The sequence below is a fragment of the Haliotis rubra genome, unplaced genomic scaffold (genome assembly GCF_003918875.1).
Source record: "Haliotis rubra isolate DU_JTF1 unplaced genomic scaffold, ASM391887v1 Scf280, whole genome shotgun sequence".
Lineage (NCBI taxonomy): Eukaryota > Metazoa > Mollusca > Gastropoda > Lepetellida > Haliotidae > Haliotis > Haliotis rubra.
In genome coordinates, this window is record NW_025766892.1 from 902,397 (window position 1) to 1,046,575 (window position 144,179).

Sequence of the window (144,179 nt, forward strand, 5' to 3'; positions counted from 1 at the left end):
TTCTAAACATTAAATGATTATTTACTTTTAATTGACTTATCATTGTTGATATTCTACATCAAACTAAACAGGTAACGTGATTACAGTGTGGATGAATTTTCACTGTGCTTCTGTACTGTCTGTACTTTTAATAATAAATGAAACGAAGAAACAGTTAATCTCTTTTTTATCTTTGAATGTAACTCTGTGTAATAGTATAGCAACATTTCACTAGTAATGTTTAATTTCTATATAGATATGGTAGTGTTACGTAACGTAGATTACAAGATTTGTATTCAAGTTGTATAATGGCCAAGTTTTGTTGTTTATCAAAATATAATACAGATACAACTTATGTTAAATATATTTCAGTAACAACTTAGCTTAAAGAAAACCGTATTGTAAGTCTGATGATCAATTTATGCAATTTAGTTTACCCAATCCTGAGTACCCAATCATGATTGGCGATCTTCGTTTCCTCCTTGACATCTGACTTTTGATAGTTTGAATTTTGTGAACAATAAATGATGTTCTAACAATAAAATGACTTATCATTCACAACGAGAAAAGGATTGGGGACAAGGTCCTGCCACTTATAAAACCATTCTCCAAGAGATCAACCATTCTATTACAAGTCTTAAACATAAAAGTAATGATAGATTGTGATATTTGATCTTTGAAGCTGTTTTGTGTGTTCACAGTAGGGCCTGTCGGTGCCTCCGCGATTGTCGCTCTGATCTATGGCGTGTCCGTCCCTGTACTGTTCATCATTTACACCACATGCTGTTGGAGACGTTGGGGAGGTCGGTACCTGGAGTTCGCTACGGCTGCTAACTGCGTTGTGGCAAGTAAGTAGAAGAGTCTTACAGGTGCAAAAAAGACACCTCTGAGCCCAAGTTCACGACTTATCAAGTTATACCCATATCACCATACCTCAGTATAGCCCTTGCCCCTGTACACCCCTTACCCCATATAACCTCCTTAAACTAGTATCTCCCTCACTATAGTGGTGATACCTCAAAAGTCAGACACCCTACTAGTTCTAGACAGTTGAGTAGGGGTAGACCAGTTAAAATTTAATCCCTTTAATTGTTCTACTCACATAATATTAAGAGTCTTCTTGTGAACAATTGATAGTGTGGCTTAATTATTATTAAGTGTAAACCAAACAATATATATAAAACACTCAGGTCGGATGTTTTTACTTGACAATGTATATATGTTTCCCAAAGTGTCTGTTACTGCACAATAATGATAGGTTTGCAGAAAGTAGAGTTCAACACATCGCAGAGGGGTACGATTCAGGTGTGTTTTTTTATCGCCATCTCTACAAGAAGAACAGGACGAGGACGACTTGTGTGCACTGGAGATGCACTGGGTTTTTTTCATTTTGCTCAGGCAGTATATGGCCCTCGGACTCTTTGAAAGCTACCGTGACGACCCCGAAGTTGAAAAGTGGAATCGTTCGTTTGCCTTGCCTCTGCTTCCACTTGCAATCGTCCAGGGTGTCGGATTGACGTGATGAACACTTGCCATGATGTTCAAGCCGCCGTTTCCTTCAACAACTACATGGTCACTACGTGGGTGGATGATGACTCTCTGTTTAGGCTGTCCTTGTGGAACCATCATGAGACATTCGGCCCGAGGACCAACAACTGCCTTGAGGGATTTAACAGCCGTCTGAATGCCAGCCTCTCGAGTCGTCACCGAATGTCTTCAGACTGATCGAGATTCTCAAGAAGATTGAGAAGGCCGACAAGTTGAAGATCACCCAGATTGACTTCAATGCTGCTCCTCCGCCACGCAAGCTTTACAGGGAGATCAACCACCAACTTGGCCGAATGAGAGAGCAGATGGAGCAAGGAAGTTCCAATGCAGTATTTGGATGCTGTTGGAAAGCTTGGGAAGCTTGGCTAAATTTGACTTTTCAACTTCATACTGTGCCAGTAGTACTAGTGAATGTGACAATTTTACTTATATGTGTCTGATATTATGACAAAGTGACAAATATTACGAAAATACAAAAGATGTTGAATGTAGGTAAATATTATATAAAATTGGCCTAATCTAATCTCGGTCTTCTCTTTATGTCTGACTAATGGGGTAAAAGTTGGATTAGTCCATTTTCCCCAATGGGTAACAACTTGTTCGCTCAACCAAGTGTCTAACTAATGGGTTGTCTTACTAATGAGAGGACACCACTCCAGTTTTCACCCTACCGCGGTCAACCCCTTGCCCAAGATAAATCTAATCAGACCTTACCCCCTAGCCCCACAGTGTACCAACTGTACGCCTTATCAAGGTATACCAATTAGATCACATAAGCTTATCAAATACATAACAATCGAATGCCCATTTCCGGTGTGTTTTTGTCCGGTAGTGTATAAGACATGGTTATAATGTTGCAGCACTTGGAGTTCTCTCTGCTCTTCTGCTGGCCGGACTGAGGTTCTGGAACTTCCCAATGTCCGGGTTCAGCTTGGATTACAGCTACTACCTGGACGTTGGTGCAGGCTTTACTTTCCTAATTTCTGGAATTCTATTCCTCACACACGTGTATTTACAGTGGTACTGAACGGGGTGTCAGGAATTCTTCTGTGATGAGACTTGGAATGGTGGACTGACGTACCGATGTTGGAACTTCCGATTGAACAACCGTACAATGGCTAAGTCTGTAAATTTTGTTACACAAGATGGACACTATATAATTGTTGATTCTATGATGGTATGCTTTCCTTTCTATTTCCTGTTCTATAATCCTCAGCAACGGTAACATGAAGTGGGAGATGTTTACAAAGCCATCGAGTGACACCAGAATACTTTAAAATCAAAAGTTAACGACAATCAACACGATCTTAATGATAGAAATGTGATATATTATGTATGGGTATATATGTCCTTATTGGTAGTCAAAAGCCATGATGCAAACGACATCACAATAATGTTAGTTCCTTGAGACAAGCATGGTTGCTGAAAACCAATTCTAAACTGGATCTTCATAGGGTAAGAGATGCCTGTGCTTAAATAGAAATTGCCCCAGGCAAAACATGCTGGTCACAATAGCTGGATTGGGTCTTCAGTTTCGATGATTTGAAGACACAGATGACGGACCTCTCTCGATGCGCCTTCTACCTACCTGTTGCATGTATTTGACCACAGCATGATATTTGTCTTGTTTTAGTTACATATAATAAATATAAAACACACCGTGTTGCATCAAATACTTGTTCCCCCTATGGAGTGTCTGGGGGTTAAATAGGTACCCTATACTCCCTTCTTGTAGAGTCGGTTAAGGAGAATAAGAGGTTGCAATGTGTCATTTGGGTCTCGTGGGTTTTGTGTCCTTTTCGGGTCGCGTGTATGGCGGCGATGTGCAAAAACTCAAGACTGGACCAGACAATCCAGTGATCAACAGCATGAGCATTGATCTATGCAGTTGGGATATGATGACCTGTGTCAACCAAGTCAGTGAGCCTGACCACCCGATCTCATTAGCTGAATCTTACAACAAGCATGGGTTACTAAAGACCAATTCTAATCTGGATCTTCATGGATGTATTTGTGCTAACAATAAAGCATATATTATATAACAAAGCATTTTTATTGAAGTTCATGGCTACATCATATTATCATGATTACTGCCACTGTGGAATAAGATACCGGAATATACACAATAACAAAGCCACGAATATCAAATGTCCTCACTTCATCAAGGATTAACCTACCAAGCATTTATTGTATCATTAATCTCTATAAGTAAACAGTGTATCATTATCATCACATATTAATCATTTAATGTGTTCTACCACATAATCCTGTAAAGTCATAAAATCTATTGTTTTGTATTACATAATTCTTTGAATGTGTAAAATTAAGTAACAAGAATGGTGAAAAACATGATAGTAATTACAGGCAACAATTTACTGGTGCAAATTCAAAGCTGATATTTTTTCAAAGGAAAACAACTCAGCTATTTCAGGTCAAAATTACAAATTGTATTCAGTACAATGCCTTTGTTTAATTAAAATGTGAGAGTGCAGTGAACTTTCCAAATGCAATGGACAAAACAATGAAATGAGATACTCAACATAAAAATGTTTATCTCTGTCATTATGTTTGAACTGTCATACATACTTATATTTCATATGTAAGTACATTTACACAATCAACATTTAAACCAATTGTCATACCTCAAACATCCTGCTATGTTTGTTCAGAAAAAAACCCAATAAGCTGCTGATTTCCACAGCTGACTTTGGTAAGGGCCATTCCTTTTTGTATGTCCTTACATAAATCAGAGGACTGCCGTATTATAATTATGTAAAAATAATTTAATAGTTAATAATAATTATTATTATTTTCAAAGAATCAATAGAATATATTTTAAATGTAAGTATTGTTGATAACAGGCATTCATGCCACATATGAAATGTATGCATTATTGATAATAGCCTTATTCATCCCACATATATGGAATATATACACAGTAATATATTTCTACATGACTTCAACTGAGGTATTAAATTATGTATCAAATACAATATCACAGATACCGTGGTCATTAACATACATGGTATTTACAGAAAAATAGACAAATACTTGTAAACGTCCACAAAACTCAACCATCAGTAAACTCAACAAGTACACCTTATATCTATCAAACGATATCAGCTTCTCGGTCAAAACAGAAGCATTAACAATGAAGATGTAAATAAGGTCAAGAGGAAAACAACAAGTACAAAATCATACCTACAAATCAAAGATTAAAAGTGTAAATAATCTTATAATGTTAAATCAATAAAGAAATATGTTATAACTCTTGTGTTTTATGTGTCATACAGATATGTGATTCGGTCGAAGTCAAAGTCAACACTATTATGGACAATTCATGACAGGTTTCCTTCCAATGGTGGTCAGTTGTTTGGAGAATAGGATGGACATCCTGATAAACTAGTCCATGGTCTTTACTTGTGTCCATATAGTAATTACCATTAATTCTCATCATGGAATAACAGTGAATACAAGTCTTGAAGTATACATAATGGTATCAAAAAGAAAATAAATTTAGTAAAGAATTTCAAATATTGTCTCTTTATTCTCAGTGTAGGCCCATCATTCCCAACCATATTACTGTCTCGGCAGTGATACTTCTACAATGAGTGAGTGAGTTTAGTTTTATGCTGCATTCAACAATATTCAAGCTGTATGGCAGCCATACTTCCACAAACAAGTGTGATGTTAGTGCAAAGGTACCTCATATATGCCCCAGTGTTAGACACGACGTTAAACCCAATTTCACCTCACCCAGTGTTAGATGGATATTTGTTAATCTAGAAATGTTCCTGCATTAAGAATTCTGTTTTTCTTTTTTCCCTCAACTTATTCTCGAAATAAACAACAGACTCTATGACAACTTCATCATGAAGACCACACATAGTAATCAGTGTTTCAAAACCAAACAAGTTGCATACCACTATAGTTTGATGAGATGCACTATATCTAACTTAAAAAACTAAAAAAACACCACTGTAATTAGCTTGTTTCAATTGTAAAATGCAAAAACATGGAAACACTTGAACAAAATCTCACTTTCAATGGCACAAGAACTGTTGGTAAAAAACGCTTGCAGCTGAAATAGCATTACTCCTTCCTGACACAATGTAGTGGTGTGTGACCTGATATAAGAGTGTGAGTTGATTTGAGATAATACAGCTTAAAAAGTATTTCAGTTATATCACAACATGTCAACTTGAAGTTTCAATGTTGATGTTTGGGATTCTCCACTTCATTCTATATATCAACAAGTGTGGTTATGGTGCTGACAAACCTAGAAACAGAAACAAGACAAATCCTGGATTTGAACCAAATTGTCGGTTTCTGACATGCCTAAGGGAGACAACTCTGTGCAGTGAATAGCCCTCCACCCCATCCCAGACACATGAATAGCACATCATGGCAGGTTATATCAGGGTTCACTGGTACTTATATCATTGTAGTATCATAGTTCCCACATACCATATTTGTTCTACACAATGATGCGCATTTGTTTAATAATTTGTGGAAATCAAAATCAGCTTTTGAATGCTTAACAAGAATTTCACAGTGCATTTTGTAGATGAAAAATGCTTAGGAGAGTGCTATAAAACCTTTCACATGCATCATTCTTTGACAACAGATTTTTGCATGTTAATGCAGAATGCAATAGAAAACTATTACATTTAAAAATAACAATCTTAAAACAATACATAAATATCCAACATGCAACATGTTCTCCGGACAAGAAACATTTTTGGCATATTCAACAGTATTAATGTTCTTGTAGAAACTACAAATACTGATCCAAATGACATTAAAAGACACATATGACACTACAGCACAGACACAGTCTCGTCAACTACCCTGTGGATTTCAAAGGCAGGTATGGTATGTCATCATCTTTGGATAAGAGGCATGTGGTTTGGCTTTGAACAGTTTCATACGACTAGTGCACAACATCATAGATCATGATATACATACTATAGTCTGAAAGATTGTATGTCTTTCAATAACTTTGGTTTGGTGAAAGATATTCATAAACAACAAGCTGCATTCGTTTGAGCAGATTCACTCTTTGGGACAAGTCATGGTAAGGCTTCACAAGGTATGGGTTTAGAATAACTAGCATCCATTCTGAATGTCAAAATATTGTGAAATTTATAGGAAGTTTTGAATACATTTCTAGTCAGTAAGATTCTGTTACACTGTACATTCACTGAAGTCAAGTTTATTTAAACCAAACATTAATATTTTTTAGATTTTAGAAAAAGACAAACCATCATTACAGGAACCAGTAAATACATGATCTTATTTTATTTTCAGCGTAAATATACAAATGGGTTGTAACCTTCCAGATATAAGTGCAGTGCCTTCTTTTTGCCTCCACCAAGCATAAAGATAAGTATGTTAACACAGTTCCCAACTTAAATATTCTTATTCAGCAGAAAAGCTTTGACCTGAAAACTCCTCAAAGATCAAGTGCAATTAAACTGAAAACCATCGTTGTCTGAATAGTGTTTGAAACTATGAATGAAAACAGCATTTTATGTCTGAGATCACGTTTGGGATCTGCGCACAAAGGCAGATTGAACATATCTTGGTTTGGCAGCGACAGCACTGAATTCCGGTGTTGCAGGAACTTCCTCCTTCTTTTTGCCCTTCAGCATAGGTGGCGCTGTCTGTGGCCGTTGTATCTTGGGAAACTGCTGCTGGAACCATTCCTCATACTCCTCCACCGTCATCTCCACGACCTTCTCTCGGCAGAACTCTATGGCGGCGGAGATGTCCGGGCTGCAGAGTTCCCAGTCTCTCAGAGTCTCCAGGACCTTGAGGAACTTGTATACACTCTGCTTGCTGGTGCTCTCCACCTATCAAACAGCAAAACATATTACTTGGCTGCCAATTCTGTTAGACATTTCTGCTGTGTTATCAAAATATCAACCCAAGTTCATCGAACTCAAAATTAACGAACAGTAAAAACACTACAACTGCCATGTATATATATCTCTCACAACCCTCATCAATTTGGGGTTCATTTGTTACATGCTTGTAAATAATTCATCTTTCACAGTCTGTACGGCATTAAACAGGGCTACCCTTGGCAATGGATATCCAAATAACAAAGTGAGTGAGTTACTGTTTCATGCCAAGTTCAGCAATATTCCAGCAATATTATGGTGGGGGACATCAGAAATGGGTTTTCATCCATTGTGTCCATGGGTGACAGGCAAACGCTTTAACAGCTGAGTCCCTAACTAATAGCTAACAGTCTCCAGTAATGAAGAAGCAAGAATATATTCATGAACACATTTCTTGAATTCAACGACATTTTCTTAAAATTATCATGAGAATAGCTTAAAACTTATGTCAACTGTTTTGTGCATTTAAATACATAATTATTATTAAAAAACACAATAGCATTTGCTACTTAGTTTCTCTTACTTCTATCAATGTAAAATGTGTAATGGTCAAAATGATAACGAAAAGTGACAATCAAGTGTGTCTCACATGGTGCTTCTCAAGGCTATGTGTTAATGACTCAACTACTTGTCAGTGGAACAGGTTGTTAGTGCAACAAAACCAAGAAGCCACAAGTGCACCTAAAAACTATATCTGCATTGCAATGAAAACCATACTATAAACTGACAACCCTACAAAATTCACATCTAAAGTAAAAAGCATGCTTGACAATCATGTCAACTTCTTCAAACTAACAGCCATGAATATTGCCACCGAATGGGCATTTCACTTTGCATGTACCATGAATTTGTGTCTAAGAAATTCAATACAAAAATGTATTCCTATTCCGAAATGGGCGTTAAATAATTCTAAAAGTTAGTGTCACTTAGCTGGATTAAATACTTGACATATTGGCACTGGTCAGTGTGGCTGATGTGTTGACTGCTCTGGTCTTGACCGTACCCAAGGTTCATTACTTATGAACACGTTTTTGTAAATGTAGGCATCAAAGCGTGAAATGGCCAATGTGGGCTTGTGCTAATGGATGGGCCAATGTGGGCTTGTGCTAATGGATGGGCCAATGTGGGCTTGTGCTAATGGATGGGCCAATGTGGGCTTGTGCTAATGGATGGGCCAATGTGGGCTTGTGCTAATGGATGGGCCAATGTGGGCTTGTGCTAATGGATGGGCCAATGTGGGCTTGTGCTAATGGATGGGCCAATAACTGTCATATGGCACTGATGAACTGCTGGATTATTTTCCTCACCGTCAGATGAACTTGACAGAATAGACTAAATGTAGAAAAGTATAATTCTAAATATACTCCCTAGCCACTAATAAATTCTATCCAAACTCTCCATTGGTGCAGAATAGAGACATGCTTACTTTACATTTATTCATAGACTCTATTAGGCAGTTTGTCAAGTTTATCTGACAAAACAATTAAGTTCATCGATGCAATATAACCATTGAGTCATGCAAATTATCATTGGACCCAATCCACATCAAACAAATAAAGGGATTTCAACATTTGGTGAACTGAAGGCATAAAACAAATATATGTTAATGTTTTCATTGACAAACAACATGACATGACGGTGCTGTAATGGTCCAGTTACTTCCTGATGTTTGGGACACACGTTACCTGATGGATCTGGGCTCTGGTTGACTTCCTCCTAAGTCTAGGCTGCATTCAACAACAAGCACAGTGGATCACACACTCACTCTACGCTATAGAGGTTTAGTACAGCAATCCCTACAAGCACCGATCACTCACTAGAGGGACTGCAGCTCACCTTTCATCATTCCATTTTAAGTGTACATAATTTCCTCAAGTTTTAAAGATTAATGTAATAGAAATGTCACTGGACTATTCTTTCTGCTGACCCTTTAAAACTAAACTAAACTAAAATACTTGTTTCACTCGTGTGATTCCATTTAATTTGGAATCCCCTATATTTCTGCTGAACCCTAGACACGAGTGTATCTCTTTTTCTATGTCTACAGCCTATGACGTATTTATCAAGGAATCAGTTCCATGCTCCTGAAATGTATACAGTGTCACCGAGTCTTTGAAGGGCATTTAGACGTGATACACATAAAGACAAGAGTTTTATGGATGTCAACTTCTTTATTGTGAAGGGTCACGAGGTTTCGAAGTATATTCTTACTCCTTCATCAGGTGAATGAAACTATTAGGAACAGACAGCTATATATGTACATGTTAAAACAACAACAGTTATGAGATAACAAGGGAAACAAGTAGTTAATTAGTAGATGGACAAGTGGAAGTGGCGAGTGTCCATCCACCCGAATTAGTCCCATTTCTGGCAGTGAGATTATCACACCTTTTAATTGGTCTAGCGCGTTGTCCCATTTCTGGCAGTGTTATCTCATAACTGTTGTTGTTTTAACATGTACCTATATAGCTGTCTGTTCCTAATTGTTTCATTTACAGTGTCACAGTTATAATCTTAGAATGGAATTTAACAAATACAATGTATAACATTTTTTTCCAAATAAGCTTCATGGAACTATTATTGTGAGCTCAGTCAAAATATTTTGTAGCTTGGGTGTATACCCACCTGATCATTGCTCATGTGTAGTTAATAACAAAAGTATGTTTATCCATCCATCATGGTGTTATGTTTTGTTGTTGCTGTCTTGATACACTGTATACTGCAGTATTTGGTAACATAACAGTATGGCTATCTAACTCTTTTGTAAATGGGCCGAAGGATTTCCACAACAATAAACAATTGGGTCTCCAGTTAAAGAATGATGGACAATGGCACACCCAGAAAGGTCATCTGTTACACAGGTGACCAAAGCATGTACACTGTCTAGAGCACACACAGCTCACTCAGTCTTCAGCGTTTAGGTAGGTCTAGCACATAAAGTAATGGTATTTGAGGAACCTTTGGGGTTTTACTGACTAGCAGAAAATGACTCAAACACTCCAAGAGAAGAATGGTCTGAGTTAAACATTTAAGTTACAATACAAAATGATTAAATATGAATTAAAATTAAACAAATTCTGGGAAACACAAGATGGACTTTTACTTTGTACCCCGGTATACTGTATACATTACGCAGAGCTTTATGCATTATATAGAGCATAGAGGTGGTACTTGGTGCCCATAGTTTGGCAAAACATGACTTAAACAAACAAAGGAAAAGCAAAATAGGAAACATCACTACTGTTCAAGCATATATTGACAAAAATTCAAAACCTATTTGCATGACTTTTACTCTTTGTAGTTCAACGTAAACATAAATGTCAACTCTACTACCCCCAGAAACTAAAACCCTAACCACTGATGTGTTTCTGAATAGGATGGATGCCTAGCGGCAAGGCTGCAACCTTGTATAGCCTCGTTCATGCAATGCATTTAGCGACTATCATATCAGGAACTACACAAGCACTATGTGGCACAGATTAGGAGTATACAAAATGCAAAAAGCTATTTTAAACTGCTTAACATATTAGTAGATACATACATGTAAATTCATTTCTGAAATCTAGTAAAAGAATTGAACAATTAATTGTTTAAAAAGAGGGAATGGTAAAAGTAAAACAATATTAAGGAAACAAATGTTATTTGTAAATAAAAGGCATCCAAGGATTACTGCATAACCAAACAATATCTATTTATAACAATATCCTGCTGTCTTACTGTACACTTATTCAGACTAACACTATGATCAGATGAAAAGTCAACACAGCTTATGGTTCAGTGAAATAAAAGTTTATGATGGCTGATATATGTGATAAAATCCAAAAGGACAATTACAAAAAAAAATTAAAAAACTAATATAGATACAAAATATAATACAAAACTATAACGCAGAAAATGTTAGATATATAACAAGCTGTAAATAATACAAAATAAAATAAAAAGGTTCAATTCAATAAAAAATCTAATATGTTCCAAGCGGTGTGCTTCAAAGTGTGCAAATATTTTTTTCCCCAAAGCAATAATAAAATTTGATAAAAAGATGAAAAATGGCGGAAAGGTACCAAACCAGTAGAGAAGGTTTTAGAACCAGTGTTTGAAAAAGGTTAGAGGTTATCCCAAAGGAGCAAATAAAAACATAAACTTTGACGTCTGACGTACTGAATCCAAATCCAAATGCACCTAATCAAAATAAAATGCTTTCAGGTTATTATGACGGAAAGCCATAACTTAATATACACTCAGTGTCATTACTGAAAGGTCAGCTGGGTATACAGGGTGTCAAACACATGCAAACATGCATTCGTCAGGTCTGATTACACTGACATTACTTTGATAAAAAAAAGCAGTCTGTAGAAGGGGGTCGTCTTATCCATGGGTTACGTATTCGTCAAACTGTTTTCCAGGGGTAAGAAAACAACATCGTATCACTTTGCGTGAACAAACAACAGAAGACAAATAATGTGGACCAAAGTTATCATTATGGTAACTGCCAGTTGTCTGTGGCCTGTGTTTGCCGCGATTAGGACCCCATCGCAGGGGATCGACTTAGGGACGAAACATGCACGAAACATACCATTTTGACACTGATTTTAAGGGTCAAGTTTGGGGGTCGTCTTATCCATGGGGTCGTCTTACAGACGGTAATATACGGTACATTGACATTACTTTGATCAGTTGAAGAACAGGTTGTATACGACAAAAGACCATTATTTCATAAAACTGCAATAATGGATTACAAAGAAAGGTGATGGAACAAGCACATGCCTGAATGAACAAGAAGGACAGTTCTATCGATACTTCTTTATTACAATATATGTGACATTTCATAGTAGATACTAACACCATTGTCAAGCAAGTGATGAATTGTAGATGCTTATACCATTATCAATCAAGTTTCTGTGTAGATGCTAACACAATTATCACGCAGGTGATAAATTCTTCACAGGCTTGATAACAGTGATAGCATCTACAATGAAACATTGCATATATTGTAATAAAGAAGTTGTATATCCATAGAAGTATCCTCCTTGTTCATCACACCAACTTCCGAATTTCACTCCAAGAAGTTGCCTGAATGTAACCAGTGGTTTACCGAATGTGTATGCTATACGTGACAAGTAACAGTCAATGTGGGTATAAAATATATCATTCCAGAGGAACTGAACTGCACCGTAGGACTGACTGACTGAGTTTGGTTTTACGCCGCTTTTAGCAATATTCCAGCAACATCACGGTGGGGGACACCAGAAATGGGCTTCACACATTGTACCCATGTGGGGATTCGAACCCGGGTCTTCGGCATGACGAGCCAACGCTTTAACCACTAGGCTACCCCACCGCCCCACTGCACTGTAGGAAGTTGAAGGTGTACCATTTGTTGTATACCCCGGTACTTTTCATCCACTGGACCTCTCAATAATAACACTGAAGATACATCAAACATCAGAGACAGACTGGTAGGAAAGGATCATCATGTATTCATCACTTTTATATAGGGATTACCTTAGAGGAACTATTCTCTCTTTATCAATACAAAAAGATATGTGACATTAATAGCCAGAGCAAAGCTTGATATGGAAATAAGAAAACCTTAAATGAATAAAACAGTTAAGATCAATTCTCATGCTTGTGTACACTAGAACTTCAATCATGAATCACAGGAACAACATTAAAATTAAATCACTACTGAATGTGTCTAGCATGGCCAATCTAACTTTGTCACCTTTGAGGTTTGTTTAGAAGTCGAACATTGTTGGATATGTGTCTGCTGAATCAACTTTTAGTGTCATGCTTACAAGTCAAAAACAAGAACTGAAGTTTTCAGTAAATCACACAGAATGGTTGAAGAAGAAAGACTGAATTCATGCAATTTAAGGAAATTTTTAAGCAAGGACTGTCTTAGGAAATATATATCACCACTTTATCAATAATCAATAACAGTTCAGTTAGCTTGGTCAACGCACTTTCCCAGTACATTCACCCTTCTTAACTTGACTTCAAATTTTCCTTAAATATATATAAAATGTATATAATGTTTTCAACTCTAAATACCCTGGTTATACATATATAACTGACAGTGATAATCCTATCAAGAGAAGATGTAGGTACATCAAAGATGGACAGTGTACGTACCATTCCAAACCTCTCCAGTTTAGCCAAGATTGTTTTATAATACCACAGCCCTTCCCGGACCTCCTCAGGTATACTGTCACGAAGTACTGTGAACCTTAAAGAACAGACAGAATTATTGTATAGTATCACAGCCATAACAAACATCACGGGGTGTTCTGTCACAAAGTACTGTGAACCTTAAAGAACAGACAGAATTGTTGTATAGTATCACAGCCATAACAAACATCACAGGGTGTTCTGTCACGAAGTACTGTGAACCTTAAAGAACAGACAGTATTATTGTATAGTATCACAGCCATAACAAACATCACAGGGTGTTCTGTCACGAAGTACTGTGAACTTTAGATACACACAAAACACTGATCCTTCTTTGAACTGATAAGTCTAAGACAGTCATGAACAATAAATGTTGATTCTTGATTATCAATCAGTAGTTGAGAATGAATATGATTAACATTCCATCAACCAAAATCAACAGTCCAGTTCTTGAAGGCTTAATGTCCATTTCTGGGAGCGCCAAATTTCATGGACACCCCGAAATCAATAATCAACTAAACACATGTTGATATATATATTTTAATGGCATAGTTGCAATGTTATTTACCAATTTCTTTTGGTTGCTTTATCCTTGTCCTTCTTCTGTTGTTCAGCCGGTCGATGGAGGATTCGGTCTGTGGATTCACGCATGTCTCGTAAGGTGCGATGGAAACTGTGACCTTCAGCTTTCAACCCCACCAGCTTGCTACTGCATTTCACCATCCTTTCTCTAAGACAAAAATCATATTCAGTTCATAATGTTTGACAAGCATGGGATACTGTGAAGCTTGTCAGCCTCAGAGTATCCACAGGTTGACAAGCATGACCTCTCCTGCCCTGAGTTCCCAAAGGGGGTTCAGTCTGGAGGGACTGGTGGTTAACATTCATGCATGGACACAGGTTAAACACCAAAAGGATAATTTGAACGAGGTATTTGAAACATATTTGAAAACAAACTAAGAGAATATATAAAATGATTACAAGCAACCAAAATGAAAATGAAAAACTCCTTACCTGTCCATCTGTTCCAGAATGTCATGAAGTGTTAAAGCTTTGTCCTCAAGAATCTCGGAAAACTTCTGTCTGCTTTCAGTTGTCATGCCAGCATGACGGTTGCTAGGCAATGATGCCATGTACTCAACCAGCTGTGGTGAACTGGAAGGAGAGCCACAATCCAGTAAATTGTTCTGACAAGAGCCCTATATAATGGCAGACATTGTCTTCAGTTTACTGTCCTGTGTGTGGCATCTATATCAACTCACCTTTTTGGTCGTATAAAATGAACGTCTGCTCTCAGCTCACGGGAAGCTTTCTGATCTGGTCCGCCACCCATGGTATCATGGTCCTGCAAGTCCAGACAGAGGTATTAAACCAAAATTACCAAGAATAACTCTAAAGTGAGCTAATAGCAGAGACTGATGCTTAGAACTGATAATGCTGATAGAAACAAGCAATTACAGTTGGGAACATCAGGGAGATTCAGAACCCGAGGGAAACCTGGACTTGTTTCATTCCAGGCTATAACAGTTAGAGCTGAGTGAAAACAACAAAATAACAAGCAAAAGAATGATGGGGATATACGGTTCAAGGCCATTGTAAAAACGTCTACAAATACCACAAAGTGTACAAAACAAGGCCTTGCTATGAATATCTTGTTTTCAAATAATGTATATACATACTGTTCCTGGTCGCTCTGGAGATTTCAAAATTGATTTTCGTGATGTCCTTCCATCATGTTCAGATTTCCTGAGGTAAGAAGTATATTTCATTCATACAAACACATCAAATAATATTCATATCTGTGTGAAACAACCGAAATGGAAACTATGTTTCAGAAACAAATATGTCAGCACAATTATTTGTTCCGTTTTGATTCTGTTTTTGTAGATGGCTAAGAACAGCACATTTACTGACTTTAAATATCTTTTCACATAAACTACAGCATGCAAGCATAACTTGTACAAGGGGGAGCTATTCCTCCGGGAACCTGACCTGTCTTTGCCACGGTCAGAGAGAGATGTCCGGACGTCTGTCCGTCCCAGCATCGCCTCTTTCCTCTCCTCCTCCTGTTGGGACTCCCGCTTCAGACTCTCGTAGTACTCGTCCAGAAACTTGAATATACCTGCAGCACGGACGTACAACATGGCTTTAAAATCTATGTACTGTATGATATTCTCATCATCAAACAAACTACTTCATGTTTCATCAGTAATTACTTTGTGTATACACTCACAGGTATCAGATAATTTTCAGGAATACATATAATCTTTGATATGTTGGCTTATTAAATGTATCACAAATAACTAAAATAATATCTTCCTATAGACAGCTTACAGGGAGTGTTTTTATCATGACAGAATACCACTGTCTTTCCTCTTTTATAAAAGTCATGACACAACTGAGCCAAATAGAAATATAGAGGACAACTGTTTCACTTAAACAATGATTTGATTTTAGAAAATATATACATACTGTTCATATGAATATTATTACATGGCATTAAATCTGACAGTATTAACACAAAGTCTTAAGACATAAAAGAACAGGTACATTTATCTCATATTCTAAGATGCCTAGCGGTTAGAACAATCGAAAAAAAATACATTATCAGACGATAAAGGTATAGTTTTTTGATGACGTAACAATTGAATGACGTTATCCCGTCACTGCGCCATTCTAGTGTGCCCCCTCGTAATCGAACCATTTTACATTACGTCACAATGTAAACGACGTCACGATGCATGTCAGTTGTCATCGCCTCGAACGGCCTCGTACAGTAAACTACACCGTTGCATCCAGTTTCTTGGTTTGCTGTTGCTTCACGCAGCTAACATCACTGGTGGAAACATTACGTTTATGTTTTACGACGGTTAAAATGTGTCATTTCGACTCACAAGTTTTCAGCGACGGTAGCGTTCGTAATGTTTACATTCCCACAATGCAATTGTGGAATGTCGCAATTGACTACTCAACTTCCTCTGGATGTACTGATCTAAACTTACGCTGGTAGTAGAAATGCAACGTTCATATTGCCCCATATGGTTTACGTTAATGACAGATGTAATTAAAATAATTCAGAGAAGATATTTAATCGAAAGTAAACCGTCATCAAACTGTTATCATTTGTTTTTCTGGTAGCGTTAGATCTTAGCGTAGGGGCAGACACATTAATAGAACAGGCGCCAGTTAGCCCTGTGCAAGGATTTTTAATTTAGGTCACCCGACACCGTCGTTTGTTTTCTGCCTTAAATTAATCGTAATTATCTTTAGAAAGTATTAAATTTGGCATCTTAGAAAAGAAATACAGTTAAGCCCTACCACCATGTATAGAGTAATAAAACACACTTTAAGCCCTGAACTATTATAGCGTTAAAAGCACTCGGACTTAAGCGTCCTCGTGCTTTAACTATAATAGTTCAGGGCAAAAGTGTGTTTTATTACACTATAAATGGTGGTAGAGCGAAGTGTATTTCTTAAATATGATTTATCCAGTAATATCAGTGTAACACAGGCTAATGAATCTGTTAACGCATATCTTGCTTTCAACTAGCAAAAACTGTCAGTTGCACGACTACATTAAATAACTCTCAAGGCATAACTATCAGCTGAAACTTGCAATAATATAAAGTGTCTTAGTATAAGCAGGATATTAATTTGTTAACATATGTACACATCTATACTGACATTATATGCATAATAAAGGCTATGATAATAACTAAAATATTTAAACAAACAAATTGGGAGCATAGCTATATATTTTGTTTCAGACAGTATGTGTTTCTGAGAGAACAGCCAGTCTGGGAATATAAGCATTGATTGTGTAGGCTAATTTGTTAACACCAAGCCTGTTTTGCTGTACAAATGTCATGCTTTGTAAAACATATTCATTGTTTTGGAATTAGTTGATTCATCCGACAAGGAGGCTCCAGATATTGATAGTCATATGTGAAAGATTTGCCAAAACAAATATTATTAGAATTAATAATTAGCCTTGTTTTTACCGACTTCACAGAAAACATTACAACGCAGTCATGGTGGAGGAATATGAAAATATAATCAAGAGTGTTGATGAATTAATAAACTAAAGACAAGATAATCTGGTCTGCTTAATACCAGGTCTGGGTGTCCTTTCAACACAACAACCAAAAATACATATTATTCGTGAAGATACAAACTGGCCATTCCCTATGAAAAGGCTTTTCTAAGGCTATGGGAGCATGTTCATGTCATATTTAACAAAACATTTGTCAATATCATCAAAATGCATTAGTACCAGTAGAAGCAGACATTGTTAGAGTCTGTGAAAACCACCAGTTAACCATTAGGCTCCACACATTCATCTAAGATCCCGTCGGGCAGTGGGGTAGCCCAGTGGCTAAAGCATTCACCTGCCATGCTAAAGACCCAGATTTGATTCCCTACATATGTCATGTGTCCTGATATTGCTGGAATAGTGCTAAAACCAGCATAAATCCACACTCACCCACTTGCTACAAGGCATCGTCCAAATTCTGCACTGTATCTCCCACCTCTACATAGAGGTTATCATATCACAGTGCTCGTTTCAAGGTGGTAACCAGTTTACAAAACAATAGTGAGAGAGTGACCTAGGTGTCATGCATTATGAACTGTCTTCCAGTTATCAGCTTAATCCTTAGCACACTCAAAGAGATGCAGGACATTAGTTTTTAAACACTTGTCGTTGTAATCAGGCATCAATATCTTGGTCATTATGGAATTTCAACCCAAAGTTCAGTGGATACTACCACAGTGAAGGGACACAACTCCCTTTCCTGGCTAAATAACCAGATAGTAAGTGAACCAAAACTTGCAAGGTGACAATGCACTTATTTTCCCATAATATTGAACATCTAGATGAAACACAAGTGCACATCCCTAGATTTTCTCTGAATATTTTGTGCTACCCATTTCAAACATTTTTTAATATTAGAAGAAGGAAACTTGGAGATATTTTCAAACCTTGGATCATTGTCTGGTCACATTTGGTGACTTTGATCTTTCACAAATGTCAATGAAAGTTTATACAGCTGGAAACCTTTTCCAAGATATTAAGTTAGTTTGGTGATTATCATATACCATAGCCTGTTGGGGTCATAAGAATCTTGATGCATATTTAAGCAACCGTGACCTTCAACATCAGTCAGTTAAATACCTAACTAAACTCTCCTGTCACACAGTCTATGTTAGTATACAGGAGCGGATCCAGGATTTGGGAGATGTAGCGTGCACTTAAATCATGAATTCCAAAGGTTAGGGGGAAATGCTCCTCAGGGACAATTTTGTTGGGGGAGAAGGGGGGCTGCGCACCCCCCTCTGGATCCACCAAAGGTATTTTTTCACACATGCGCTATCTACCAATATACCTTGACATACATACACACACACATAAAATAACATCTTGAGTTACACAGTCTATTGTAGAGTATACACACACATATACTGACTATGCAAAGCTCTGTATGCATGATGCATAACAGTTACATTACCTGACGTTTTCTCTGAAAGAATACATTTAATCACATCACTATCTGTATACCTACATCATTACCTATGAAACAACAGAGTACAGTTATGTTGTCTAACACAGATTACAGTACAGTTACAGGGTCTATCAAAGATTAGATACAAACTGGTTGTAACAACACCCATTTTGCATCCAACATCGTTAACAGGTACATTTGTGCTCAGTTATTGGGTCTAACATAGATAAGAAACACAAACAATTGTAGGAACAGTCTACCACTAGGTACTTTCAACAAAAAGGATAATATCTGCAAGCATACCATCATATACTGAAGGAAACAAATAAGGGAATACATGAAAGTACAAGTGTTCCTATATCCTTTTCCAGGCTTCTTTGCAAGCTTTGTATTGCACTATGGGTAAAAATCTGCAAATGAATGGAGGAACACTTGTTCTTTCATTAGTTCCAATATTTGTCTCCATCAGTATATTAAATTTCTTTCATGTTTCTGGTGTTTGTAGATGTACTACAAGCACACAGACACCAGTACCAGTCGCTAATCTGGTTCCTGGAGGTCACATCAGGTGTGTCAGTTCCAGGTATGTAGTTTACTGATATGGCCATCCATACAATAGGATGTGTGTCACATGAACATGAAATATGACACCCTGACAATGTCACAAAATAATAATTTGTATAATTTCACAAATGAATCATGTTTTTGTAAATATAACCCTTAAAGAAAACCTGAAATACTGATCTAAAAGGTGAGCATCACTATACACACATTGTCATGTTCAATCTTTGTACGATGTATGTTTAGATAGACAATGAATTTTGTATGAACTGTTTGTGGAGAGGAAATGAGGGTGCATAGGTATTTTGCATATTCCGAAAAGAAATATTTTAGAAAGATGTCTTCGTCACTACTGATCTCTGCTGATATCTGAAATACCTATCCTTGACAACAGTTTTATACATGTATGCACTTCTAATTCAAGTCACTATGTGGCTGATATACTGATGACATAAAATGTGATATTTGAGGACAGAGACCATATATGATCTTTTATTTTGGACTGGCTGTTATGAAATTAATCCATGACTATTGAACCAGACAAACAACATTCAGTCTAACACCTACTTTTGTTATAGGTCACATCCTCCTCTTCAGGAATGGTTTCCGCGGCCTCCTCCACAATCACATTATCTTGCAGGCCATGGTGCGTGAGCTGTCCGGAGCTCATGTTGAGCTGTGAGGAGCTGCTGCTTGGGCTGGCTGACATGGATGTGGATGCTGTTCGGGGGTACAGGTGGGTGCTACGACGCTGTAATGATGCCCGGCTCTTCTGAGTGCTGATTCGTTTGTTGGTCTGTGTTGGAAAATTTACACTTGTCACGTAAGAATCAGATCAAGGATATAAATCAGTAGTTAAAAATCAAGGAAAAGTAATACATAATAATTATAACCAAATAATAACATTGCAAACAACTTTGCAAATACATTAAAAAAGCCCTAATTGGTTCAATCAAAGTTTTCTTTAATGCCTTTTGGAAGAGTATTTCAATCATTTTACAACACATCAGTTCAATTTGTAAAGATCAAGAGCTTCACACTGCAGAATGATACCAATTTGGTGGAAGCCACACAGGTATGGATGGTACAGCCAGACAGTAATGAGGGGGAAATATGGGATTCAACCTATGATACACTGATCCTGATATGTCAAGGGACACAACTCTGCTTGCACTGTTGCACCTTAGATGACATGCCTACTATACCCCTGGTCAAGGAAAGAAAAACCAAAGTGCTAAATCAGGCACATCATCTTTATATCTTTATAACCCATATGTAACATAGAATATAACATGCTCTCTCTTTAAAGACATGTATCATTATGTATCAGTCATCTGGGGAATATGATAACATGGCACACAGAATTCACATCTTGAATTAGTAGTAGCAGACATTCAAATGTCTACCATATGAACTCAAACCATGAGTAGAACCTGAAAAACGTGCATCATGTCAGTCTTTAACAACTGTGTGCTGTTATCATTTTTCGCATGAAAACATCAACCACACCTTATAGTGCCTCCTGACGTAGCAGCTGACAGAACACATGCATGTCTGACAGCCATGTGACAGGTTACCACAGTATTATAAACATTCCATGTGCAAAGTGCAAGTGCATGCCAAACACCAAACAAGGAAGGCATTACATAACAAATTACTAGCAATCATAATTTTTTTAAAACAAAGAATTTTGCTGATTGGTGATTGGGTATAAATTCATTTATAACGAATTTATTTGAAAAGTGAAAAGAAGCAAACATAAAATATCTTCGTTGTTTGGCATGTGAAAATTTAGGTCAAGCAGAATTGTCAAGCAATCTTCAAGCATAGGCACTGGAGTTCAAACATTATACAGTTTGGTGTCCACTGCATAGAAGCATGTCATTTGGTCATATAGATGGATGAATGATAAAGGACCAAATAAAGGAGTAATAAAGAGTTGGATCAAAGGAAGTAAAGGAAATAAGAACTAGAAATCCAACCATGCAATGACCAAAACAACATGTTCCATCTAGCTTTGAACTCAAGTGCCCTTCCTCTCACTGGGTGGCAGCTTACCAAAAGCTTGGTGGCAGTGAAGAAACCCATAGCTTTCATCCATGGATTTGTCTTAGGCAAAGCAAGCATGGGGAATAGCACTAACAAAGTGTATTGCATAAACAAACATAATCTTAAATACAACACAGACCCTTCTTGAGGAAAAACAACAAACTATACTAAGATAATTTTGGCATAAACACTGCATGTTCCGAACACAGAAATGTTTTGACATAGCAGCCAGGTAACAAAAGTGGATCAAAACATGCATAATCATAAAAGAAAGAGCTAGAAAATGCTATATTTTTATATAATTGGAAAAGTCAAATACCACAGTGAAAGCGTTTTGTCTATAGTCTGAGTTATGTGCCAGAAATTAAAATGAAAATATGCAAAGCTTGAATGCAGGCATGTAGTGCATTGGCATATGGCCACAATGCATGTAGTGCACCGATGATCATGCTGTTGATCACTGGATTGTCTGGTCCAGACTCGATTATTTACAGACTGCTGCCATATAGCTGGAATATTGCTGAGTGCGGCAATAGAGAATATACAAAGAAAACAATCAGCATGCAGTGCATTGATACAAGGTTATAACACATGCAGTGCTTTGATACAAGGTTATAACACATGTAGTGCACGATACACTGAGCACTGAAATTCATGAAGTGCATTTCTAAAAAGCTGGATTGCATATTTTGCACTGAAACTAGGCTGCATCATGTAGTGTATCAATGCAAGACTGTATTGCAAGGCTGATACATAGCTGCCACGGTCATGCAATGCATGTACCACACTTATTGGGGGAAACTTCATAAAAAGGAATGAATCAAGATATTGGATTATATATGAGGGTTTGGCCTCAGGTTTACACACTTTGATGGACAGAAACAACACAAAAAGAAGTATTCACCTTTCCAGTCGAAGTGTTGGTAACAAATTGCTCCCATTTATTTTCGGCTTGTTTTTCTCGCTGCTTTCTCTTTATATTCATCTTGGAGCCGCCTATCTCACTGAAATGTAGAAGAAATATTACACAATGTTGTTATTTGCCAGTCATCGCAGTGAAATAAAAAAATAAGTACAACCTTGAACAGAAGCAGATCTCTTCACTTGTCCAGTAGCCCAGTGGTATGAGGTGCTCATGGTAATGACTACTTTGGGATTTAAACTCCAAACTTCATTATGGCATGTACAATGTGCACCCACCATTCATACTACACAGCTGTGTTTGGGGTGGAAATAAGTGTACACTACACTCATGACAATATGGTTATGGCCTTGTTCTCCTATACTTACAGGAAGCTCCAGGATTTGGTGATGGGGCACATGTCATAGCCTTGATCTATGTTCATAGCTTCTAGGATCCAGTTCAAAACACACAGCTGACGGAACAAGGCTTGTCTGAAATGAATAAAACATCACATAACCCTTTTTTCAAAATACCACATTCTCAGAGCCCCCAGTAAAGGCAGATGGAGGGATTCATTTCAAAGACAGAAACAGTCTTTTCTATTTTTCTTTTTTAAAATGGGGAAACAAATCATGCATGATAACCATGTGACAGAAAGTGCAAAGAACGTGAGCAACAGCATATATCTTTTGCTTGATGAATCATTTGTCTATTTTATTCTTCAAAAAATTATTTAAACCAAACTCAGTCCAGTCAGTCGTCAAAAAATTACATCGTACACCAGGGAGAAAGAAATTCTATTTCCAATCATGATTACATAATAATTCCTGCTTTTATTTGGCAATATATTTGGGTGGGTCAGATAGTTTCAGGGTTCTCTCAGTCTCAGTATTAAACTTTAAATTAAAACCATTAATATAACTTCATGCTAAACATGTATTCCAACAAATTTAACTAACATAACAGTAGGTCATTTTATCAACAACTAACAAGACTAAAGAAGGAATAATCCTAAGATTCTCTCAGTAGAATCAAATCTCCTCTTCACAATTCAACAAATTCTCATGATTTCTCAATGAAAGAATCAATACTCTCCATACCAAGCTTCTCCATCTCGCTGTCTTGTTCTACATGCTACTGACATTAACCAAAGTGGGGTTTTAATTGTGCCAGACTGACCTTGACATGTCTGGCGTTCGGTCATCTGACACGACGGCCAGGTTTGTGTGCTGGGGAGTGTAAGGGCGTGGTAGTACATTCTTCTTCTTCCGAGCACTAGGCACTGTCTTGGCACTTGATGGTTTGGAATCCAGATCTGTATAGCCCATCCTAGTTATCAAAGGTTACAACAAGTTTTACAAACCATTTAACCCATTCAGCATCTAAATCGTAAACCTAACACATTCATATTACTTGATAAAAAATCCTTCAGTTCTTTAAAAGTTTGGGGAAAACCGTTTCGTATATGTATTGGATTCCTTTGTATTTCAAATTAAAAAAAACAAGATAATGCCATTCCAAATATACTTCACAAATGGCAAAAATATGAAATATGTCTGAATTAAGCCCCTGAAAATAGTGAAGGGCCCCTTTCACAAAGAACAATAAGTCACTTGTTATGTTAAAGAATGGGACCAGGTTAACCTAAATAGCCCATGAGGAGCCCCGAAACAATAAGTCTTGTTGTTGACTTTCAACTAAATAGCCCATGACATATTTACTACAGCTGTTCACCAACACAACCTCCCCATCCAACCTCCCCCATTCAACCTCTGTTAAAGGAAAATAAAGAAGCTAACCTGTAGCAGTATTTGTTATATCCATAATTAAACAACCTTTCTGGCTGACATAGAGCTTTAGTCTCTTATCTGATCAATCTCACAAAACATGCTGTATCAGATAATGAAAATGTTTAAATGAATAACTTCTAACCTATTGTTCCTGCTGTTGAGAAAACTAAAAATTGTACACACATATTTCAAATATTAAGAACTTGTGGTCATAAAAACTAAAATATTTTCACTAAATCTGAGGAAAATATTACATTTATCAGACCTGTGTGTTTTCTATTACACATGTTAACATGACATTTGATGTTCTTTCTCTCCAATGTTTCCTGTAATTGTAATTGATGGAATGGCAGACTTAACCCATATATGAAATAATCATCAAACCAAGGTAGATAAATAATATTAATATTCACAATCACTCCATGTGATAAAACATTGTCAATTATAACAGTACAAAATCAGTTAAGAACAAACTTGAATGTTAGGCAGCACGAAAGGTCTCACACAGAAAGGTGAATCATTTCATGTTAAAAGCAGTTTGAAGGTGAATATCACCACAACCATAGAGTATTAGTAAGCAGATTCTACATCAAAATGTATTAGTAGACATAGATACTAATTAAATCTTAGAATCAGAGGATTGTTAAAACAGAGCTGAAAATATCAGATAATATACTACACTTCTGTATTATTCCAAAAGCTAAGGTTTAGTATCAGCAGGGAATGCTAGTCAACACAGACACCTGTCCCTATTACATTGCCTCTACCCTAAGACATATTGATAAAACCGATTCAATTTAGATAGTTCAGTAAGTACAGGTTTACACTGCTGTTAACAATATTCACAGTTGCAATAAATGCCAAGAATGGTTGAGGGTTCTTGCCCCCACATATGCCCTTTCTTACAAAATGCTAAAATGTCAGTTAATGTTTATACTGCATGTTTTTATACTAACATGTCAGTTGATGTTTATACTGCATTTTTTTATAAATGTGTCTCTGACACATGAAACTGTTTATGAATTTTTTTAAAAGTTCATGTTTGATATTCAATGTTAATGAATTGCTTTGATATTCAATTTCATTGTTTTATCATAGTTTAAACCTTTTTCTGCTTATTTGGAACTTCATGTGCTTCTATTTCCAGGAGCCACACTGCCACTTGCTGCGTTATTGGTAGTGTCACACAACTATGTGTGACAGGTATCCCATAAAATGTATGGGTACCCACAAATGGATAATGACTTGTATCAAATCACTTGAACAATGAATAACTTTTGATGCACACAGGTGTACCTGTTTATAAACAGAACAGGGTGAGATGTTGCAGGTATACTGTTTGAACATAACCAACTGATAAAATATTATGTGTCTTCAACTGATTTATAAAACACCTGAAAAATGCCTTTAAAAACCCATTCTATCTTACTCTTCTATCTGGTAATATTGTTCATAAACAACTTATACATATTCAGAAATATATAAATTAAATCATGATACAGCCAGTTACTGACTGACTGGTGTGAGACTTGCATAATAATAATAATTTTGATTTTCTTTCAATATATACAAACCCACTAAACACGTCCCTTTCCAGGGGGTCAGGAATGGGTTCAGATGTCAAGGTCAAATGAAATTCTTCCTCATCATCGTCATGCATCAACTCGTCCATATAGCTTCAAAATTATAATCAGCATTTAGGCAAATAGAACAACTGAATTAAGACATACCTGAAATCAAGTGTCCATTAAGTGAAGCTAATGAATTTCATCTTATGTGTTATTTAGAAATTTGCATTTATAAAGAACAATCTCAAATTTACACTAAAGTTTTATTAATTCACTCCAAGGTTTATTAATTAATCATAAAATAGGAAAATATGTAAAGTAAAGATGACTAATATTTGAAAATAGATTCCATGGTTCTATTTCTCCATGGCATGTATGAAAGGTTACAATGGCTATGATACAGGAAGTGGAACGGGGAAACCGAGCCTATACACAGAGACACAACCCAAGTAGAATCTGTCCAACCATGACACCAGTTCTTATCCTCAACTGATATGTAATCACAAGCATTTTCACTTCTTTAAAAGCAAATACTTTCTTAGACAGACACCATGCTAAATGCTGTTACTGAAAACTCAGTTCTTTTTCATGAGAACAATCATGAAGATGTGTTAAATCTTGGTCAAGGCAATATTGTTTGGCCATCAAGGAGACATTCCAATATGGACAGATTCTGCTTCTGATATGTCGTTCAGGAAGTTGATGATATATATTTTCAACTGGGATACATGTAGTTGGGGAAGGACTATTGGGAAAGACAGTCTATACTTGTGTTACACAGATCAACATTGCCATGCTGGAGAAGCAGGTATTCTGTGTGAGTCTCTACTACACTGTCTATACTGCAGACTAATGCTAGGGTTACACTATGTCCCCGGCACCTACGGCAGCCCCGCTTCCCCGAAACGTAGTGCGCCATGGGATTTTGGCCATTGTTTCCCAACAGAGTCAAGTTTTGTTAGGTGCTGGTAAGTTTTCTCAGTCTATCTTGGTATCCGTGATTGGCTGTTGGGAAAAATGGGCTGCTGAGTCCTGGAAGCTCAAAGGCGCACTACGGTTCAGCCTGCAGTCCACTACGGATGCCATTACATTCCTCCGCCATTCTGATGGGTTCCCTCACATTTCTCACGTTTTGATCAAGGTTTTGACATGTTTTGCGCGTTCTGTCAAGACTTTCTACAAATAAAACGCCAGCTTTGAACCACGTTTGTGCCCACGGTATAAAAATAAGGCCTCCAAGCAATAGCAGCCATTGTACCCTTAGACACAAGAGCAGCATAAACCCCCAAGATGAAGAAGATTTTGTGTTTGTATGTTTGCTGGGGGCATACATTGAGCCCTTGCGTCAGCAAGAAGGCGATCATCAGCTGCAGAGAGGGAATGCCAGAGAATGCAACGTGCTTTATCTCGCCTGCCCTGTAAACCATCACATGCCAGGATGCGTCGTGATAGAATGGGACGAATCAGCCACCATACAACCTAGCTTGCCGTGAGAACCGGGACAAAACAGGCAGCAAGGGTGAAACAACCGGGACAAAACGCCAAATAAACGTGGTCGAACATAATAAAAACTTGAAAGGATAATGAGATGCCGGGAATACACATGCCTTCCATCCCACTGCGGACCCACTATGGACCGTCTACAAGTTTTGTTATGGCCTATTAAGTGCTGTCACGTTTGTCCCGTGTTTTACTACAGTCTACTAGTTTTCTCATTAGTACCGTGGCTGCCAGTTTAAAAATCTGGCACTGCATCCACATCAATCACGGACTGTCACATTGGCTTAATTTAGTCTAACGTCCATCCCGTTTTGTCCCTGTTTCGGTGAAACGGGGCTGCCGTGGCCGCCGGGGACATAGTGTAACCCTAGCATAACCAGTTACTACACTCACATACAACTGTAGCATTGTGACTATGGCTATACTTTACAACAATGCAGACATACATGGACAAACATCCACCCAAATGTCACTTTACAACAATAAACATTTCATAATACAGATGTTAAATTGGGGAATAAAAGTCAACGGTCTTTGTCATTACCCAACATTAGAATAATGGAAGTTTAACAACATATCTTAAAAGGTTAGGCATACCTATAGCTTCATACATTGTTTGTATACAATGTAGTTGTGTTACAGCACTGGTTACTGTTACTGAAGTTAAACTAAAAAGGAGTAATTTCTATAATTCATGAAGGCATGAGATGAAAAGAAAAACTTTTGAAAACCACGTACTGTATGCTCTTTTCATGGTTCACATGCATGCTGGTGTCATAACTATTAATAAGTAACTGTGTTTTGGATACCACCTGGTCTTCTTCCAGTGAAGATATATGGTGATGCTCATTTGGTAAATTTTACTTGATTGTTTTAGAACTTTTACTTATGTTTCAGAAATGTAACTTCAAATCAACCTTGGCAACTTCTAAATAGATTTTTTGCTCCCATCTTATCATTTTTACCAAGAAAACATGTGTACAAACATGGTATGGTCTAAAAGTTTAATTACAAATTAGTGCTGTGGAAGCATTTTTGTGTTCTGGTTTTATTTTCAGTTTATGTATTTCTGATATGAAACAGTTATATCTGCATTGCCTTTATTGGAATAGCACTAGCACTGTGTGTGCACTACAAAGAGTTGGCCTATGCTAAATCTACTGAACTCAGAGAATGCCAGAAAGCACATGAGCCATCATCATCACAGAACATACTTCATTTGATCCCCTTTATTCATCTGCATTAAATCTTGTTATCATGTTCTCTTGACAACTGTTTCCAGTCAAAAGGAAATGTCTGTTACCAATTGACTGGGCTTATGTTTGACAAATATTTTGAGGAAATCACAAAGCTACAATGAAACCTCGGTAACCCAATTCCACAAGGGGAATCTGGAGTTGAACCATTCCCCAGTATCCAATGGCATGGACCCTTAGATAGTGTTGTCAGGTACAGTAACTTGGCTGACAGCAGACATTGTCAATGGTGGATTGTTTTTCTCCAAAAAACTTCTTCAATTATTAGATTCTGTGAGATTGCCGCCAACACAAAGCCTGCAGAAGGTGCAGCTGCTGAACATGCATGCATGTGCTTCACACAACATCTGTGTAACAACTAGTCACAAAAAGCAACACACACAAACATAATCATTACAATTTGAATAATACCTCTTCTGCAAATTCTGAGAAACATTTCTTTCAACACCAGAAAATTAAACTTCATTCTAAATAGATATGAATGAAAATTGTAAACAGAAACTGTTCCTTTGCCATTGCCTGGCAACCCTACCCAGTCAGATCCACATCCTCCCCCAGCTCCTCATCTGCCTCACTGTCGCTGTCAGTGTCGCTGTCTCGCTTCGGTGCCTGCCACGCATTCCGCGCCTCTTCCTCCTTCTTCCTCTTTTCAGCATAGAGAGCTGCACTCTGTAACAAGCCGAAGGTAATATGCTGGTCTCACATTGTCAGATGAACTTGTCTGAGCATGTCATATGTATATTTATATATTTACCTCAGACATGAATTTCCCAAGTCCAATCATATCATTTTCAAAATACCCTGAGAACATGTAAGGTGATGAATGTTGGATTCTGATTGGCTAAGACTGAGACCCATTCTATTACTGTTAATGTGCAATGATAATATATATGTAAGGTACATCTCCTATGTTTCCTGCCTGAATCCCCCAATCTGTTGGCATTATATCTGCACTTGCATACCAACTTGCATCAAATTAAAGACTTGAGATGCCATTCTCCCAATATTTGCAATATTTTCTCAATGAACAAGTTCTAGTTGGAAAAACTCCTGTTTCTGTTGTGTATTTGTTAACGTAGTGGATAAATGCTTAACTGTGGTATTCTTACTAATTCAGATAAAGCTAGCAGGCATAAAACCATGTCTGCAAGAAACTTTGGCATGCTGTAATATATATACTGAGGGAAACAAATAAGGCAACACCACTTCATGGCAGTGTTCCTTTATTTATTCTCAGATTTCCTCCCACAGCGCTATTCAAAGCTGGTGATGAAAACTGGAAAATATTGAATGTTCCTGTGTTCCTTTATTTGTTTCTCTCACTATATTATGCTGTGACACAGCATCTTGTTAGACACTCGGGGCGGCACAGGAAGTGATAAAAGAAGTGTAAGAACAGCCAATAAACTGGACCCAAGAAAGTAAATATACCCAAAGGAACCAAGTTCAAACAACCTGGTGATTGCTATGTTCAGCACCAATCTTTACAATTGGAATACAATACATGCAGCAAATCCATAAGCCCCATCACTAACCCCGATCTTCACTGGGGTACGGACAGAGGCATGGATTAGTCTCGTCTTGATGTTCTGTAATACTCACTTTTGTCTCCCTCTCATGTTTGATGAGTTGAAACAATCCATGGCCTAGCTTCACATTCCGGATCATGTTCCTGCAAGATGAGGATTGGCACGTGAACATTGTCGGCATGACCTCAAATAAAACATGACTGACGTGGACGTAATCACAGCCTCTTGGGGAGACATCACACGTACGGGCCATCAACTGACACCATCAATATATGAATAGTCCTTAATCCAAGCTGACAAAAGAATACCCGTTTCCTAGCAAATATACTCATTGCATGGCTACCTCGACTGGGGTTTGTCTTATCATGATTGTGGTGACGTAAGGTGGGGTATAACGAGGTTATTGCACCTATGATGGTACATGTATTATGGGTGGGTGTGGTGTACTGTAGTTTTGTATTAGTCATATGCCACTGACTCAGTTAGGGATGACTATCAGTGAGTGAATATGGTTTTACAGCACTTTTAGCAATATTGCAGAAAATATCACAGGTTTCCCAGTAAGGTTTAGTGCCAGGCAAGGTAACAAAAAGTACCATATTTTAGCCTCATTAGGTGTAATCAGGCCAGGATCCAACCACCAAACGTCCGCTTACAAGCATATGTCTTATCAACTACCCACCAAGGGCAGTCATGAATCATAGGTAAGGTATAGGAAAGGTATAAGCATATACCCAGACATGAGTAGTCAGTAGTTCATTGACTGTAATTAGAGCTTAATGTGGCTGGTGACGTATATTGATTGTATAACAATGAGCAGCATGTTCATTATCTCAACAGAAATCTCATCAGATTTACCTGCCAAGATGAAATATTGCTAGTCAATAGAAGACAAGCAAGCTTCATGTTTAACATGAGAATTGATCCATGCTTGGGGGAAACAGTAGGTTGATTTCTAAGTTGAATCCTTAATAATGTAAATGATGTCATCCGAAATTGGTAACTTATTCATCATAAACAAAATGGTTGTAATTAATATATTCATACATTTCATACTAACAGAAAATGAAATCAGATTTGTGTTTAATACTTTTTTTTCAGTTAGCATGACAATGTTGTTTAGTACCTTGGGCAAGTATGAATATTGTCCGTTTGTCTCCAAATGAAAATGTTGAATTGCTCAGTTAAATGTAAATATGTCCCATATGGCGGACATTCAACAAGTATATTTAGATTTAAGTCCCCTGTTCCTTCACTCCGTTGAACCGGAAGCTGGCAGGGGTAATGGAGGTGAAGAATGATTTGATATGGCACGAGTGGCGCTTAAAGTGTTGAATTCAATATGTTTTACATGAGTAATTATTAAATATGAGGTTGGAAATCTGAGAGAACAACCCAATGAGGAAATGGGTATCTACCTTTGATGGTGGGGATATTTTATTTTGATGTTAAAAATATTTTCGAACCGATTCGAGGGAAGCACGTTGCCAACCTTTGCTCGCTTTGCTCGCATATAGGAAGACTGGTCATTTTCTCTTTGTTGCGCAACCCTATTTGCACTACAGTTTGCCTGCGTTTCAAAAGATATACCATAGTCTGTTTGATGTCATCTTGTACATACAATAATACAAGTTGTTCACTGGTCTCGAGGGGGACATGGGTTGATGTACCCTCGATGTTTGTTTATGTTCCCTGAGCCCGATGTTTGTTTATGTTCCTGAGCCCGAACATCTTTATCGAGGGTACATCAACCAATGGGCCCCTCGAGACCAGTGAACAATGTATTTATCTTACCGAACACTTTAATGTTAATTTTGAATCATTTGAAGAACGGGTACAAATCTTTTTGTAGCCATCGCTAGATTTTACTGACAAGAAAAATAGATTTAGAGTTATCTCCCTTCCTTAGATTTGCATTCGCAAAACATCGGTAATTTCCGTACATCATACGTGATTCAATGTTATTCGAGATAAAGAATACTACCACGAAGTACCAAATGAGTTGCCATTGACAGCGGGGCACATTGAAATGTTACTAGCTTGTAAGCGGGGTACATTGAAAATAATAGAAAAGCACTCAGCCAATCAGAAAGCGACATTTATGTGTGAGGGTAAGATAACATGATATGTTCTTAAACAGTGTTTTCCAGTGATGGGTATAAAAATAATAATCAGCAGATAATGTTGGGTACAGGATATCCATTGCCATGTAAGGTGAGGTGAGGTGAAATTGGGTTTAACGTCGTGCTTGAGAATATTTCGCTCATATGACGACGTTCATTGCCATTTACATACATACATACATATTCATTGCCAGACAACTGATTATCATAAAATTGATCAACACCATCAGGGCACAATGTCATGCAATCATTTTGTCAATAATTTTGACCAGCACTGTCGACTCTCAAGTATATAGATGATTGAATAATATTGACAAAGTTATAAACATAAGGAAATTCGTCACAGGAGAAAATGTGTCCAGTTACGTTTATGTCCACTGACCAGTTATCTGAAGAATCCTTTGTAAGAAAAGGACAGGTTATTTTCCCACAAAATAATAGTCCTCACCTATATGCAGGGCAAGAAAGTAATTATCAAAATGCAGTAATGTAATTAAACCCTGATCTTTTTTTTTTTTTAAAGTGATGATTATATATTTGTTGTTCTTCCTCCTTTAAGGTAGTTGACTGACTGACTGACTGAGTTAAGTTTTACGCCGCTTTTAGCAATATTCCAGCAATATCACGGCGGTGAACACCAGAAATGGGCTTAACACATTGTGCCCATGTGGGGAATCGAACCGGATCTTGGTACGCTTTAACCACTAACCCCCCGCCCCTTAAGGTAGTTGAAGATAAAACTGGAGTAAACAAAAATACAAAATACTGGCTTGAATTATCTTGAATCAATGTTCAGTTCGCTCGGCACTGTGAACATTATTTCAACTCGGGCATATTTCCCATAATCACTCATACCTCGTTGGTTATTCTCTAAATATGGCAGCAGTAAACGTCCCTCTTAATTTGAACACCTGTACAAGTGTACCATTCCATGGTGAGGAAAATGGGATGTAATATTGCACTGAACACTGTTGCACTTACATAGGCGCATGCATGCATGTATGGGTGGCGCAGATTGTTCCAGTCCTGTTGAATACTGTTAACCCACTAAGCTACCCCAGATTTCACCTGAATGCTCCAGTGTACTGACTGTGAGGTGACCAGTCACTGGTGTCATCATATTGTTGGGGGCCAGGCATGGTAGGGTTCCATCTCTAGCTGTTTGACATGACACAGCTAGAGATCCAACCACCAACTTCCTCTCTCTCTTGAATACAAATATTTACCAAAATAGAAAACTTTCTTCTCTAGACAGCCACTCAAACCAACAGGTCTAAACTTAATAGGGGAAGGAACCCTATGATCATTCCACCACATCCAGATTAACAGCTAATTATTTGACAAAACAAACAGCAAACATTAGGTTTTACTTTAAAATAACACTCTAATACTGATCACCGAACCATCTTCATTTTTTTTTACAATAATGTCATGTGTAAAGTTAAAGGAAAGAAATTAGATGTCATTTCATTTCAACATTACAAGAATACCCCATGTGGTCTAGATCTGGCTGTAGTTGACATCAAAATCATAATAGAAATCCAAACCCTGACCCGTGACAAACAGATAACCTCAGACCACATTTCAGTCACTTCCTGAGCAGCATTCCCTATTGTCCTGTGTACAATGTTCTGCACTGCTGGCAGAACAGAAGCCCATGGCCCCATGTCTCGACATAAACACATTGTGTGTTGCTATGTGCGCGGGTGTTAATGACTTGTTTATTGCAGCCCCCACCTGATGTATATTGGCGTGATCTCTCTTAATGAGAACCTATGTAGCAATTGACACCAATCCCTCATGTCAATCAATACATCAACACCATGCAACCAGATTCCAGGAGACACATGTAGCAAGTTGCCAGGATGTTTAAAGGGGTTCTCTGATCTGTATAAGACATCTTCAGCCATGACCTGGTCGCTGGATTAACACAGTTTCTACTACTTCAAAGAGTACCGAAACAAAGCACTGATTTTGTGTCTTCTGAAAATTCATCACATGCATAATTTACAGATTTATGTGCACATTTACATCAAATACAGTTTCATTGCAATAATTAAAATGTATCAAAACAATGCACTGGTTTGTGTTTTCTGAAAACTTCATGTGCTCGGATTTACAGATTCATGTACACACTTACATCAAATCCAGTTTTTCTTCATGGTGTCATTAACATCACATTTACATATGTTGTCACTAAGCTACTGACAAGAGATTAACATATTTCAAAGTTATTTACAAAGCAAGGAAAAACAACAGACCAATGTTTAACAGATAAAATGTTGTGGAAAAATTGTATGATACACTTAGCTGTCCATACATAGTAAAGACAGTATAATCTTTCCCCAATATAAGAGCAGCTAATAACAGAGAACTCATTTAGAGGAGCTATGACATTCCTCTTGGATATTGGTATGTTCTCACTGTGTGTAAACATCAACATTGTTGCATCAAACATTTAGCACTTCTGATGATCTCATCTAAGATGAGAACACATATTAATGATAACTCAACTATAGCTATGTATTCATGCTTTAAAACCTCTGGTAAACTGTAACATATGTTATATTTGGGATTACACTTTCTTAGTAAAGTACAGATTCTAGTACTGTTTTGGGGTTGAGTCCCATCTGGGATTCGAACCCACACCATCGGAGTCAAGCACCTAATCGCCAGCACACAAAGTCAGACACCTAGACCGCTCAGCCACCACGGCTTCCACAAAAATGGAAGTCAGACAACTGGTAGTCAAAGTCCGCAGTCTAGACTACCAGTTGTCCGACTTTCATTTTTGTGGACTGACTGACTGAGTTTAGTTTTATGCCGCTTTTAGCAATATTCCAGCAATATCACGGGGGGGACACCAGAAATGGGCTTAACACATTGTGCCCATGTGGGGAATCGAACCTGGTCTTCGGCGTGACGAGCCAACGCTTTAACCACTAGGCTACCCCACCGCCTTCATTTTTGTGGAACTACCGCGGTGGCTGAGCGGTCTAGGCGTCTGACTTTGATCTCATGAAGGACATACTCTCATGAAGGGATCTCATGAAGGGCACCATGATCTCATGAAGGACATAATGGTCTCATGAAGGGATCTCATGAAGGGATCTCATGAAGGACATAATGGTCTCATGAAGGACATAATGATCTCATGAAGGACATAATGATCTCATGAAGGACATAATGGTCTCATGAAGGACATAATGATCTCATGAAGGACATAATGATCTCATGAAGGACATAATGGTTTCATGAAGGACATAATGGATCTCATGAAGGACATAATGATCTCATGAAGGACATAATGGATCTCATGAAGGACATAATGATCTCATGAAGGACATAATGATCTCATGAAGGGATCTCATGAAGGACATAATGATCTCATGAAGGACATAATGGTCTCATGAAGGACATAATGATCTCATGAAGGGATCTCATGAAGGACATAATGATCTCATGAAGGACATAATCATGGTCTCATGAAGGACATAATGATCTCATGAAGGACATAATGGTCTCATGAAGGACATAATGATCTCATGAAGGGATCTCATGAAGGACATAATGATCTCATGAAGGGCACAATGATCTCATGAAGGGATCTCATGAAGGACATAATGATCTCATGAAGGACATAATGATCTCATGAAGGGATCTCATGAAGGACATAATGATCTCATGAAGGACATAATGATCTCATGAAGGACATAATGCTCTCATGAAGGACATAATGCTCTCATGAAGGGATCTCATGAAGGACATAATGATCTCATGAAGGACACAATGATCTCATGAAGGACATAATGATCTCATGAAGGACATAATGATCTCATGAAGAGGACATAATGCTCTCACAAGGATCTCATGAAGGACATAATGATCTCATGAAGGACATAATGCTCTCATGAAGGACATGATCTCATGAAGGACATAATGATCTCATGAATGAAGGACATAATGATCTCATGAAGGACATAATGGTCTCATGAAAGGATCTCATGAAGGGATCTCATGAAGGACATAATGATCTCATGAAGGACATAATGATCTCATGAAGGACATAATGATCTCATGAAGGACATAATGCTCTCATGAAGGATCTCATGAAGGACATAATGCTCTCATGAAGGGATCTCATGAAGGACATAATGATCTCATGAAGGACATAATGATCTCTCATGAAGGACATAATGATCTCATGAAGGACATAATGCTCTCATGAAGGGCTTCTCTCGTCTCATGAAGGACATAATGATCTCATGAAAGGACATGAAGGACATCATGAAGGACATAATGATCTCTCATGAAGAACATAATGCTCTCATGAAGGACATAATGACATAATGATCTCATGAAGGACATAATGATCTCATGAAGGACATAATGACATAATGCTCTCATGAAGGACATAATGATCTCATGAAGGGATCTCATGAAGGACATAATGATCTCATGAAGGACATAATACTCTCATGAAGGACATAATGCTCTCATGAAAGGATCTCATGAAGGACATAATGATCTCATGAAAGGATCTCATGAAGGACATATCTCATGAAGGATCTCATGAAGAAGACATAATGCCTCTCATGAAGGACATAATGCTCTCTGAAGGACATAATGAATGGACATAATGCTCTCATGAAGGACATAATGATCTCATCTCATGAAGGACATAATGATCTCATGAAGGACATAATGATCTCATGAAGAACATAATGATCTCATGAAGGACATAATGATCTCATGAAGGACATAATGCTCTCATGAAGGACATAATGATCTGAAGGACATAATGATGAAGGGATAATGATCTCATGAAGGACATAATGCTCTCATGAAGGACATAATGATCTCATGAAGGACATAATGCTCTCATGAAGGACATAATGATCATGAAGGACATAATGATCTCATGAAGGACATAATGCTCTCACAACTCATTAGACATAATGCTCTCATGAAGGACATAATACTCTCATGAAGGACATAATGCTCTCATGAAGGACATAATGCTCTCACAACTCCATTAGGACATAATGATCTCATGAAGGACATAATACTCTCATGAAGGACATAATGATCTCATGAAGGATCTCATGAAGGACATAATGATCTCATGAAGGACATAATGGTCTCATGATCTCACATAATGCTCCATGAAGGACATAATGGTCTCATGAAGGACATAATGATCTCATGAAGGACATAATGATCTCATGAAGGACATAATGCTCTCACAACTCCAAAGGATCTCATCTTATGAAGGACATAATGATCTCATGAAGGACATAATGCTCTCATGAAGGACAGAATGCTCTCATGAAAGGATCTCATGAAGGACATAATGCTCTCATGAAGGACATAATGATCTCATGAAGGACATAATGCTCTCATGAAGGGATCTCATGAAGGACATAATGATCTCATGAAGGACATAATGCTCTCATGAAGGACATAATGCTCTCATGAAGGACATAAGGATCTCATGAAGGACATAATGATCTCATGAAGGACATAATGATCTCATGAAGGACATAATGACATGAAGGACAATGCTCTCATGAAGGACAAGGCATCTCATCTCATGAAGGACATAATGATCTCATGAAGGACATAATGCTCTCATGAAGGACATAATGCATAATCTCATGAAGGACATAATGGAGGACTCATGAAGGACATAATGATCTCATGAAGGACATAATGCTCTCATGAAGGACATAATGCTCTCATGAAGGACATAATGCTCTCATGAAGGGATCTCATAAAGGGCATAATGATCTCTTGAAGGACATAATGCTCTCAGGGAGGACATAATGATCTCATGAAGGACATAATGATCTTATGAAGAACATAATGCTCTCACAACTCCATTAGGACATAGTGATCTCATGAAGGACATAATGATCTTGTAAGAATATATCGAGATCTAACCAGAAACCAATATGGTATCTGATCTCACCAAGGACATTATAATGATCTTGTCAAAAATATATTCATGATTTTATCAAACATAATCATGAGTAACTCCATGAGGTTTGGTGACCTTATGAAGAACATAATGCTCTTTAGCAATATTCCAGTGATCTTATGGGGACACCAGGAGATGCTCTTAGGCATTGTACTCCATTGGGACATAGTGATCCCATGAAGTGTCATTGGGACATACAGTGATCTCATGAAGGAAATAATGATCTTGTAAGAATATATCGAGATCTAACCAGAGACCAATATGGTATCTGATCTCACCAAGGACATAATGATCTTGTCAAAAATATATCATGATTTTATCAAAGATGTCATGAGCTTGTACAGGATAAATAATAATTTGTCAAGTGTATATGATGATCTTGTGAAAGGACCTCCAATGATCACATAAGACAGACACTATGTTCTTGTCAAAGGATATCATGATGCACTCTAGGATGTCTGTTTGTTTGTGATAGGCTATGACATCAAAGATTCATTTGATGATCTTATGAAAGCTAGTTACCAGGGTGGTCTGGTCTATAGCTATTTAAACACACCAGTGGTTGTGTACTTTATGAGACTTCCATGGTGTAAGTAAACACAACGCAGGTATGGCTTACATTGCAGTAGAGCAAACAGACAGGTAGAAGTATACAGGTAACAGGCTCCAAGATACTCACAAGTGGTTTTCACTGATTTACGTTCTGTTTTCACATCAACACAACTATTTACACATAAGTCCCCTCCTAATTTTTCACTGGAGTACTTAAAACAAATGTTAATGATATGAAATATTAAAAACAAGGAATAACAGACTGAATGAAGTCAATAACTTTAATACATGAAGATAAGTCAGTTTAATTTGTCTATTATGAACAGATTAGTAAATAGGTAGTTTGACTGAATACCAATATTTCAAAGTTACAAAAAAAACAATATTAAATAATCATTCTAATAAAGACAATAAATTCTGTGTGTATCACTGAATACCATACATCAGCAACTTTCAAGCAATACCATGATGTATGATACTGTGAATAAGCGTCACAGATTGTTTCCATATTGGGAATCAAACCCAGGCCTTTATCTCAGCATTATCCACTCGGCTATACCACCAAACCTTAGCAGTAACCTGGTGTCAAATGATTACTTGGTATTCAATAAACAGATTTATTCTACATTTTACCACAAGAGTGCGCCAGACATTTTTTCCACACCAAATATTCAAACCTATTGTAACCCAGGAACCCCACATGGGAATCAAATTGACCTAAGACCTACACCTATTCAGGAGAATGTATATAACGGTCTGGTGCCAGTAAGTTGATATGCAGATTACATTAAATCACCCCTTTATCACAGGACTCATGAAACCATTGTTGTGCTCTTGTGGTACCTCCACAATGACAGGCCTATCAGTACCTGTTAGAGGGACTGTATCAAAACCATAAATGTCATTATTCACTATTTACATCCAAATTTGTTCAGTCCATGTACATCATGTTGAGCTATGAAATAATTTGAAGACAAAGTTATAACATTTCATAAAAGGGACAATTGTTAGTTTGAGACTGTGATCCCCTACACTGGCATCCACGTATCGGCTGGCTAGTCTAGGGTTATCATGTAAGACCAAATGCCCAGCAGTGAACAAAAGGTATTGTCCCTTTGTAGATGATTAAGGGATGTGAGCATTAACCATGTGATAATATAAAGTCCAGTGATTATGGAATCTCGTTATTCCATGAATAATCCTGTGAAACATGACACCTACCTCCCACTTTCAACCTCTTTTTTCAGTGTATTCAGGTCCTTTCGTGTCCTACGGAGAACAAACTTGGCAGCAGTCTGCAAAGAATATTTTTATTTAATAATACACTTTTTATATGAGAAAATAACACATGAGTGTAAAAATAGAAAAAAAATGAGAATTATTAATGTTTCAGTACACAATAATCATATTAGTACAATAATAATCCTAGTCTTTAATACAGATCAGCATTTCGTTAATTCCTCACTAGAAGCTTCTTGTAGATTAGTGCAAACACTAATATCTTAACTGTAAACCAATACACTGCCTAAGGCACTGGCAGATAATCCCATGTCTTAATAATCTTAACCTGGGCAGTATTTACCTTAAGACCAGGCCATATTGCTTGTGTTAAGCTTTTTGTATTTTTGTCTCATGTGATTATAATAGTTTTCTGCTTACATGTTCTTTGCGCAGTCTAGAAGGTAAAACATTGGCTACCAGCGCTTTGAAGATCCAGGGTCAGCTCCCTACATCACGTATATTTGTGAAACCAATTATCAAATCAGTAGAAATAACACTGTTATAACAAGATGTGAGTCATTCAAGTAATGCAAACTAATCCAGTCTAATTATTAAATATATTCTGAGAGTTTATGCACTCCTATCATTATATTCAATTATGTATGGGTCCAGTGATGAGATGAAGCAGAAAAAAATGAGAAACATATTTTAAACATCTTGTGTGTATGGAGTTTTACACCGCTTTTAGCAATATTCCAGCAATATCACAGCAAGGGAACACCAGAAATGGGCTTCACACACTGCACCCATGTGGGGAATCAAACCCTGGTCTATGGCATGACAAGTGAAAGCTTTAACCACTCGGCTACCCCTCAATCCCATATTTTAAACCAGTGTTCAGTGGACATACTATCAACATGATTTATTCTGCTTTGTTAAAGACCATTGAGTGAGTGAGTGAGTTTAGTTTTTTTTTCGCCGCTTTTAGCAATATTCCAGCTATATTTTAAGACCATTGAAACCTATTTTACATCATATTGTATTAATGGAAATGCTACCTTTTAGGAATACAGAGACATTCCATAATGTTACAATAAGGGGTGGGAAATGAATTTATTTGACAGATTTCCTTGCAACTTGAATTAAAGGTATTATTATGATTATTTTCTTTCCTGATTTTTTTCATTCACTACAAGTACAGATATGGAGATATATTTGAGACACATGGATTCATCTCAATAATTATTGCATCTCATCATTCAATACTTGAGTCCTGAGTTTCCTGCTGATTTTAGTCCTGTGCCTGTGACATCAGAGTAGTGGGTGATTGTGAGCATGGGGGACACCATCATACCCTTGTTTCAATCAGCCAAACCCATATCCTCAGCCTACAAGGCAACACAGTCACCACTGACCCTGGTAACACCGCCTCAACATCAGAGTGCATAATTCTTTTGCAAAAGCAAAATGTAAAATACTATTTCCTGAACAATGGTATTGTTAGACCAAACATATTAAGACAATTGGATACTTTTTCTATACTACAAACATAGAATTATATTAAAGAGAGAGTAAGTATAGTTTAATGCCTCCAATGTAGCATTCCAGCAACACCATGATGTAAGATACTGTGAGTGAGTGAGTTTAGTTTTACGCCGCTTTTTAATAAGCAATATTCCAGCAATATCATGGCAGGGGACACCAGTAAAGGGCTTGATTCTACAAATGTGGGGAATGAAACCCGGGTCTTCATCATAAGAAGCAAATGCTGTTACCACTAATAATGCTACCCCAGCATTCTATTAATAACTTTACTTCTCATGTGTTTATGTTCGCTGTCACAAATCAATGATGATTGTTCCGAAAACACAATCTGACAACAACAACAAACTACACCCTGCAACACGACATGACTAAACAAGCTTAACTCGGAGTGCTTAATGTAAACCTCTGGAGACAACAGTTCCACATCATAATATTACCACGTTGCCAAGGGCTAAATCTTGCCTCAACAACATGATTGCATTAGCAGGCTTTCATCCACTGACACAGACCCATGCATGCCAATATATATGAAAGGCTGTCATGAACATTCATGCTGGCCGAAATGCATAATCCTATTACCAGCACTGAATATGTACTTTGTGGCAGGAAGGAGGTTTCATAATAACACTCATATGTCCTTGCTTGTCCATTCACGAAGAGTGAAATGGAATATATGTCCCTCATTCATTCAGTTTATTCAGGGTGGGGTAGTCTATTCAGAGGGGGGACCTTATAATGGCATTGTGTTTTGTCAACGGGTGAACAGTGCTCTTTGAACATGCACCTGACACGTCCATCTGTACAAAGTAATAAAACAAACTATGCTCCAGTTTTGCAAGGAGCAGGTTAAATAATGTAAACATATCTTGTCTTGCATGAGTTATGATACTTGTAAGTGTTTGTTGTTGGATACTGCAGTCTGCAATATTCAAGCTATATCATGGTCGGCAGTGAAAAATTTAATCAAACATTTGATACAAATAGCCATGACATGGAACTGACCATCTCTTCAGCATATGCTTCACCTGGGAACCTTATGGTTATCTATATGACCGAACTAGTTGGGTTTAGCACAGCTTTTAGCAATGTTCCAGTAATATCACAGCATTGAAACCAGAAATTTGGCTTCACACATTGTAGTAGTGTACCCATGTGGGGAATCAAACCTGGGCCTTCATCATGACAAGCGAACACTTTAACAACAAGGCTACCCCAGCACTCAGTATTCCTCATGTAGTGACACAACATGGAGACCTGTCAGTTTTAACATGAACCATGATTACATTCAAATAAACAGATCTTATATTCTTGTCATTATCCTACAGAATTGTCAATGCCAAGGAGCATCAAAGATGACTTACAAAACCTATTGGCATCTTCAATGGACATGATGGGATGTGAAAAGATTTCTCTACCATGAAAACGTGACACCAGCTGCAGAAATTCTACCAGTTGCAAAATATTCCATTCTTTCATTACCCAGCACAAGCAGTTTTAACCTTAAGGAAGTTTCTCCAAAGTTTGGAATTTTGCATCAATGCCACCAAAACAAAATAAACAAAAACACATGCTGAGTGATGATATTTATACAGGAATTAAGACTGTGAGTTTTGTTCAAGTTCCATTTTTCAGTGTTGTGGAAGCAAAATGGAATAAATATTTGCAGAAATGACATACCCTGCTAAAGTTCCCATTCATACTTCCACAATGCTAATATTCTGTCACATAGACTTTCTGCCAGGTCAACCCTGTTATTAATGGTTTCAGTTACCATTTTCTGATATTTCTCAACAGCTGATCTTCAGTAAGATTAACCTGGAAAGTCTACCAACCCAAATACTGATATACAAATGGGAAAATATTTTTCATGACAGAGATCTTGGACCAATCCTTCTCCCTCCCCACCCAAACCCCTATAATAAATGACCAGGCCCTCTGGGGATTTCTTATAATATTTAGGAAAGATAAATATTTTAGAATTTGGGTATACAGTGAAGATTGGGCAGAGGCAGTTCATATTTCTCTACAAGGAGTTTACAAGATTTTGCTTCTCAGTATTAATCAAACACTCACATTTATTTCGACGCTGTCACTTGCTGATAGTGTTTTGACAGGCCGTGATATATCATTTACAATCAGCTGTACTCCATTAATCAATAATCTGATAACCACAGAATTTGAATAAGACAGGGAACTACCACTCATGTTGACTGTGGAATAGTGTGAGTAACTAACACACCACAATTCTCCTTGATACAGTATATAAAAAATATTTCAGTATTTCTTAGCCTCTCTGGTCAATCGATTGAACACCATTTTACCTCTCCTCAAATCTTATTAGCCCATATATAGACAATCTACAATTGTCTCTGACGAAAAAATTAATTATATCATGATGTATGTTTAGAAATGAACTAACTCAATTTATTCATTACACAATGAATCCGCTTGACTAAAACAAATAATAATTCCTTTGAAGATAAATTTATAAAGAACTGGGGTTTTTTACATTCTGTCGGTGGTGTATTTTGATGGTATGTTATTCAAAGAGTGAGTGAGTGAGTTGGGTTTTACGTCACTTCTAGCAATATTCCAGCAATATCACGCTGGGGGGACACCAGAAATGGCATGGGCTTCACACATTGAACCTATGTGGGGAATCAAAAACAGGCCTTCAGCATGACGAGCGAACGCTTTACCCACTAGGCTTCCCCACCACTCCTGTTATTCAAAGGAAAATAAAAGTATTCCAAGTGACATATCGCTTATATACATTAACTGTTGCAATACACTCACATAGGCTTTGCACTACTTCACACAAATCTGTCTCCGCAGCAAATATTTTATTTGAACATTTCAGTGGTTAAATTGAGGGAATTCATGTTGAAGGGTTTATTTCAAATAATTGTGGGTCTCAATGACTGTCTCAAAACTATTTTGTAATATTCCTGTTTCAATCACTAAAAGCAAGTTTCTGACTTTCTCTGCTTAATGTGTCTGAAATCACTATCGGTGCCATTCATTGACTAAAAGTCACAAAATGATCCAATCAGAATTGAGCTTTCACATTTTTTAAAAAACAGTAATCCGTGATACATACACTGTCTTCAACTCTTGCATACTGATCTGATAGCGACTCTAGTGACACAAATGAAAGGTAGAAAACTGAGCTGGCTTCATGACAACACTTGGCTGCAGCATAATTCACATTTGTATAAAACCTGCGCTTAGCAGTGATCACCTTCAATTTGTCCAGGCTAAATATAAGAGCTAGTTGTTGCTGCTGCACCATTAGAAACTGCATTGTTTTGACCCAATGCATTCATGCTAAAGGGATCCCTGTCCCCATTCACTTTCTTGGTAGACCACCATGTAGATTAGAATCCATGACACACAAAGTCACAGACATGTCTGTGATATTCCCAACAATCAAAAACACACAGACTCTTAGAAAACAGATATTCCCACAAATCTCAAATAGAGCTTACCATGGTTTTCTTTGGGCTAGGTAACTGAGCTGCTTGCATACCCTCATCCTCGGAGCTGCTGGACCCATCGCTTCCCTCATTCTGTATACGGATAAAGGGGAGAGTGAGATTACAACAGTTAACAAGCAGTTAACCAGCAAATGACCAGCCACTTTCTACCAGTGAAGGTCCGAGTTACTGACTGACTGAGTTTAGTTTTACGCCGCTTTTAGCAATATTCCAGCAACATCAAGGCCGGGAAACCAGAAATGGGCTTCACACATTGTACCCATGTGGGGATTCAAACCCGGGTCTTCGGCGTGACGAGCCAACGCTTTAACCACTAGGCTACCCCACCACCCCAGGTCCGAGTTAGAATTGGTCTTCAGCAACCCATGCTTGTTGTAAGAGGCGATTAAGGTGGTCAGGCACGCTGACTTGGTTGATACATGCCATCGTATCCCAATTGTGTAGATCAATGCATATGCTGTTGATCACTGGATTGTCTGGTCCAGACTCCTTTATTTACAAACTGCTGCCATATAGCAGGAATATTGCTGAGTGCAGTGTTAAACATCAAACAAACAAACCACTTTCTTATAAGATCAAAATTCGATGCTCTAGTTAAAAAACACACCAAATATTACTCAGAGTGTTTGTTTGTTGCTTAACGCCACACACAGCAATATTCCGCTATTGATGCTACCAATAACAAAGAGAGTTTCTGACAATCCAGTGATTGTGACCAAAGATCCAAGCCATCAGAGTACTATGACAGGCCATCCACACAGTTAACCAGTCTCATCGCTGATCCATCTGACCACCCTCTTATCACTAGCAGGGGGTTCTGGGGACCATTTTTTAACCTGGTTTCTCCGTGCTGACACATGATATTTACATGTTGGTTGGAAGAATGTCAGAATTTATTTTCTCCAAAAATTAAAACTTTTTAAAAGTAAAACATAAAAAATATTACACACAAAAGTATGTAAAACAGAGTGTTATTTTTAAATTGCGAGCTTGTAATGTGACAGTACCAATAATGGAACTTTATTAACTGTTTCATTAGTATCAATTTTGTTGCAGAATGATTGAGTTACTTATTTGTACTATTTGTATCTTGCCGATATTGTTTTGTCTCACAGATAAGGTCTCATTATGACTGATACAAACCAGGCAAATCAGGTTCTGATCCACAAAGCAATCGTAGCACTACGACATTCATAAACCAATGGTAACCCATAGAGTTACGACAGGTCGTAACATTACAAATGCTTTGTGAATCAGGACCCAGAAAACTATGTATATGATCTGGATGCTGCCAGGGCGAACGATTCCGGATGAAACAATTTTCACCGGTACTGAAATGCCCTTTTTGCAGCGATTCATAAAAGTTAAGAAGAATTACATCTAAACATTAAACAAACTCATAAGGCCCTAATATATCAACTGCACACTAACAACCTACAATTTTAGATGGTTATACTTCCTTTGAGGAAAACCCCTTTGATTTACCTGCCCTTGGTTGAGCAATCCGAAAATAGAAAAGCGTGAGGTGGTTCGTTCAAAATGATATGAGCTGGGACCAGAAACAACACTTACAATTTTCATCCTTTTTAGTCATCATAATAGGTTTGTATAAGGTGTGACACAATGTTGCATATTTACAAAGCTATATTGTTTCCATAAATCTGGATAATTAGTAGCAATCCATCATGATTCATATACATGTATGTATTAATAGCACCTGCAGTCTCTGTAGGGAATTATACTTCATATTCATATTTCAATTCATGATTTATTACACAGGACATTTTAGCGGAAGAGTAAATGATATGTTGTACTCTAACAATAATGATGAACATGCACATAAACATAATGTAAAACTGGAGCATTATATGTAGGAATACCTACCCCATCCCACTGTCCCAGTGAATGTAGAATGAGCCGTTGTTCTTCCAAATAAAAAGGGTCTCCAATTCCTTGATAGGGTTTATGGGACACAGATTTAAATCCTTGAGATGTCAACTGCTGAAGTCGACGTTTGTAATTTGAACGTCTAACTTCATCTCGTGATGGAATGGTTGGATTGAAGACAGTGGCACTTCTGGCTTGTATTTTCACCCCCCGTTGAGATGGGATGGGCAGAGGAAGAAGGGCAACGTAGCCCTGAGGGTCTCTGGAAGGCATGACTGGCTTGTGACAAACACTTGATGAACCTGGCAAATTGTAAATCATATTTAATGAATTGTAATAAATAAATAAATACAAGGAATTTATCATATATCACAATTTTGCTCTCAAGAAACAATACAACAACAACAACAACATATAGTGAAGAAATAAAGATATATATCACTATATTAAATCATTAATAAACACAGGTGATTAAGCATGTCAATGTTTGATGTATCTAAGAAAAAATACCTACCTGAACCTTTACTGAAATATGCCAGAAGTTTAAAATGATGATTTTAATTAGAATAACACTCTCAGACTTTCATGCAATGTCATACCCTCAGCCATGTAATATTCATAACTTTTTAACATTTAAATAACAAAACTGATTTAATTTCTATTAACAAAACATTTTACTTTTGTCACCAATTGTAAAATTCATGAATATCAGTTACACTTACTTTGGTTACTGGTAGTTATTTCCTAATAATGCATTGTTGAAATCCACATCTTTTTTGTAAATGTGTACATCGAGGACACAGTCTCCACGTCGCTACTGTCAAGGTAGCCTAAATCTCTGCTTCTGAAATGAACTTGCAGTTTAAGTATTCCGGGCACGTGGCCCGTCAACATGACATCAGTATTCTGTGAGCGAATGTGTCGGAATGATTGCCAAAAGTAACCACCTCATGTCCCCCTCACTGCGAAACCACCAACCATAACACAGTAAAACACACGAGCAAAAATAGCCCGGTAGGACCTTCCTGTTGAGAGTCAATAGACTGCCCCTGTTGCGTGGATACTGTCAACTAATAACTACAATCGGAACACGGCTGAGCGATCTTTGCTGTGAGCGGGTCGGGTTGTAACTCAGACGAATTTGGATCTTTACTATTCTGCTTGGTTATACCACTGTGTGTTTAAACTATCATGTAAACATACAATAATGATGGTTCCATGTTTATGAAATTAAGTGACAGTAAATTCAACATTTATATCTCATTCGGAATACCTCGGGTGTTTCCGACGACTTTCTTCGAAGATCAGTTGCATGAAATCAGAGACCATATAATAGATTATGTGGTCTCTGATGAAATGTTGATCGAGTTACCTCGAGTGTTATATTTCACTAATCATATTTTTATGTCATAACTGTAAACGTGTGATTCATTAATTGTCTGTCGATATTATTGGCTTGTGATATATGTCAGTGGCGGATCGGTGTGTGTGTGTGTGTGTGTGTGTGTGTGGTGTGTGTGTGTGTGTGTGTGTGTGTGTGTGTGTGTGTGTGTTGAAAATGACTTAAGATCACATTGAAGATTATTTTTTTTGCGTTAGCGGAGCCAATGGGGGGGTTCAGGGGGTTCGAACCCCCTCCTTTCAACCCACTCCTTTCAAAATTCCTGGATCCGCCCATGTATGTTACTTAACTGTTCGTTTATTCATAGTGAGTGAGTTTAATTTTACGCCGCACTCAGCAATATTTCAGCTATATGGCGGCGGTCTGTAAATAATCGAGTCTGGACCAGACAATTACGTGATCAACATCATGAGCATCGATCTACGCAATTGGGATGTGATGACATGTGTCAACGAAGTCAGCGAGCCTGACCACCCGATCCTGTTAGTCGCCTAGCTCAGGATTACGACAATCATGCACTGAAGATCAGTTCTAACCCGGATCTTCACGGGTCTCGTTTATTCATAAACCTATCCGCTTGGAATATAAATTCTGCTCTCGGTACATCAGCCGAAAGCATCACAGAACGCATCTGATAGTGTGTTGCATCCAACAAATAAAAACAATTAAGTAAATATGTTCACCAGTTAATTACCTAACTCAAAAGTAGTTTGAACAAAGACGTTATATGTGAGTACATCCGTGATATAAATTTTAATAATATTTTTTCAAGATCTTGTGGTCATTCGTCCATATTAGTGACCATGCACATCACCTGTCGCTATTTCAGGCATGAATACATCGCAGTATGCATGCATAGCTCATTAATTTGTGGACACCAAACAGCAAAAACTAGGAAACTACATGTAAAAATATTGATCTTAATTGTTTCGTTATGCATGTATTTTGAATACACAAATAGTTATCTATTTGTCGATAGTGGCAATGTGTATCATAAAGTGAGCGAGCGAGTGAGTTTAGTTTAGTTTTACGCTGCACTCAGCAATATTCCAGCTATATGGCGGCGGTTTGTAAGTAATCGAGTCTGGACCAGACAATCCAGTGATCAACAGCATGAGCATCAATCTCCGCAACTGGGATACGATGACATGTGTCAATTTAACCAAGTCAGCGAACTTGACCATCCGATCTCGTTAGTCGCCTCTTACAACAAGCATGGGTTACTGAAGATCAATTCTAACACGGACCTTCACGGGTCGTATCATAAACTTGTCGACAACAGTGAGTGAGCGAATAATAAAATAGGAAGATCAATGGGAAACAAATATTCTTATGATATGCAATATCATCGGTCACACCAACCGAGCGCGTGAACGCAAAGCAACCGAAAAGACAAAAAGAATTCCAAAAGTGATTTATGCCACAATATATCTTCTTAAGGAATGACCATGTAAACAAATTCTAAGTGTTGTGATATATGGATGTTAACTTGTTAACATGTTGACCCCCTTATTACCATCATGGGCGGATCCAGGAATATTTTCGCAAACAAAATCTTCAATGTGGTCTTAAGTCATTTTCAAGGGAGGGGGTAGGGGTGGGGGTGTTCGAACCCCCTGAACCCCACCTCTGGATCCGCCAATAACCATGGCCACAGCAGATGAAAAAATGATTGTCAGTTTTATTCGAAATTTATACACATAAAGAAGTCGATTTATCTAAGTGTGTATCAAAACAATGGTTTCTTTTCTGCACGTTGGCAGGGATGTCTTAATGTCTTTTGTCACTGAAATAATGACTGCAATGTGGTTGCAATAGCTATAATTACATACGGTAGTAGCGTAATACGTCATTTCGAATGCATTAAAAAATTGTATTTTTAGAAATGAGTAATGTTTTCACTGAGCAAAACGCGAAGTCTCAGTTTTACAATCACCCATGTTCTAAAATGGCGTCGTCCGAAACTGGAATGACATCTGAACAGGTAAATATGACTGTAAATGTAGTAAAGAAATATTTTTTCACAGTTTTGTTGGTCTGCATTACAGTTGCTTGAATACTTATTTGAAGCTATGCCGAGTATAGGCCGTGAATGATAGTGCATACTTGTCAACCCGCGTGTATTTTCCCGCGGACGTGACTCGTGCATGACCTGATTTCGGCCGGACCAACAACATACGCAATAATGTTTTGATCATCATTGATTGTATTTTTCCAATCAACATATTACTTGACTGCAGAAAATGATTTTACATATTTATTTTACCCATCAAAACGGGAAATATAGCCAGCTGATGAAACGCGACATCATTAATGTAGAAAAGAGGCATTTGAAGTACAGGAAGCGAATACGGATTGTAATTTCTTTCTTGACACTTGGACATTTTGTTATCGTGATTGTAAATAATTATAATTTTAGAATATCCCTAAGCAAACTTGTTTTCTGTATTTTTCTATGTATTTATGACACAACGACAACCCTTCATAACAATATATTCTATCATTGTCTTCAGTTTACTTGATGGACTGAAATTTCCTTTGCTTTACAATCAATACAGGATACAGAGATGAAGCTTGTTAAATTTGATCAATGTGACTGAGATATTTTCCCAGTCATGAACAATTTTAGACGGGCATTTAGGAACAATAACATGTCTGACTGCCACATTCACATTCATTTAACCATGATAACAGATGCCACAACGATATTTTTGTGTACTGTAAACAAGAGTTTGAACAGACTCCATTTAGAGGGTGTTTTTTAATGCAGTCCTTGAAGTGTAAAATATTTATGATGCAGTTAATCAGTAAAAAAGATGCTGAAGGGAGGAATTTTTTTTGTTAAATTGTTTTCTTTGTGTTTTAGGTCAGAAATAGTTTCTTTGTAGAAATGTAGACCTATCACTTGTCATACAATGCATCCATAAACATGATAGGTCTTTCACTGACCAGGGTAAACCTGTGAAGATATGGGTTAGAATTGATCTTCAGCAGTCCATGCTTGTCGTTAGAGGTGACTAACAGGATCAGATGGTCAGGCTCACTGACTTGGTTGACACATGTCATCATATCCCAGTTGTGTAGATCATGCTGTTGATCACTGGATTTAGGCAATTTTCAGGAAATTTTATATTGCTTTACACAATATTTTAACAACTGTTTTATGAATATTACAGTCACATCTTGATGTTGATATTACGAATATATATCAGTCAGTCCTAGGGGTTTGAGTAATTGTGAATTGCTGAGAAGTCGGTCCTCTCCATCCCATATGTTTTATTACTATCAGTGCATTACCGTCAATAAGAAGGGAATAGTTCAGGGGGATTGAGATAATGCTCAATTTACGTGCCACTCCATGGTAAATATTGTAATGGCATGGATGAAAAAATTTGCATGTGCCCTGTTCATAACTAAAATTATAAAAATAATACTCACTATGATTAAAATGTGATATAGCTGACCAACTCAGATGAGTCAAAACCTAATTTTGCACCCCACCAAACTGTTTATTGGTAACACTCTCAATTTTACAGTTTGTGGACATGGCTATTTTGAATGCCAGTTTATGGGTCCAGGGCAAATAAAGAAGAACTATTCCTGCAGTTACGATAGTGTTCAGGAAATCCAGTTATCAATTTTATAGGTTTACATTATGTTTACTGATTTATTACATTAAATTGAAAGGACATAATTGTTGTGATGTTTTCAGTTTAATGTGATCATCAAAAGGTATTGGCACACTTTTTTTCACAAAAGCACACTTAAATTCTCTTTTGGGTGCCCAGTGGCACCCTTAAAAAATAAATTGGGAATTCCATCCCTGGTTCACTTTGAGTTCAATGGAATCATATATATCAGGAAAATATTACTGTTGAGTGTGACTTGGTGATGTCATCAACATATGCAATAGATTATGAAGTCCTTGAGAGTACTTCATATATTGTTCTGAAAAGCTATTAGATTAAAAAAACATTAGATAAAAATTAATTTGTGTTATATATTTTTTTACAAAATGGTTTTCCTGTTCGCCCCAGAATGTTAAATCATTGAATAAGGGTGAGATTCTGTATGATATTACTGGCTTAGTGTCTGTGGTGGAAGTAAGGTTTGTTGTTTGTACATATTTGTAGGAGATGACAGACACAGCAGAGGAAGGGGAGACAACTATGAACACCAGTGAAGCCCACTCCCCCTTCCATCACTCTGAGGACTCCAATTCCACTAACAATGAGACGGAAGAGACTGAGAGCGCAGTGTCTACAGATCGGGAGAACTCGTGGACTGTTCCCAGCACCCCTACCACAGGCCTCACGTCATTGCCGTCCACCCCAGTCAAGAAAGACATGACCCCAGGTACAGGTTCTGGCTTCCCAGTGCGCCCCGGTATAGCCTGGAGGAAGGGGGAGAGAGTCGAGGCAATGGATTTCCTTAATAACTGGTGAGTACATACTTCTGTATCATCAGTGAGTGATATCACTGCAATTGTCTGTCTGTCCAGTACTCATCAGCAAGCAGAGGAATCCCAGTGATGGAGATCTGCTATATTCTCTTGATGTTGGTTGACAGGTACCCAGCTAAGATCATGGACATTGATGAGGAAGACAAAACTGTACTGATCCACTTCGAAGGTTGGAACCAAAGATACGATGAGTGGACTGTCATGACAAGCGAAGGGATCCGACCGCTCACGCGACACTCAGAGCGGAAAGAACGAGGCAAGAAGAAGATGAGAGATGTAAGTACATCCATCAACAACCATCTTGGTAGAAATACTGACTCAGAGTGAGTTACAACACCAGTGTTATGGGAACCGCTATTTGATATGTTTGCCACCCTGACCCTAACAAAATAAGGTGGCGAACATATACTGTAATCACACCATGTTATGTTCTGAACAAGACTTTTAAGTGTTTTAGGAAACCATACATTAAACTAATAGAAATTACTAAAGCTTCAGCATGGCCTGCGTTCAGAATTAGGAATGACAATCCACAAATGCTATGACAAAAAGTGCCCTCCTTAATGTCTAATACTATAAATGATTTAAAGGACTAGTGATTCAAATATGTTAAGTGACTTCACAAGTTTATAAATGTTTTATAGCTGGCCTTGCCTTTCCTTTTTCCTTATCCTGACTCATGCTCTTTTTGCTTGTCTTCTTCTTCTTGCGAACATAGTGGAACACTTGTATCTCCCTAATTGAAGCTCCTTCAATTTAAAATCACTAATTAGTATTCACCACGAGTTACCTCCCTTTCCACAAGGGGGAGAGAGCCCCCTCTACCCATGTGCCTCACTCTCTCCTTCTTAGCCCAGTGAGCTGGGCGTGAAGCGCCTGTGTCTCCGACACACTATATCCTTTGAAATATATTTAGTTAGTTACCTCGTATAGACATCTATAGAGGTTTAGCTAGTATCCTTCAGCGATTATATATTGATATTTAGTCGTTTTTCTACAGTTTATTCACGCGGGGGCCGTGTTTGTTTCAGTGGATTACGTTGATGAAAATTCTGTACTATTGCAGATTCGTTTTTATGCTGCTGCTGATCCGCCTTTAATATGATATGCGGTAGCCATGTTTATTATATTCACATTGCAGTTCGCGGTACTAATTTATCAATTCTACCTTTTTATTAATATTTACTGCGTTTGTACGCGCACAGCAGATAGGAGTGGCGTATGCAGACTCTAGTATGACTGATACACGGAACCCCTCGCCAGTCTACTGCTGTTGGCCGACTCCCCTCCGTGTGGTGTTCGCTAGAGTGGTGGAGAGGTGTGGGGCGTAGTCCGCCATCTCAAAGCATCCTGCTTCCCCAGACATCCCATCGTCGCAGCAGAAGACTAGAGGGTTTTCTACCACATCTCAACAGCGAGACCGTTCCCATCGCAGTTTGGGCCTGTTTGATGATCAGCCGGTCATCATACCAGATGTACATCAAAGATTGACCGATGTCGGCTCAGATCAGCATGCAGCCTGATGTACCAAGCGCAGATATCGCGATGATCGTCCTGAGGGTCCCATCATTACCAACACTCAGCGCAGGCGTCGCGCACCCAGGGCAGCGTCGACCTCTGAGGAAAATCAGCGAAGTCTACTAGGACTTTCTCAGCGAGATTGTTCCAGCCGATGACCTGGACCTCTCGATGATCAGCTGATCATCATCCCGGCGTCGCCACAAGAAGCGACCGGTGACAGCTACAGCGACATCAGCAGAGATCACCATGCAGCCTGATGCCTCTACACTGATGTCGGACGATTTTCGGTGGACCCCTCCATTAACACGCCAGATAAAGCACCGGCGACCTGCGTCGCAGACCATCCCAGAAGACATGATCGCGACAAATTATGAACATCATGGAGGACCACTATATCTCGCGGTAGCAGGGTCGAGCAACCAGCGAAGGCTCCAAGCGTGAACAACACCCAGAGGCACCCCGTCAGCGTAGCAGCCAGGGCGATGTCACCTTCAGCGAAGGAAGTCGCGGACCACCTTGGCGAAGGACCTAGATGTACAGCCCAGCGAAGGCCTTAGCGGCGGAAAGGACCTAGATGTACAGCCAGCGAAGGCGGAAAGAACCTAGATGTACAGCCAGCCGGCGAAGGACTTGGCGAAGGCAGGATAAATCATCACCTTATGCGGTTTCATCCCTAGATGTGGACTCGGACCATCAGACATCACGGAAGCCAGCCGCGAAGGTCATATCGTCGTTCCCCGGACGGACGCAGAGGAAGCCAGCGAAGGCATCGCGCGAGACACCTGAATCAGATCATCATCATCTAGAAGGACATCGAGGGACTATACAAGAGCTTAGCGAAACTATCAGCGTTCCCCTCACAAGTCTCGAGAAGATCAACCCATAGACAAGTTGATCATCGATATCAAGTATAAGAACTACAATCGTATATTGGTTCTGTTGAATCCATGGCCGAGGCGTATGTTAAGCTGGCCTAAATAGATCTAGAGCGATCAATTAGACACTTATCACCAGACTTAGTAACACGACTTCTGAATATGATAAGATGATCCATGCGGCCCTACTTAGGCAAAGCCGCCGATCCACATCCTGTTAAACACAGAGGCTGTTCCGCGAAGCAAGCTCATATATATATTTATATATATATATATATACTAATCGGGCTTTGACTCGACACCTTAGCGATGGTCGCGAAGGCTAAGTAACTCAAGTCTACTTCACCCAGAAGATCTAGAAGGGATACTGCCGAGAACTTAGCGAAGTCTCGGCGTTCACCGAGGAAGTCTCCTCCAAGGTTTCCATATACTAGCCACTTTCGTCATATATAGCTACTTTCGTCAGTCCGTTCAAGGCGTCGCATAAGTTGATTATCAACTGTATGCCAGATGCGATCTATAAGCCCTCTGCGAAGATAATTGCTCAGGCTATTTACAACACAGAGCGTCGCTGTATTATTAGTCAGCGACATTTCATAGATCTTCACAGAAATCAACTATTCATTATAAATTGCTAATATACAATCCCGGACGGCGATCACGATTATCTACATGCGTGACCATTCGCGCATATCTGCGAACAATTCAATATCGAAATTGAACAGCAGCCTTGTTACAGCGAGTATAACTCTTAATCGTCAAAGTTTCTGAGAAGAAATATGTACAACAAGTTCAGCGTTAATTCTACAATTATGGCGATACATTCATGTATACAGTCTACAAGCTCACAACTTGCAAGTTGTTTATACCCATATATATAAGGAAGTGAATTATATTCAAAACTGAAATTACTTTCCACGACAACCAGGAAAATAACCTACCCAGCATAAAATTACAGGCGAGATATTTGGCGGAGGTTTTAGCGATTACCATTAACCCTCGAAACCGTGGTCACTTTCGGATAACCCGGGAAGCTACGGTGAAGACCGGCGTTTATGCTAATATCAGCGGCGACAAGAATTTATTCAAGGTGGGTTTTCCGCTACACGGTGACATCACAGCGGGTATTATACAGAATCAAAATGCCTTGTTCTGATTGGACGCGAGGGACAGCGACCTACACAGAGGTCGATCTCAATTCACAGTTCAAGACTTACGTCACAAGTGACAACTATATATCAGTGAGCGAGCAAGCCTCATTACAGTCCAGTTAACCTGAACATTCATGATTAGACTGCCTTTCTTCAAGTTAGAGACCTCCCTGTCAAGTTAAGGCGAGGGATCGGCAGTCAGAAGCGATTTTACATAAAGTTCAGCGAGGACAGACACACCTGGTTGTGCACCTACATCGTCAAAGGACCGCTTGGCGAATTACCTAGGCGAAGATACAAGTGGATCTAAATCCACAGCGTTTCAGACTACAGCTGAATTTCATCAGCGACTAACACAACTAGATGGTTAGTAAACCTACTAAACTTCTGTTTGGAGAATAAAGCGGAAATTTCCGCCCAACCTGGGGATATGAATATAGTGCTCCAACACCTCACAAGTGAGGTTTATGAACACGCCTGGATGACATACTTGGACCCCATGATACGATGATTCTATCAAGTTGGCCAGCAAGAGCACTGTAAATTTATCTCCACCAAACCAAACAGGAGGAAAAATGCAACAGATTATTTCCTCTATCATCAACTACGCCAGAGTGAAGTCTCATGTACTATATCTCCATTTGGATCAGAACTGTCATACTACGTGCATATGCGGATGGACCTATTCCGACCCTCCATGAGCTTAATACTCATGATATTATAAGCTAACTTCTACAATTGTTCTACACAAATGTGATTGAAATAATGGAGGGTTTATTTCTGGAAATCCGATATGGTGGTTGCAAACCATTATCTGAGAGATATCACCACCGAGGGCGTCTCAGGTATACACCAATTCGATCCCATGGTCCTCGCACAACAGCTGACAGTTCCTCGGAGAAGATAAGTCAATCTAACAGATTTTTACTTATCTTATAACAATACTAAATAGCTTCATGCTATGTATAATTTACTTAAGTTCCTTTTATCATCACAGTACTATGATTATTACATCATACAATATATAAGTTAACAACTCTACAGAGTTTGTTATTATATATATTTACCTTAAGTTATTCATATCTTAAGAGTAATACTATGGTTACATGATAAATGCATTAGCTAACAAACTCTACAGAGTTTTTGGCTATTTTATACATAGCTTAAGTTAATTAAGCTAACAAACTCTCTGAGGAGTTTTACTATTATATAGGTAACTTAAGCTAATTATACCTTAAGCATAGTACTATACTCATATTATTAAAATATATTGGCTAACAAACTCTAAGGAGTTTTGCTATTATATAGGTAGCTTAAGCTTATTCATATCTTAAGCTTAGTACTATGTTTATATCATATAAGTAGATTAGCTAACAAACTCTAAAGAGTTTTTGCTATTTGGCTTAAGTATCATCATATTTCTAAGCAATATGGTTATATTATAACATGTATTAGCTAACAAACTCTACAGAGTTTTAGCTATTATATATGTAACTTAAGCTTATTCATATCTTAAAAGCAGTACTATGTTTATATCATATAGGTATATTAGCTATCAAAACTCTAAAGAGGGTTTTGCTATTATATATTTAAAGCTTAAGTTTCATCATATTTTAAGCTTTATGGTTACATTATAACATGTATTAGCTAACAAACTCTACGGAGTTCTTGCTATTATATATGTAGCTTAAGTTTTCCTTCATAAGCTCAATACTAGGTTTATATCATAGCTAACAAACTCTAAAGGGTTGTTTTAAGCTATTATACAATTAGCTTAAGTTTCATCATATCTTAAGCAGTATGTTTACATTATAAAGGTATTAGCTAACAAAACTTCGTGGTTTTGTTATTATATATATATAGCTTAAGTTTCATCATAACTTAAGCTCAGTACTATGTTTTTAACATAAAAAGTATATTAGTTAATAAACTCTAAGGAGTTTATTTTGCTATATACTTTTAGCTTAAGTCTAATCTTATCTTAAGCTTAGTACTATGGTTACACTATAAACATATTAGCTAATAAACTCTACAGAGTTTTTTGGCTATTATATATGTAGCTTAAGTTAATAATATCTTAAGCACAATACTATACTCATATTGTAAAATATATTAGCTAACAAACTCACGGGTTTTGCTATTATATATGTAGCTTAAGTTCATTATATCTTAAGCACACTACTATACTCATATTGTAAAATATATTAGCTAACAAACTCTCACGGGTTTTGCTATTATATATGTAGCTTAAGTTAATTATATCTTAAGCACACTACTATACTCATATTGTAAAATATATTAGCTAACAAAACCCTACAGAGTTTTGCTATATATATGTAGCTTAAGTTAATTATATCTTAAGCTCAGTACTATACTAATATTATAAATATATATTAGCTAACAAACTCTACAGAGTTTGGCTATTATATATGTAGCTTAAGTTAATTATAGCTTAAGCACAGTACTATACTCATATTATAAAAATATATTAGCTAACAAACTCTACAGAGTTTGGCTATTATATATGTAGCTTAAGTTAATTATGGCTTAAGCACAGTACTATACTCATATTATAAAAATATATTAGCTAACAAACTCTACAGAGTTTTTTGCTATTATATATGTAGCTAAAGCTTATTCATATCTTAAGCTCAGCATTATATCTATATCATATAAGTATATTAACTAACAAACTCTAAAGAGTTTGCTATTATATAATTAGCTTAAGTTTAATCATATCTTAAGCTTAGTACTATGTTATATCTTAAAGTATTTTAGCTAACAAACTCTAAGGAGTTTATACTAGCATATTAACAAGCTTAAGTCTATTAGTCTTAAGCATTGTATTAATGTTATATATACTTTATCATAATAAGTACATGGTAATAACCTTTTATATGGCAGCTGATAAGTTAGCAGCAGGAATTCATCAGTTCAGTGCCTTTATGAAGTTCCCATGGGGTTATTACAATCATCACAGTTCAAATCACTAATTATTAAAATCCAAAGTATTAGATATTCCCACCTCCGTTCCGTAGGATGCTACAAGCAAAAGAGCATGAGTCAGGATAAGGAAAAATATGTAATTTTTGGAGTAAAATTGATATTTTATACTTATCCTGACTCATGAGGTCAGCCCTCCCATCCTCCCAAATAACACTTTGGATTTCCCTGTAAATTCAAATGTTGGGCTCAGTATATGAGGAGAGAGTGAGGCACATGGGTAGAGGTGAAGCCCTCGTTCAGCTTGTGGAAAGGAGGTAACTTCGTGGTGAATACTAATTAGTGATTTTAAATTGAAGGGAGCTTCAATTAGGGAGATACAAGTGTTCCACTATGTTAGCAAGAAGAAGAAGACAAGCAAAAGAGCATGAGTCAGGATAAGTATAAAATATCAATTTTACTCCAAAACTGCTCGTCATACTGGGGGAATTCTGGGGGAAATATTCCTAGAATTCTATTGTCATGTGGCTACAAGCAGAAGACTGCGGTATTTTGGTGCAATACGTTTGTTTTTGCTGCTGTATTTGTTGCTCATGGAAACATATGCAGATATATATATTTACTTACATGGGCTGAGTCATTATATGTTCATCTGGAGTTACCAATGAATCAGTATTGATGCACTAGATGCTGATATTGAAAGGTCATAGGCTGTTGCACATTGTTACTGTAGGTCAGTCATAATTGTCAAATATTGGTCTGTACCTGACAAACACACACACATGTACATATATATTGATCACAGAAAGATGCATGTCAATAATAACTTGTGTTGGGTGAGTCTACAGTCGAGCTGTAGCCCAGTAGATGTCTGTCATAACAGTCAGGTATTGACCTCTACATGGTCAGAAGTACTGGTTTCTACATGTTCTGTGCTAAAGAGAGGCTATAGACACCTGCCTGGTGTTGACAGCCAGGGAAGCCTTGCAAGTGACACCATGTGTATGACAGAAGATGGCCAAAGAAAATCAAACAAGTTTTAACATGGCACACCACTTGATAATTGGTTGTTGTGTGTACAATAAAGATTGATGTTTGTATATCTCAAGTTAATGTTGTTTTGCTTTTACATTTCACCTATAAATTATGCAAATTTACATAAAACAGCATAGGAAAATCAGAATGATATATTTCTCATATATGGTGCTACTTGAAGACAACAAAGTTCTCCATTTTGAGGGTAAAGCAAAATAGGGTCAAATGTTTCGAAAATCTCCATTTTGAGGGTAGAGCAAGATAGTCATGTTTACAAAGTTCTCCATTTTGAGGGTAAAGCAAAATAGGGTCAAATGTTTCGAAAATCTCCATTTTGAGGGTAGAGCAAGATAGTCATGTTTACAAAGTTCTCCATTTTAGGGTAAAGCAAAATAGGGTCAAATGTTTCGAAAATCTCCATTTTGAGGGTAGAGCAAGATAGTCATGTTTACAAAGTTCTCCATTTTGAGGGTAAAGCAAAATAGGGTCAAATGTTTCGAAAATCTCCATTTTGAGGGTAGAGCAAGATAGTCATGTTTACAAAGTTCTCCATTTTGAGGGTAAAGCAAAATAGGGTCAAATGTTTCGAAAATCTCCATTTTGAGGGTAGAGCAAGATAGTCATGTTTACAAAGTTCTCCATTTTAGGGTAAAGCAAAATAGGGTCAAATGTTTCGAAAATCTCCATTTGAGGGTAGAGCAAGATAGTCATGTTTACAAAGTTCTCCATTTTAGGGTAAAGCAAAATAGGGTCAAATGTTTCGAAAATCTCCATTTTGAGGGTAGAGCAAGATAGTCATGTGTACAAAGTTCTCCATTTTGAGCATAAAGAGTGGAAATATGTTAACAAAATTGTCTTTTTTGTAGGGTCGAGCAAGATAGTCATATGTTTACAAAGTTCCTCATTTTGAGGGTTGAGCAAGACAGTCATAAGTTTAGAAAGCTCTCCATTTTGATGTAGAGCAAGAGAGAGTAATTTGTTCACAAAGGGAGGGGTAATTAATTTCACAAAGTTCTCCATTTTGAGGGTAGAGCAAGACATGAGCCAAAGGTTTATAAGAGCATGTAGTGAGAGAGTGATTCTTGCAGGGCAAAATGGCCACAATACCTAAGGAGGTGCGGAGAGGGCGTCGGTCCAGTGAAGGTAGGTGATTTGTCACATGTTGCAATACTGGTGACATTGTAGTGTTAAACAAAGGATTTTATGATATATGCTTGATAAAGTCAGTCAAGGGGTAGGGAGGGAAAAAAGTGTTTTCCAAACAAAATCTTCTGTTGCTTCCCCTCATACAAGAAGTATTGATTTCAGTATGCATTCTACCACATCCAAGTACATTGTAGATGTAGGGTACCAGACCTGGGTATCTTAGTTCCCACAATAATAGGAACCTGCATGAATCTTTACCAGTGTTTCATTTCAGATCCTTTTTACCAAACAATGTATTGTTGAAAGTTTATTAAAGGTGCATTCATTAATATTGCCTTTGGAAGGTTTGTGGTACATGCAGAGTTAAGCATTACAATTCTTCATTTTTCCAGTTGCTTTCCTCTTAAAGTTTGATGCTGATTACATGATTAATTACTTATACCCTCAGCAGTTATCAGTCAAGTTTTGTCCTAAAATGGAATTTTGATATCAAATATTGAAAATAAAAGTATGCACTAAAGCTGGTTTATCCTTTTCATTCCACCTCAATGAAAATTGTATTCACAAGGTTGCAAATTTAATTCTTCATATGCATTCCCTTTAGAAAATAAATATTTTACAACTGCTTCAAAAGGTTCAAAATCTTTAGTGGTCTGTCAGGAGCAACAGTATATGAGAGTCACTTCCCTTAGTCCCACTGACAGTGGTGTTGATACACATTAGCTATCTGTCACAGGTTACAGCATTGAGAGATGGGAAAAAGTTGCACCTGCAGTTAAACTGTTGGAGAGGATTATGAGAGATGTTAATGTTAGCTTGGTCAAGCTAAATGTATTGTAATGACATTTTTTTTCTCAAGATATAACCAGTAACATTATTGACAAATACTAGAAATAGGTCAAGAAGAATAATGTTAATTGATTTTTTTCTCTTTTGGCCAACATGCAGAATTAGGTAGTTTGTGTAAGTGTGTATGTTCTGTTGACAATGCACATTCTGTTAACTAAGGTTTGATGAAACTTTGTGCAGAATGTTTGTTAAACATTTATTTTGTGAATTGTATGAAGTTGAAGATGTAGTTTGCAAGCATTACCTGTTTTCATGATGTTGTCAAAGTTCTACAAGAGATTGTCTGTAGTTGAGCCATTCTTGGAGGTGTTTTTGTTCCTGTAATTAGACAAAAGTTATAACAATTTTGTCAAGTTACCACATGATGACAAAACATGTTTATGAAAGAGTATATTCTCACAATTGAACATTATAGTGTTACTTTTGTTGTCTTAAATCTCTTATTGCCTTTTATGATATTGTGATTTTGTGAAGATCAGTGTGGTCTTTCCAAGTTTGCATTTGTAAATATGTGTACCATTCCTTCACAAAACAGTGGGTTTTTTCATTTTCAACTTTCACTTTCATACCGTCGAACCTTCAGACGAATATATTGGCATGTTTTGTCTAGTTTCATAAGACTACTTTGTGCCAGTGCATCTAATGAAAACCCCTTTGCAGGTCGCAGGCAAAGTGCAGAGAAGGTACGATCAACTAGCCAAGAGATCAAGGACAAAGGTATGAATTATAACACATGTACAGATATATAAAGGCAGTTTTCAAGAAATTTCCTCAAAATAGTGTGGATAAGTAAGCACTCGGAGAAAGTCACTATTACCTGGTTAACAGTACATCAAACTAATGAGAAAAATCATGATTAGAAATGTTTGTTTTACATTTCTGGACATCATCTATTACTAAATAGATAATAACTCCATTGTTAGGCAGATAAGCTACTCAGTTATTTTCCTGATTAAACTGGTGCTGGTTCAAGGGCAGGATAGGTCCCCAGAGCCCTATGTTTGTATACCTATATCTTAGGCAGCGTAGGCCGTAAATACCCTGTACATACTTGTGTCACTCATGGGATTCCTGAAACTCCAAAGCCTTTGTCCCTATGGAGCTTCTAAGGCAGAAAGGTCGACCAGTAACCTATACATGTATCTGCTGTAAAACATCCTGGTCAGTTGATGTCTTAATACCCCATTTTTGTAAAGATGGTATTCGTGAGCAGAGTAGCACTCTAATACCCCATGCTTGTGTAGGCGGGAACGGGTGGTCAGGCTCACTGACATGTCATCGTATCCCAATTGTGTAGATCTATGCTTATGCTGTTGATCACTAGATTGTCTGGTGCAGTCTCAATTATTTACAGACCGCTGCCATATAGCTGGAATACTGCCGAGTATGGTGTTAAACAACAACCAACCAACTTTGGCAGAGTTGCCCCATACCCCATGCTTTTATGGGTGGGATTCCTAGGCTTAGTAGCACCCCAACACCACATGTTGGTATAGATGGGATTCCTTGGCAGAGTAACACCTCAATACCACATGTTGGTATAGATGGGATTCCTTGGCAGAGTAGCATCCCAATACCACATGTTGGTATAGGTGGGATTCCTTGGCAGAGTAGCACCCCAATACCACATGTTGGTATAGATGGGATTCTATTTCCCCATGCTTGTGCTCCTTTGGCAGAGTAGAACCCAAGTACTCCATGCTTGTATCCCTTTGGGGCTCCCTTGGCAGAGTAGAACCCAAGTACTCCATGCTTGTATCCCTTTGGTGCTCCCTTGGTAGAGTAGAACCCAAGTACTCCATGCTTGTATCCCTTTGGAGCTCCCTTGGCAGAGTAGAACCCAAGTACTCCATGCTTGTATCCCTTTGGTGCTCCCTTGGTAGAGTAGAACCCAAGTACTCCATGCTTGTTGGAGCTCCCTTGGTTTAGAACCCAAGTACTCCATGCTCCCTTTGGAGCTCCCTTGGTAGAGTAGAACCCAAGTACTCCATGCTTGTTTCCCTTTGGAGCTCCCTTGGTAGAGTAGAACCCAAGTACTCCATGCTTGTTTCCCTTTGGAGCTCCCTTGGCAGAGTAGAACCCAAGTACTCCATGCTTGTATCCCTTTGGTGCTCCTTTGGCAGAGTAGAACCCAAGTACTCCATGCTTGTTTCCCTTTGGAGCTCCCTTGGTAGAGTAGAACCCAAGTACTCCATGCTTGTATCCCTTTGGAGCTCCCTTGGCAGAGTAGAACCCAAGTATTCCATGCTTGTATCCCTTTGGTGCTCCCTTGGCAGAGTAGAACCTAAGTACTCCATGCTTGTATCCCTTTGGTGCTCCCTTGGCAGAGTAGAACCCAAGTACTCCATGCTTGTTTCCCTTTGGAGCTCCCTTGGCAAAGTAGAACCCAAGTACTCCATGCTTCTATCCCAATGTAGATTTGTAACACATATTTGTCAAGCAGTCTCATTTTCAGGGCAGGATAGGTCCTCAAGCTTGTAAAGAGAATCAGCCAGAATGGTGGTAAGAGTTGCACAGGCTGTTAACTGCATGCTTATGCAGTGTGACATTGCTTTTGCCGATTTGGACATAATACCAATTTTAAAATCTGTTTGATAGGTGAGAAGACTGGTCTTACTGAAAGACGTCGGAAGCACAAGTTGATTGTAGCCGGATCCTTCCTGGCTAAGAGGGAAAGGTCAACCAGTGCACCAGGATTGGTAGCCAAGCCAAGGCAGAAGAAGAGTGAAGTCAAAGGGAACAGAGTATGGCAACAAATTGACTTACACATGTAGATAAAAGATAAGAGAACAAGTCTCTGTTCACATGTCTACTTGATAAACACTTCCAATAAAGACCATCGTGTTGAGGACACTTTGTGCCACACTGGATGTTGATCGAAATTGTTTTAGAAATTGGGTATAATTATGAACGTTTCAGGTGTGTTCATGAGAATTTGACATTTTATTTGAACACTTGCATCCTTTGGACATATATCACCAATAAATGTGTAGGTAGAAAGAGCAACATGTTCTACATGAATACTGCTGACCTTTGTTGATGGGTTTTGTGTGGGCTGTAAACAGATCTGAGATGTCTGCTGTAGAACTGCTGGTATCATTTTCCTTATACATGAACATTCTTAGTGTATATGCAAGTTCTTTTCAGCTTTTCGATTGATATGTGGATTCATCAATTCATTGCCAACCATATTTACTGAAGCATTTGGTTTTCTTACTTTTATGTATGTGCAGAGGAAAGGGTTTGGTATGAAAAGCAGCCCTCGGAAGGGCTTCAGTGTGAAGACAAGTCCAGTTCCAACGAAGCTGTACACTCCGCGTGTTAGTCCCTTGCAGGCGAAAAGAGACACATCTGCTGCAGGAGAAACACCTGAAGTCAAAAGTGAGCGTTTCAATTGGCATCTGAAGAACAGGGAGTTATTTAGATCAGCTCAGAGATGTCAGTCCCAAATCTGCAACAAATAGTAGTAAACATTTCCATATTGGAATAAAAACATTTCGATTCAAATTATACAACCAGTGCAATGGCTTTAAGAGATTACTTCTATGCATAGTTTTAGGTTACTGCATTGAATCCAACATTGGAAGAAAATACCGGTTTAGCTGTCCCAAGCACCTACTTAATAATTAGAAGGCCCTGATTTGAATCGTTTATACTCTCCTGTGATATAGGCAGAACTGATGTAAAACAACAAACTGGCAGCAGGGAGTGGTAACAATAACAACCTGTTTCCTTACAGCAGACAGAGAGCAGAAGGTCGTGGGTTCAGTCCCCGGCTGCGTCATACCAAAAGACGTTAAAATTTGGTACTTGTTGGTCCATGCCTGGCGCTCGGCATTAATGGGTACATCAAGGACTGGTCGGCTCGGAATCAGTATAATGTGTCTGAGTACTGTATTCATGCTTCACTGTGGCATGGTATCTCAGTGAGCTAGCACTATAAAACCAGCTTAAGTCTGGGCTAGTACAAGCAGCCACACATACACATGCATGCACATCATCATATGAGCAAAATAATCTTAAGTATGACGTTAAACCCCATTTCACCTCACCCTACAGCAGAAAAGCGGGGCAAGAAGCGTGCACTTTCTCTGCCTGCTGAGGAGGCCAGCCCCAGTCTTTCCGGAGATCATCTCCACACACCCTCGTCAGCCCCAGCAGTATCAGCCAAGAGAGCCAAGTCTACGGAGAAAGATAAATGTGAGTATACTCACCTTAACAATTGATGTTTATGTCTGTTGAAGATGGAAGCTTTTAACTCCATGCCATTAGCTGAGAAAGTTACTATACAGTATAACTTTGTTAGCTCAAGGTTACCATATTATCAATAAAGATTCTTCCATAGATTTATGAAATTGACAATTACACATAAAGGTTATTGAGTATAAGTTTCAAAGTTTAACTGTAATAAATAACTTTTTGTGATCTGTTCATGAAACTGTCAAAACAAATAATCAGAACTTCATGAAATATATGCAATACAATAAGCCTGTCAGAGGACATCATGGAAGGAGAATGGTTTGTTGACATCACTTTACAAAAGTTTGTGATACAGCCAGATCTATGATCCCTGTTTGGGTATGTGTAAGTCAGAGGGACCTAAATGGAAGGAGAATGGTTTGGTTATCAGGTGCATGATATCTTTACAGCTGGAGGTCTAGCCCCCAAGGAGTTTGTGATACAGCCAGATCACAACCTGTTCAAGTGTATGATCCCTGGTTGCACCAAGAGCTTCCGGAAGGAGAGCCTGCTGGACTACCACTTCAAGTACTACCACACAGAAGAACCCCGCACTCCACAGACTCCAGCCTCCAGGACCAAGAGGCGCAAGACCTCCAGCATATGTGAGCATCATCAGTGTACACGTGTATAAGGTCTGCATCACAATAGGTGCTAATGATGATATTAGATTAACATGATGATGATGATTAATGATGATGGTGATGGTGGTGGTGATTATTATCATTACTGATGATGGTTCAGAATACTGTTCGAAGTTGTGATGAGCCCAACTCATTCAATAGATGATGTTGATAATGATGTTGTTATATTACAAATGATCATAATTACATTAGATTCCAGATGTATGTTGATATCCGTCAACCAAGTTTACAATGTGTAATTTTTGTGATACGTCACACAATGGAATTATTCATCAGAAGTATGTTAATTAATACATTCTCTTTAGTATACAAGGATACAGTTTTCAAAGTGAAAAAGGGAGGAAACGTTTTCAAACTGTTTGATGAAGTTGAAAAACTTCTGATGTGAAGTCGCCTACTTCTATATTTTATAGTATATATGTAAGGACAGTGTGAATTGACTTGTCACCCAGTGTCTCATGGACTAGTTGATATGGGAGTGCTGCAGCAAGTGTTGAATGTTTCAGTCTCCTTGGCAGGTTCCACTGACAGTGATATATCAGTGTCCTCCAAGGGGAAGACAACTCCAGGTGAAATTAGTTCAGCAAAACGCAAGCGCCACATCTCGTCTGCAAGTGAGGTTCTGAAGGAAGAACCTGTGGCTGAAATCAAGAAAGAGGAAGTGATTGAAGGTAAATATGTGGACATTTTGGTGTAAAAGTTGGGGGAGATAGCACTCTGTTCTTGAAGCAGCATTACTTCTGTGGGGATTTCAAGGAAGAACTCCTCCCTTGTGCCTCATTAACAAGTGAAGATCCAGGATAGAATTGTCTTCAGCAACCCATGCCTGTCGTAAGAAGCAACTAATGGGACCGAGTGGACATGGTTGACACATAATCTTTGTATCGCAATTGCGTAGATTGATGCTCATGATGTTGATCACTGGATTGTCTGGTCTGTTGTACCCTGTGACATGAATCACTGGCTGCTAATCAAGTCAAGCTGGAATATTGCTTAGTGCAATGTTAAACAACAAACAAACAAAACAAAATCTCTTCTGTAGGGATTTCAGCTCCCTTTGGCCTCATGTATGTTTTAAATGACTGATCATTTTATCCTGTGACATAGATCATTGGGTGCTCAACAAGTCAATTGTTTGTTTTGTTCAGCCTTGATTATATTTATATTGATGTGATACAGAATTGGACGAAGGAATGAACGTCCACCTAAACACTAAGCTCTACCAATGTGTGGGGTTGAATCTTGGTTATACATATATAGCATTGTGTGTATCTATAACATTTTTAAAAAAAAAGTAACAATAACGTATCTGGTTTTATGGTTTATCATTCTGTTTCCGCATGGTAGGATATTAATCGCTACTTGAAGTCATGTCTTGCTATTGAAAGGGAAACAGAAAGGAAAATAACTTACCTTAGCACTTTTATCAACAATAATCTCATTGTTCTTCTTGCCTGGCTAGTAGAGGAAGAGAAAGTTGCCATGGCAACACCTTTGATCCCAGCAACTCCTGTGACACCTGGCCCAGCAGAAATGGGGAAGCCAGCAGTCGCTGATACGAGTATGATAGAGGAAGCGTCGCTACAGGAAACAGAGGATGAGGCTGTATCCGAGGAGGTGGTCAACTGTGTGTGTGGATACGATGAAGAAAACGGGTTGATGATACAGGTACCTGACATGAATACACATGGACAATTAGGGAGGTGTTTGGTAAATGTAAATGGAATGTTATTTCATTTGTATGTTGACAGAGGCCTTAGAAAGGCATTTAACTTGTAAAAACGAGCAAGGGACATAACCCTGGAGAAAGTATTATTTAAGCACCAATGCATCAATTTATGGCCACTGACTTTTTTAGCAAAGGCCTCAGATAATAATTGGCTTAATTAAAAACAGCTTCAGCTTATGAAATTCCTTTTCATTAAGGAGCTAGTAAATCTTGTAAATGTACCTATAGATCATTTGTAAAAGCAGGAAAAGTTAGTAAACTGACAGCGGTATTGTGTAAAGGTTTGTCTGAGACTTGTTGCTCAACTGTTGGTTGAAGATATTGATTCATACAGAGGTACAGATCAGCTACGTATTTGCGTAAATTACGCTAATATTTATGTGAAAACTCAATTCCTATTATGTCTTTTGCGTACAAGTACGCTTGAATTTTTGTAAATGCTCAATAAATTTGATCTTGTATGCGTACACACAAAAATTTCAAATCTTAGTTTGCATACCAGTGGATAGATGAAATAACTGAGGTATATTGAGAGATTCTATTTCAGGACATGAACTTGGCATCTTGCAGTCTTTCTTATCGTTTCTCATATTACAGATCAAACATAAATAACAAACACATAAACCAACATTTAAACTTTGTTATATTTTTTACAATTAATGGAAAATGGCAAATACCTGATTGAGTTTCAGTCAGGTGGGTACAATTTATTGGGTTATTTAAAGGAAAATTAGGATACCCAATTGAGATGAGCACAAGCGAGTACATAACTCAATGACCCAAAAAGTTATCTGTAGCTCTGTTCATATGAACCAGTTAAGATATTGTCAGGAATATTTGCTGAAAAAGTCAGTGCAATGTTTGTGGCCATAAGTCGATGCATTGGTGCTTTAAATAATACTCTCTCCAGGGTTATGTCCCTCGCTCGTTATTGCAGGTTAAAGGCCTTTTTCGAACTTTTCAGTATTAATTTGTTATATTCACCACTTGAACAAGGCCTAGTGGTTTTTCGTCGCGCCGAAACGGTTCAATTTCATGGGTACAATGTGTTAAGCCCAATTGATATTGCTGGAATATTGCAGCGGTAAAACTAAACTCAGTCAGTCAGACTACATGAACAAATACAGTTATGATGTGGCCCGTGGTGGGAGACAGCAGTTTTGTTATAGTTGTTGTTCTGTAACTGTGTCACTGAGCTCTGATGGTGAAGAGTTTCTTTGTTTTTGTGTTCCAGTGTGATGTGTGCCTCTGCTGGCAACATGCCAGCTGTTTCAGTATCAAGTATGAGTCTCTGCCGTCTAAATACATCTGCTTTGTGTGTGAAAACCCACCAGGTAAGGCACAAGATCAATTTCCCTGTGCCATATTCCCTTCGAACAAAAGATGCGTGATTGCCGACGGCCTGCCACTTGCGTTCAGTCGCCTAGCCTGCCCACAGGTGGCAACTCCTGCCCTGATTTTTCGGTTGCATAATTTATCCGATCCTACCGACCGTGAGGTCCATTCTGTTTTGCCACTCGGTTCAACTCCCAACTGCCGGTAGGGATTCTTACATCTCCAATTCCAGATCCACTAGCTTGGGGATCACTATCAGCCACATGCTCGGAAGGCCTCGAAAGCTGAATCGCTTCCACCTCCGCTCTACAAGGTCATTCAGGAAAATTCTGTTGTTAACCAACAAAGTACAACTTCACTAGCAGTCATTTTGGCTAGCTAAAGTTGGTTCGCCCGCCTAAAGTTCCTCCTTTTGTGTCATCAGCTCAATAGTTTATGTATTTACAGGATCAGCTCAAGGTACTGAAATTTGAAAAAGAAATAAGCCTGCACCTCTCTTACAAGTTATGTGTTCTGGTATATACAGAGTTCATCTTGTCAACTCCATGACACCGAGTTTTTATTGTTTATGGCCATTTAAGTAAACATCGCTCAGGGGGTGTTGTTATGGTTCGTGAACACGACTTACAGCGTCCGGAGTGTGAAGCAATTTACTGTGTATTTTACTGATTGGTTACAGCTACTTACCGTCCGGTTCCGGAAACCGAATTTCCGGATTATCGAGGCAAATTAAATAGGCATAGATTGGTAACAAGCTAAAATCGTCCGGGAGGCGAGACATCCGGATTATCGGGGTCCGGACTAACGGGGCTTCACTGTAATTGAATTTTAGTAACCAGAACCAATTCCATGAAGGCTACTTGTTCTATAAATATGGTCTTTCATATACTCTTAACGTTGTCTTATGAAGCCTAGGCATAAGCAAGATTGTTAATGCATGGTGTTTTTGAATGCACATTCTTTTGCAGATATCATTAAGAACATGTTTTGACCCGTGAAGATCTGGGTTAGAATTGATCTTCAGTAACCCATGCTTGTCGTAAGAGGTGACTAACGGGATCGGGTGGTCAGGCTGCTGACCTGGTTGACACATGTCATCGGTTCCCAATTGTGTAGATAGGGATTCATGTTGTTGATCCCTGGATTGTCTGGTCCAGGCTTGATTATTAACAGACCGTCGCCATATAGCTGGAATATTGTTGAGTGTGGCGTAAAACTAAACTCACTCACTCACTAAGAACATGTTTGTTTATATCCATGAACTAGGAGTTCGTGACAGTCGGCGTTACATCCATGACCAGGACTGGTGCAAGACTGGACGTCTTAAAACATTCAGCTTCTTAGATGTCAAGCAGTCCAGTGACAACACCGGCGGTGAAGGCCACCAATACCCTCATCGGGGACATCCTCAACGTGAAGTCAGCGCTGCACTCCCTCAAACAGGAGATTCATGTAGCTGGGTGAGTGCCAACAACATTAATGAGGACATGGTCTTGAAGTTATTGTCGCTAATATGTTTGGACTATTTTTCTTGTGAAGGAGATAGGTAAAATGAAAAGACATGTATGATTAGAGTTATAGCTATGCTGTTGTCATGGTGACATTCTTTGCCACAGTAACAGGTGTAGTGATTTGTGGTTGGGTTTACCATGTATCTTTTGAAACGGATAATAAGAAGCTTCATAATGTTACACTTATGCACATTTTACTTCTGGAAGTGCGTGCTTATGTACATTTTGACCGCTGGAAAGTTGTATTTATGTACATTTGAATTATGGGGCGGTGGGGGTAGCCTTGTGGTTAAAGCATTCGCTCTTCACGCTGAAGACCTGGGTTTGATTCCCCACATTTCTGGTGTCCCCCACCATGTTATTGCTGGAATATTTCTAAAAGCGGTGTAAAACTAAACTCAATCACTCACATTTGAATTACAAATATGTTGACTAAATATTACTCAGAAAATGTATTGGATCTGACAGCCCAATTGATTGTTGAATGAAACACATTACTCAGAACAGTGAGGTATTTGAGCAAAGGCTTATATTGAATGTGGAAATATATTGTAGAATATTTTGAATGTTTGAAACTTGATAGGTTCTTATTACTAGCAGAATAATACCCTTGAACTTAGTGAGTTTGCAAGAAATGTTTTTGCCTAATATTCAAAACTGAAAACTTATGCTGGTGAAGATTACTTGATGCAGATGTTCCTCCAAAGAAATGCACGTTTTTGACTTATGACTTTGATTTAAGCCATGAAAATCACCCTGAGATGCGCACCTGGAGACGAGTTTGTGAAGAGAAAAGAAAGAAAGCAAGATCTGCTGCAACTGCAACAACAACTACGGCTTCATATACTACAGAAACTACAACGGTGACAGCAGTGAACCAGTCTGATACCATTGACCCATTGACCACTGATACCCCTCCAGCTGTTTATGAGTCAGACAACACAAAACATGAAGTTTCAAAAGAGACTACTAACAAAAGTCATGACACTTCAACTGTGGTAACGTTTTCTCTTGATACTGACAATGCTGAAAGAGAGAAGCCCAATATAGCAGAGCAGGAAAGCCCTTTGTCGAAGTCCATGGGTTGTCAAGCTTCATTAGATCTATCTGGGAGTAGTCTAGATCGATCAGATGAAAAGTCCTTTGACATATCCATGGGTGACAATGACAGTGATACGTCTACCATGACTGCCTCTGAGTCATCTGTTGGTTACATCAGTTGTCTCCCTTCAGGGCCGTCTGCTTCTTTAGGAGCAGACGACAGCCTGACATTGCCATCTTGTGACAATTTGGAAAAATCAGACATGGCTGGTGAAGTTAAAATGGAACAGTTTAAAGTCAAAGTTGAGGTAAGAGCAATTTTTATTGTAAATTTGAGGCATCTTTATCCAATTTCAGTGAAACTTGAAGGAGAGGGACATTGAAAATGAAGTTAAGCTTAGAGTTGGTTCCTCTTATTCCTTCTTTTTTCACAATTTTGTGGTTGTAGTTGATTCTCATTATGTATGTGTCTGTAACTCTGACACAATGGAGTTTGACTGTACTTCCATCTTTTGTCAAGTAGCATGCTCCAAAGTGAAGGTATAAGTGTTAGTGAAGGCTATCGACTGACCAACTGGTTCATGGTCTTGAAATTTATGCAGAACCTCCAAACTTCCACAAGTCTAAAGCCAAATAAAACAGTTAGGTCAACCTCTTTCAGAATTCTGCGAGTAGACTAATGTCTTGTAATAATCTAGAAGTTGCCAGAGTTATTCACATTTCTCCATTTGTCACTATACGACAGCTACCAGAGTCAGAGAAGGAAGATGTTCTGGATGAAGAAGTTGAGTTTGAGGAATGTCAGCGGGAACTCCTGCTGCACATTGTCAGGGTCCAGGCCGGGCTTAGTGACCGTCTCGACCTGATAGAGGATCAGATAGAAGGTAAGGCAATATGACAAGTAGGGAATATGATGTTTATTTACCGGAGGTTACAAGTGGTCTGGAGGTATCGTTTAAGGGATGTGACTTATGAGCATATATCAATCTGCGGTATTTCTTCATGATGCTGTTGGGGGCAGTGGGGTAGACTAGTGGTTAAAGCGTTCACTTGTCATGCTGAAGGGTACAATGTGTGAAGCCCATGTCAGGTGTCCCCCGCCGTGATATTGCTGGAATATTATTACTAAACGTGGCGTAAAAACCTTCTCACTGGCTCACTCATTATGATGTGGAGGACAGTGAATCAGATGCAGTGTCAGCTTCCTTAACAGAGGATAGATTTTGAGTCCATGATGATTTTCCATCAATATCATTTCAATCTCAGAAGTAGTCAAGGTGTGGCTTTGTGACTTGGAGGTTGCGATTACAAGCAATAGTCCCACCTACACAGCAGTAGAAATAAGAAAGGGTCCTTTTTAGTGTTTGACAAGTATTTGAATATTTTTTTTAAACCAAGAAGATTGCAAGTTCCCCTGACTTTCAGCCTTTATACTTCAGTTTCACTGTTTTATCTCTCAGATGATCTACTGAAGCTGGTCCACTAACAAAACTGTTGGAATATCATTTTTTATCATTGGTTTGAACCAGCAGCTATTGATAAATTGAGAGTTGTATAATCTTAGAGGGACAGGGTGAGTTCGGTTTTTCGCACTCCCCATTTCTGCCATCTTTGTCATGTTCCCATACTACAGCATACAGACATTCGTGTGTTTCAGCAATGGAGAAGGCCGATTCTACCCAGCGTGCACCACAGTCATTATCTCAGACAAACCAGACTCAGACTACTCCAGCACCTGCCAAGTCCATCCTTGGAGATGTACCAACTCTCAAGAAATCCCTGCATTCTCTCATTCGGGACCTGGGCAAGGTCAAGTCAATGGCTGCCTACCATTAAGTAAAGGGAGACAGTTGGTGTCTTACCTATCACAGCCACATGTTCTCATAAAGACAAGAAATACACATTGGAACTACTGTAAAGAGAAAAGTGTTATTTGACATGAAGATATGTGGGGTTTGTCTTTGTTCAATATACTTCTATGCTTTAACATGGAATTTGTTCAACAATGAAGCACTAGATGTTTTGTGACATTTGTACAAAAAAAATAAACATCAAAAGCATTTTGAAGTCGTTATTTTCCTTTAAAGGAGGTCATGGTTTTCTTTTCTATTCACCTATCTCTTTACCACAGAGATATGAAGTACAAGGTTGCGTCAACTAACCTTTGAGCGACCTATGACCGTCCAATCAAAAGCGAGATGGCTGAGGGGCGGTGGGGTAGCCTAGTGGTTAAAGCGTTGGCTCGTCACGCCGAAGACCCGGGTTTGAATCCCCACATGGGTACAATTTGTGAAGCCTATTTCTGGTGTCCCCCGCCGTGATGTTGCTGGAATATTGCAAAAGCGGCGTAAAACCAAATTCAGTCAGTCAGTCAGTCGAGATGGCTGAACGGATTTAACCAATCAGACAACGACTACTTGTTAGGGTTCGGCGGGACTTACAAAACGGGTTTTGGATTTTCTCTTCCCTGGACACTGATCTATCAACAAACGAAAATCCGCATACAACACAGATATTTGGCCTGCATTATATATGCTTATGGATTTCTAATGACATGGTTACTATTTGCGTATGTTTTCGCAAGATGATATCCTTGAATTATGACAAAAACGCCATTTTCAGCGAGTGTTTACTCATTGCGTGTATCACTCGGAAGCGATCGTGCGGAAAATAGCATTCAGAATCGTTCGAGTTTTTTAGGTAACGGTTCAAACTGTGTGTGCGAATGTTAACTTTCACGATTTGGTAAGCTGTGTTCTGATTGGTCAGTCCAAAAGTTTAGCTGACGCGACTAGGTTTTGTTAGACTCAGTATGGCAGTGTAAGGAATAATACTGAGCCTAAGTTTACTTAGACTGCATGTATTTCAGAACACGTGTACATTATCATGCTGAGTTCTCTACTTCTAATGGAGTACCATTCTGGTTATGGAAAAACACTTTCCATTCCCCACTAGGGTAAATTGTGTGATTCCCATTTCTGGTTTTCCTGCGTGATATTGCTGTGATTATGCTGAAAGCGGCATAAAACAATATGACAGAACGTGTGCCCCCAGGATGTAGTCACGGTAGTTCTGCCCTGAATAACATTTAGAGTTGTTCTGCCAGCCTTATTGATCTCACCCCACACCATTACTGAGCCACCCATAAAAACGATCGTTCATTCTTACGTTATCAACATGAAAGCGGTCATTCTGTTTAGACCTCTCTCTGTTGCGCCTGTCCAGAAGTCCACCAAAAACACTTGATTCTTTTGAAACGTTTGCCCAACGACGATAGGTCCATCACTGCCACCCTTGACGCCAACGAGGCCCAGCAGTATTGTGAAAACCGTAGGATAACACATGGACGTCAAACATGCAGGTTCCGCCTGTGGGTCCGCTTGTAATCCTCTTGTCCACTCAGCACTGTACTCTGAGAATCTCATCTCTAATTCGAGAGGCACTTTGACCATGGTAACACTGTCTTTCTGATGAAACAGTCTTGTGCCACACTGCTATCTTGGTCCAACTTTTAACATGCCAATTGCACCTGATGGTTCCTGGCGTAACGGACGCTGCATGTCTGAACAGGTTTACTTGAATTTACAACAATTTTCAACAACTTTCAGTTTTGTTTATATCACTGACAAGTTTCCCTGTAAATTTACACATGTAATTTAGAAATCATGGAAAAGTGGCATCTTGGATTAAGTTTTTTAGACTCGGAATAGTTGGGGAAAATAGAACATTATGGAAAAGTAATAAGGTCATGCCAGTGATTTTACTGGTGATTTATATGTTGGAGGAGAATAGATAAGGCTTGATCATCCTTCTCCATTTTATCACCTCTAGTAAGAACTGTGATGTATTATCATGGAAAGTCATGCAAAGTGTCAGTGCATGAACCTGAAGTATGTGTTCTTGAAAACAAATCAGGAAGAATTTAAGGATGACCTTGTAATTTTTTTTATTGTAATGGGACACCGAGCATGTTTCGAACCACATAAGCAATATCCCAGTAGGGCAAGGCGATGGATTATACTGTCCTCAAATTGCTATGGTTGTCAAATCCCAAATTCGCTCTGATTTAGTCTGTCATACAGACCCCGAAGCAAATTCATCCAAGAAATCCCACGCAAGTCTAGAAAATGTGGCAAGTCTAGATTTGGCGCAACGCATTTTTCACTGTACCTCATAAGGGAGGTTAACAATAGTCAAGGAAAAGAACAAACGATTAATAATATACTACTCAAAGAATCCAAGGAACACCTAGGTTTTTTATTATAAAGAAAACACATATGATACGATGACATTTTTTATTGGTGGTTAAGGTCAATTCATTGCAGATACAAAGTCTTCTCGCCGCCTCACGTATGGCAATACCCTCCTGGATCCACCCAATAGCTCTCCCCCTGTCAGCAATGCTTAGACGGCGATGTTGAGGCATGGTTTTCAACATGTGATTGATCTGTGTTCCAAACGTTGCTTAGAAGGGAAATTTGTGTATGATGTTCAAGGAGATTTGCACTTTCACGTGCACTAGAAGGTTTGGGTGTATTCGGTAGAATAAGACCTGTGGAAGCCTTAACTTGCAACTCAAAAATGCGTTATTTGTTAATTTCCAACTTCAAACCCTTCAAAATTCTATCGGTTTATCGTCCTAACATAATGTGACCTTTAAACCATTACCAGTTGTCGATCAAATGACATCATTATTTTGCACCTTATCTCTGTAAATTTCCCAGCATATTAACTAAAAGCTTCTGACCCAAAATTACCACTGTTCCTTGGATTCTCTTGGGTAGTATACAAGGCCAAGCAAAGCTGTGGGCCTCCTTTCCTTGTATGAACAGCATAAAGCTGTGTGTTTACCGAACTAAGGCTGATATGTTTGGGTAACTAATTCGATACCTTTAACGTTATTTATAGAAATAATGCATACACATGTACACATGACAATTACACATGCGGGCCCTGGATTTCTTTTTGCCCTCAAGTATTTTATATTTACGTGCCATCCGCTTTATATGCTTGTGAATGAATGGCATGGTACCATCACGTGTAATGGCAAATATAGCTCAAACCTATAGAGCAACTGATTGTTATATATGATACACGTAATTTACACACAGCCCGTCTCCATCATTGACCTTGACACAAAACACCATAGCCGTTCCAGTTGTTAAACCACCACTGGCAGTCGTGATGTAGTTTGAATACACACACAAACGCACATGCACTGCCCTGTTAAAACTATTGCATACCTGGATCTTTCACTGAAATAACATGCAATGGTATCAGAAACTGCGATCCGTTAAGCTCTTTATAGATATGACTTCACACCCGTGAAGATCCCTGTTAGAAGTGGAATTCAGCCACCCCTGATGTCGTAAGAGGTGACTAACGGGATCGGGTGGCCAGACTCGCTGACTTGGTTGAGACATGTCATCTTATCCCAATTGCGTAGATCGATGCTCATGTTGAGCACTGGATTGTCTGGTCCAGACTCTATTATTTACAGACCGCCGTCATATAGCTGGAGTATTGCTGAATGCGGCGTTAAACAACAACCAGCCAGCCAACCACCTCAAGCTCTCACATGTACGACTGATGTACGCCAGCTAGGACCATGAACACCCGATTTTTAAATTTTCTTATTATTGTACTCGTAAATGTCAAGGTTCTGTCGTTTTGTTCCTGGATCCCCTGACTGTGAGTCAGTTGAGTGTGACTCATGCCGGTGGTATGTCTTGTCAGGTAACCACTTGGAACAATATAGCTGAAACTTGCATCCTTACCTATGACCGCGCCTGAATAACAAAGAGGTTTCAATCTTTTTTTAATATTGCCTCTAGTAGGGTCTACAGCAGCAAAATGCAATATCCTTTCATTGCCATTCAGAACCATTTCTTCCAACATTTAGTCAAATTTATAGTAGTAGGACTGTATGACCGAAAGACATTTTTCGAAATATAATGGCTTAGTATAATAATAATGCTACTTTCTGCGCCTAGAATCCAACACGCTGCTGCTCTCTACATTGTTACCCTGACGAAATTGTACTTTCAAAGCTGCTACTAAGCGCTCATCCCCGATCATCTCCAGGGTATACGGTACGATAACTCTAAACTATACCCTGGATGCATCTACGGCTCGGCCCGATGATTTTATTACCTCCCTTGGTTGGCTTTTTATCCAATCAGGTGTCTACGCTGGGAAGTTGAACGTACCAATCACAACTCACTTTCGCTTTTTAATTATCTAACCGTTATAAACTTGTCAACACAATAATATATTGTTGCAGATACTCTGAAAGAAGGAGTTATTGCATATATTTTTTTAAGGTTTCAGACCTGTCAATTTGTCTGTATATGTTTTCCCCCAAAAGCTGAGTCGCACTGCAAACAAACTTTGGCGGCTGCGACCGTTGCGACTGCAATTGTTAGAAATTGTTAGTAAACTTACCTCTGGATTATGGTAGCCTTATTCCCATGGATACACAGAATACATACAGAAAATCAAAAGAAATTTTATCACTAAGTCATAGCTATTCCTAGTGGTATACCTAATCTACCCCTGAGTTATCTCCCTTGATCCTGACGTCACTGTATTGTTCTCCTAGAACCCTTCATAATTTTTAAAAAAAATTAACACATCTATGACATCTTCTAAGAATAATTTCGCGGGGGAGGACACAGGGTGGGAACTACTCCCCATAATCCAGAGGTCAGTTTAATAACAATTACTAACAATACATGTAATCGTTCCTAATTATAACGTAAACATTCCCTCTGGATTATGGTAGCCTGAATCCCAAGTAAGGAAGGAGGGTTACCCTTGGAAGATACTACCCTCTATACAACCACCTGAGAGTTGATTACTCAACCTCCTAAGAATAACTATGACTTAGTCAGAGATAAATAATTTATCTCTAGATTGGTCAGTAGCAGTGAGGGAATACATTCCCAGAGATGGTGAGTCTTCTAACTTCCCACAGTTATGGTTGATATAATAGATATTATGATAATTCTAATCCGTCATAGTAGGGATTATATAATCTCTGACGCCATAAATCCGGATTACGATAGATTCCTATAAATGTATCATGATTCTATCCGAATCCCGAAATATGTCATTAAACCTAATATTCCTTAAAATTATGACGTCACTTCCGTAAGTATGACGTCACTTCCAGTTTGATGACGTCACTTCCGGTAACTATGACGTCACTTCCGGATCTTTGACGTACGTCCGGTCCTATGACGTCACTTCGGGTTCTTGACGTCACTTCCAGAGCTCCTGACTTCACTCTCTAGGTTGAGTATCTTCTAATTCAATCTTGTAATGTCATTTCCGGTTATGACGTCACTTCCGGTATCAAATACAACTATATATATAGTACTTAAGGTCTCTCAACCTGAACAAAAAATATATTTTCCAACCCATTGCTATCAACCATAGCCGGGAAGTGAGAGATTCGGTGACAATAGTATTTGGGATTACACTTTCTCAGTAAAGTACTGATTCTAGTAGGGTACTGTCCTTCCAGATCTTTCTGTTTATATCTAGTACAAGTCTAACATAGCACACCGCCGCCGCCTTACTGTAGGTCAACAAGTACAATGTATTACACTAGGAACATTGGTACACAAACTATATCACTGCTACACAACGCTATGAGTAATTCTCCCTGTCTTTTAGACCGCCTCCGTGGTGTAGTGGTTAGAGCGTCCGCCCGGAGTGCGGAAGGTCGCGGGTTCGATCCCCGACCGCGTCATACCAAAAGACGTTAAAATATGGTACTTGTTGGTCCCTGCCTGGCGCTCGGTATTAATGGGTACAACAAGGACTGGTCGGCTCGGAGTCAGTATAATGTGTCTGAGTGGGGTATTCATGCTTCACTGCGGCATGGTATCTCAGTGGGCTAGCACTATAAAACCAGCTTCAGTCTGGGCTAGTACAACCAGCAGCGAAAATCGCACAAGTCTAACATACACACGCATGCACGTCGTCATATGGTACAGCGAAATATTCTCAAGCACGACGTTAAACCCAATTCCACCACCACCCTGTCTTTTAGTGAATGTGCAATCTAGGTAACGACAAACAAGATCGAACTGAATCCATGTTCTTTAACGTTGTAGATTTGATACAGTACAGGGGCGTAGGAACGCTTTTCAGAGTTGGGGGGCTAATTTATGAAAAGTAATGAAAATCAAAATGAAATTGTAGTTATGGTAAGGTAGATATGGTTTCGTCTTGAAAAAAGTGGGGTTTTGTCAACCAACGACATTACAAAATGAATTGGAAATACTGTCGTCATCTCGAAAGTTCAAGGTTGTATGAATAATTTAATGCAGAGAAAATCTGTATACCTTGTTTTATTTTCCTGTAATGTTAGATAGTGCGTCGGCCTACCCCGACAACAAGAACTTGAATCAACTACCTGTCTGGATCCCGTTTCAAAAGCTAAGCCTAAGATCTTGTAACTTTCCTCATAGCATTCCTACCTCCTATACTGTAACATTGACTTACGATAGTCGTAGCGCTACGAGAGCTTTGTGAAACGGGGCCCTGGTCAACATTCGAGTACATACATGCCATGCTGTCACATCCTTAAATACCCGTGAAGGTCCGGGTTAGAATGAACCTTCAGTAACCCATGCTTGTCGTAAGAGGCGACTAACGGGATCGGGTGGTCAGGCTCGCTGGCTTGGTTGACACATGTCATCGGTTCCCACTTGCGCAGATCGATGGCCATGCTGTTGATCACTGGATTGTCTGGTCCAGGCTCGATTATTTACAGACCGCCGCCATATAGCAGGAATATTGCTGAGTGCGGCGTAAAACGTAACTCACTCACATCCTCAAATATTGTTTAAAACAACATTGACTCTATTTTCAGTTCCGTACACTTTACATTTACATGGAGGATAATGTCCGTTGAGAATGTAAGTGAGTGAGTGAGTTAAGTTTTACGCCGCACTCTGAGAATTTAAAGAAATTTTGTTCAACAAAAACTAGCAAACAACGTGACCATGCCTCAGTTGTCGACAGTGCTGTATTTATGTTCCAGTTGTGTGTAACTGAAGTACTCGGTCGTGGTCGACAATTGCAGCTGTGTACATTCGACACCAATTCGAGTTATACATGTACTTCTTGGTACAGTGCATCATTTATAGGTTCTCGGAAGACGTGCTACTTTCATATTCGCTGTGAACTAGATTACTATGACGGTCTGGAGTCATGTCGATACAATCGATTCAACATTGAGGTGTCCAGGGCGGTCCTCCATGTCGATTCAAAGTATGTGTGTATTATGTAAGTATGTCTACTGTCCAATAGTGTGTGAGTGTTGCGTAATTCGTGTTTCACTTGAGGTTGTGTATACCGCTCGATGAGCGTATTGGGTCAGCCTGACATTACTGCGTTACATTGATCTCAACAGGACACTCGCACTAGATTCGGGTTGTTTCAGTTTGTGTCAGCAATATCAATGTCAACAAACATTAGGTGGTGAAGCATATGATAACTATGTCAGAAATTAGGTGGTGAAGCATATGTTAACATGTAGGTGGTGAAGCATATGTTAACCATGTCAAACATTAGGTGGTGAAGCATATGTTAACTATGTCAAACATTAGGTGGTGAAGCATATGTTAACTATGTCAAACATTAGGTGGTGAAGCATATGTTAACCATGTCAAACATTAGGTGGTGAAGCATATGTTAACTATGTCAAACATTAGGTGGTGAAGCATATGTTAACCATGTCAAACATTAGGTGGTGAAGCATATGTTAACCATGTCAAACATTAGGTGGTGAAGCATTAGGTGGTGAAGCGTATGTTAACTATGTCAAACATTAGGTGGTGAAGCATATGTTAAATGTCATGTCAACAGGTGGTGAAGGTGGTGAAGCATATATGTTGGTGAAGCATATGTCCATGTCAACATTAGGTGGTGAAGCATATGTTAACTATGTCAAACATTAGGTGGTGAAGCATATGTTAACTATGTCAAACATTAGGTGGTGCATATGCATGTCAAACATTAGGTGGTGAAGCATATGTTAACTATGTCAAACATTAGGTGGTGAAGCATATGTTAACTATGTCAAACATTAGGTGGTGAAGCATATGTTAACCATGTCAAACATTAGGTGGTGAAGCATATGTTAACTATGTCAAACATTAGGTGGTGAAGCATATGTTAACTATGTCAAACATTAGGTGGTGAAGCATATGTTAACTATGTCAAACATTAGGTGGTGAAGCATATGTTAACTATGTCAAACATTAGGTGGTGAAGCATATGTTAACCATGTCAAACATTAGGTGGTGGTGTTAAAGCATCACATAGGTGGTGAAACATAACTATGTCAAACATGTCATAACCATGTCAGACATTAGGTGGTGAAGCATATGAAACTATGTCAAACATTAGGTGGTGAAGCAAGCATATGTTAACATATGTCAAACATTAGGTGGTGAAGCATATGTTAACTATGTCATATGTTAAATGTCAAACATTAGGTGGTGAAGCATATGTTAACTATGTCAAACATTAGGTGGTGAAGCATATGTTAACCATGTCAAACATTAGGTGGTGAAGCATATGTTAACCATGTCACATTAGGTGGTGAACATTAGACATTAGGTGGTGAAGCATGTATGTTAACTATGTCAAACATTAGGTGGTGAAGCATATGTTAACTATGTCAAACATTAGGTGGTGAAGCATATGTTAACTATGTCACATAGGTGGTGAAGCATATGTTAACCATGTCAAACATAGGAGGTGGTGAAGCATATGTTAACTATGTCAAACATTAGGTGGTGAAGCATATGTTAACTATGTCAAACATTAGGTGGTGAAGCATATGTTAACTATGTCAAACATTAGGTGGTGAAGCATATGTTAACTATGTCAAACATTAGGTGGTGAAGCATATGTTAACTATGTCAAACATAAGGTGGTGAAGCATATGTTAACTATGTCAAACATTAGGTGGTGAAGCATATGTTAACTATGTCAAACATTAGGTGGTGAAGCATATGTCAACTATTTCAAAAATTAGGTATTTAAACATATGTCAGCTATATCAAATATCCCGTGTTAACTGTGACGTACATTTGGGTTTGGGATTGAGGTGGAAGTGCACGGGTATAGGGGAGTGTATGTAATATGTCAGTCTAGGCTATGGCTAAATCATTATAACAGATCTGTTAGTCTAGACAGATTAAATGCCAAACTATGGATCTATGTAAATAAAATAAGCATTTGTATATTACGGGTATATATTAACGTTATACACTGCATTGGTAATAACAACGCAGAACAAACTTATCACATGAAGGAGTATGCCACGTCAAGGTCATCTACTAAACGCACGCTTGGACATGTGTTGCACCTGTTCCCGATTTAGAGCATGATGGATATCTGTGCTATACAAGCTGCTGACTGAACACCACTAGGACTGATTGGACTACTCGGGTCTCGTTTCACACCAGGAAGTATTTTGTTACAAGGATTTGTTAATACCAGCCAGGACAAAGATACCATTGTTTGCATACTGAGTTTAAGGTTACATTTATGCCAACTTCTGTCACCCCATCCTGTCCTGGACCCCGTTTCACAACGCTATCATAGTGCTGCGACCGTCACCGTGTACGTCTATGTTAAACAGGTAGGGCAGTTACGATGGTCCCAGCACCGTCACCGTGTACGTCTATGTTAAACAGGTAGGGGAGTTACGATGGTCCGATCACCGTCGTCTATGTTAAACAGGTAGGGGAGTTACGTCCCAGTATGTTAAACAGGTAGGGGAGTTACGATGGTCCCAGCACCGTCACCGTGTACGTCTATGTTAAACAGGTAGGGGAGTTACGATGGTCCCAGCACCGTCACCGTGTACGTCTATGTTAAACAGGTAGGGGAGTTACGATGGTCCTAGCACCGTCACCGTGTACGTCTATGTTAAACAGGTAGGGGAGTTACGATGGTCCCAGCACCGTCACCGTGTACGTCTATGTTAAACAGGTAGGGGAGTTACGATGGTCCCAGCACCGTCACCGTGTACGTCTATGTTAAACAGGTAGGGGAGTTACGATGGTCCTCACCACCATGCACCGTGTAGGAGTTACGATGGTCCCAGCACCGTCACCGTGTACGTCTATGTTAAACAGGGGGAGTTACGATGGTCCCAGCACCGTCACCAGTACCGTCACCGTGTACGTCTATGTTAAAAAGGTAGGGGAGTTACGATGGTCCCAGCACCGTCACCGTGTACGTCTATGTTAAAAGGTAGGGGAGTTACGATGGTCCCAGCACCGTCACCGTGTACGTCTATGTTAAACAGGTAGGGGAGTTACGATGGTCCCAGCACCGTCACCGTGTACGTCTATGTTAAAAGGTAGGGGAGTTACGATGGTCCTAGCACCGCGACCGCTTTCCCCACCAAGTCCTTGTTCCCTAGTTTATGTGATGGTAACAGATGTAATAGGTATAGATACAATTTCTGTACACTACACAGTAAATTGAAGTGAATGGGGTAGCTTTATCCTCATGTGGTCATTGGTTTGGTCTGGTTGTTGTTTAACGCCGCAACTCAGCAATAATCCAGCTATATGGCGGCGGTTTGCAAATAAACGAGTCTGGACCAGACAGTCATGTGATTAACATCATGCGCATCGATCTACGCAATTGGGATACGATGACTGTCTTATGTACACTAAAATTACATACAACAAACAAAACATTTCCACAATTACACTCTGGAAACCCAAAACTCTCCGCGCTATGGCCAGTCTCTGGCAGGATTTTACCAAATTAATATGCTATTTTCATAGTTGTATATGCATATACACACGTCCTTGTTAATATAATAACATTTCAATGTTTCTAAGAAAATTATCCATGTAAATAATATTTGCCTTTGAGTATATTTTTATAACTCAAATCAAGCCAGCATGTTTGCAATAATTAAGAATACGAATACACGGATACCCTTTGCATGAATATCATCGATGCTTAGTTTGATTTGAACTCAGTTTATGTGGATGTGACGGTCTGTTGTGGATGACTATGTTATTGACGTCAGTACCCATTCATTCCATTGTTGTTTGTGACAGACTTCCATATGATGATGTGCTTTTTCAGTTTCTGGAAAATCCTATAATCTAAATCTGCTGTCTAATTTAAAACGAATAAGACTGAAAGATAAAAATGTAAAGTATATGCTTTACGAGGAAATCCCTGGTAATAATGTAACACAATATAAGATTATGGTTTTGAAAACGTAGTTCCACAGAGTACATTGAATATTCACAACTATCGATCACGACTTTTGTGACTGGTATTGTGTAATCACTACAATATAAATCGACCACGGTTGGGCTTAATAAAAGATAATTGTGTTTTCAGACGTTGCCAACATCAGTTTCCTATAAACACCTGTGGGTGTGTCTGTTGGCATAGAAAGGTATTGTAAGAGCAGAAACCAGTCAACAGAACAGGCACAGATCAAAGAACAAACACGACTACATACCTCGATCCTAAACGAAGACACGTAAATCCACCAACAGGTACAGGATGGACCAGCCCAATGTTAGCCCCGGTCGAGGTCGAGGACGAGGAAGGGGGGATATCCTGAAGCAAGCCGTTGAAGAAACAGCATCAACACGCAGGGTAATCAACATGAAGTGTCACTCCCATTTCACTTAGATCAGCTGTAATACTGCTGAAACAAATATAAGCTCATGATAGATTCTCACTCTACTCTGCTTTTAGCAGAGATTTCCTATGAAGGTGGAAAGGGCTTTGCCGCTTGCATTATAAACGCTTTTTGTTATAACTGCACTTGGCGATGTCATATATGTGTGATAAGGGTTTGGTAAGGCTCCATTCTTTCCAAGTTGCTTCTTCCCGTGAATCTCTTATTAGTAAAATTGACAATCTTCCTTGAACTTCATGTTTGACGTCATCTCATATGTTGTGTAATTTACACTAAAGACTGAAGCTGTTAGAATATTGCTCTACATAAAAGGAATGTTGACTCTTGAAATCCACCTTCTTGTCATACTTTTTTTTTTGTCGCTCTTTTATCTTCTTTAAATGAAATACATGTGGACAATCCTAGCGGAAGTTCCCATTCGTATGTAGCATGAAACAGTTCCGCAAGAGACCCGTGATTACCCATGCTTGTCGTAAGAAGCAACTAACGGGATCGGGTGGTCAGGTTCGCTGACTTGGTTGACATAAGTCATCGTATCCCAATTGCCTAGATTAATGCTCATGATGTTGATCACTGGATTGTCTAATAGCAGGAATATTGCTGAGTGCGACGTTAAACAACAAACACACGCAGTGTTCTGCAAGCAGGGAAGAACAATTGGTGTCCATATTGATAAGACATAAGGTTACCAGGATAAAACATCAAGTGTATTTACATGGTTGAACTTGGTTGAAGCAATCAACATATTTATAGCTGGACTATTGGTATCCACAATAAGCCTAAGAGCTCATGTTGTGAAAGCTTGCTTTGACCGCTTTGCTGTAATTATCAATAAATCGTATTGTGGCTATAAATGTTGACCGTTTTCTGTATTTCTCCTCAGATGACATCCGAAGCAAATGGTGGGAAAATGTCTAATAGTGAGTATAACAACGTAAATCAATAGAAATCCTGAAAAGAGACGCGTGGTTAAGTTACCACAGTACTACCGATCTGAGGTACACATCATTGCTCATCTCCTTCATCTATAATGTTCTTGTTTGCTATATAGTTATATATCAAAGCTTTAATAAACACTTTTTTTATCAGTCCAAGAAGGAGATAAATCCACTGTATCAGACGAAGATATCAAGAATTGGTTAAAACAGGTAGGTGCGAGTGTCATTACAAAAACTGCAAAAGTCTTTTGCCTCAGATGAATACCCATGTTGCCACATATATCGTTCAGTGTAAAAGGGTCCCGTTTGAACAGTCGTATTTCTAACTCTCAAACAATTATCAGTTCCATGTTTGAATTTAAACCGCAATGAGAGTATGTAATTTCGACATGCAGGTTTTGCGAGATTAAACAAACGGAGAGAAGCAAGCTATTTGTACATATGTATGAGCGTGTAAAAATTCGAATTAATTGCTATAGCCAGTCCTTGAGCTTTATCCCTATTTATTGTACACTTTATATTAAAGAGCGTTTTTAGGTTTACACTAAAATATCATCTCTAACTTAACATAATGCTTAGTACACAGGTCTACATATAATCAACCATGAGATTTTAACTTCAGTAAAGTCATAAGAAACCACGCCGCTTTACTCGCATTTCCAGTTTCTCCAATAAATCTTTTAAACATAAATTATGTCTTTAAAAGTAAATTTACCCGTTTAGATGTACATGTAGGAGGCAATCTATAAATCGCCCCTTTACATGAATTCTGCCCCAAACCATTTTGTCTTCCACACCTGCATGCAATGACTCTGTTCAACACATGATACCACCAAACCGTCGCACATTATACAGACGCTGACCAAACGCAAAGGTGGGATATGGAAAAAACATTTGCGGACATTCTTCAGCGAAAGCTTCCAGGTCAATGCGCCAGATGACCTAATCGGGAAAATACAGTGCTGGTCTGATTTGTTTCAAATTGACAGGTTGGTATTGCCAATGAAATTTCTCTTCCCTCAGTACCTAATAATTTCATTGGGTATATACAGTCCGTTTGATTTCATTTGAGACCGATGAATTACTCACTAACACAAAGTCACTAACAAAACCAAGCTTTTCACAGTCACATGAAATCGACAGACCAACTCTGATGATTTGTCTCATAATTTTGGACACCTGATTATTATTTTGGACGATCATTATTTTGTTGTCACTTTTCGCTATTTTTTACGAGGGAGTGCCACTTGCTGGTAGATCAGCCAGATAATCAACAAGTGTGTGTAGTGAAATTTCAATTTCACAGGTGCAACTTGCACACCTGGTTGTTCTACCAGCAAGTGGCACTCCCTCGTAAGAAATAGCGAAAAGTTACAACAAAATAATGATCGTTTGTTAAACAACTTTTTTATTTGTGTGTCCAAAATTATTAAACAAATCATCAGAGTTGGTCTGTCGAGTTTATGTGACTGTGCAAAGTTTGATCTTGTTGCATTTACTAGTATTAGATTTTGTTTTAGTGAGCAATTCATCGGTCTCAAATGAAATCAAACGGACTATACATATCAGAACTCTTTGAGATAAAAGCTTCTATTATTTCACATTTTGTTAAGTATTCAATATGGCTGCTTCTTCACTGACTAAATAAAGGTTATATTTCCCGAAAGCACCTTATGATCTGGTTAATGTACTAATTGTATAGCTTCCACACTTCAGTGCTATTTGTGCCTGTCAGATAACTTCCTACGTTTTCTTTCTAGTATTGCTGGAGGAGAAATCGTACGCCTGTCAGATAAATTCCTCGCTGCACAAAAGGAAAATGCGATGGTAAATATTGAACCAAGCAATAGTTGTTTCAAACATTAAATGTGGGGCTTAAAGGAATTTATGATTCACATCTAACACATAGATTATGTAAGAATGGAATATCTAGGTTATCAAACAGTATTTTGACTTTCATTTTAAGGAATCAATGCCAAAAGTTGCAACTGTTCCGGACAAATTTATTCGGATTTGGCTGAAGAAGGTAATTACATATTTGTTTTGGTTACCGATGTTTTTACGAATTCATACGTATGTATGATGTGTGTATGTGTGTGTGCGCGCGCGTGTGAGCTCGAGCGTGCGTGTGTGTGTATGATGGATGGATGGATGGATGGATAATTACATATTACAAAGTGTATATACAAAGCTATATTGAATGTTACTGAGATATCCTATTAGTTATTTAAGATTACATTGAGAGGATCCATACATTCATGGTTCAATGTTTCAATCATGCTAAAGGAACTGTGTAAAAGACAGAGCGGAATTCCGATGGCAGACATCCCAAGTCTCTTCAAAGAAAGCTTTGGTGCTTCTGCCCCAGAAGATCTAATTACCAAACTACGGTCATGGCCTAATGTGGTTCAAATACAAAGGTAGGTGTTACGAGAAGGCGGTTTTCATAACCAGGAAACGCTTTCTACTATACTCTGTACTACTATCTTACTATTTTTCAGTATAGTCTTTTGTGACAATTTTACAGCATTCGAGGTATTAAAATTGTTGTTTCCACTGGCGTGTTCTGGCATGTATATACAAAGGTCTGATAAAATGTTTGTCTAATATAGTGTCATTGTATTTGTCAGTGTTCAAGGAAGAGATATTATGACGTTAACACCAAGAGCATCCCCATCACGCGATCATACGGTGAGTCTATTCTTCACAAGTTTCACAGTATGTTGTTTGTTACACATCAGGGCATTCCTATTTCTAGCGGTGCTGGGGTAGCTTTGTTGTTAAACGTTCGCTCGTCAGGCCGAAGACCCGGGTCCATTTCCCACATGGGTACAATGTGTACAGCCCGTTTCTGGTGTTCGCCCGCCGTGATATTGCTGGAATATTGCTAAAAGCCACACTCACTCATATTTCCAACACCGGAATTCTCGTATAATGTTAATTGTTTTCATTATTGCACAGCAAGTAAAATAGAAGGACAAACATGTTTTGATTATTATTATTTTAGAATCCACAAGACGAAGATATACACGCCATGAAGCAAAGGTAATTACAGGACATACACGTACACGTGCGCCTAGACGTTAGATTTTAGGGGTCGGTTAAGAATGTGTTTTCATTAAATTCTTAAAATTTCAACTCATTGATAAATACAACAATAATATCTCCTTCTATGTAAAAGCTTTTAGACATTTCACATTTTGTTTAGTATTGAAATACATATGCATGCTTCTTCATTGACAAAATTAAGGTTTCATGTTTGCCATCTATGCTAAATGCGTTCAACAAATAATCTATTCAATGTTTAAGGATTTCCACAGTCTGCATACCCAAAGAAGGAACATTTTGGGATGTTCATGTATTATGGTCGGAAAGCCCAACACTCTTTTGTGTAAGAAACATTCTTTCATTATATGTTCCTAATATTACGATCAACGAATCAAATAGTAAATAATCAATCAAAACCCACCTTACTAAGTGATGTCCCAAACTCCCAAACATCTCTGATGCAGTTATTATTTACAGTTATCCAACTCTTCATGATATATATGGGCGGAGGGGTAGCCTAGTGGTTAAAGCGTTCGATCGTCACGCCGAAGACCCGGGTTCGATTCTCCACATGGTTACAATGTGTTAAGCCCATTCTGGTGTCCCCCGCCGACATATTGCTGGAATATTGCTAAAAGCGGCGTAAAACCATACTCACTCACTCATGATATATATTAGTCATTGTGCGCTACTATAACCTTCATATACCATATTACATTCAGTCCATGGTAGAAATGTCTTTGCATATATTTGTGTTTCCTGTTGCAGTGTATCCCGTATAATCATCACCAGAAACTGTACTCGATGATGCAAGAGCTTAACGCATACCTTGCCGCTAAAACAAGTGTATGTAAACTAAGCCTTTCCTATTTAAACTAAATGCACAAACAAATGTATACTATGATGTATTGTCAGACACATTTTTAAGGTCCATAATAAATAATGTAGATGTGTCTTGAGAATGTGTGTGAAAAAATATTTTGAAAGTATCCGCTTTCATTGAAGACATATTTTCTTTACAAATTTACAAACGTACATATGTACATGCAAAATTCAAGTCGTTTTAATATTGTACACTGTTCCCTTTTATCATCGTTCCTCAAAGAGGGTTCATATCTGCCTTACTCTGCTTTCATCTTTTCTTCCTGTAGACAATCCCAAAGGCGTCACTGATCCAAGGTGACGTATATGCGGGGAACTATGACGACACTTGGTATCGTGTTATCTTTAAGGGATTTTCAGAAGACAACAAGGTGAGAATGAAATATTGATTATCTTATTATTTGCTGACTTCAACACGTCTTCAAATGGTGGTATACATTCACGCATTGATTGAATCTATTGATAAAATACGAACTGAAAAGATGAGCGAAATAACCGTTAGGTTCTGCTGCTCCAACTCTAAGCAGGCACATCATAACTCAAATATTGCTGAAAGCTTGTTAACTAAGTCCTAGTTCCTTGTTTTGTCATTTACAATTCAGGTTATGACTTGTTTGGCTGATTACTGCTTTGATGTAAAGCTCAGCATGAGTAATCTACAGGAACTACCAAACAGGTTTCACAGCCTTCCTTTCGGTAGTTTTAAAGCACGACTTCAAGGTTGGTTAATTTCGTTCTCATTTCGTTTTTGTTTCTAACTATATGTTATATACGAGCAATTATGACATTATGATCTCTGTAAACATCTCACAATGGAATGTAGATACACACGTATCCAAAACTGTCATTTGTACGTGCACTGAAGATATCACATAGGAATTATCTTAAATTGTCCAACAGTATAATTAGTCAGTCATATTTCAGACTGTAAACTAGAACGTTAACCCCAGAGGACAACCAGTCCCGATTATCTGATTCCAATGTAAGACAAAGCAAAAAAGGGATTAGAGCTGAAAATTGTGCGACTGGATCACTGAAAAAAATGTGATGACAGCATACGTACTTGAAAAGGGTAAACATGTCCTGCTCAAGAATACAATATGTTATGCTTGCTGGAATACATTTTACCAGTTTCCAAAACATAATTTGCAACCCGTGAAGATCCGGGTTAGAATTGATCTTCATCAGCCCATGCTTGTCGTAAGAAGCGACTAACGGGATCGGGTGGTTAGACTCACTAAATTGTTGACACATGTCATTGTATCCCAATTGCGGAGATCTATATTCATGCTGTTTACTGTATTCTCTGGACTAGATTCGATTATTTACAGACCGCCGCCATATAGCTGGAATATTGCTGAGTGCGGCGTTAAACAACAAGCCAACCAACCAACCATAATTTGCAGCTGCTCCAGTCATCTGTTCCAGGTGTTGATCCATCTGACGGGAGCAACCAATGGTCCGAGGAAGCTAAAGAAACCTTTGCAATGATCACAAGTGCACGGGACTTCGTATGTCTGATGTGTGGCAGGCCAGATGACAATGAGGGGGTATCAGTCAGACTTGTAGACACGTCCACTGACGAGGATGTGGTGGTGGACGAAATCATGGAAGAGCTTGATTTGGTTGTGCGTTCACCCTCATACTAACATGCGCCCTTCGAAGATGATAATGTTTAAATAATGCTGAACCTTGTCCATAGCTAGAAGAAGTTTCTGCTAAAAGTGGAGTAAACTGTATGGTACCGACTGACTCTTGAACAGTTGTTAATGAATCATTGTGAAACAGTGATAAAACCCACAGGCTATCGATACACAGGATATGCCCTATACTACTATAGGAACATATCCTATGTATCGATAACCTGTGATAAAACCGTTGATCTTGAAAAGTTGAGCACATATTGTCCCTTCGCCTGCAACATTCATGTACAGATGCAAAGGCAAATCACTTGTCACTGATGCGCCAAATTTGGAAACGGTTTCCACATATCAACCAACATATTGAAAAGCATTAAGGTCTTGAAAAGCGTTACCTTCATCTAACACATTTAGGCAAGCGCTGTTTGAGGCTCTTTTAAATATTCGTAGAAGAGCATGTTCTATTGACCCCTAAAGACTGAGACGTAGAGGACAAAGACTGAAACCACTGGAGTTTTGCATGACATAATCTGAAAGTTGACTGCCCATCTTGTCATACAGTATTGTCGAAAGTATTTTGTCACTTGGAATCTTTATGACCATATCTAAATCAGAAATGGATGGTTCTATCTAACTTCTTGCCTGTACTTCTAGTTCAGGGTGGGGCTCCTAGTATGGTGATCTACCTTCAGTTGTTGGCGATCTATAGCCCATTTTTATATTGTGTTGTCCCCTATAGTTAAAATGTTTTAGATTCAATTACTAGTTTTTCATATATATCTGTGATACTCTAGTTGCTTTACTGTCCTTTGTCGGCAGGTTTTATAATCTCTATATATATTCTATTTCAATGTCAAGTGTTCTCGTCACGATATGGCTGAAATATTGCCGATGTGACGTTAAATAATAATTCACTCACTCACTCACTCTAGTTCAGGGTGGTACATTGTATTTGCTGTTTCATGGCTGTTTTATATTTATGTATCGGATCATCGATGGACCTGAAGCTTAAGTTAAACCTCCTGACCAAATTACTTTGTTTTTTTGTTTTTTTGCTAAGCCCAGTAGGAGTTTATACAAAATCCGTTGCAAAATTGGAGCACGATTTGTTCCATTAGGGATGAATGCACCTAATTGTCTTACTAAAACATTGCATGAATATTATCAGTAAGGATGTCCAGCATTCCACGTGTGTATCTGTGAAATACTGATGGCATTTGCTTTCATGTTAGGCAAATTGTCTTGATATGTAACGGTACCAATGGTCATAGTGTTTGGACTAAACCCGTGAACATCCTGGTTAGAATTGGTCTTCAGCAACTACATGCTTGCTGTAAGGGTTCTGACGGCATCGGGTGGTCAGGCTCGCTGACTTGGTTAACACATGTCATCGTATCCCAGCTGAGAAGATCGATGCTGATGATATTGATCACAGAATTGCCTGGTTCAGACACGATTATTTACAGACCGCCGCCATGTAGCTGCAGTACTTGCTGAGTGTATCATTACATGACAAACAAACAAGACTAAATGTCTGGACTAAAAGCCCAATGAATAAAGTTTTACAAGCCAAATGTTGATAGCACAGATGAACGGTTTCAACAGACTTCTTCCTCAGTTAACATACTAACTTTACATTTAATATCATTTGATATGTTACTTACAGCAAGTTCCCTGATCAAACAATTATTGTAGTGATGCTCATAGAAGATGGTATGTTATTATGCATATAGAGTTTTTTGTGTCATTTGAGTTCGTAATTAGTGTTGTGTAGTCAGGTGATATCCGTATTTTCATGTCTTAGACCAAAATACATATATGTACATTATTTTGTTTTTTGCTTCTTCTGAAAGCAATTGTGATACCTACAAACATAATGAACGGTCTCGTAGAATGTAGCATTTTAACGGATATGAAGGTTTCTGATTTTATATATATTTCTCTGTTCATGTTTTACTTAAGCCATCAGGCCTAATCAGAATGCTATTTCTTAGTCTTGTGTTTTCACTGTGGTAAAACAACGTCAGCCATGTTGATCTCCACATAACCTCCCAACCACCCGCCATGGAATCACCCGTGAAGATCCGGGTTAGGATTGGTCTTTAGTAACCCATGCTTGTCGTAAGAGGCGACTAACGGGATCGGGTGGTCAGGTGTGTAGATCGATGTAGCTCGATGCTCATGATGTTGATCACTGGATTGTCTGGTCCAGACACGATTATTTAGAGGCCGCCGCCATATGGCTGAAATATTGCTGAGTGCGGCGTTAAACAATCAACCAACCAATCCATCAAGAAACTCATAGGGAAGGGGGGTTGGGGGAATAATCAAGAGGGTGTGACTTTTACCACAACAAGAGTATGTCTAGAATAGAATCTTAAAGCAGAACATTGTGTGGGCACATCCGACCATTGCCTCGAGATTTGCCACATTTCATGCACGTACTGTAGCTATTACAGGTCACTGACTTATGCCAACAATAAACATTTGTTGTGACAACACATCTGCGTTTCTTTTTGCATTTATGTTTTACGAAAAATACGTTTTACCTTGCTGAATAAAAAAATGACTTAATACTGATGTGCAAAGTTTGGATCCGTTCTGTCAGCAGCTAAGGCCGAGAATGTTGCTCAAATCAGAAACGCTATATAAGCATTATGTTAGCACAACAAAACACTAAAACCCTCGGCACAGCTGCTGCTTCTGCTAGCGCACAAGTAAGATCCGGGTTAGAATTGGTCTCATAAGAGAGTCTTACGGGATCGGATGGTCAGGCTCGTTGACCTGGTTGACACATATCCCAATTGTGTAGATCGATGCTCATGTTGATCACTGGATTGTCTCTGGTCCAGACTCTATTATTTACAGACTGCCGTCATATAGCTGGAGTATTGCTGAATGCGGCGTTAAACAACAAGTTTCTACTTTCACTTTCAGTTATTGACGACACACAACATGTCTGTACCAGAAAAGGCACGCTTATATCTATATGTTTCATAAACATTTTCATACATCATTGCTTCGGGATAGTGACACACCAAACGGATCTTGCGTTCAAAAGAGGTTTCGTTCTGTAGCACAACTATTACTATCATTTTATTCTAACGCTACGTCATCGCAATGTTCGTGGAGCTATATTTATCTTGAACACATTCTGCTGATATTTAGTTGCGAGAATAACTCACATTATTGACATTTAACGGGGTAAGAGAAAACAGTTAATGAACTTTAAAATACCATAAATGAGTATATGAACCAGTGTAACCCCTGGTGACGGATAATTTCTTAAAAGCTCGTGATAAGATTACTAGATGTAAAATATGTAGCGATACCTACATGTTGAATGAGCTCCGGCATGACTGTATATAACTGCACAGAGGCGAAGCATTGATAGCGCGGTCAGGTGGTATGGGGGGCAATGTCGCAAAGCCTAAGCAAAATACTCCGCCCAAACTATATACAATAAGTACAACGCCCAAACTCTGTGATTCCCCATACCAATCACAGACCTCGCTTTTTCTTACACAACATTAGCGAGGTTTGTGGCGCACTGTCCATAATGTGAGTGTCTTCTGTCGCGGATGGTGTGTAAGGTGGCAAATCGCTAAATCAAAGTACATTTTTTGACAAATATTTCGACTGTGACTTAAAAGTTACAAACATTGTGTACGTGTTGGAGTATTTACTTCCAAAAGTGTTCATATATTCATACATGAAGTATCAGTTTGCTAGCTCCATCACATGTTACTTGACGTAAACAAAATAATAGATTTGTGACATCTTTGTTAAAACCGAAATAATTCTACCCATTGTTTCCCTTGTAATTTCTCAGAGTTTATCACATTGTCATGTAACATGTACCGATACCAATCATTGACCACGTCTTTCTTACACAGCATCACGGGTTGGTTGCGCACAGTCTTTGTCGCTGATAGAACTAATATAAACGTATGAAGCGACGCATACATCCCCACCCCTTCCAAAACACACGAATTTTCAACATATGCACATACATACACCCATCCTCCAACCCATACATACACAGAACTCCATACATACACCCATCCTCCAACCCACACATACACAGAACCCCATACATACACCCATCCTCCAACCCATACATACACAGAACCCCATACATACACCCATCCTCCAACCCACACATACACAGAACCCCATACATACACCCATCCTCCAACCCACACATACACAGAACCCCATACATACAACATTAATCTGATAATGCCATTATTTTTTCACATATGTATGAATTTTATTTGAATATATTCACCGTATACGGGTTTTACGTGTTTCTTATAAAGCAGCAGTAATAAAGATTATATAAAGTGACATACACAAGAAAGTACACACATGGTGAGTATGGTATATGAAACCAGCGTAAATATTTTGAGAAGTTTTTGACTGTGACTTGCAAGTCACAAACATTGTGTCCGTGTTGGAGTATTTACACAACGAAAAAATGTTCACATATTCATACATGAAGTATTAGTTCTTGTAATTATGTAACTGATTGAATTTAGAAGTCTTTGTTAAAACTGAAACAAGTAACCAGAAACCAGTAACCCTTACATTGTCACCCCTGAGTTTATCACATGGCATGACCCGTGAAGATCCGGGTTAGAATTGGTCTTCAGTAACCCATGCTGGTCGTAAAAGGCGACTGACGGGATCAGGTGGTCATGCTCGCTGACTTGGTTCACACATGACATCGTATCCCAGTTGGATTGTCTGGTTCAGACTCGATTATTTACAGACCGTTTTAACAAAAACATCTTGATGTTTTGCTTTTGGAAAATACTGACTGACTGACTGAGTTTAGTTTTACGCCGCTTTTAGCAATATTCCAGCAATATCACGGCGTGGGACACCAGAAATGGGCTTAACACATTGTGCCCATGTGGGGAATCGAACCCGGGTCTTCGGCGTGACGAGCCAACGCTTTAGCCACTAGGTTACCCCACCGCCCCCTTTTGGAAAATAAGTTTCAAAGCTTTCATTAACTATGAATGACATTTGATGGAGATGTGTAAAAGTTGTCATTACTTCTCATGTTCCAGTCTGAAGCAGCTCTACCGATCGGGACTGTTTGAAGGAACTAATATCAACGTATAAAGCGACGCATACATCCTCAACCCTTCCAAAACATATGAAGTTTCAAGATATACACATACAAATGCACCCATCTTCCAACCCACACATACACAGCAAACACAGAGTTACACACACACACACACACACACACACGCACGCACGCACGCACGCACACACACACACACACACACACACACGGGACACTGACTTTCTGTAGGATTTCCATGAATTGTTTCTACTTTCACTTGCAGTTATTGACGACACAAAATGTCTGTACAAGAGAAGGCACACGTATAAGATCTGTTCATGTTAGCCTTTGCATTAGTGACTCAGCAAACAGATCTTCGTCCAGTAGAAAAAGCTATTACTCATGTCATGTTATCCTCACGCCACGTCATCGCAATGTTTGTGGAGCGATTTCTATCTTGGACACAGATTCTGCTGATAATATTTTACTTTGGAGAATATCTCACATTATCTGACATTTAACAGGGTAAGAGAAAAAGTTATAATTGCGCTTTTAATACCATAAATGTGTATATGAACAAGTGTAACACCGGGAAACTCGTAGTAAGATTACTAGAAGTGAAATATGTAACGATACCTATGTGTTGAATGAGCTCCGGCGTGACTGTATATAACTTCACAGAGGCGAAGCATTCATAGCGTGGTCCGATAGTATGGGGGGCAATATCGCAAAGCCTAAGCAAAACACATCACAACAAAAATCGCCCAAAACTCTGTGATCCCCCATACCAATCATTGACCACGTCGTTTCATGCACAACACCACGGAGTTTGTTCAGCACTTTTCACAATGGAATTGCGTCTTTTGTCGCTCAGGGTATTTAAGATGTCAAATCGTGTTCCTTTTAAACCACATATAAAAGACAGCTGATTCTTGTTGTTGCCAATAATCAGTGACTTTGATTTAACACTTTTATGAACAATTATGTCACGCTGTCAGTCTTGGGAGGCATGCAGGCCATTAATGTTTCCGACTTTGTGGAACCCCTCGTCCCGGTAGACCGGGAAAACATTTCACGGCCAATTTATCATTTGAACCTTCGATATTAAGGCACTGGCTCGCCTAAAGAATGCACCTCTGCCGAGAGAAACGTTGTTAAGGTAATACTAATCTGTGTGATAAAACCATTATTATTATACCTTCATATCAATTTCATTTGGGTACATGTGTATATTATATTCACTGTATTGGGTTTTACTTGTTGTAATTGTTTCCTTTAAAGCAACAGTCAATAAGATAAAAACCGATGCGCAAAATCAAAGTATGCACATGGTATTTGAGGCGTATTCTATAGAAGACAACAACAACGTAAATAGCTACTTATTTAGGCATCTATGTTTAACAAGACACCAGTTACATACCCAGTGCCCCCCCTTGTATTGTCCCCGAGTTTATCACATGGCAATGTAACATGTGCCGATCACACGTTGAATGTTATCTGCTCTCCATGAGTTTTGTGGGTGGCAGTGCCAGAGATAAAGTACCACCACCTTCCGATTCACTATGCTTCTCAACACAACATACTAAACTCTTGAGTGGGTGTACAGATACGCTCATTACTGATTTGATGAACCTGCAGATGCGTTAGTTATATGCTCAATATATCGTAGCACGCTTTTGAGATGCTTGATGTTTTGCTGTTAAAAAATTATAATATAAGCTTTCATAACCATGAATGACATTTGATGGGGATGTATAACAGTTAACATTACTTGTCATGTTCCAGTTTGAAGCAGCCCCACCAATCGGGACGCTTATCAAAGACAATCTCGCAAATGTGCCTTACAGTGTTTCATACATTCCCTATAACTGTTTTATTGAAATGCTGAGGTATGTTTGACATGCAAATCTAAAATCTATTTAAAAGAACAGTGATCTCTTTACACACACAGCAAAAATAACTTCGTTCTTGCGGAAACCTAATGAATACTGGGTAATGTAGGTTTCCATCCGGAAACAGACAATGAGAGATTCCGCATAGTTTACAAAACTGAAACTAACAAATGTAGGTTTCCGTCAAGTTTCTACAACTGAAACTGCCGTTATTATTATTATTATTATTATGAGTTTCCCTTTAGTTTCAGTTCGCTGAAACATTCATAGCAAAAATGACTTGGTAATGTAGGTTTCCGCTAGATTTCTGTACCCGGAAACTGACAAGTCTGTTGGTTTCAGCTTAGATGAAATGACAAGCTTAGCTTTTTGCTGTTCCATTGGGGGACTATATTTACTTACTGTTACATTTGCAAGATAGTTTTTTGTATGCAGAATCCAGCTAGGGTCCATACATGAAGCAAAAGTACTGTAAGTTCCCGTAGTACCTAGTATGTTGATCAACCTTCAGGTGTTGGCAATCTACATCCCATTATTACAATGTACTGTTAAAGTGTTTAATGATTATATGCTAGTGTACATTTGTGATAGGCTAGTTATTTTACTGTCCTTCGCAGACAGGTAAGTATATAAGTTGGGGTTTTTCATGTACACATTTGCAAATTTACGACTTTCATAGTCATCATATGGCTGCCGATGTGACTTTGTAACTCATTCACTCACCATTATACATACAGAAACTTACAATTGTGAATGTACCATTTATTACATTTTACATGAAAAGACAACAACAAACACAGTAACACAGTCACTGTTATGATTCAGCTGTTTCATTATTTTGAATAGCTCACATTACAATAGAACAAAAAAATCAAAGCATTATGTATGTGCGCTCGGGCGCGCGCGTGTGTGTGTATGTATGAGAAGCCACATCAAGGGGGAATCTTCAGCATTTGAGAACATAACTTCTGTATGAATATGCAAATAATCAACATGTCAAAACCTTACAAATATTTATGTATGTGATGAAATGAGGTCAACTTGTGCGGGCATAACATACTTGTTGTGTTATTTATTTAACAGATATCAAATTCAAATTCAAATGTTTAGTGTATGAAAGGCCATAGGCCCATATACATGAAGTGTACAGCTCATATGCTTAAGACTTGGCAACTCGCTGACAACCATGAAGCTTCTGTTGCACTCATACCGAGCAGGCAGCAATCCTCTGATCTGATACTTATGAAGCAGGGCCTGACTTGAGACATTTGTTTTGCCACACAGAGAAAGGAGAAATATTACCAAGTTGATCACAACAAGGCTTGAACCAGTCACAACCGCAAACAGATGGTGTATGCTCTACTTAAGATGTTTGTTGGTGAATGTGAAGAGTCCTGGTTGATGTCTGGCACAACATCGTTGCCATCCTCATCGTTCCACAGACTCTGCATCATCCTGCAAATACAATGCATACAATGCTTAGTAAAACTACAAAAACAGCCAAAATAACACATGTATACATATTCAAATGCATGCACAGTGGTGCCTTAAATATATTCATTATTGATATATGATGGATAGTAAAAGGGACAGTGCAAAATGAAGTCGTTAAGTAAGTGAAACCTGACACTTCATTATATGTTATCATAGAAGATCCATCAGTTGCTGCTACCTGTCTTAACAACGGTCTAAATAAAATATCACAATTGGCCCGTAAGTGGCAGGTTACATTCACCAAATAAAACCGAAACTACTCAGTTCTCACGTAAAGCGAAACCGTCTCCAAAACTGAACCTACTCATGGACAGAACAATCATAAAAGAAGTTAAAAGTCATAAACACTTAGGATTAACACTCCAAAGTGACTGTACATGGAATGACCACACCAATGATATTGTTCGTAAAGTTCTCACATTGATCAGTTGTCTGAGGAGTTTTAAATACCGATTATCACGTAAAACCATGGATATTATGTAGAAGTCCTATATATTGCCAATATTTGACTATTGCTCGCACATTTGGGCTAACTGTAGCAATCGCGTATATTAGAAAACTTACATCTTGATGCTCTGAGAACTATATGTGGTGTCGTTCGTGGCACAAGTCATAACAAACTTTATATTGAAACTAAATTTCAGTCCTTGCAACATAGAAGGTACGGTCAAAAACTAACTTTTTTCTTTAAAATGTACAATAACCAATTCCCAAACTATCTTTGTGATTTGATCCCAAACTCTGTTTCCGGAACGTGGAAATCCGGTGGATTCGTAGGCGGATTGAGCGGTGGATTCGTAGACGTTAGTAAAATGGGAAAAGTTCAACCTCAATGATGAAGAAAATCGATATTATTACTTTAATGTAACCGAAAAGTGTTTGCATTTTGTGAAATAAATAAAATATATCAGGTAAGTATGATCGGCGATGAAAATATGCTTATTATAAAATAATAAAATATGCTTCACAGCGGTCCACGTCCGACAAATTCCGAACAACTATAGGCCGCTAATATATTAAATTCAGTTGTGTAAAATTAAAAGATATGTATTAGGTAAGTATCGTCATTCAACATTCAACTACGCAGACCAGCAGAGAAGTAGCAGAAAACACTTCTTAAGAAAACACTTACATCTCCTACACACAGTATTTCGCAATCAAAACAACTCACCACTTCCTAATTAACATTCACAACAACTCAGTGAAACCTGTTCATCCACATTCACAACAACACAGTGAAACCTGTTAATCCACCCACGACAATGAAAACAGTCGGGAAATTATGATGAGTAGACTAATTTTGTCTGATCCGCCGACACAGTTTACCTGTACAAACACTTATGGTATATAAACCTCAAGAAGGTAAGAAGACAGTGCGACAGCTGCGATCTCTCCTCTGTCCCCGACCCTGCCTCTCTCTCCACCATCGTCGCCGAACCCTACATCTCCTACATCGCCCGTGGACTCATCCTTCGACTTCACTGCCGCCACCATCAACGCAACAGATGATGTATTCGAGGAGTGAGTTTTTTTACATCTTACGACGCTTCATCTTTATTACACACAAAGTCACACAGTAACAATTGATGGAAAGGACGATTTTATCGAATTTGTTTTAACATATTTCTTAACTTAATCGCCACCACATTTTAGTACCATGAGTGTTATTTATAGATTCATCAACTCGTGCATCAAAAGCACGTTTTGCATTTGTAACTGTTGCTATAACTTTGTACCGAAGTGTTCTGAACTTAGTCCAATCATCGGGAAGGTTTCTGTGTTTTGCAATCTTATGGACACGATTTCGTTTTCTTATTAAGGATCGGATTTCGTTATCTTTGGTTCTAATTGTTACAGTTTTATTTGGATTCAGAATATATTCATTCATGATATTCAATAACAAGATGTAAGGTTTTCAGTGATATTATCTACGTTCCCTGAAGAGAAAAATAAATCTGCGGTTATTCTAGTAGCATCCGTAATTATTTGTCGAAGGCCGTAGTAACTTTGTATAAAGTCTATCTTTGGATTATTGCCACGAAGAACGTCAATGTTGAAATCACCGGTTATAATTGTCTGCATATTAAGATCAGCTGTGTTACCTATTGATTCATAGATCAAATTCCAATATTCGGAGCTCTTGTCGGCGAGACAAACAGTTCCAATGACGTAGTTTCTTGTTTTACATTTAATCTGTATCCATATCGCCTCAAGTCCGACTATGTCTAAATCAGACATCAACATACATAGACTGCAATTTTTATATCAATGTTATTTGTATCGGAAGTTCACCAAGTTTCGGTTCGACATATCACATCATAAAATCCAAGTTCAACTCTTAAAATATCTAATTTCTCCTTAAGAATACGTCCATTTAGATGGACTATCCTTAAAGCAGTTGTGCATTTAGGTCCTGGATTAGGATCTCCACAGCACAGTAACAAAAGTGAAATCTGAAACAAAACTGCCATACAGACAACGAACTTTGAATAGATGTAGATAAAGAGCAAATTTACCTGAGTGTTTAGAATGGAATGCTGCAGCAAATGTACCCACTGCCTGTCTATATTGTGATATTTCAACCGACATCGAAAATTAGAAACTGGTGACAAAAATAGTAGACAGTGGGTCTTGAGGATGCAAAACTGCATAGGCACACACCAACATCATAACTTAATGATATAATGCGTAAACAAAACAAGGGCATTCTTTTCTTGTCACATTCATAACAGAAATAATCAAACAAACAGAAGAGGAAAGGGTAAAAAAGGAAAAACATTTGTCTATTTAGTGAAAGGAAAATTCGAGAAAATTTCATATATATAAAAATTGCCTATACATGAAAGTCATATCAATTGCCCAAAATATCTACATCAAAACATAGTTAACAGTAGTGAGATGATTTGTATCTGTGTCGACACATGTGCATGTGCGAGAGAACACGATGTGGGCGCTTAGCAACGAGAATGTGTGTGTGTGTGTTAAGGATGCATTTCAGGGCGGATATACCTGTGCGATTAGATGCATGAAAGTGAGTACATACATCAATACATATTTAATGCTTTACCAAATAATGTATCTACATACAGTTGAGTCAAGTGTTAAATACATACATACATGAATGCATTAACATAGCACGATCAGTGAGATCAGACATGGCGACCTCATTTGTATCATGTGTCGACATACATACATGCATGCGAGAGAACACGACATACACCATACACATACGCATTTATACATACATACATACATATTGTACACATAACATACATATATATATACATGTGTATTAAGGATACATATACATCAGGGCGGACTAGATATTCATATGCAATTGCCCAAAAATATCTATATCATATGGTGTTGAGTTGAAACATAACATGACACACAACATACATACATACATTTGCAAGAATTTGCTGACAGTTACTGAATTTTATTCAGTGTAGTATTGGTGGCCACATCATGGAGAAAGTCTGGGATTGATTTCCTCCCTGAAACATGTCAATGCACAATCTCTACAGACGTTTCTGCATCTTGATGAAAACAGTCTTTGGTTTATTCACATATTGCCGATGATGTCCTGAGCAATTACAGTCCTCACTGTTGTTTGCGCCTTCTGGATGGTTCGCCACACGGATGGGTGATGGTGACCAACCAAGTCAAAGAACTTGGTGTTCCATCCCTCACATACATTGTGTGTTCTTGGATCACCTGCTAGAGTTGCCTCATGTACGTTCCAGACACGTTATATTTGTCGAGTTCTTTGATTCAATCTGCTAAAATCACAATATAATTGTCGAGTACTTTGTTAAAATCACATTTTATTTCACAAACAGTACTCAATCTAAATCCTGGATTGGATCTGCTCAGTTAAAATATCATTGTTCTTGGTTAATTCGAGCATTTTAATCAATGTCTTTATAATCATTACACACAAGCACTTTATGTTTTGTTTACAATAACTTTGATGTCAACATCAGTTTAATCTGTTTTCACAATAATATGACTTTTTTTCCGGTACATTTTTACCAAGGCCTTTTTTCCTATAATCCATATATTACCTGTGATGTTAGGTACTGTATCAATAGTTATATAATTAAAAACCTTTACAGTTTGACTTCCCAGTGTTTTAACTTGTCTGTAGGAAATTCAGTAGAAGTTACTGTAACTTACACACATCTTAGAACTAACCAAGCACTTTTACCAGGAAATGGTCCAAAATCTGGATAGTATCTGACAGAGTGGAGTTCTAATTATTAAGGTTAATATAGTAGATTAAATTAGATATTAGATATTACAGTGATACTGAAACTTAGATGATGTTTTTCCCCGTTTCCATAAATCACTAAGTCACAGTAAGTATAGCCTGAAACACAAATTGACAGGCTTCGGGTACACCTGTCTAACATATTCTTATTTGTGAATTTGTTGATGGCATAAGTGTTTTTAGAAGCTCAGAGAGGAATATGTATTTGGAAGTGACAGTACTTTTTATTACCTATGCGTTTCAGGATTTGGGGAGGCAAACTGTTACATCTGTTTTAGTTCATGTGTAAGTACATGTGAATACAAAATGACTTTTCATATAATTGTCTATCTATAAAACTCACTATCAATGACTGTTACATAACCAGTAGTAATAAGAATTGGACATTGTCAGTAATTTATGGTCATGCCATCTGGACCATTGTCAATCAACTAAATTGCATCATCAGACATATGAAACACCTGACCTGCCCGCACATATGCTCAAATGGCACTTGCTAATTAGACAAGGTCAATTAATTAACTAAGCATTTATTTGATGTAATAAGTTAATTAACAATGTTGAAAAAACTGTTATATTTTGATATTTGACTGTTATTGCTTAATTTGCTTATTCAACAACACTCATTTTCGCTCGCAAAAAGTTTTTTTCCCCTGTAAATACTGATTAAATTAAGTTTAAAGTGAAACTCAATTGGGCATATTACACATTATCAGAACTATGATTATTACATAGCAAATACTTTCATGTAAGGAGTTGGTTATGCCTAGTGACTTAAACGACATGGAGCTGAAAATTAAGTTACATGAAACTTGAGGTAAAATTTTGTACGTTGGGTATATATGTAGTGGTGATATTCGCAGGAGGCGGATACTTATTTAAATAAACTGGTGTACCGAGTTTAAAATGTTACTGTTAACTGGTTAAGTCAGTACCCCATTACCGTAAAGTACTTTTTTTATGTCGTATCCTTGATTATAAGAATAAAAATGGAATGCATTTATCAACACACAAGAGCAGGAAATATTTTTTCTAGCATTTCCAGTCGTCTTGATATGGACTTTTGTTTAGGTAATGGTTATTTCAATTTGACTATTCTTTCATGGATTTGGTAATACAATTTAATTTTCTCTGCAGAAATGACTATATGGTCTATATGGATATTCATCTTTTCTATTACACAATATCCTTAAAGACTCGTCTTTTCTGTCTCTACCTACTCCCAGAATGCCTCTCAAACAGTTCATTTTCTCTACAGGCAAGAAATCTGATGATCCAAAGAAATCAGGATACATCCCAACTATCTTCCCTTCTCGCCAGAAACCGATCAAGCGACGAACCACCCTGACTTCATCCAAAGCTAAGTCGCCTCCAGCTAAGCGTGTCTTCCCTGATACTTCTGCTTCATCTCCCGGCTCTGACACCCTACTTCTTTCTCCATGCAGCACAGCCACTGAGGACAAGCTATCTTCTCCTTCTGTCACAGAGCAAGAAGACTCTACACCTGCTCCTGAATGCTCTACACCTGCTCTTGAATACTCTACACCTGCTTCTGAAGACTCTACACCTGCTTCTGAAGACTCTACACCTGCTTCTGAAGAAGAGCCTCAAGTCATACCATCTCGGATGGACCTTGACTACGTCTATCCGTATATAGATCAGACTCCCTGCAACGATGAGATGGAGAAATTGAAATTTCAGATTCAGCATCTTCAACGCGAGAATGAAAACCTGAAAAAGAAGACACTCTGTTTATCCAGCTATAAGGACAATGATGCGAATTTCCACTACATGACCAATCTACCAAACTACGATACTTTTGAAGTGCTGGCTATGTTTCTGCATAGAAGATGTGGCGGGAGGCTTAACTACTGGACACATCAGCAGTCATCTAACAACACACGTCCTTCCACTAAGAAGCCTGGAAAGGAACACACACTAAACTTCCAAGAGGAACTATTTCTTGTGCTCGTGCGACTTAAGCGTGGTATGGAGTTAAGAGACATGCACTTGGGAACTGGAGTAAGTGTATCTACTTTGTCAAGAATCTTCACAACTTGGATCAACTTCATGAACAACGAGTTGACTGGCTGTTTTGAGATGGTTGCAGTTGATCTCAGTCATGTGCAGACAATGCCATGTATGGACCCATTTCCAGAAGTGACAATAACGCTTGACTGCACAGAACTCTCACAGCGCTCTATGGACCTTCGGGCACGAAAAGAAACATTTTCCAACTACAAACACCATGACACTATGAAATTTCTAGTTGGAATGGGTACACATCAAGCTGTGAATTTTGTGTCAGCAGCGTGGGGAGGAAGAGCTACAGACAAACACATAACACTCAAAAGTGAGAAGCTCATGTCCAACCTAGCTCCAGGTTCCTGTGTCATGGCCGACCGCGGTTTCCTTGTGACTGAAGAACTCCGCTCACTTGGTGTTAAGATGATTATGCCACATTTCAGTTCTCTGCTACTGAAGCTTGGCGCTCAGCGCAAATCAGCAGTGCATGTATACACATCGAACGCGTCATCCAACGCATCAAGACTTTCCACATTCTTGAGAACCCTATCCGAATTGACCAAAAGGAAATGATTGAACAAACATTCAGAGTTTGTTCATATCTTGTTAATCTGCAAAGACCTATTTTCAACGATTAAGAATGTATTGATTGCTTGTGTTTTGTCAATGTAATGGCAAAGAAGGGTGAAAAAGTAGCAACACTGGAGTAGAGGTTGATTGTTGTATTTACAACCAATGTGATCTCTTTTTGTGAACACCACACATAATGGTGAATGTTATGGCTCATTTACCATGCCAATGGTACATACATATTGAGAAATGTACAAGCATTATGATGTGATGATTACACAATGCCATTTAGAAAGAAAGCGTTATCCCAAATATAACATGTTACATCATGATGTCTCATTTTTAAATACAGTATATATGCTCACACTGATTCCTTTATCATGGAATAATACAGGCACATTGAAAATATACTCTGATTTTCAAGCATAATATTTTCCAGTCTTAACTAATTAAGACCATACTGATTCAGTTGAGTTGAGTTGGGCTTTACGTCACGTCGGCATTATTCCAGCCATATAGTGACGAGAACACGTTTACATTAATAAACATTGTCACTCATGCACCATTTGTGCTCAATGACATTTGTTCAGATATTGTTCAATTTGTAAATATATAAGTGAACATTTCATTTACATGAAATCATTTACCATGACAAAAGAAAGGTTTAGTGAAATATGTACAAGTATTGAGATGGTCAGGACATTTACTTACACAATGCATGAAGCAACTCTTTTCCCACTTCATATGTAAATAAAGCTAAGTACCACAAGTGTATCCAATTGAGTGAGTAATAAATCTTAATTTTTATGCAAATTTTCTTGTTCCTCTTTTTTTTTTTTTGTCAAAGAGGAATGTATGTCACTACATGTAAATGTGCAATCCAAACATATTAAGGACACACGTATAAAATATGTTGCAGATGTCATATTATATGGCGATACAGGTTACATATGAATACAACATATAAGAAATGTCACGTCGCACTTCACATAATAGAAATGCTTGGTAAAAACAATGAAGATTATTAATATCGATAACCACTCAGTGGGATATATACTACTCACACTTAGAGAATTGAGTGGTGCATATAAAGGACACATTGCGAGGGTTCATCTGGATCACAGTTAAAGTAAGTGTCTCAAGATAAAAGCACTTCACATTATAAACAAGAGTTCCTGCAGCTAGCACAGAACCAATCAGCTGCAGCAGCAGCCATGGCAGCTGTGTAGCCAACACAGGACCAGCGGTACCAGCTGTCTGCTGTAGCACAAGCACAGGAACAGTCACATGCCACAGCAGCATTGCTGTTGTCCACGGCGATGTCAGCTGCCTCAGGCAGCACTTTCTGGCAGATGACACAGCTGGCCTGGGTGGTCTTGGGCGGGTAAAAAAGTTCTTCAATTCGACCAGTCAGTATTTCTGGGACAACATACATTTCAAAGAATGTGTTTAGATCCTTAAGAGTTCTCTCCCACAGTATTGGGTCAAACGGCACGCTGAGAATTTCCATTGATTTCTTCGTGTACACGACGAAGTCACACTTGTTGACCCTCACCACAGCCATGGCACCCTGCACCTGATGATAGTAATCAGTGTCCTGCTTCAACCTCGGAGAAAAGTCGGGAAACAGCTCGAGGTAGGTTTGTTTCCTGGTCCGTACTGCTTCCCTGACACTGATGTCTCTGGATGAAAACGGACACTTGATCTCCAGGATGGTTGTTGGGTGGCATCCGCTGGCTCGGAGGTGGGGGTAGTCCGGGTGTACATGAAGTCCTGTCTCCTTCACCTCCAGAGACCTGTGTTGCAATCTCCGGCGAGAAACATAGGCGTTCCGGGCCACCGACTCGTAGCGAAGTCCATACGTCTAGCTCGGCGCTGAGGTGGAGCGCTGATAGGGGTTGGCACCAAGTCGATAGCCCATGATTCCCGGACAAGGACATCTGGATCCGCCTTTCTTGTCATGACGGACGATCAGGCCAAAGGTGCTGGAGGTCAAACTGCCATACTTCTGCCGGAAACACTCCAGGCTGTTACTTTGTCCGAGAGTGAGAGAGGGGATGAGCTGTAGATCAGATGAAGAATACGGAAATGACGAACTGAAGGCATCAACTTCAGACAGGAAAGAGGGATGTGTTGCATCAGAGAAAGTTTGTGAGGTAGGGAGGCGATAGGTAGAGGTTGGCTGGTGACGGTGACTTCAGAAGAGTAGGCGAGGTCCGGAGAATGAAGGCTGGCAGTTGGAGACAGGCTTGATGGTGCAGAACCAGGTTGGACGTTGCCGGGAAACCTGGATGGGTCAAGGGCGTAGACCGCAGGGCAAACCCATCCAAGATGACTGGTTGCCCGGATTAGGCCAGCTCGGAAGTCACTAGCGTCCTCAGCGGTGAGAGGCCTGATGGCGATGGTAACAGTTTAGCTCGTGGTGAATTAAGACGTTATTCAGTGAAAGTAAATCAATTTGTACGAATTATCAGTTTTTGGGTACGGTTGATTCAACAGAATGACAATATAATCTTATCAAATGCTTATCTTTATCAATATAGACTAGCAGAAATTGGAATACCTTGTTGGGCGTTACAAGTAAAACAGCTATTAGACAAGTATGGTTTTGGATATGTATGGAAAAAACAACTAGACTTAGACCTTTCATCTTTTATAGGAACCTTTAGAAATAGATGTATTGATATAGATACACAAACTTGGTTTACACGTATTCATTCCTATCCTAAACTGAATTTATATTGAGACATTAAACTTTCTTTTGAGAGAGAGGTGTATTTAACTTGTCTGGATGTACCAGCTTATCGTAAGGCTCTTAGTATATTTCGCTGTTCAGGCCATCAGTTAATGATAGAGTCTGGAAGAAAATCTGGTCTGACAAGAAATTCTAGATTATGTCCACTTTGTGTTATACCTGGGTGCCGTTCCACTAACCGATCTTATCTAAGATCAATCTTAGCAAGTTACGCCAATTTTACAATCGCCTTAGCTAAAAGTTACACCCGTTCCACTAACCGATCTTAGGCCGATCGTAGCCGGTCCCGATCTTACGATCCGATCCAAGCTTAGATCGAGACTCTTTCGTGCGAGATGGATGGAGGGATAATTGAAAGTTTCATAGGTGTTCGGGCAACTGGGCCCATTTACACCTTGCCCATCATAAAGGTTTGCTACGTTTATACATGTTTAAAAGTAGTAAAGCTGCCACAAGCTTTAATGTAAGCAAGAATGACATTCTGAACATCATTGCGAGTGATATTACTTGTACACAACAATCCAGTCAAGGAGAGGTCAATATTAAGCGCTGTCAAAGATCCCACCATCGCCTTACGATGAGTTAAATATTTTTGACAATGCAGGAAAAAATGAGCAACATCATCTAGCTGATTACACACTGTGCAATTTGCAGGAATATTCGTGCGAGAGATAGAGGAATGCGAGGCACGCGTTATCCCTTTGCATAGTCTAGCAAATGATACAAAGTAGTTTACGAACCAACTGAGTGAGTGAGTGAGTTTAGATTTACGCCGCACTCAGCAATAGTCCAGCTATATGGCGGCGGTCTGTAAATAATCTAGCTAAGATGCATAGCGTTCACTAACATGAGCGTTCATGTTAGTGAACGCTATGTATCTTAGCTATAAATAATCGAGTCTGGACCAAACAATCCAGTGATCAACAGCATGCGCATCGATCTGCGCAGTTGGGAACCGATGACATGTGTCAACCAAGTCAGCGAGCCTGACCACCCGATCCCGTTAGTGGCCTCTTACGACAGGCATGGGTTATTGAAGTTCAATATTCTAACACGGTCCTTCATGGGTATTTTTCCAACCAAGTGTAAACGTGGAGAAAAAACCTAGAGCAAAATATTAGGGTACTGAGCACCTTGGTTTCAGGTGCAAGTGCGTGAGAACGCTGGGTATCAAGCATAATATATTAATAATAATTGCATATTTATAGTGCGCCTTTTCCACATCAGTAGGCATGCTCAAAGCGCTGTGTACAGATCTATAATTTACAGCCGAGATTATAAGTAATATACTGAGAACAGGTTTTAAGTCTGTCAATTGTGTCAGAGCTTTTAATATGTGCCTGAACCTTGTCAATCAGAATAAACAAGGCGTGACGGGGCTATAACGTATGTAGAATCTGTCAGTGGTCTTGAATAACACGCGGCCTGCCTTCTGAATCCCCCACCAAATATGCGCAGTGAAATCAAGCATATTTGTATCTTTTTGCTTCAGAACATTGTTCACTTCACGGCTGTCCCTATTCTTAACCATGACGTTGCAATATTGTTCTACAAATGTGTTACACCGACTCGCTCGGTTGTGTTCCCATGACGACAGTGGTCAGACTGGCCTGACATTTGTAAGGCTTGTTCAGCGCAGTGTTTGTTTACATCACAGAAATATACAAATTCATTTCATGGGGGACTTTAGGGGACGCTCACGGTGAAATGCTCGCTCTTATTTTTCACATAGAATAGGAAAGCCACCATTTTGGTTTCTCTACGATTGATTTTAGCTATCCTAAGTTGGTCATGAGCAACTTAGACTTTGAATCTTAACTTTACGATTGACTTAGGTAAGATTGGTTAGTGGAACGGTATGCCGATCGTAACGTCACACTAAGATTGGGATTTTAGGGGTTTACGATTGGCATAGGGCTAAGATCGGTTAGTGGAACGGCACCCTGTAATTGAGACAGAATATCACATGTGTTTGGAATGTCCTTTTTACTATAATCTCAGACATACAATTTTGCCTGAGTTCTATTGTACTCATCCTTCTTATCATAAACTGTTATTACTTTGCACATCACACGATTCAGGTATTTTAAATCCTTGTGTTCCTTGCATTCAAACAACGTAACAATTACCTTAACAAAACTTGTACAACCCATTAAGTGTATGGTTATTGATGTATCTTGTACAGTGCTATGGCGCTCCAGATTTTCCACTTTCATGATATGACTCATGAAACTGTATAATGGTCCTGTGGCCCCTTTATTGAATAAACCAATTACCAGTGGACCCATAATCATAGGCAGTTCTCCTCCTCTTGTTGCACAGATCATTGTTACCTATGTCCTGGAACCGCTTGGGTTTCACTGTTCCAGCTGTAATATAATGAAATAAACGTAAACATTTGTAAACAATTACTAATTACCAAACATTCATATTAAAATTGGCGCATTGAATTTGTGTTAATATTTTGTTATTGATTGAGGGACTTCTCACACTTCTCAAAAGCATGCATGTAAATTTTATTTCGACACATAATATGATCATGTCTATATTAACCATGGAGAAATTAAAGAGAAGACAACCTTTTACTATTTAACAGAATTCAACCTGTAAGTTGCCAGTGTCTAATGCATAATTATTATTATATGATATTTATAGAGCGCACATATCCACGCAAGTGCTTGCCAAGGCGCTGGTATTTGTTTCCCTCGATCACTGGATGTCAATCACAACGTCACATCGTATTGTCAATCTCAACTCCGTGGGGAGATCTGAACAAGCCCATCTAGCAATAAATCATCCACAACTTTAAAATCTTTATAACCCTATAGCAAGTTTAAAAAGGAAAATGATACTGCTTAAAATACTTTTTACAAGCATTTCCATTTCAACATTTCATAAATTTAAAACAATGACAAGTGACCAAATTAATACTGGCGTATCGGGTCAATCCATGGACAGAGCCTGTCTGTACAGGCAGCTTCACCAGGGGCCGTCAGGACTCCATGCGCCTGCCACTTAGCCAAGAGTCACAGCACAGCTCCGATGTGGCCACAAGCCTGGGTGAATCTGCAGGACAAATTAGACAATATTAGAGAAAATTGTTTTAGTTTCATATATAGCGTCACAGAGAACTTGTTAGCTTGATATCTGGATGTGAGTTTACCTTATACACTTGCCAAGAAGATAACAAACATATCATGTTAATTACTGTCATACAAAGAAAGTAAGAAAGCAAATCTGATATTACAATGTTTTATTCCTTATATTTACAGTGCTAATACTTAAGCATGTACAATACGATGTACCAATGTGCCTGCATTTTTGTATTATGGGCCTATGGCCTAGAGTTACTGAAACAAGATCTGTCTGTCTGTCTGCCTATACCTAAAGGCACATTTGTAAATCTCTCTTGTTTCTCATTACTGCCTGAACAGACACTTATTAAAATCTACACAAAAGTTCAGATTAGGTTCTCCAAAGCTGTGCCAACTTTTCACAATATTGAAATCTTTTAACATGAATTAAAATAATCAGAACAAAAGAGTCCAGCTGCTGGACCCATTATCTTTAATGAGCAATGACAACCTGGACTTTATTTCTTACATAGTCTCAGACTAACGAAAAATAAATAACATGAAATTCATATGTAATTACCCAACAGTACAAGTACAATATGCAGAACAGGGGTCACCAGTGACTGTGTCGAGCACCAGGTGAAGCACTTTAACATCGTCTGCCTGTGTGCTCTGCGAGGGAATGCACCTAGCCTGGGAGCAATAACATTCAGAATATTCCGGATGTTGTGTCACAAGCACTGAATGAATGTTGTCCTTCAACTGATATGCACGAGAAAGTTTGTATGTCTTGAGTTGACTCTTATCTAAAATGTTACATCCAAGGAGGTTTTTATTCACAACATTCTCGTCAATGTCAGGGAGTGAAGAAATGTCACGAGACCACGACTTGAGACGGAGAAGGTTCAATGGAGAAAGCTTCCGAAGTGTCAAGATCTGCTCTGCAGTAAGTCGCTCTTCTCCTATGGTCAAAAATCCACAGTCAGGTGAAGCACATCCAATGGTACTAAGACCTAAAAGGTGACACAAGAAAATGACACGGGCTGTCCTTGGCAAGGTGTTCGAGATGCGATGTCTTACACACAAGGCCTTAAGTTCGTTTGCACTTAGCTGATTTACTTCTGTAAAACTCTTGTACTTTAACACTGGTTTCAACTTGTTCCTAGACATATTACAAAATGCAAAAGCAATAGTGAATATGTGAGGACTGACTAAAATCAATGCATGCATATATATAGACCATATATAGACCCCATTCTGAATATTTCCATCTCAGTTAAATTGTAGAGGAAGTGGAGTTGATGATGTTAATGAAGTTTACAAGTGCGTTTTACTTTGATTTCATATTGTTAAAACATAAATCAAAACAAACATACAGTTTTATGTGAAAACACGTTTCAGAGTGAATGCTTACCCCTTCGTCAGGTGTAAGCATTCACTCCGAAACATTGTGTTTCCACATACTAAAGACGTTATTATTAAACATTATTGTCTTGTGTTATTCACTTCTAAATGCACCTCAAAGGCTTAATGGTGTAAACATACAGTCTCTACTGGGTGAATATTCTTAGATATACTGTAATAGATTGAATATAGCAATTGGATGAAAACCTATTACTAGTACCATTGTTACTATATAGAAAATGCAATAAACGTTCAGATATATATACATATTACTACCTCTGGTCTGGGAAGCATGTAACTCCAGAGCAATTTTTTTTATAGATTGTGTGTCCTCTTTAGAAAACAGGATATTTCATTCAGTCAGTGAAGTGTGATGAATTGCATAATTTGAGTTTTGGGAAAACCAGTGAAAAGTGTGATTGCTCAATTAAGTTCTTTTTATTTAGTTCAAACTTCCTTTTGGATTAATTATTTTAAATCATCCTCGGCATTGGCCATTTTTTGTTGATTGATATTTATGTCATTTATTAAAATAACTTAATAATTTGTTATTACCTGCCATTTTCAGAAGCTTGCACAGCGCCTAAACAGCCTTGCATCTATAGATTGGCCAGATAGACGAAAAAAAAGGTAGCGACAATACTCACCATAGACATGACATCACCAGTCGTGAGTGACGAAGATGACGTCAATTTGTTGCATCCCGCCCCCTTTGTCTGGGAGTCTAGCAAGCTTAGGGCATACAAGAAGACACTGGACTTGAGGACAAGGATGAGGCATCCAACTAAAGTAACAGAGGGATCTCCACCCAGGGATGAATGCTCCGAAGTGGGCTACTAAACTAACTGACCAACTCTTGCAATTTGATTGAATTTATTTTCAATTTCATAATGTAATTTTTATTTTATTTTATTTTTGTATTGCAAGCTGTATGTTGTGTTATTGTATGATGTATATCATAGTGGATGTTTGGCGATAGTTGTGACAGAGAGTGTCTGGCTGAATTTCAAGGCGTGCAAATAAATGTCCGATGCAGCTATGTTTTATTACTGTGTTTTTTAAGTTGGATGTTATTATTTCACCATTAGCATGATTTTAGAAATAAATTTCATGTCTAAATTGCTATTTCAAAATAATAACTGAGTGAAAGTTTAACTGATGTTATTACTACTTTGTTATAAATGATAGATTATTTCTTAAACTGGATTGAGTTATCTCATAAATGTTTTGCTCTGTTCTTTAGTGCTATATTATTAGTTATATGTATGATCTTTATTTTCCTTAAATGCTAATTCATATTTATGTTGAGAAAATAAAACAATGAATCTTATTATATATTCTGTTGTTCTTTATGTAAACGTTATGATTATAACAAATTGCTTGCATTGTTTTTAAGAAGAGTTTATATGAATATATAAGACTGTTTACAATTGGCTCTGTGAAACGCATATGAAAATCTGTGAACCTGAAACTGAAACTGATAACTGAAACTATGCGGAAACTATGTCGGATTGTTGGTAACTGAAAGTCTGCGGAAACCCGTTGGAGTCTTAATAACTGAAACCTTGCGGAAACCTGATGGATTCAAAGTTAACTGAAACTCAACGGAAACCTGTTGGGGTGTGGGTAACGGATACCTTGCAGAAACCTGTTGGAGAGTGGGTAACGGAAACCTTAATAATAATAATAATTGATTTATAGAGCGCCTATTTCCAAAAAGATATTGCTCAATGGCGCTATGAAGAGAAAAAGATTGTAGACAATGTCTATGGAAAAGAGAGTTTGAACAGATGAGTTTTGAGGGCAGTTTTGAAAGCATCAGCAGATTCTATTTCTTTTAGGGTGAGTGGTAGAATGTTCCAGAGATAGGGGGCTTTGCGGAAACACTTAGAAAGTGGGTAATTGTGAGTTTCCGTTATTGCGGAAACTCAATGTAAAAGAACGGAAACTCACTGGATTCTAGGTGGAAACTTAAGTTTCAGTCCACTTTCCATCTGGTAACCAAGTTATTTTTGCTGTGGCACGCACACGCCCCTACACTATAACACACACCTACGCTTACACCTACACACATAAACCAATATCTCTCACACACACACACACACACACACACACACACACACACACACACACACACACACACACACACACACACACACACACACAAAACAATAGCAAAACAACAACAAAAACACACACACACAAAAACAAACACACACAAACACATACACAAACACACACACACACTCGACACTGATGTACTTCACATTTCATACCTACTGGCACATCAAACAGTTCTTGGCGAACAAAACAGTTATCGTTTAGTGGAAGAACCATTACTTATATCATTCTGTTTCAGAATTACGTCATCACAATGTTATATTTGTCTTGAACACAGATTCTGCTGATATTTAGTTGCGAGAATATCCAACAATATTTGACATTTTTTAGGGTAAGAGAAAACAGTTATTGAGTTTTAAAATACCATAAATGTGTATATGAACTGGCGTAACTCCCGGTCACGGATAATATCTTGACAACTCGTGATAAGATAAATAGATGTTAAATATGTAACGATACTTATATGTTGAATGAGCTTCATCGTGGCTGTATATAACCGAACAGAATCAAATGTTAGCACGGTCCGATGGTATGAGGGGCCTGTTCACAAGGCCGAATCAAACCGTGTCCCTCAGAATGGGATGGAAGGCTGACTTTGAGTGCTGACGATTAGATGTCTGGCTATTAGAGTGTGGTTTCGAAGGGACCTAACTCAACACAATTACCACTCTATGTACTATACTGATGAAAGTGTATTCCAAATGTAAAGTGTGGTATGTGACCACTTTCTATTTGTTCACAATTAAAAACGCCCAACTCTGATCTCCCATACCAACAGATAGATAGATAGATATTCTTTATTTCCTCCATAAAATGAAGATTACGTTTGTGTGATAAACAACAGCACAGAAAAGGTTCTAACTATTGGTACTGATATTATACAGTAATATTCAATTGTAAAGAACTGAAGGTATTTACGAACATTGCAGGAGTATGCTCTCCCAACTGCGAACAGAGAGACTAATCATTACCATCAGTTCTGACCAAACATTATAATCCAGTACATATATCCTTACAGTGGTAAGGTATACCCCCGAGGAGGTATGACAGGAATACATCATCGTCTTCCATCCACATATTAACAAAAATGTCTATGTCAAGAATATCACAGATTCTTTCAAATAGAGAATTCCTTTCTACTAAGTTATTCTGGCATGACATAAAAACATGTTTCATAATGTCGTGAGCAACTGTTCCGCATAGACATTCCTTTGATTCTATTCGAGTTGCACCAAGCCTTATAATTCTCGCAATGTCAGTGAAGTTCTGAGGTCGTTTTAAAGCGACCATCCATAGTCTATGTTCTCGTCCTGATCTTATTGTTAGATATCTGGAGAGAGACAACCTTGTCTGCAGTACATTTACCAACTGCATTTGATCATATGTTACCTTATCTTTGACTAGTTGCGACCAAGCATTTTTCTTCATAAACGTAGAATGACAAATGTAGTTACGGATTTCACTAAGCAGACTATTATTGACCACGTTTTTCTTACTGCTTTTGTAACAGGCGTTTGAGATGACTAGTAGGTAAAGACGTAACAGGCGTTTGAGATGGTAAGTAGGTACAAGCGTAACAGGCGTTCGAGATGGTTACTAGATAGATGCGTAACAGGCGTTTGAGATGGTAAGTAGGTACAGGCGTAACAGGTGTTTGAGATGGTTATTAGGTACATGCGTAACAGGCGTTTGAGATGGTTAGTAGGTACATGCGTAACAGACGTTTGAGATGGTTATTAGGTAGATGCGTAACATACGTTTGAGATGGTTATTAGGTACAGGCATAACAGACGTTTGAGATGGTTACTAGGTACAGGCGAAACAGGCGTTTGAGATGGTTAGTAGGTACAGGCGTAACAGGTGTTTGAGATGGTTAGTAGGTACAGGCGTAACAGGCGTTTGAGATGGTTAGTAGGTACATGCGTAACAGACGTTTGAGATGGTTATTAGGTACAAGCGTAACAGGCGTTTGAGATGGTTAGTAGGTACAGGCGTAACAGACGTTTGAGATGGTTAGTAGGTACATGCGAAACAGACGTTTGAGATGGTTACTAGGTACAGGCGTAACAGGTGTTTGAGATGGTTAGTAGGTACAGGCGTAACAGGCGTTTGAGATGGTTAGTAGGTACAGGCGTAACAGGCGTTTGAGATGGTTAGTAGGTACAGGCGTAACAGGCGTTTGAGATGGTTATTAGGTACATGGGTAACAGGCGTTGGAGATGGTTAGTAGGTACATGGGTAACAGACGTTTAACATGGTTAGTAGGTACAGACGTAATAGGCGTTTGAGATGGTTATTAGGTACATGTGTAACAGGCGTTTGCGATGGTTACTAGCTACAGACGTAACAAGCGTTTGAGATGGTTAGTAGGTACAGGCGTAACAGGTGTTTGAGATAGTTATTAGGTACATGCGTAAGAGGCGTTTGCGATGGTTAGTAGGTACAGGCGTAACAGGTGTTTGAGATGGTTAGTAGGTACAGGCATAAGGACGTTTGAGATGGTTACTAGGTACAGGTATAACAGGCCTTTGAGATGGTTAGTAGGTACATGGGTAACAGGCGTTTGAGATGGTTATTAGGTACATGGGTAACAGGCGTTTGAGATGGTTAGTAGGTACATGGGTAACAGGCGTTTAACATGGTTAGTAGGTACAGACGTAATAGGCGTTTGAGATGGTTATTAGGTACATGCGTAACAGGCGTTTGAGATGGTTAGTAGGTATAGGCGTAACAGACGTTCGAGATGGTTAGTAGGTACATGCGTAACAGACGTTTGAGATGGTTAGTAGGTAGATGCGTAACATACGTTTGAGATGGTTATTAGGTACATGGGTAACAGGCGTTTAACATGGTTAGTAGGTACAGACGTAACAGGCCTTTGAGATGGTTATTAGGTACATGCGTAACAGGCGTTTGAGATGGTTAGTAGGTACAGGCGTAACAGACGTTTGAGATAGTTAGTAGGTACAGGCGAAACAGGCGTTTGAGATGGTTAGTAGGAACATGCGTAACAGGTGTTTGAGATGGTTAGTAGGTACAGGCGTAACAGGCGTTAGAGATGGTTATTAGGTACATGGGTAACAGGCGTTTGAGATGGTTATTAGGTACAGGCGTAACAGGCGTTTGAGATGGTTATTAGGTACATGGGTAACAGGCGTTGGAGATGGTTAGTAGGTACATGGGGAACAGGCGTTTAACATGGTTAGTAGGTACAGATGTAATAGGCGTTTGAGATGGTTATTAGGTACATGCGTAACAGGTGTTTGAGATGGTTAGTAGGTACAGGCATAAGAACGTTTGAGATGGTTACTAGGTACAGGCATAACAGGCCTTTGAGATGGTTAGTAGGTACATAGGTAACAGGCGTTTGAGATTGTTAGTAGGTACAGACGTAACAGGCGTTCGAGATGGTTAGTAGGTACATGCGTAACAGGCGTTTGAGATGGTTAGTAGGTACATGCGTAGCAAGCGTTCGAGATGGTTAGTAGGTACATGCGTAGCAGGCGTTGGAGATGGTTAGTAGGTACATGCGTAACAGGCGTTTGAGATGGTTAGTAGGTACATGCGTAACAGGCGTTTAACATGGTTAGTAGGTACAGACATAATAGGCGTTTGAGATTGTTATTAGGTACATACGTAACAGGCGTTTGAGATGGTTAGTAGGTACAGACGTAACAAGCGTTTGAGATGGTTAGTAGCTACAGGCGTAACATGCGTTTGAGATGGTTAGTAGGTACAGGCGTAACAGTCGTTTGAGATGGTTAGTAGGTACAGGCGTAACAGGTGTTTGAGATGGTTAGTAGGTACAGGCATAAGGACACTTGAGATGGTTAGTAGGTACAGGCATAACAGGCCTTTGAGATGGCTAGTAGGTACATGCGTAACAGACGTTTGAGATGGTTAGTAGGTAGATGCGTAACATACGTTTGAGATGGTTATTAGGTACATGGGTAACAGGCGTTTAACATGGTTAGTAGGTACAGACGTAACAGGCCTTTGAGATGGTTATTAGGTACATGCGTAACAGGCGTTTGAGATGGTTAGTAGGTACAGGCGTAACAGACGTTTGAGATAGTTAGTAGGTACAGGCGAAACAGGCGTTTGAGATGGTTAGTAGGAACATGCGTAACAGGTGTTTGAGATGGTTAGTAGGTACAGGCGTAACAGGCGTTAGAGATGGTTATTAGGTACATGGGTAACAGGCGTTTGAGATGGTTATTAGGTACAGGCGTAACAGGCGTTTGAGATGGTTATTAGGTACATGGGTAACAGGCGTTGGAGATGGTTAGTAGGTACATGGGGAACAGGCGTTTAACATGGTTAGTAGGTACAGATGTAATAGGCGTTTGAGATGGTTATTAGGTACATGCGTAACAGGTGTTTGAGATGGTTAGTAGGTACAGGCATAAGAACGTTTGAGATGGTTACTAGGTACAGGCATAACAGGCGTTTGAGATGGTTTAGTAGGTACATAGGTAACAGGCGTTTGAGATGGTTAGTAGGTACAGACGTAACAGGCGTTCGAGATGGTTAGTAGGTACAGGCGTAACAGGCGTTTGAGATGGATGGTTTAGTAGGTACACATGCGCGTAGCACAGCGTTCGAGATGGTTAGTAGGTGGGTACAGACGATGGTTAGTAGGCAGGCGTTGGAGATGGTTAGTAGGTACATGCGTAACAGGCGTACAGGCGTAACAGGCGTTTGAGATGGTTAGTAGGTACAGGCGTAACAGGCGTTTGAGATGGTTAGTAGGTACAGGCGTAACAGGACGTAATAGGCGTTTGAGATTGTTATTAGGTACATACGTAACAGGCGTTTGAGATGGTTAGTAGGTACAGACGTAACAAGCGTTTGAGATGGTTAGTAGGTACAGGCGTAACAGTCGTTTGAGATGGTTAGTAGGTACAGGCGTAACAGGTGTTTGAGATGGTTAGTAGGTACAGGCATAAACAGACGTTTGAGATGGTTAGTAGGTACAGGCATAAGGACAGTTGAGATGGTTAGTAGGTACAGGCATAACAGGCCTTTGAGATGGCTAGTAGGTACATGGGTAACAGGCGTTTGAGATGGTTATTAGGTACAGGCAAGGTACATGGGTAACAAACGTTTAAGATGGTTAGTAGGTACAGGCGTAACAGGCGTTTGAGATGGTTATTAGGTACATGGGTAACAGGCGTTTGAGATGGTTAGTAGGTACAGACGTAACAGGCGTTTGAGATGGTTAGTAGGTACAGACGTAACAGGCTTTTGAGATGGTTAGTAGGTACATGCGTAACAGGCGTTTCAGATGGTTATTAGGTACATGCGTAACAGGTGTTTGAGATGGTTAGTAAGTACAGGCAAAGAAGGTACATGGGTAACAGACGTTTAAGATGGTTAGTAGGTACATGGGTAACAGGCGTTTAAGATGGTTATTAGGTACATGGGTAACAGGCGTTTGAGGTGGTTATTAGGTACAGGCGTAACAGACGTTTGAGATGGTTAGTAGGTACAGGCGTAACAGACGTTTGAGATGGTTAGTAGGTACAGGCGTAACAGGCGTTTGAGATGGTTAGTAGGTAGAGGCAAGGTACATAGGTACAGACGTTTAAGATGGTTATTAGGTACATGGGTAACAGGCGTTTGAGATGGTTAGTAGGTACAGGTGTAACAGACGTTTGAGATGGTTATCAGGTACATGCATAACAGGCGTTTGAGATGGTTATTAGCTACATGGGTAACATGCGTTTGAGATGGTTAGTAGGTACAGACGTAACAGACATTTCAGATGGTTATTTGATACATGGGTAACAGGCGTTTGAGATGGTTAGTAGGTACAGGCGTAACAGGCGTTTGGCATGGTTAGTAGGTACAGGCGTAACATGCGTTTGAGATGGTTAGTAGGTACAGGCGTAACATGCGTTTGAGATGGTTAGTAGGTACAGGCGTAACAGACGTTTGAGATGGTTAGTAGGTACAGGCATAAGGACGCTTGAGATGGTTACTAGGTACATGCATAACAGGCCTTTGAGATGGTTAGTAGGTACAGGGGTAACAGGCGTTTGAGATGGTTAGTAGGTACAGGCGTAACAGATGTTTGAGATGGTTATTAGGTACATGCGTAACAGGCGTTTGAGATGGTTATTAGGTACATGGGTAACATGCGTTTGAGATGGTTAGTAGCTACAGACGTAACAGACAGTTCAGATGGTTATTAGATACATGGGTAACAGGCGTTTGAGATGGTTAGTAGGTACAGGCGTAACATGCGTTTGAAATGGTTAGCAGGTACAGGCGTAACAGACGTTTGAGATGGTTAGTAGGTACAGGCGTAACAGACGTTTGAGATGGTTAGTAGGTACATGCGTAACAGACGTTTGCGATGGTTAGTAGGTACAGGCGTAACAGATGTTTGGGATGGTTAGTAGGTACATGGGTAACAGACGTTTGAGATGCTTACTAGGTACATGCGTAACAGATGTTTGAGATGGTTAGTAGGTACAGGCGTAACAGACGTTTGAGATGGTTAATAGGTACATTCGTAACAGGTGTTGGGGATGGTTATTAGGTACAGGCGAAACAGGCGTTTGAGATGGTTAGTAGGTACATGCGTAACAGGCATTTGAGATGGTTACTAGGTACAGGCGTAACAGACGTTTGAGATGGTTATTAGGTACAGGCGTAACAGGCGTTTGAGATGGTTAGTAGGTACTTTGGTAACAGGCGTTTGAGATTGTTAGTAGGTAGAGACGTAACGAGCGTTTGAGATGGTTAGTAGGTACATGGGTAACAGGCGTTTGAGATGGTTAGTAGCTACAGGCGTAACAGGCGTTTGAGATGGTTAGTAGGTACAGGCGTAACAGGCGTTTCAGATGGTTAGTAGGTAGAGGCAAGGTACATGGGTAACAGATGTTTAAGATGGTTAGTAGGTACATGGGTAACAGGCGTTTGAGATGGTTAGTAAGTACAGGCGTAACAGACGTTTGAGATGGTTATTAGGTACAGGCGTAACAGGAGTTTGAGATGGTTATTAGGTACATGGGTAACAGGCGTTTGTGATGGTTAGTAGGTACAGGCGTAACAGGCTTTTGCGACGGTTAGTAGGTACATGCGTAACAGACGTTTGAGATGGTTAGTAGGTACATGCGTGACAGGCGTTTGAGATGATTAGTAGGTAGATGCGTAAGAGGCGTTTGAGATGCTTAGTAGGTACATGCGTAACAGGCGTTTGAGATGGTTAGTAGGTGCAGGCGTAACAGACGTTTGAGATGGTTAGTTTGTGCTGTTGAAAATATAGGTAATAAAGCATCCACTGCGAAATTGCAGGACTGCTTGTTGTAACCATATATGTCTTCAGAAAGTGAGTTCAGGTTGGAAAAATTAGTCGCTTTGGCTTGTTTAAATACTTGTGCGTTACGATATACAGTGTTGTATAGTGACATATGACGGGAGCATTCATTGCTATTTGGACAGAAAGCCAAATTTGCAACATCTTTTGAAGCAGCAATACATTTATGAACTGAATTCAACACCGAATCACTACATTCGAGTCTGAGCCGAGTGTGGATAATCTGACGGAATCTAGAACCTGAATTTAAGGCAACATTTGATGTTATTAGGTTGTTGTAGTGTCTTAAATACCCAAACACTGTCAGTCTTAACATGATCTATTCATATTTTGATTACTGATTTCAGATAATACATAAGTTTTCACATGTGGAGCTCTGTGTTTCACTCATACACGACGCTGATGAGTGGGATTCCGGTGGGATTTCCATGAATTGATTCTACTTTCACTTTCAGTTAATGACGATATAAAATCTTACCTATTTCTACATTTAACAGAGTAAGAGAAAACAGTTAATGAGTTTTAAATACCACAAATGTGTATATGAACCAGTGTATCTCCTGGTCACGGATACTCTCTTGACAACACGTGATAAGATTACTAGATGTGAAATATGTAGCGACACCAATGTGTTGAAGGAGCTTCCGCGTGACTGTATATAACTGCACAGAAGTATTTCAAGAATAGCGCGGTCCGATGGTATGGGGGGCTTTATCGCAAAGCCTAAGCAAAACAGTTAACAACAAAAAAGACCAAACACTCAACAACCCCAACAAAAACCGCCCAAACTCTGTGATCCCCCATACCGATCATTGACCACGTTTTTCTTACACAACACCACGGAGTTTGTTGAGCACTCTTCATAAGGTGTGTTTGTCTTTTGTCGCTGATAGTATAAGATTGTTAAGTCCCGTTCCTTTCAAATTGCATTGAAAAGCAAGACAGTTGATTCATGTTATTTCCAAGAATGATTGAATGATTTAACATTTCTCTGAACAATTATGTCACGCTGTCAGTTATTGGGAGGAATGCAGGTCATAAAAGTGTACCACTTTAGGGGACCCTGGTCCTGATAAAAACACAGACATGTTGTTAAGACAACACTAACGTGTGTTAATAACCTTGTTTTTATACGCTGGTATATTGGATATATTCACTTTACTTTGTTTTACGCGTTTAATTGTTTCCATTAAAGAAACATTAATAAAGATCATATGCATTAAATGATAACTGACAATCGTTTTGGTTGAGTACATGGAGCAGTTTCTACAATTGTGATCGACAATATTAACCCCACTCTTGCAAGCAGTTATATCACTCACGTTTCTGTGTTAATATATATTATCCATGAGTTAATGGTCCACCATCTAGGTGATATACACACAAAAGACAAAAGTCTGAAGATTCTTGGTACAGATATAATTCCTCAATTTTCTTCAATTCCTCAAGAATTGATCCCGGGTCTTCAATTCTTCAAGAAATCAAGTCAATTCTTCAAGAATTGAAGAGATTCTATCTTCGCCAAAGATATTTCGTATTGTGTATATGTTTGTGTGCGTGCATTATAGATAGATAGATAGTTAGATAGATAGATAAATAGATACATAGACAGACAGACAGACAGACAGACAGACAGACAGACAGACAGACAGATAAACAAGTGATTACAAAAAACACAAATTCTGTTGTTTATACGCCTTAAGGCAATAGTCCTCATAGTGTACAGAGAGCAAAATGTTTCTACACGACACAAATAGATATCATATAAGTACATAAGAATCAATATATTTTAACTTTGTATAACTTCAGTTAGTGTTTTTGTTGCAATGCAAAACATATAAACGGAGTTTCTTGTACTTGTACATTGTGTTTTATTCATGATGATGAAACTTGCAGCACTTCAGTCCGGAAAATTAATTGCTAAATCCTAACTATGTTTTCTGGAAATTCATTCCACTGTCTAACTGTATCAGGCAAGAATGACTTTGCTTAACGTTCGTTATGGCATCTTCTTGTCTGAATTACTGTTTCTTAGTGCATAAAAACAGAGTCTAGATACTCTCTCCGGAATAAGTTCTGATAAATATACTCGTCTACAATAATTAAGCATTTAGGGAAGAAATTAGTTTCCTTTTGAATGAAATCATGGCTTGTTCCTCTGACGGCACCGTAAATATTGTTCTTAGAGCATCAGGATTTACAATTTCAAGCTGTTTGTCTTCTTGTTTAGTAAATGTATCTCATATGTGTGAGCAATAATAAAAGGATGGCAACAAATATGATTCATACAGAAGTTCTAAGGATTTTTTGTAAGAGTCTACGAAGACAATTTACTGAAGGATCTTCTTTCCTAATAAGATCTCCAATATGTCATTTCCAACTGCAGTCTGCTGGGAGGATAACGCATAATTGTTTGTGATAGTCAAGTTTACACATTTCTTCTCCCTGAATGTTAGGCTAGGTAAGCTAGGCTAGGTAGGCTGGGTCGGCTGGGTAGGCTAGGTAAGCTAGGTAGGCTAGGTAGGCTGGGTAGGTTAGGTAGTCTAGGTAGGCTGGGTAGACTAGGCTAGGTAGGCTAGGTAGGCTGGGTAGGCTGGGTAGGCTAGAAAGGCAGGGTAGGCTAGGTAGGCTGGGTAGGCTAGGCTAGGTGGGCTGGGTAGGCTAGGTAGGCTAGGCTTAGCGAGAAAATAATAACGCTTCAGGACTAGAATTAATTTCTAATTAGTTTTAATATTCAAGGTCATTATTTCAATATTTCAAACAGTAACCTCAAGGTTTCCTACCTACCTGAAGTGCAACTATCAATAACTACATTTAAGTAATTTGTCCATTAAGCCATAAGCTTTTCATTTGATTAACATCCCTTTACGTCATACTTTATCTATGGTGATTGAAATGGTGAAGGGATAAACAGAAAATTTCTGAGAGAAACATAAACCCTGTAGCGTTCACAACAGATGGGATCAAGGACAACCGAATCACGAACAATATTAAAATTTGAAACAAATATTAAATCAGTCAAAGTACTTGAGGTGTGGGTGATCCTTGTAGGTTCAGTGATTAATTGTTTTATGTTAAATGTTGCTAGTAGACTGTCTAGCATATGCCTAGTTTTAGTTTTATTAAGGCTGAAATAAACAACCATAGTATATGACTGCATATCAACGCTGTAGCCTATTGACTGAAATACAAGTTCCCAGTACTGATCACGTCTATCTGTTCTATCAAAAAATCCAGTCAAGTAGGTTTGTTTCTGAACTTTACAAGAACTCAGATCTCTCTTAACGAAGATAATCGCAACATATCAATAAATGAAGCTTCTTGTGGGTCGATTCTTCCCGAAGGGAGGATGAAAACCTTGTATTGTGATATTATATTATAGTCAGTATTTTCATTAAGCCATATCTCTACCACAGATAAGACATCAAAACCAGATAAGTAGGCTTGGACTAAGTTCAGTTTATCTTTAAGAGTACGGACATACCAGAAAACGATACTTAAATCCGTGATAGGGATGTATGCCTCTACAACACAACAGTAGAAATACGATAAGATATGAACTTGTGAATTGTATAACCATCGGTGACTATTGTGTTTCAAATAGGTATTACCTATAACTAGAGAATTTACAGTTAGTCATCGGGAAGCTTGCAGGACCTAATATAAACACCTGTCAGAGATTTCAAAGTTAGTCATCGGGAATGTTTAATGGACCTAATATAAACACCTATCAGGGGCTTCAAAGTTACCCATCGGGATGTTTGAAGGCCCTAATATAAACACCTATCAGAGATTTCAAAGTAAGTCATCGGGAATGTTTAATGGACGTAATATAAACACCTTTCAGACATTTCAAAGTTTTCATCGGAACTCGCGTGTTTTTGTTATTAAAAATATAATATAATTCTTCTCAAATGACAAGGAAAAATGTAATATTTGGGCAACATGTCAAACTGGCAATCTCGCAAACCTGACTTAGGGCAGCATTTTTATTTTCTGTGTTTCTGATCGCCCGACCGACCCTTCCAATTTTATTGCCGACACCCCAAAAAAACTTTTCTTTCATTCAAACACCGCCGACTCAAATCTAAAACGCACCGCCTCGTCATATAAAATGTTTATCTTTTAATCACTCCCTGCAAATAAGAATAGCAATAAGAATTACAATCAATGAGAATCAAGAACATTATTTTGTTTATTTTGGTTTGGTATTGGATTTTTGTTTGTTTTTTTGTGTGTTGTTGTTGTTGGGGTTTTTTCTTTTCTTGGGGGGAGGGGTTAACCGACCGACCGACCCATGTTCAGAATTTGGTGGCTACGTGGAACACATAAAAAAATTGATGCCGTAACAGTGTTCCATACAATCCTATAACTATTTCATTCAAATGTTGAAGTAGAATGCAAATCTAAAATCTATTAAATAGAACTGTGATTTGTTTACACACACGCAAACGTCCCGAACCCTACCACAGTACACACCTACATCCACCCCTACTTGCACACACACACACACACACACACACACACACACGCGCACACATACTCACTCTCTCTCACTCACTCACTCACTCACTCTCACACACACACACACACCACCACCACCACCACCACCACCACCACACACACCACACAACTCCACTCATACACTAGCTATGCTCAATGATTTTTCCAAACATGTGATATTATTATAAGAAAAATGGCTTTATCTCATATGGACCTTAAGAAAGAAAACCATATTTTTTATTGATTTTTATTGTCCATATATCTCATGTGAAATATCCTACAAAAATGGCACGGTCAGGACCTCGAGAAACAAACAAAACAGAAAAAGTGACAACCGTACATAAAATATTCACTTTTGGTGACAAAAATAAAATCTTTTAATCACAAATGTGTCCTTATCAATGCTGATTGGTGGGGACAAAATTTAATGTCAAGGGTGTTCATAGTGATTTTATAAATAGAGAAATAGTGGAGAGAAAAATAGCCGGAAATGGATGAAATCTCCCAAAACATGCATTAATGTCTTTGCACTCAGTATGTCAACCACACATTCAAAGGAGAAGTGTTAAAGGAACTAAGTGGAAGATATGTTTGTATTGAATAGTTGCATATGCAGTGAGTGAGAGTACAAGTTTCCTGTCTTGTGTAATATGTTGCAGTCATCAGTGGTTATCATTATGATACCGTTGATCTGTTTAGTTTTAGTCTAGCCCTACTTGATGATAAAGCTTTGATTTAGGGAATATACATGTATAACGATTTTGATAATCATTTAATCAGTGAAAATTATGTGTAATATCCCACCAGTATGTAATACCTTGTCTGTAAGTCCGTCTGTCCTGTCCGCCGGCTGTAATTCATTTCGTTTCCGGAGCAGAACTTGAAAACCGTTCATTATTTCTTTCTGAAACTTTGTAAGCATCAGCCAAGTACTCAAGTGGTGCCTTTTGATATTTTCAGAATACTAAAATTGTATTTCAATGGCTAGACATAGAATTGATTCCGGGTAAGGGTTTGTTTATGGATCAGAAAAATGATCTTAGGATTTATGTGGAACTGGTGGGATAGTCATCTTCTGATGATGTTTGTTGTCACATTGAGATACAATAAATCTGACTTGACTTGACTTGATATAATAACTACTTTTAAACCAAATATAAAATATATATACTAAATATAAGCTCATGTGAAATTAAGTGATATGGTAGAATTACCAAGACCGGCAGGCCCTGGGTTCTTAATAGACAAAGGCTGATCCTTTCATATTTTTGCATTCAGATTTTCCCAATTTGTTTCATTTGCAAATTGTCTAATTTTTCTAGACTGAACGACCCTTTCTCATTGAAAAAGCCACAAAACTTTTACAAAATCACACAGATTAGCATTAGCAAGGATGGTTTAGGTTTCAAAGTGAGGTAACTCGATCATGAAATTGATAAAAATGCAGACCACATGTGAAAGTCACCCATTTTGAATTTGTTTTATAATGCCTTTGTCACTTGAAAAGAATAAATTAAGGTATGATTCATTAAGTAAATACTTTTTTCTTTAAAATAAGAAAGTTTCATTAGTGTAATAACACATTTTCCCCACAAAATCAAATTTTCAAGAACATATTTCATCATAACAAAACCATTAAACCAAGTCTAGCTCTAAATATAGTTATTACACGTCTTCCATTTACCACAGCCTGTAGTGCACATACTATTTCCCATCTTTGTAGAAAGAAATTTGCTTCAACTCAACGTACACTGAGGACCCTTATGACCTGGGTTTCAGCCCTCACCGACTGAGGTCGGGATGAGTTATCCGCCCTTACCTTAAAAGCTTGAGCATTGCTACCATTCGTGACCAACTCGTGTTATTCCGGGACAAGCGCTTGGGGGTTAGGGAAAGGGGCGAGTGGTGACGAATGGAATGCATTGCTACATACACGACGCTGATGACGACTTCCGGTGGGATTTCCATGAATTGATTCTACTTTCACTTTCAGTTAATGACGATATAAAATCTTACTTATTTCTACATTTAACGGAGTAAGAGAAAATAGTTAATGAGTTTTAAATACCACAAATGTGTATATGAACCAGTGTATCTCCTGGTCACGGATAATATCTTGACAACTCGTGATAAGATTACTAGATGTGAAATATGTAGCGATACCAATGTGTTGAAGGAGCTTCCGCGTGACTGTATATAACTGCACAGAAGTATTTCAAGAATAGCGCGGTCCGATGGTATGGGGGGCTTAATCGCAAAGCCTAAGCAAAACACTTCACAACAAAACCGCCCAAACTCTGTGATCCCCCATACCGATCATTGACCACGTTTTTCTTACACAACACCACGAAGCTTGTTGAGCACTCTTCATAAGGTGTGTTTCTCTTTCGTCGCTGATAGTATAAGATATGTCAAGTCCCGTTCCTTTCAAATTGCATTGAAAAGCAAGACAGTTGATTCATGTTATTTCCAAGAATGATTGACGTTGATTTAACATTTCTCTGAACAATTATGTCACGCTGTCAGTTATTGGGAGGAATGCAGGTCATAAAAGTGTACCAATTTAGGGTACCCTGGTCCTGATAAAAACACAGACATGTTGTTAAGACAACACTAACGTGTGTTAATAACCTTGTTTTTATGCCCTCGTATTTTGGATATATTCACATTACTTTGTTTTACGCGTTTAATTGTTTCCATTAAAGAAACAGAAATAAAGATCATATGCATTAAATGATAACTGACAATCGTTTTGGTTGAGTACATGGAGCAGTTTCTACAACTGTGATCGACCTCTCTGTCGCCAATATTAACCCCACTCTCGCGATATGATGCAAACAGTTATATCACTCACGTTTCTGTATTAATATATATATTCCATGAGTTAATGGTTCACCGTCTAGGTGATATACACACAAAAGACAAAAGTCTGAAGATTCTTGGTACAGATATAATTCCTCAATTTTCCTCAATTCCTCAAGAATTGATCCCGGGTCTTCAATTCTTCAAGAATTGAAGAGATTCTATCTTCGCCAAGGATCTTCAAACTTTCGTCTTGTATATATGTTTGTGTGCGTGCATTATAGATAGATAGATAGTTAGATAGATAGATAAATAGATAAATAGACAGACGGATAAACAAGTGATTTGTTTTTAAAATCTGTTGTTTATACGCCTTAAAGCAATAGTCTTCATAGTGTACAGAGAGCAAAATGTTTCTACACGACACAAATAGATATCATATAAGTACATAAGAATCAATATATTTTAACTTTGTATAACTTCAGTTAGTGTTTTTGTTGCAATGCAAAACATATAAACGGAGTTTCTTGTACTTGTACATTGTGTTTTATTCATGATGATGAAAATTGCAGCACTTGAGTCCGGAAAATTAATTGCTAAATCCTAACTATATATGTTTTCTGGAAATTCATTCCACTGTCTAACTGTATCAGGCAAGAATGACTTTGCTTAACGTTCGTTATGGCATCTTCTTGTCTGAATTACTGTTTCTTAGTGCATAAGAAAAGAGTCTAGATACTCTCTCCGGAATAAGTTCTGATAAATATACTCGTCTACAATAATTAAGCATTTAGGGAAGAAATTAGTTTCCTTTCAAATGAAATCATGGCTGGTTCCTCTGACGGCACCGTAAATATTGTTCTTAGAGCATCAGGATTTACAATTTCAAGCTGTTTGTCTTCTTGTTTAGTAAATGTATCTCATATGTGTGAGCAATAATAAAAGGATGGCAACAAATATGATTCATACAGAAGTTCTAAGGATTTTTTGTAAGAGTCTACGAAGACAATTTACTGAAGGATCTTCTTTTCCTAATAAGATCTCCAATATGTCATTTCCAACTGCAGTCTGCTGGGAGGATAACGCATAATTGTTTGTGATAGTCAAGTTTACACATTTCTTCTCCCTGAATGTTAGGCTAGGTAAATTAGGCTAGGTAGGCTGGGTCGGCTAGGTAGTCTAGGTAGGCTGGTAGGCTAGGTAAGCTGGGTAGGCTCGGTAGGCTGGTTAGGCTAGGCAGGCTAGGTCGGCTGGGTAGGCTAGGTAGGCTGGCTGGGTAGGCTGGGTAGGCTAGGTAGGCTAGGCTTTGCGAGAAAATAGTAACCCTTCAGGACTAGAATTAACGTCTACTTAGTTTTAATATTCAAGGTCATTATTTCAATATTTCAGGCAGTAACTTCAAGGTTTCCTACCATACCAGCATACACTGAAGTATCGTTAGTCTGTCTCGCAGTCCCTGAACCACATTATTTTCCCTACAGCCTAGCCCTCCCTGCAATACCAAAGTTCTTAATGAAGCAAGTCTAGATTTCCCCAGGTTCAGGATCTCCCAACTCACTGGGGCTCCTTCTCAATCTAAATGGGTCTATTTGTTTTAAAAAAATATATATAAAGTGTCAAAATAATATATATTTTGGGACTAAGCGTTAGTCTAAAGTCTGCAAACAGTCAAATATTGCTGTTAATGCCATCTATAATAATATTGAAGTAAACCATATATAATAACGATATCTCTATCACAGATAAGACATCAAAATCAGATAAGTAGGCTTGGACTAAGTTCAGTTTATCTTTAAGAGTACGGACATACCAGAAAACGATACTTAAATCCGTGATAGGGATGTATGCCTCTACAACACAACAGTAGAAATACGATAAGATATGAACTTGTGAATTGTATAACCATCGGTGACTATTGTGTTTCAAATAAGTATTACCTATAACTAGAGAGTTTACTGTTAGCCATCGGGATGCTTGAAGGACATGATATCAACACCTATTAGCGACATCAAAGTTAGCCATCGGGATGCTTGCAGGACCTAATATAAACACCTGTCAGCGACATCAAAGTTAGCCATCGTGATGCTTGAAGGACCTAATATAAACACCTATCAGCGACATCAAAGTTAGCCATCGGGAAGCCTGAAGGACCTAATATAAACACCTATCAGAGATTTCAAAGTTAGTCATCGGGAATGTTTAATGGACCTAGTATAAACACCTATCGGGGGCTTCAAAGTTAGTCATCGGGATGCTTGAAGGCCTTAATATAAACACCTATCAGTGATTTCAAAGTTAGTCATCGGAACTCGTGTGTTTTTGTTATTAAAAATAAAATATAATTCTTTTCAAATGACAAGGAAAAAATGTAATATTTGGGCAACATGTCAAACTGGCAATCTCGCAAACCTGACTTGGGGCAGCATTTTTATTTTCTGTGTTTCTGATCGCCCGACCGACCCTTCCAATTTAATTGCCGACACCCCAAAAAAACTTTCTCTTCATTCAAACACCGCCGACTCAAATCTAAAACGCACCGCCTCGTCATATAAAATGTTTCTCTTTTAATCAGCCGCTGCCTATAAGAATTGCAATAATAATTACAATCAATGAGATTCAAGAAAATTATTCAGATCATTCTGTCTTTATTAAGTTTGATTGTTTTGGTTCGTTTTGTTTGTTTTTTTGGGGGGAGGGGTTAACCGACCGACCGACCCATGTTCAGAATTTGGTGGCTACGTGGAACACATAAAAAAATGATGCCGTAACAGTGTTCCATACAACCCTATAACTATTTCATTCAAATGTTGAGGTAGAATGCAAATGTAAAATCTATTAAATAGAACTGTGATTTGTTTACACACACGCATACGTCCCGAACCCTACCACAGTACACACCTACATCCACCCAAACCTGCACACACACACACACACACACACACACACACACTCTCACTCTCCCTCTCTCTCTCACACACACACACCGCGCACATACACAACACACAACTCCACTCATACAGTAGCTATGCTCAATAAGAAGGTTTCATTAGTGTAATAACACATTTTCCAGACAAAATCAAATTTTCAAAAACATATTTCATCATAACAAAACCATTAAACCAAGTCTAGCTCTAAATATAGTTATTACACATCTTCCATTTACCACAGCCTGTAGTGCACATACTATTTCCCATCTTTGTAGAAGGAGATTTGCTTCAACTCAACGTAAACTGAGGGTACCCTCATGACCTGGGTTTCAGCCCTCACTGACTGAGGTCGGGATGAGTTATCCGCCCTTACCTTGAGCAGTGCTACATACACGACGCTGATGACGGTTTCCGGTGGGATTTCCATGAATTGATTCTACTTTCACTTTCAGTTAATGACGATATAAAATCTTAACTATTTCTACATTTAACAGAGTAAGAGAAAACAGTTAATGAGTTTTAAATACCATAAATGTGTATATGAACCAGTGTATCTCCTGCTCACGGATAATATCTTGACAACACGTGATAAGATTACTAGATGTGAAATATGTAGTGACACCAATGTGTTGAAGGAGCTTCGACGTGACTGTATATAACTGCACAGAAGTATTTCAAGAATAGCGCGGTCCGATGGTATGGGGGGCTTATCGCAAAGCCTAAGCAAAACACTTCAACAAAAACCGCCCAAACTCTGTGATCCCCCATACCGATCACTGACCACGTTTTTCTTACACAACACCACGGAGTTTGTTGAGCACTCTTCATAAGGTGTGTTTGTCTTTTGTCGCTGATAGTATAAAATATGTCAAGTCCCGTTCCTTTCAAATTGCATTGAAAAGCAAGACAGCTGATTCATGTTATTTCCAAGAATGACTGACGTTGATTTAACATTTCTCTGAACAATTATGTCACGCTGTCAGTTATTGGGAGGAATGCAAGTGACACAGAAGTGTACCACTTTAGGGGACCCTGGTCCTGATAAAAACACAGACATGTTGTTAAGACAACACTAACGTGTGTTAATAACCTTGTTTTTATACGCTCGTATTTTGGATATATTCACTTTACTTTGTTTTACGCGTTTAATTGTTTCCATTAAAGAAACATTAATAAAGATCATATGCATTAAATGATAACTGACAATCGTTTTGGTTGAGTACATGGAGCAGTTTCTACAACTGTGATCGACCTCTCTGTCGCCAATATTAACCCCACTCTCGCGATATGATGCAAACAGTTATATCACTCACGTTTCTGTATTAATATATATATTCCATGAGTTAATGGTCCACCGTCTAGGTGATATACACACAAAAGACAAAAGTCTGAAGATTCTTGGTACAGATATAATTCCTCAATTTTCCTCAATTCCTCAAGAATTGATCCTGGGTCTTCAATTCTTCAAAAATTGAAGAGATTCTATCTTCGCCAAGGATCTTCAAACTTTCGTCTTGTATATATGTTTGTGTGCGTGCATTATAGATAGATAGATAGTTAGATAGATAGATAAATAGATAAATAGACAGACGGATAAACAAGTGATTTGTTTTTTAAAAATCTGTTGTTTATACGCCTTAAAGCAATAGTCTTCATAGTGTACAGAGAGCAAAATGTTTCTACACGACACAAATAGATATCATATAAGTACATAAGAATCAATATATTTTAACTTTGTATAACTTCAGTTAGTGTTTTTGTTGCAATGCAAATCATATAAACGGAGTTTCTTGTACTTGTACATTGTGTTTTATTCATGATGATGAAAATTGCAGCACTTGAGTCCGGAAAATTAATTGCTAAATCCTAACTATATATGTTTTCTGGAAATTCATTCCACTGTCTAACTGTATCAGGCAAGAATGACTTTGCTTAACGTTCGTTATGGCATCTTCTTGTCTGAATTACTGTTTCTTAGTGCATAAGAAAAGAGTCTAGATACTCCCTCCGGAATAAGTTCTGATAAATATACTCGCGTACAATAATTAAGCATTTAGGGAAGAAATTAGTTTCCTTTCAAATGAAATCATGGCTGGTTCCTCTGACGGCACCGTAAATATTGTTCTTAGAGCATCAGGATTTACAATTTCAAGCTGTTTGTCTTCTTGTTTAGTAAATGTATCTCATATGTGTGAGCAATAATAAAAGGATGGCAACAAATATGATTCATACAGAAGTTCTAAGGATTTTTTGTAAGAGTCTAAGAAGACAATTTACTGAAGGATCTTCTTTCCTAATAAGATCTCCAATATGTCATTTCCAACTGCAGTCTGCTGGGAGGATAAAGCATAATTGTTTGTGATAGTCAAGTTTAAAAATTTCTTCATCCTGAATGTTAGGCTAAGTAGGCTGGGTAGGCTGGGTAGGCTAGGAGGCTAGGTAGGCTAGGTAGGCTAGGCTTTGCGGGAAAAAAGTACCGCTTCAGGACTAGAATTAACTTCTACTTAGTATATTCAAGGTCATTATTTCAATATTTCAGGCAGTAACTTCAAGGTTTCCTACCATACCAGCATACACTGAAGTATCGTTAGTCTGTCTCGCAGTCCCTGAACCACATTATTTTCCCTACAGCCTAGCCCTCCCTGCAATGTCAAAGCCCTTAATGAAGCAAGTCTAGATTTCCCCAGGTTCAGGATCTCCCAACTCACTGGGGCTCCTTCTCAATATGAATGGGGCTATTTGTTTTTAAAATATAGAGAGTCAAAACAAAACAAACTTCACATCAAAAACCGCCCAAACTCTGTGATCCCCCATACCGATCATTGACCATGTTTTTCTTCCACAAAATCACCTGGAATAGTTCAGCACTTTCCATAATGCCTGTCTGTCTTTTGTCGCTGATAGTAGAAGTGAAGTCCTGTTCCTTGCAGTTTACATCGAAAAGGAAGACAGTTGATTCATGTTATTTCCAAGAATGAGTGACGTTGATTTTGATCAGTTATTGGGAGGAATGCAGGTCACCGAAGTGTACCACTTTAGGAGACCCTGGTCCTGATAAAAACACAGAAATGTTGTTAAGGTAACACTAATGTGTGTGTTAATAACCTTGTTTTCATGCACTCGTTACCATTACAGGAACATTAATAAAGATCATATGAAATGATAACTGACAATCTGTTTGGTTGGGTACATGGAACAGTTTCTACAGTTTCTAAAGTCTGCCATTCCTCCTCCAACGAAACCCAACTGAAGGCTACCACATTCCAAACCATTGCCGTAACTTCCGTCCCATAAACACGATAACGGGACCACTTCTGGTGTGGTTTTATGTCGGTGAGCCTCGTACATAACCACTGACACTGAGACGGCTCCAGGGGTGACAGGGCAAACGTGACACAACATGATCCAGGTGTCCGGTATTTCAGGTAAAGATCGCCAAGTCAGTTTCCAGGTATAGGGATACAGATGAGCCAGACACATTATCGGTTCCCGATGATCGAGGTAAGGACTCTTGGATATGAAACCAATGATTTTACGTCCACTTCTATGTAACAAGAGTTACTTCTCTTTGAACACTCACAAAAACAACCTCATAACGTCTTACTTGATATTATTGTGTGCCTCACTCCCCCCCGGTCGACGTTTGAAAGTCGTTATACAGAGTGGTTACTCGCTAATTGGCCACTGACAAAATAACCAGTAGAGATGAATATAAGTTCGATATGCAACACATTCATCTAAAGAGGTTTCACGAGAATTCCCGCATTAAGCCCATACTTCGTAATGCAAACTTCCCCTTTGGTAATCCAATTTTAAATACATAATCAAGCACAGGGTTTAAACTGGGGAATTGCGCATACTAAATGGCAGATTCTCTGCTCTCGCGATATATGTCTGATTAATATAGTTTCCATATTAGTTGACTATTACCAGAGACCATATAATATCTATTAAATGGTGTCTGCTATTACCGTGTCGAATATCTGACCTGTTTCTGGAGTCCGGTGAGTCTTGTGCTCATCAGTGGGTGAGTGAGTGAGTATGGTTGCCTTTAGCAATATTCCAGCCATATCACGGCAGGGGGACAAAATAAATGGGCTTCACACAATGTACCCAAAATTTATAAATGTTATAGTAACAATATTGTCATAGCCTTTCTCTATCATGTTTGTTGTATCAATTATATGTACTGCCATCTTGCTCACCGTACTGTATTATCATACCTTGTAATTCACTCTTAGAGCACCTTTGGTCGTCCTATGGAGAATAAAAGAGAGAATCTGTAGACTCAAACGCGTGCCTTTAGCCTGACGAGCGGACGTTTTAACCATAAGGCAATAATGCTTGCCTTGTTCACAAGCTTATGTCGCACTATGCCAGCTTTAGTTCACATAGCCACTGTGGCTTTTCAATCGCCACATTGCAACTGTTGCATGTCAGAAATTTATTATATGGTATCATATGATATAATAAATTTATTTTATGGCCTCTGGTATTATTGACTGGGGTAAGTCTAAAAGCATCGAAGGGCAATTTTGAAAGTTCAGAACATTCACCACGTTAGACATGAGATTGCATCAATATCCTGTTGACTATGGTAAACAAATTAATAAAAATGAAAAAATGTGTGTTCTTTCAGCTTCACTGAGCAGTGTGTTCATGCTCTTCTGCCCCGTCACAGAACCTCGAACTAGTCATTCCGTTCAACAAAATTGTGAGTGACCGAAAATGGCCTCAAAAGGGAGTTACTTCCCTTATATAGCAATTAATCAAAGGCCAACATGTTCCAACACCCACATTGGTGATTTGTAGAATCGTATGTAATACCGTTGCTGATAAGGCTTAAAACAATAGTCAACATAGTGCACAAAGGGCATATTTTTCCACGACATTAATGAATATTATGTAAGTACATAAGAATCAATGTATTTATTTTAACTTTGTATGACTTCAGTAAGTGTTGGTATTGGAATGCAACACATGTAAACGGAGCACTTGTACTTGTACCTTATATGTTTTATTCATGATGATTAAAATTGCAGCACTTGAGTCCGGAACATTAATTGCTAATTTCTGTTTTGACAGTGGTTGTTCCTAGTTAAGTGGAGGACGACTTAACTAACAAGGTAATTAGTGCATAATGTGTTTATGCCGTCGGGTAAATTGATTTCGTCTAAAGTGAAGGGTGTACGTACAGGACAACAGCGTAATTTGGTTGAAGGACATTGTCCGATTGATCGACTGGTAGCGCCTGGTCAGTCGCAAACTGCTCCAGATATTGATCGACTAGTTAAGGCTTCAGCTGGAATGAGAACCTCCTCTGATTCTCCCCATTCCGGCCTTCATCTATGCCCCTTGAAATTAACGGCAACTGGGCCAGAAGATATCAATTGCGTTACCTATCGGCGTGTTGGTCATAAGAAGGGAGGTTAAATGTTTGGACTTTATCGCCGAGCAAAACAGCCCTTGCAGTACCAAGGAAAATGACCTCCATATATTCTGTTTCAATCACACTTTCTCATGTCGTTCCACTTGTTGCTGTGTGGAACCATGCTGCCTGAAGACGTTTACAAACGGATTGCACTGATGTCCACTCGTAGACTCCGATTGCGAACCTGATCAGTTGTATTTTATATCGGCAATCGTACAGCTGGATTTTAATGATCTCTTTTGATGACTGCAATATTCCGTTTCAAAAAGCAAGTGCGGGAGAATATATACCGACAATACCAGAACACAAACAGTCTCGAATATCGACCGGAACTGATTGATAGTGAAAGACAAAATGGTCGTAAACACGTGCATGGATAATTAAACATCAGTGAAGACACCAGGTGTTCGCGAATAGGATCTGCGCGTCTGTCGAAACGTTCGAAAGCTACGAATTCTTAACTGCTTACGCCAAAAGATACGAATTGTAAGAAAATGTTTACGACCTACTCTCGAAACGTTCTTATTGAGTTCGCAACCCCAACACTAGTCCCTGTTCCCCTTTAGATCTACCTCAAAACAGTCAACGTCGCCATGTTTCATTTGCGTATCTCAAGTTACGACAGCCTACTAGCTCTCTTAGAACAGGATAGGAGAAGTTCGTAAGCGCTAAGAACCGTTTTCGAACATTTCGAGAATAGGGGTCAAGTTGTTTTCAGTTTTCTTAATATAGTTTTCGAAGCATGTGTTGGACACAGACACACATACATGTCTATCTTCAGAGGTTCAGGACAAGTTGGCAGAAATGAAAGCAAATGTCACTTGAAGTATGCCGAGAAAGCAAGATGTGAAATCCTGGACTTTATCATTGATGACATCTTTGTCAGATTTGCGGTTAAACCATTTCGACAAGAAGTAGGCATCCCCATGGGCACCAATTCTGCTCCCCTCCTTGCGGATCTGTGTCTTTATGCATATGAATCTGAATTTCTGCTTCGGTTGAAAAATCAAAACAAGTAATTTGACCAAGAATTTTAACTTAAGTTTCAGGTATATAGTTCAATAACCATCAAAAAGCCAATTCCCTTCCACTGATTTACCCACCTGTTCTTGAAATTAAGGAGACAAGTGAAACCGCCTCTACTGTTTCATACTTAAATCCATGCATAAAGATTCTGAGTGACAAAAAACTCACCACTATAAAAGGCTGTATGACAAAAGGGAATATTTCGACTTTCCAATAGTCGACATTCCCTTTCATGTCGAGCAATATTCCAACGGCTCCAGCCTTTGGTGTTCACATTTCTCAAATTTTGAGGCACAATCGAGCATGCTCCTTTTACTAAGATTTGAAAGAGCGTCACACCACTCTTGCTCAGACGTTGTTTGATCAAGGTTACACCATTCAAGGCCTCAGTAAAGCTTTCAATTTTTTTATGGTAGACATGTGGAGGAACTTTCCAAAACTGATGCATCTGTGACAAAAATGGTGTCCGATGCAATTCCCAATTTTGACTTATACCATACGTTCTCGAATTATTTCAGGTGGACAACTGACTTGACTTTACACATGTTTAGGATCGGTGGTGCCGAATACGCTCACCTTTTCGCGAACACCTGGTATAATCACTGTTTCATAGCTAATCACAAACACCTGCTCTGTCATCGTATCTCGTGTTGGCAATCACTGGATTGTCTGGTGCTGACAACACAGTACAGCTGAAATACTGCTGAAACAAATACATACTCATGATATCGTCAGAAATGTACAATGTAAAATCTACAGGTTTCTTACGGATGTGGAAAGGATTTTGTTGCTTCTATGTCTTGAACTGTGTATGGTATCATTAGGTTGTTTGTTGTATTGATAGATTCGAAATTATTATATCGATATTTACGTATGTGCTTTATCGGTAGTTAGCTTTGTATTGTTTATACAACCATTAAGCACTGCAGCGGTAGCTACGCTGGAATTACATTGTTGCCTTGGTGCATATTGTGTCTGAAGCTACGAGCGTATTGCATCGACACATACCTACGCATTTGATAATTATTACTTATTTATGATAATATTATACAATGAAAGAACTGGATATGTGTGTTGTATAGGAGGACACGTATGTATTGTTTCGGTACATATTCGTGATGTATAGGAGGACACGTATGTATTGTTTCGGTAGATATGTGTGTGTTCTATAGGAGGACTCCTATGTATTGTTTCGGTAGATATGTGTGATGTATAGGAGGACACGTGTGTGTTGTACAGGAGGACACGTATGTATTGCTTCGGTAGACACGTGTGTGTTGTATACGAGGACTCGTATGTATTGTTTCGGTAGATATGTGTGTGTTGTTTAGGAGGATACGTATGTATTGTTTCGGTAGACATGTGTGTTGTATAGGAGGAATCGTATGTATTGTTTTGGTAGATATGTGTGTGTTGTATAGGAGGACACGTATGTATTGTTTCGGTAGATATGTGTGTTGTATAGGAACACGTATGTATTGTTTCGGTAGATATGTGTGTGTTGTGTAGGAGGACTCGTATGTATTGTTTCGGTAGACATGTGTGTTGTATAGTAACACGTAAGTATTGTTTCGGTAGACACGTGTGTTGTATAGGAGAACACGTATGTATTGTTTCGGTAGACATGTGAGTGTTGTATAGGAGGAATCGTATGTATTGTTTTGGTAGATATGTGTGTTGTATAGGAGGACACGTATGTATTGTTTCGGTAGATATGTGAGTGTTGTATTGGAGGACTCGTATGTATTGTTTCGGTAGACATGTGTGTTGTATAGGAGGACACGTATGTATTGTTTCGGTATATATGTGTGTTGTATAGGAACACGTATGTATTGTTTCGGTATATGTGTGTGTTGTATAGGAACACGTATGTATTGTTTCGGTAGACATGTGTGTTGTATAGTAACACGTAAGTATTGTTTCGGTAGATATGTGTGTTGTGTAGAAGGACTCGTATGTATTGTTTCGGTAGACACGTGTGTTGTATAGTAACACGTAAGTATTGTTTCGGTAGACACGTGTGTTGTATAAGAGAACACGTATGTACTGTTTCGGTAGACATGTGAGTGTTGTATAGGAGGAATCGTATGTATTGTTTCGGTAGATATGTGTGTGTTGTATTGGAGGACACGTATGTATTGTTTCGGTATATATGGTAGATATGTGTGTGTTGTATTGTTTCTGGCAGATATGCGTTGTATAGAGGACACGTATGTATTGTTTCGGTAGATATGTGTGTGTTGTATAGGAGGAATCGTATGTATTGTTTCGGTAGATATGTGTGTGTTGTATAGGAGGACACGTAT

The 144,179-nt window shown here is 38.6% G+C and overlaps 4 protein-coding genes and 1 long non-coding RNA gene across 8 annotated transcripts; 3 read left to right on the top strand and 2 right to left on the bottom strand.

The window, feature by feature from the left end:
• Nucleotides 1–3,561: 3,561 nt before the first annotated feature.
• LOC124281229 (coiled-coil domain-containing protein 60-like) lies at nucleotides 3,562–48,113 on the bottom strand. The gene is made up of 20 exons (XM_046717254.1): nucleotides 47,781–48,113; nucleotides 47,062–47,366; nucleotides 45,169–45,249; nucleotides 40,136–40,209; nucleotides 30,333–30,402; nucleotides 29,263–29,399; nucleotides 25,981–26,082; nucleotides 23,796–23,945; nucleotides 23,003–23,107; nucleotides 22,617–22,716; nucleotides 20,231–20,459; nucleotides 19,109–19,120; nucleotides 15,594–15,723; nucleotides 15,281–15,347; nucleotides 14,864–14,946; nucleotides 14,616–14,756; nucleotides 14,170–14,331; nucleotides 13,566–13,659; nucleotides 9,119–9,160; nucleotides 3,562–7,382 (listed from the first exon to the last, which is right to left on the bottom strand). The coding sequence occupies exons 2-20, from the start codon at nucleotides 47,335–47,337 to the stop codon at nucleotides 7,071–7,073; spliced, it is 2,367 nt and encodes a 788-aa protein (XP_046573210.1). The 5' UTR covers nucleotides 47,338–47,366; nucleotides 47,781–48,113; the 3' UTR covers nucleotides 3,562–7,070.
• Nucleotides 48,114–50,386: 2,273 nt separating this feature from the next.
• Nucleotides 50,387–75,009, top strand: LOC124281241 (PHD finger protein 20-like). Its single transcript, XM_046717269.1, is given in 17 exon segments — nucleotides 50,387–50,450; nucleotides 52,600–52,907; nucleotides 53,036–53,204; nucleotides 61,542–61,596; nucleotides 63,109–63,165; nucleotides 65,047–65,192; nucleotides 65,682–65,829; nucleotides 66,508–66,648; nucleotides 67,098–67,292; nucleotides 67,850–68,002; nucleotides 68,794–68,999; nucleotides 70,295–70,394; nucleotides 71,662–71,764; nucleotides 71,766–71,855; nucleotides 72,649–73,255; nucleotides 73,693–73,831; nucleotides 74,605–75,009. Coding segments are annotated over 17 exon segments (2,832 nt in total). The 5' UTR covers nucleotides 50,387–50,414; the 3' UTR covers nucleotides 74,784–75,009.
• Nucleotides 75,010–81,993: 6,984 nt separating this feature from the next.
• Nucleotides 81,994–93,274, top strand: LOC124281230. Of its 4 annotated transcripts, none has more exons than XM_046717255.1 (15): nucleotides 81,994–82,247; nucleotides 86,352–86,615; nucleotides 87,545–87,581; nucleotides 87,751–87,809; nucleotides 88,455–88,588; nucleotides 89,360–89,426; nucleotides 89,545–89,625; nucleotides 89,886–90,019; nucleotides 90,230–90,290; nucleotides 90,607–90,644; nucleotides 90,909–90,990; nucleotides 91,416–91,493; nucleotides 91,799–91,900; nucleotides 92,132–92,249; nucleotides 92,958–93,274. In XM_046717255.1, exons 2-15 carry the CDS (start codon nucleotides 86,520–86,522, stop codon nucleotides 93,176–93,178), a joined length of 1,308 nt encoding a protein of 435 aa, XP_046573211.1. In that variant the 5' UTR covers nucleotides 81,994–82,247; nucleotides 86,352–86,519; the 3' UTR covers nucleotides 93,179–93,274. The 4 variants fall into 4 exon arrangements, with proteins under 4 accessions (XP_046573211.1, XP_046573212.1, XP_046573214.1 ...); XM_046717256.1 differs by having other exon boundaries at nucleotides 81,994–82,232; XM_046717258.1 differs by having other exon boundaries at nucleotides 81,998–82,247; nucleotides 89,566–89,625.
• A 13,861-nt stretch (nucleotides 93,275–107,135) lies between these two features.
• LOC124281242 lies at nucleotides 107,136–108,506 on the top strand. The gene has a single exon (XM_046717270.1). It carries the CDS (start codon nucleotides 107,136–107,138, stop codon nucleotides 108,504–108,506), a length of 1,371 nt encoding a protein of 456 aa, XP_046573226.1.
• A 5,031-nt stretch (nucleotides 108,507–113,537) lies between these two features.
• On the bottom strand, nucleotides 113,538–115,589 carry LOC124281236. Its single transcript, XR_006899882.1, has 3 exons — nucleotides 114,913–115,589; nucleotides 114,190–114,324; nucleotides 113,538–113,627 (listed from the first exon to the last, which is right to left on the bottom strand). It is a non-coding gene; the product is annotated as an uncharacterized LOC124281236 (long non-coding RNA).
• Between the last annotated feature and the right edge of the window lie 28,590 nt (nucleotides 115,590–144,179).

What these genes read in the sequence shown, in the direction of transcription:
- LOC124281229 (XM_046717254.1), bottom strand. Translation starts at nt 47,337, where the DNA reads ATGCCTTCCAGAGACCCTCAGGGCTACGTTGCCCTTCTTCCTCTGCCC. An exon ending in AAAGCAACCAAAAGAAATTG is followed by an intron (nt 13,660 to 14,169) that starts GTAAATAACATT and finishes CTGTTCTTTAAG; the next exon opens with GTTCACAGTACTTCGTGACA. An exon ending in CCAGAGCCCAGATCCATCAG is followed by an intron (nt 7,383 to 9,118) that starts GTAACGTGTGTC and finishes GCTGTTTGATAG; the next exon opens with GTGGAGAGCACCAGCAAGCA.
- LOC124281242 (XM_046717270.1), top strand. Translation starts at nt 107,136, where the DNA reads ATGCCTCTCAAACAGTTCATTTTCTCTACAGGCAAGAAATCTGATGAT.
- LOC124281230 (XM_046717255.1), top strand. Translation starts at nt 86,520, where the DNA reads ATGGACCAGCCCAATGTTAGCCCCGGTCGAGGTCGAGGACGAGGAAGG. An exon ending in CACAAAAGGAAAATGCGATG is followed by an intron (nt 89,427 to 89,544) that starts GTAAATATTGAA and finishes GTTATCAAACAG; the next exon opens with TATTTTGACTTTCATTTTAA. An exon ending in GATTTTCAGAAGACAACAAG is followed by an intron (nt 91,901 to 92,131) that starts GTGAGAATGAAA and finishes TTTACAATTCAG; the next exon opens with GTTATGACTTGTTTGGCTGA.